General features: G+C 39.6%; 2 protein-coding genes across 4 annotated transcripts in view; both read right to left on the bottom strand.

Annotated features, from left to right (window-relative positions):
• Positions 1-21249, bottom strand: part of GRIA2 (glutamate ionotropic receptor AMPA type subunit 2) — a 170343-nt gene extending 149094 nt beyond the window's left edge. For 2 of the 3 annotated variants that reach the window (XM_065877319.1, XM_065877318.1), the window contains exons 1-2: positions 20950-21249; positions 20245-20385 (exon numbers count right to left, since the gene is read on the bottom strand). In XM_065877319.1, coding sequence (XP_065733391.1) covers positions 20245-20385; positions 20950-21037 — 229 coding nt within the window. In that variant the 5' untranslated portion in view covers positions 21038-21249. The remainder of the gene's footprint in view (positions 1-20244; positions 20386-20949) is intronic. The other variant, XM_065877316.1, reaches the window with a different exon arrangement.
• A 30573-nt stretch (positions 21250-51822) lies between these two features.
• On the bottom strand, positions 51823-117051 carry GLRB (glycine receptor beta). Its single transcript, XM_065877455.1, has 9 exons — positions 116817-117051; positions 89552-89658; positions 87788-87855; positions 73993-74222; positions 73803-73885; positions 72084-72224; positions 66496-66648; positions 58817-59109; positions 51823-52170 (listed from the first exon to the last, which is right to left on the bottom strand). The coding sequence occupies exons 1-9, from the start codon at positions 116936-116938 to the stop codon at positions 51874-51876; spliced, it is 1494 nt and encodes a 497-aa protein (XP_065733527.1). The 5' UTR covers positions 116939-117051; the 3' UTR covers positions 51823-51873.
• Between the last annotated feature and the right edge of the window lie 27128 nt (positions 117052-144179).

The following is a 144179-nucleotide window of genomic DNA, read 5'->3' as shown; positions in this document are numbered from 1 at the left end:
GAGTTTAATGTTAGGGCATCAACAATATATGTTAAATAAGGCAACTGAAACAGAGACACACATCAAAGTCACGAATTGATTAGTTGATGAAAATGTTGTGACCAGAGGCTCTATACTTCCCGGGAGCAATGGTCAGCATTCTCTAATTCAGTGTTCACAGCGAATGTATAGAACAACTACAGTGAATAATGAAAATCAACTGTACTTTTGCGGAAAGAGTGTTAAACTCTTCTGAAGAGTCATATGACATGAGTAATCTCACCAGCACCTCTATCATCAGAAAGCATTCAAATCCATCTCCCTGAATTTCATCAGAAAAAAAGATTATTTCATGAACGGCACCTTCTCTCAGCCAGAAATGTATCATTCACGTGATTGCCTAGTCAGTTGTTCTTTCATTTGCTGAGGCTAAGGATCTCCATTATCGCCAAGAAAAAGGAAACCTTAACAGTGAAAACATAAAATCCCGAACTCTCCAGGGCTCTCTTTATTCAAATACTTAATATTTTTTTCTACTTAATATTTTTACCCTATTTGATCATTAGTGATGTATCTGGTAAAACATAGGTGAAGCCTCAATCGGGCTGATTTTTAGAGTTAAGATCCTAGAAATGAAGCTTATGGTGATCTTCACATTCAAAATTCAAAAGCCATATGCCTAAGATGAAATATCAAAGAGATATAAAAAATCCAACTACGTTGGCCACATAAAGAAGGAGATGGCAAAGATGAAGGTGGTGAATACAGTCGTCCCTTGGAATCCCAGGGGAATTGGTCCTTGGATACCAAAATCTCAGGATGCTCAAGTCCTTTATATAAAATACACAGTATTTACATATAACCTATGCACATCCTCCCGTATAGTTCAAATCATCTCTACATTACTTATAATACTTAATACAATGTAAATTCTACGCAAATAGTTGTAAATACAATGCAAATGGTATGTAAATAGTTGCCCCCACGAGGCAAATTCAAGTTTTGTTTTTGGGAACTTTCTGGAATTTTTTTTCCAAATATGTTTGATCCATGGTTGGTTGAATCTATGGACCTGGAAACTGCAGATACAAGGGGTCAACTGTGTATAGGTTTTACAGAACTGTTGCAAAGAGCAAAGAAAAGCCACTTGTAATTAAATACAAGATGAAATAAGAGTCAGCAATGCAGCATGACTCTTTGGAACAAACCAGATATCTAATATTATTTAAGTTATTGCTCACATTTACCACCTGCTCCTCTGTTCTCCTCATTCTAACGCTCAGTCTTTGCTGTTTGTATTGTTTTGATCATCACTTATAAATATGTTTCTCTTAGCCCTGTGAGTCTCAGCTTTGGTTAGTGTTGTCTTTAGCCAAGCAAATGATATGTAATTTCTTTTAGTTGCATGATATTAGTAAAAATTTAAAAAGGACAGCTTCATGAAAAATTTGATGGGTGGCCTACTTTCAAATGTTAACATTTGAAATGTTACATTAAATAAATTCTAAATAAGAGCAGAAGTCAACTAAACACCTATCTAGAAAGAAATAATAAAGAAAATGGAGGAGGGAAAATCCTCTAAGTAATAATGGCTAAGAATTTTCCAGATCTGAAAGGGGAGTCTGTTTTCAAATTGAATATTGAGTAGGATGGGGAAATAAATGCCCATCTGGGAAAATCACTATGAAATTTTTTTAGGAGACTAAAGATAAAGAAAATCCCAGAAGCTTCCAAACAGGAAATAGTAAATGCACAAAAGAACAAGGACACAACATGTTATAACAGAACATATGTAGGATTCCTTCTGCGTTCTAAGAAAATGTGATTTTTATCCTAGAAATCAGTATCCAGCAAGGCTTATATATCTATGTATGCGTGCATATATATACATATATATATATATATACATATACAGAGAGAGAGAGAGAGAATGAAGTTATGAAGTTTCATTATTTTAGAAAATTGTTTTAAAATAATTATTATAAATGATAAAGAAAAATGGATTTAGCATATGAAGAAATAAGCCAAGAGTTAGAAACACAAACGGTCAACCACAGAAAGACGGTGCTATCCCTGCATAGGAGGATTCAGACCAGTCAGTCCAGACTGCATGAGGAAGATGGAAGCAAGTCTCTGGAAAACTAGAATTCAAGAACTAGATACACAATAGGAAGAGCCTACAGAGATATTAAGGCCACATCATGCAAGAGGAAATATGGGAAATTCAAATATCCAGGAAAGAAAAAACAGTCTGCAATGAAAAATACTCAAATAGCTATAGATAATTATGTAAATAATACTTATTTAATTTCCAGCTTTCAGAATAAACTTAAATACAAAGTATATGTATGTAAGGCCAATTATAAACACAGAGGAGAATGTAAATATTCTCAATTTGGATTCAATAATGTTATCACCTCATAAGGTAGGCAGTTGCAAGAGAATGTCTGTAACTGTTGAAATAAGAGGTATGGTTCTGAGTATATTGATACAAGCTATAATGAAAAACAGAGCAATATAAAATTGATGGTATGATCATGTCATGAATATAGAGTTAACCACTAGCAGAATAACAGAGATGGTTAAAAGTGGCCATCTCTAGAGAAAGACTAGACATGTAAGGAGAGAGACGTAAATTGTTTTCCACTCTGTCTTTCTATGTGATTAGAAGTTTTAAATGTGTGCAGATGTACTGGAGGGGAAAAATTCCAAAAAAAAAATCTTTGAAACAATACTTGAAAAATAATCCTATGCAAAATTGAAAGGAACAATAAGAAACTTAGGCAAAAAATTAAGTAGGTTTTGATGGGCAGAGGGGTCGCAGTTACTGTAGACATTAATAATCTTCTCCAACATACTGTTCTCCTCCTCTGGACCCAAGGACAGTTAGTCTCCACTGCCTTGGAGCTGGACACAGCCATGTGAATAGCTCTACCCAGTGAAACGGATGCTGAAGTGGCCTGGTCCTTGTCTGGCCACAGCATTTAACTGCTCGATGGGCAACTCCCTAGGCCCATCTTCCTCTCCCACACTGATCTTGACTAAATAACTTATGCAACTCAGTGGGGAAAAAAATACCAAGATGGCAATGAAATTTGGGTACAAGATTGTAATAAACAATTTGTGAAAAAAGAAACATAAATGTGTAACAAACATGAAAACTTGTTTTATATAACAAAAAGGATCTTCTGGTGATGAAATATATAAGGATGTTTTAAAATAATAACACTGATGCTGAGGTTCTGTGAGATTAGACTTTTTATAGACTGTTGCTAGGATTATAAATTGGTATGGCTTTCCTTAGTGTTTACCAGAAATACTAAACTAAATGCTTCATGGCCTTTTATCCAGTGATAATACTTCAGTCATCAGAAATGAGGGAAAATACATATGCAGAAGATTTGTATTTGCAGCAATATTTTATAATGGATAAAAGAAGGATTCAAAAAAAATCTGTAAAAATAGAAGACGAGGGCTTCCCTGGTAGCGCAGTGGTTGAGAGTCCGCCTGCCGATGCAGGGGACGCGGGTTCGTGCCCCGGTACGGGAAGATCCCACATGCCGCGGAGCGGCTGGGGCCGTGAGCCATGGCCGCCGAGCCTGCGCGTCCGGAGCCTGTGCTCCGCAACGGGAGAGGCCACAACAGTGAGAGGGCCGCGTAGCGCAAAACAAAAACAAAAACAAACAAAAAAATAGACGATTAATTAATCTAGGGGATAAATATTACTAACCCATGAAAATTCAGTTTATAAATGGCTTTACTGCCATCCAAAAATGTTTCAGGTATGACATTATGTACAAAAGAACGCTGGTAAATATTAACAAGTGATTATTTTTTGAGTAAAATTAATGTTGATTTTTATTTTCTTTTGTGTTTTCCACCTAATAAGTACTTTTATAATTAGGAAAATTTTTCTAATCAGAACTTTAGAAAGTTTTTATGTTAATTTTGGAGGAAGATTTAAATAAATGTGTCCTGAATTAGATTCACCTGAGAAACATTATGATGTACAAATGCCTTGAGAAAGCTTAGAGCTAAATAAAAGTGAATGGAAATAAGGGCAAATATGATTGCAGAGTGCTTTGAAGTCTGAATTTGCCAAAGAATTAAAAGTAAATGGAAAGCTGATTCAAACGTTGAGGTTTTTAAATCAAAACAAAAAATTATTATGACATATATTAATATCCATTTAGACACAAGGGTAAGTACAGCCAAAAAAAAAGAAAGAAAAGTGAAGCAGAAGTCATCCCTTAAAAGAGAACAGGGTCTGTGTTCCATGGAGTCCTTTAGAAAAATCTGTTTAGTCCACCTTTGTCTGTCCTGTGGGACCAGAACTACATTACATACACCCTTAGTGGTACATCAGCATCTTTAGTTCTGAAAAATGGCTTTTTCTGACTTTCCTTTGCCTTTAGGAGTAGAGTAAGGAATGAGACCAAGCCAATGTTAGGAAAATATTTAATTTGTTTAAAGTATTAGCATAAAAAATTAACACTGAAGTTCTGCCTGTGTAATTGTTTTATGTTCATCCAGGTAACATTTTTCTATTCTCCAAAAGATATTAAAATAGAAACAGATGACTAGAGACTTAAAGAAACTGAATGAAATACATTTTGTAAAATTGTTATCTCGAAAGTTAAAATCTTTCCATTTTAATGATCATGGAAAGGCACTTCAGGGCCACATTAAGTTCAGAGTTCCACAAAATGTAGTTGTTAAAGATTTATAAAGTCCCTGATGTTTGGCCAAAAATACACAGTGCATGCCATCCACCGTAAGGCAAACTGAAAGTATTCATTGATGAAATTAACAATTTAGTATTGTATTTAGCATTCCAGTTTAAATCAGATTTATACCATAGATAGCTGGATATTTGGCTTTAGAGAGACCACATAACTAGTTTTTAAGACAAACTGAGAATGAAACTATAAGTTAATAAAACCACGAGCATCTGAATTCCTTTACCTTTATTGCATATGAACTGCATTCTCTGGTTTTAATATTCTATTTGTGAACATATATGGATTGTTACACTAAGTTATCTTCAAAGGGACATTCGAAACCCAAGTCATAATCATAACCCATTACTTAAGCCTTGATATAGGTTAAGAATAGGCAAACCAGCAAGTCCATTTAAGTGACATTAGTGCTGTAATGCAAGCCAGAAACATAACACAATCCTTTATTTATCCCTCTGGGCTCAGGGAACCTTCAGAGTCTGATATCCTCTTTATTGATCTGAGACCACAGTGACACAGAACCACTATTTATAGGGACAGCATTACTCAGGAAACAAGTACCTTGCAGAACTTACATTCCTTTGCCTGTAATAGAGTTTTAATCTTGTTTATTTCATTTTCTGCGAAAGTTTCCTTTTGGTTTTTAAATCCCTGAGGAACTATTTACACAAGAAGAATATCCGATGGCATTTCAAATTGAGGAGGAAAAAATGGATTTTTTTATATGCTGTGAAATTTGGCTAACCTTATGAAAGAAAAGAAAAGGCGGTATACCTATTTTAGTATTTATCCCAAATAAATCCAGATGAAAGATACGTTTCAAATCTTGAAACCAAAATAGGATGGGTATTAAGTAAAAGGATGAGCAGTTCTTTTTCTTTAAACCACCCTGAGTGGAAAAGTCTTTCTGAGCAAAGCACAAAAATCCTGAAGCAATAAAATAAACCACTTCTAAATTTGACTGAAGAAAATTTAAGAATATATGCATTCTTAAAAATTATAAACAGAAATCATGGTTTTAAAAAATCATGAACAGATGTAAAGAACAGACTTGGGGTTGCCAAGGTGGAGGCAGTTGGGGAGGGATGGACTGGGAGTTTGGGATTAGCAGATGCAAACTAGTATTTATAGAATGGATAAACAGCAAGGTCCTACTGCAGAGCACAGGGAACTATATTCAGTACCCTGTGATAGACCACCATGGAAAAGAATCAGAAAAAGAATGTGTATATATGCATAACTGAATCACTTTTCTGTACAGCAGAACTTAACGCAACATTGTACACCAGCTATATATACTTCAATAAAAAACATATGGCTAAGACAGTGGCAACTCATGACAAGTAGGTGTTACTTTCATGCATGTTGTATCGATAAATAATAAATAGAGCCACAACCCAAGAGAAAACCGGCAAAGCTATGAACAGACCCTTGGGTGCGAGCACATATGCACACACGTACACAGAAAGGCAAATAATGTGGTGAGAAACGTTTAACTTCAGTCAAAACGTATCGTTGTAAATCTAAGCAGTGAACCAGCAATAGCAAACCTTAGACAAGTTTAGTGTCGTACACTAGTCCTAACAGTAGGTGAAAGCAGGCATCGTCCTACACTCTAGGTAGCAATGTAAATCGCATACATTTTTTGAATATGTAGCAAAATTTTAAATGCAAACATCCTTTGACTCAGTCATTCCACTCACAGAAATCTATTCTGCAAACCCACTGGCACACATTATTAACATAGTCAGGAAAAGATGGAAACAGTCATCAACAAAAGACAGGCTAAATTACAACAGAATACCACGCAGGAACTCTAAAGGAGGAAACTGTGCAGATAAAAGAGGTCTCCAGTTTATGTTAATATAGCAAATTATCAAGATACGGAAAGAACAGTGTACTTTTTTTTTTTTTTAACATCTTTATTGGGGTATAATTGCTTTACAATGGTGTGTTAGTTTCTGCTTTATAACAAAGTGAATCAGCTATACATATACATATGCTCCCATGTGTCTTCTCTCTTGCGTCTCCCTCCCTCCCACTCTCCCCCTCCCACCCCTCAGAACAGTGTACTTATGACACTAGTATTTCTGGAAACCATTGATGGTGATTATCTGAGAGAAGCGGAATTAGGGGAGAAAAGACATAGGTAGTATTTATTGTATCCCCTTTTGTAATGTTTAAAAATTACCACGTGACTGAGTCACTTACTTCATAATGTTTAAACCTCAAAACACAATCCTTAAGAATCTAAATTCTAATTTTTGCATGTTTTAGGTTTTAAATCACCCACAATACCTAAATGATACTGTTGACCAATTTTTAATACTTTTATATATTTCTTCTACATGTTAAAACTGATTCAATTTTTCTCAGATAATCAAGATTTTGCCACCTGAAATTTTCAAACTGTTATTATAATCGTTTAGATCATATAAATTCTGTTTTAACATTACAGGAGAACTAGCCAGGTGTGTCTCTTAGATTACTCATAATAGCTATATGCATCGACATTTTTAATATTTTATACAATGTATTACAGTATTGTAAGACTTGCTACCTGCTCCTTCAGTAACAAACTAAAATAGTATTTATAATAATTAAATAATTTACTCAACATCAAATTATTGTATATAAAACTACCCAGCAATTTCTGCAGTCTATGATATTTCAAACTGAATTGAAGAACTTTTGGCAGAGCGGCCAAATAAAAGGAAAATCTTGCAAAATAAAAAATAAATTATCATCTCCAAATCTGATTCAAAACTTAAAATTGTTTACAAAAGACCTGCAATTCACATCACTGTTAATATCACTAGTTCCTCATTTAGTTGCCCCATTTTTCAACAATATATTCTAAGTCAGTATACAAGCAATGAGTTTTCAGCTTCTACCTCTTTTATATTTTCTTCATAATTTTTATAGTTACCATTTCTGCTCTTAAGACACTTTGATCCAAATCTAGTTCCAAGGTATACGATAATATTTATAAATGACGCGGAAACAATGAGTACACTACTTTCTACGATAATACGAAAATCATGTAGCTGACCTGGATTAAGTACTTCTACTTTTGTCATAAAATAATTCTGCACCCATGAATAATTTCCAATACAGAAACCTTATCTTGTTCTTTGTCACCTGAGACATTACCTAAAAGATTGGCATTAAACAGGTATCTACTAAAATTTTAGAAAGGTAAAGGAAGAAGAGAATCCTGTGATGGATTTGGATGCAGTAAGAGGCAGACGACTGATCCACAGGGAAGGAGCCATAAGGAGCCAGTCCCGTGTCTAATGTCACCCTCGTCATGGGCAACGACACCGTCATTTCTATTTGCTCAAATGTACTGATGGTGGAACCCTCGTCATGGGCAACGACACCGTCATTTCTATTTGCTCAAATGTACTGATGGTGGAACCCTCGTCATGGGCAATGACACCGTCATTTCTATTTGCTCAAATGTACTGATGGTGGAACGGATAACTGAACAGTATTACATATGCACACTTAACGATAACCCAAATCTGCATTCTTTACCTCATGCATGATTTTTAGTTCTTACTGCTTATCTGTTTTGGGATCAAGAACACATTAAAATTCTTGGTAAATGTGCACATTCACCAGTATTCTAAACATGACAACAATAAAACCCTAGTCTCCACTATTAGCTCAAATGGTTGTATTAAAGAAGCTTACTAATTTAAAAATTACACAGAGAGCTACGTTAGATCTCCTTAGCTGTCTCCCCTCCATGCCTCTAAAAGCATGGAGCTAAGTGTATATAATTAACATGCACGCGGGGAGACAGGAAATCACTGAAATTAGCAGCGTCAGTCACTGTCTTATATGGAGCAATGATTATCTTTGGAATCTGACAATTTCCTCATGAGGCAGGTATTATAATAGCCCCATTTTACAGAGGAGGAAACAGGATTAGAAAGTTTAACTGATATATACAAAGTCTCACAACTGGTAAATGTTGGAGCCATAATTTCAAACCACACCTGCTCATTTTAGTATACTGGCTGCGTTGCCCTCTGACACTGTGAAAACACTGACCCAGGAAGCAGAAGATGTGTTTTCTAAAAGAAGTTCCTCCACAAATTTAGAGTTGCTTAGAACAACTCCGATTTGTTTTCTCACCTGGAAATGGGTATAATAATAATTCCATTTATCCTATAAACCGTACAGAGCTACAGTGAAAACCAAACAGCTAGGAAAGTGTTTTGAGAAGACAAAAGTTATGCATAAATATAAAGCTATCGAGTATATAAGCTCCCTGAAGACAAGAATTTCCATTTTATTTTCCTCCACCTCTCCAAGCACACTGTTTGGTTCACAGTAAAAGGCTGGGATACAGGGAAGAAGGGAATATTGGGGTCACTTATGACAAACTAATCAAGGCTCTTATTTTCTCATTTCAACCCCCAATAACAATATCAGGCGTGATGAGGAAACAGCTTCATCCCACAAAAGAGAAAAACGCACGCTTTGTGTCATAAAGCTCCTAATCATACTCAAACACACATTTGTCTGGTTCTAAAGCTTGGGTTCTCTCATCTGCTTTTCATTTAAATAAATATAATTTAATTAATGAGGTGAGATAAGTCATGAGGAATCTATAATGTGCACAGTTAGACAATGTGTGTAGCTATCTTAATTATGTGCTTGAAAGCCCCACCAGGGATGAACAGCCCAAACTGTTCAACATCCTCCTGGAAGTGACATGTGACATGGTGATACTGCTTGAGTTTCAGCATCTTGATTTTTAAAAACCATTCTCCTATTTTAGCGTGCTAAACATATCTTTAAGGGGCTTATGCGGTTTGTTTCGTTAGTCTCTTCTTCGTCACCCAACAGTCCTGCCCTGGTATACGAACAGCAGAAAAAGATTCCAGCAAGAAACAAGAAATGCATTTTCCTCTGTCCTCAACAAGTGCTTATCAAAACCATCCAAAGATCTCAACACAGAAAGTGACAACAAGCCCGCTAACTTCCATGCACTTAGATGTGCCAAACACAGGCTTTTACGCCTATTCTCCATCTCCAAAATAATCCTATAATGTATGATTCCCTTTTACAAAGGTGGAAACGGAGACTTAGCTGCGCTAAACAACTTGTCTGATGCCACACATCTAACAGTAGGACCAGAATTCCGTTCCAAGTTTAGACTCAACTAACGCTCTTCTGTGTCCCAGGACACCATGACTGCAAACTGCAAAGAAGCATCGTCTTTTATTTTTGTAGAGAAAACGCTTGCGCATTTATCATTAAGATGACGATTCTTGACTTGTCTGTGTTCTGAGAGATAAAGAAAAAAACTGAAACGCTATTGCTCCTCGATATTCCCTCTGAATTGTCGCCTCTGTTCCTAAAATTTCCTCTCCAGATGGAAATTAATAATAACACTGTAAACTAGTAAAAACTTAAAAACTGATAAAACGAATAAAGCTACAAACTGTGAAATGCTCAGGAATTACAAAGCTCAATACCTCCATTTCATACACAAACTGAAAATGAGATTGAAATCTTTCAATTCCTCCCAAGCACAAGATAAGATATGAATAAAGAAGAAACTCATGCCCTAAACTGAAGTGTATCTCTCTAGAAAAACTAGCAAACACACACTTTCCCTACCACGGCTGGAGATCGGCACTTCCAGAACTTTCCTTGCCAAATTCTTGTGAGGAGGAGAGACTTTTTTTTTAAGGGAAGCCTTCCTCTCATTCTAGAATCCAGGAGCTACTTCTGTGGTAGCTGGATTATTGAAAACAGGCAGTCCTTTTCAATACCTGCAATTCACAATAAATAGCTTACAAGAAACCTTTGAGGAATATGTTTTAAATGTTCCAAATTAGTGCCACTAAAATGTAGATGACAATATTCCCCAATATATGGACTAAACTGATCCCCCTACCCCTGACAATCTTTATTCTTCAGATTGAAACTACTCATTGTGTTCTGCGTTTCAGTCCCAAATTGCGCTTCAATAATTTTTTGCGTGACTAACTTTAATGAGAAAAAACCCTATATATCATTCAAGAATTATCATTAATTTTGTTAAATATTCTTGTAAGACATGCTAACATATTTTTAAATATATCTAGAATTGTAATGACCATTATCTAGATGTTAAAAAAGGAGAATAGGGCTTCCCTGGTGGCGCAGTGGTTGAGAGTCCGCCTGCCGATGCAGGGGACGCGGGTTCGTGCCCCGGTCCGCGAAGATCCCACATGCCGCGGAGCGGCTGGGCCCGTGAGCCATGGCCGCTGAGCCTGCGCGTCCGGAGCCTATGCTCCACAACAGGAGAGGCCACAACAGTGAGAGGCCCGCGTACCGCAAACAAAAAAAAACAAAGGAGAATAAATCACCACCAGATAACAAACTAAAAGACAATTTTTTCTGTGTTCTGCTGATAAGCTCTATGAGCATTTATCAGTTGCTGCGTTGCTAAGTCATCTCAGGAACCCCAAGCAGGAGATGAAGTTTATTATGACTCTCATAAATGCAAACCCTAGTAGTATGTTCCACATTACATATCTTTAGCTACAGCGTTTTCTGAAACTTTTCTGTCAATGTTTTACCTAGAACGACTCTTTTACCAGCCTAGAATAATAAAGTGCCTGAAAGTGGTGTTTTTGCCTATGAGGGATCCAGAATGTTTCTTTTCTTTCTTTTCTCCCTCTGGAAGTAGTTAATAGTATCTAACAAATTCTATCTATCAAAAGTAATATTATGATAAGAATTCAGTGTTTTATAGTAGCTCAATGTTAGTGTAGAAGCCTGACTGCAGCCATGCAAACTAAGCAAACACCAGGTCCACGAGAAGCTGAAACAGAAAGAGAGAGAAAAGGAAAAACTTCCCAGTTCCAAATTCCAACTCCTCTGCCTAGTACACCCAGTTACACTGCCTCTTGGAATTTTTCCTGTTTGTCCACAGTCCCCTTCTGACACATTAAGAAATCTTGCAATTTCAATCTACAACAAAGGATTTTTTTTTCCTTTTGGCGTGAAAATAATTATTTCAAAATGCTCATTCTATCCTTTTATTCTTGCATAAACAATAAAAAATACATAATCACATATTGCTGACATATTCTTACTGCAGTGGACCCAATACTTACACAAGGGAGATTGTAAAATGAATACTAATTCTGAAAGAGTATTTTAATGCAAAGTCTTAGTATCAGCTGCAAAAGGTTTAAGGGCTGAGAAAACCTTTTTTTTTATCAAGTTATATAACATGAGCTTCAATTAACTTTATGCTGAAGTTAGAAATGATTGACCAAGGCCACATTATGTTGTAGCGATGAAGAATTAGGTAACACTTCTCTATGTTTTCATAATAAGCATAGATATACTCAGTTTATATAAACATATTTCTATCACTTCAATCAGTATCACTGGGTTTTTATAAAGATTAGACGGAAAATATTTGCATTGAATATCTTTTTATAAAGATTAGACGAAAAATATTTGCATTGAAGGGACACCTTCTGAGGTACTGAAATTTGATCAGAGTACAAGTATCAGAGCAGCATAAAGCGAATACCATAGTATTTATAGTTTGAAATTAACTTTACACAAAGGGTAAATAGCTCAGTAGAAATACGATGCCCTGTTCAGAGGACCGTAGACAAGCTAGAATTCAGGCATTTCTCAATTCAATTCAGTTTGGGCTCATACTGTACATACTAAAATAAAATCAGGGGAAAAATGTAGATATTAATATAACTAAAACTATAAAGTAAAATTCTGAATAACAATTTAAACAGTAAAACTGTGACGGGTATATGTCATTTCTTTAAGAAATGCTGAGGTGAAAAGTAAAACAATCTAAGAAACTATCTCCTCATAAATCCCCTTCTATGATGAACCCTTATCTCCCAAACCTACTTGTTCTATTCAGTTGAAGACTCTTATAATTGTCAAGGTTCTACATTTTAAAACTGTCTGTAACCTTAAGCTACACATTAGTACTAAGCATTTTGGATGATTTTTTGCAATATTATGTTAATTAACATATGAAAAATAAAACTATAATTACAAGTTGGGTTTTATTTTTGCTGAAGCAAGCTATCAATAGGATAAAAATAGCTAAATTACTGGAAAACAAATTCTAAGGATAAACTGCCAATACAAAAAAGAAAAAATGGCACGCATATAAAAGAATCACACCCATTAGTGCAAATATTAAAGCAACTGGTCCGTGAGAAACTGTGTCTATAAATTTCTCATTCTCAAATATCTCTAAAAATATACATTTTTGTAATTCGGTGCTTTGTAAAAATTTTGCTATGGTTACCAAGGGGGAAAGGAGGTAGGGAGAAATAAATTGGGAGATTGGGATTGACACTACTATATATGAAACGGATAACTAATAAGGACCTACTGTATAGCACAGGGAACTCTACTCAATACTCTGTAATGACCTATATGGGAAAAGAATTTTAAAAAGAGTGGATACACGTATATGTATAACTGATTCACTCTGTTGTACAGCAGAAACTAACACAACATTGTAAATCAACTATACGCCAGTAAAAATTTAAAAATAAAATAAAATAAATATTGGAGTTTTTTTAATTTAAATAAAAAATGAAGGAATTCACAGAAAACTGTGGTGTATAATATCCTGGGGATGGGGGGCTGGGGGGAGATAAGACAATTTTGTGGCTATTCAAGGTATATGAACAGTCACTTTTTGTGGAAAGTCCAAAACACAAATGGAAGTGGGGCACACCCATAATCCTCAGGGCCCTGAGAAAGGATCCCTGTATTCTAACCACTGCAACATGGCTTCTGCATCGCCCCAACAGCATTTATTTCAACAAAGCATTTTAACGTAGAGCAATGTAGCTTTAGGGATAAATATAATAACTTTGAACATATCTAAGTTGTAGATGAAAATGAAAAATGTATCACACCTCTATCTAAATAGGATCGGAGGCAGATTTTACCAAATAAATTCTTTCTTCTGAAATCCAAAAGTAGCGTAAGAGCAAAATTCTGACTTAAACAAGTGTAATTCTATAACAAGAAATTCTGCTATATGCAGTCTGTGTAATAGATAAAAAATCGTGAAGGACACAAAGCCAGCAGTGGCATGACCCTGCCATTAAGAAAGGCATGTTTTCATTCTCCACGTTAATTTTTAAATGCCTTCATTCTATAAATTAACATTATCAAAAATGACAAAATACTTTAAATTGAATTGTAACCAAAAATAATAGGTATTAGACTACTAATGGACACCTCTGTAAGAACCACATTCATTTTTCTCCCAAATTAGTGAAACCCGCTTTGAGAAACCTTTTAGTTTTGGGAAATTTTTAAATCGTGGGTGATTTTGAGATTCGAAAACAAATCGTGGGTAACCTTGAATTCAGCAACTAATTTTCCTATTGTGTTGACGAGGCATAGTTACTTAAGACATTTGGTAATGAGTTATTCAGAACATTAGAGAAAACCTCAGAAAATCTGAATGAAAATTGCTGGAATAAAAGAGCTAGGATTTTAATCATGTCTGGGGAATCTTCAGTAGAATTCAGTTAAAGAAGAAAAATATAATTTACTCAGTGCCACTAACATCCCAATAAAATGTTTAAATCTAATACAAGATTTTAGCTCTGTGGAGTATATCCTCTGCTTACCTAAAAAAAAAAAAAAAAAATCTATTTCAATTTAAGTTTATTTCCTGTAGTAGCATCTGTTCTTCAGATTAAGCACTTTCACTGACTTTTTCTAAAAGGGAGGAGAACAGAGGAAGAGGAGGGAAAACACACCATGCTCTTTGAAAAGTCAACCATACGGCAACACCTGATGGAATAACCGGGGAACAACTGGTCCTCTACAGCCTTCCTTAACATCGTCAGGGCTCCAGAACGTCTGAAAGTGTGAGTGTTTTTGGAAGAGATTCCGAGAGAATCTGGGCTCTGGCATGAATCAGCATTTTACGGTCCTAATGTCAAGGTGCAATGACCCCATCACTTTAAAGGCTTGACATGAAAGGGAAACCTCTTGAGTCAGCAGGTTGAAGTCTGCAAGACCTCAGAAAGGAATAGCACAGGAATAAATTCCTGGTACTATGAAGCTTCTATAGTTTCATACAGTAACTTTTATTTAAATACTCAGTTTCTCACATCCTAAATAGAATATTTCAACCAAAGCCATTCTTTGATTTCTGTTTGGTATAATGTCTTTTCTTGAAATTCTCTTGTGATATACATGGAGTATGAAAGCTTAACTACAAAAAATCCAATGATAAATTAATTATTCTCACGTATTAAGAGCTACTTCATTCTTTGTAACTTCCAATTGCTTATAATTGAAGATTTACACCCCAGGTTGTAAGGTAGTGTGTTCTGGTACATCTGTCCCCAGTTTTATTCACACCACAAATTCTCATAATTGCTTAAGAGCATCCAAGTTGATTCTGCTTTTATGAAATTCTGGCATACATTAAAGTGGGTAACTCCAGGCTCTCGTAATTACCTCGACAAAATGACAAAACATGATAGCCCAGTCAATCTATAATTACTCAAAATCTATAATTATAATATAACTATACAAACACACACACACAATTCATGCAAAGTGTAATAAAGGTTTACCAAGCACCAATTAATGTGATGAACACAGTCTCAATAATTCATGACTAAAATTCAATGATAATAAATATACCTTAAAATAATATCTGAAGGACCTACTGGATAGCACAGGGAACTCTACTCAATATTTTGTAGTAATCAATAAAGGAAAATTATATATATATATATATATAAATCGCTTTGCTGTACACCTGAAACTAACACCACATTGTAAATCAACTCTACTCCCATAAAATAAGTAAATAAATAAGATCTGAAGAGTCAGGGTTAAAAAGCCTTGATGCTTTCTCCAAGGAAAAAGTATACTTTTAGAATTCTCTCTCGTCCAAGAGCATTTATAATCAATGATGTTCCTGAATTTCTTTCCAAATCAAATTCACAAGAAGATTGAAGATAATCTATTTTTAAAATAAAATCGAAGGCACTCTTTTTAAAAGGAATTCGGAGTTATTTTTCAGGCGCATCATTTTAAGTGAGTTTTTCCAAAATAGATGCCATTTACACATATTTCTTCCATCTCTCTAAACGAATGGGTTTACGTTGCTTCAAAAGGCAGTGTACGCAGCAGTTTTACAGAAGAACAGTATTTCTCCAACATCTCCATCTGCTGGCTTAGAGGAAAAGTAGGTTTTATCTGGTGTTTCTTGAAATTTAATACTTTTATAATTTATTGTTATGAAATTGAAATATGAAACTATTAAATTATTTTTAAATAGCTTAATAGCTATTTGTCAGAGTCTTTCAGTAAAAAATAGGAAAGATTTTGAAGAGGACATTTACTATTTAATATTTTCAATTCCAAAGCCCTATGTGATCAAATACTCATGTTCATAGCTCTTTTAGACAGTTTTATTTTGTTTAAAATAAAACAAATTTACTAAAACAAAGTTTTAGTAAATAGTACATTAAACCTTATTAAAACTTTTTAGAATGTAAACATAGGTAGTATTCGCCTAAAACCTGCTGTTGATTTTGTTAACCTATACACAATATGTGGTGTATACACATATGCCAATATCACATTTATTATTTTCACAAAAATGTTGTTACAGTAATAAATTGCTTTTGTAGAAAAACTACTAGAATATCTCCACATCCTCAGACTAAACTTCTTAGACAAGACCCAGCAGACAGTGCACAGGAAAGGCGTCCAGGCCAATAAGGATTTGAAAACTATTTGAAAGAGCATTGAGGGGAAAGGTTAGGAAAAAATGAATTACTATAGGAACAGCATTCATTTATTCTCTGACATCTAGAAGACACTCAGCAAATACTGAAGGGGGCAGGGGGGAAGGAAGGAAGGAAAGAATTCTTGAGGTCCATTACTGATTCGACTGTTGAATATCAGATGCTAATTTATTTATTTTTCTGATTTCATGGATTTTCTCATATTGAAGTCTTATGTTTGAGCAACCTTCAGGGAAAAAAAAACAACACCTCACTTTAGTAGGCTCTCTAGCTAATCAGAAAGAAGGAAGAAAGGAAGTGGGGAGAGAGGGGAAAATAAAAGGAGAAAGTAAGAAATTGGAAATCTGTCTTTATTTCCTCAGGTACCCATGGAAACAAATGGGAACAAGTAGGTCCTTCCATTATTCCCACTGTGACTGTGAAAGAGGGAGTGGGAGGGAGTTCAGAGCCTGCACAGTCACTTACCCAGTTCAGAATATAATGACTTCATTTCATTTGCATAACTTTAACCCATTCCATGGATCCTGCTGGACCCTGAAAGCCCCATCGGCCTTGAAAGCCCCATCGGCCTCAGCAGTTCCAAAGAAGTCCCTCCATCTCAGGAATACAACTAAAATTAGCAGACTAATATCTTTTCTATTTTGAAATTATATTATTAAGGTTTACAACTCTGCTTTCTTATTAAATTTATACGTTACATTTAGGGTTAAATTTACCCTATGGGATTTTTATGGCTTAACTCGGAGGAAGGACAAGCTACTTTATGAACACTGATTGATGATACACATTTCAATACTGGAGTTAAGAAGCAGAATTCCTTAGATTTCTGGAGGAAATGGAAGAAAGTCGGTTGGGTTTCTATCAACATATTTGACATTGCTGCTTCCACTTCATATAGGAAAGAATCATGGACTCCCCTGTCTGAGAAGACAAGGAAACAAAGGCTAAGGAGAAAAAGCCTTGAGCACGATTTAAGTGATCAAGACTCATCTTAATAAATTTGATATTAGAGATCTCCATTCATGTCTTGACTGCTAACTTTGTGAGTGTAGTTTATACAAGCATCTCTCTCTCTCTCTCTCTCTCTCTGAAAAGAGGTAAACTAACTTTACATTTTCTATTGCTCTTGGGAAAAAAAAAAAAAAAAAGGATACAAACACTCCATTTCATTTTGCAAACTCTGGATTGTAAAATTCCCAAAGGAATGAAGAAATTGAGTGCCTGGTCGATGAGTTAATGTCAACTCCAGAAAATTCTATTCAATGAGTCTCTCTTCCGTACCAGGGCCTCAACTAGCTCTGCTCAGCAATCAGTAAGACTACATATAACACGGGAGTTCCAGAGACCATGGCTCTGAATTCCCGTGTTGGAAACTTGAAAATGCATTCAATTCTTCACCATCATTTGTTTTACTGTCCTAGAATAATCCATGGAGGAGAAAATTTGAGACCTGGACACATGTAACTTTTATCTCAGCTCCATTTTCTAAGAAAAACAACAAGAAAAAAATCTGTGCAAAATGAAGATCTGATTTTCCCATTTTCTCAGAATTATGGTCAAGCAAATTAAATTGTGTTTTTTTTAATGAAATCTATCTCTTATTACATGGATATACTCATTCTGTGGAAATGTATGGATTTATATATGTGCTTAATATATGCACAGTTTCTGCCTACATATCTTATTTCAATTAAATTTATATTAAATAAATCTATCCAAAAATACTGAGACTGAGGACCTAAACTAGTCACCTAATCTTACCTAACCATTACTTTTTAGTCTTTACAAAGGCCCAGCACAGTCATTCAGCATTTGGAATGAAGACATATTCATTGCTTTCAGGGGACCTATCTCCTGTGCTCTCAGCCAGGCCCTGGCATGATTTTCACCAATGAGTGAACTTCTCTGTCATTGACCATATTCAAATTCTTTTCACCTTGTTTTAAAAATCTAGATCCTTCCAATAACCACAGTCTTGCCTTAGGTTCATTACTTTCCACAGCATTTTCACACTAGTATACAATTACATACACTCAGATACTTAGCACAATTGTGTGTCAAACTCACAATTCAGGGGGAAAAAATAGAAACCTGATATCAAATAAAATGAATAATCAAAATCTGATAAGTAAACAGGTCAAGCATAAAAGCCTTCAAAACTTAAACTACAGCCGGTTTCTTTGTATACATACATATATATATATATATATATAAATTTTCCAAGATATATATTATTATATTCTTCTATGGAGCTTTTTTTTAACTGCAAATCCACTTAAGCCTCTCTCTCTCTCCCTCTTTCCCTCTCTCCCTCTTTCTCTCTCTCTCCTCCCCATCATGCCCAGTTGCTTTTCTCACTTAGAACCAACATCTGAAGAAAACACACAACACTGAAATCCTCTTAAACTGGTTTTCATAAACAGTTGACTTCTAAGCATCTAACAGAACCATGATGACGACCCCTGCTCTATCGGTCAAAGCCAGTGGTTTCGTTCCTTCATTCATTCGGTGGACGGGAGCTTCAAACCGAGCGGATGCTGTTTCTGGCACTACAGTCAAGCTAACCCATGGGCTCTACGATTAAGGCTTATCACGGAGCAGCGGGACGGCCACCAGCTGCCTGTCTACCGTGGGGACTCCGCGGTCGGCCTTTCTCTGCGGTCATGTTCCGCGGGCTCCTTTGCAAGTAGCCAGAGTGGGAGGGGAGCCATCTGCAAGTCCCCCCGCGAGACTGTCAACTGTGCATCCACTGAGAACGTCAAGTCCGAAAAGAGTCCCCGCAACCCAGCCGGCAGGAAAGGATGCCAGCCGCTGGCAGAAGGCAGGGGGTCCGGGGGCGGCCGCGCCTGGACTCGGGCCCGCCGGCCTTCCCACGGAACCGCGCGGGGACTTAATTGCTTGGGTCCCAGCACTCTGAGGCCTGGATGGAGCTCCGCGGCCGGTTCCCGGACACCGCGCGCCGCGCCGGGACGAGCAGAACGGCTGCGAAGACTAAAATGGCTGGTCGGCGGCTTCTCCACCTTCCGAACTCGGCGCATCCCGCCGCTTTCGGGTCCTTCTCCTCCCGCTGCCTCGGCGGGAGCCCCGCGACCTGCGAACCAGCGCCCCGGCCGGCGAGGGCCCGCGGCGCCCCGGGCACGCTCGTCGCTGCGCTCGGGCCGCAGCTCCCGGGGCCGCGATCCCCGGCCTGCGTCGGCCGCGCCGCGCCCCTCGGGGGGCCTCGGGTGCCGAGCGCACTGCGGGACCGCTGTGACAACGTGTCCCGTCTCGGGGGAGCATAACAGGCTCACGGGGTCCGCACGGGGACCCCGAGCGGGGCCTGCGGATTTCAACCCGGGGCCGTGGCGTCTACCCAGCAGCCCGACGGCGCGCCCCGGGGCACCGCGTGCTCGCGGGGCACAGGGGTGAAGGGCTCGCCTTGAAGACTCCAGCTCCGCCGGTAGCCCTGCACCCAAGGGCGCCACCTCACCTCCGACATCCACCCCACCCGAGCCCCAGAGCGCACACTCCCCGCCGCCTTTCGCTGGCTCTTCACCGCCCCCCAGGCCCCAGCCAGCAGGCGTCCCCGCGATCGCCGACACCTTCCCCCGACGCTGCCACACGCACGCGCGCGTGCAGTCACTGCGCCCCGACACCGACACGCAGGAACACACACACACACACACACACACCAGCCCGCTTTCCGCGTGCGGCCCCCCGAAAGGACATAAATATTCCTTACTCACAAGCATTGGTGACTGCGAAGCTGTTGGCTACCTCCAAATTGTCGATGTGGGGTGTCAGTCTGAACTCCGAAGTGGAGAACTGAACCATCCCTACCCGAAATGCACTGTATTCCTGATCGGCGCCCCTGGGAAACAGCCCCCCTGCAAAGAACAAACACCAAGCGGGAGGACAGTGTCAGCGCCCGGCGGAAAGCAGGGGAGCCCGCTAGCGCCCGACTGCCCCGGAGCCCCTCGTTCACACTAGCAGGCCGAATAAACACATCCACAGACCCGGGAGCCGGTGTGTGTGTGTGCGTGTGCGTGTGCGTGTGCGGGGGGAGGGCAGCATCCTAGGCCGAGGGTCAAGGCACAGGGGAGCCCGAGGTCAAGGTGGGTGGCCAGAAACGTCCTCCCTCCCTAGTGATCACAAGCTGTGCGTTCAGAACCCCTACAGAACCTGAACAAACCGGAAGATGCTGTGACGGCAGAAGGAATAAAAATCTGGGGGTCATTAATGAGAAGCCCTTTCCCTCTCTTGTATCAGAGGCAATAGTCTTCTGCCCTTGCCTCATCTTAAGAAAAACATATATATTCCAGGCAGTTTAAATCTGGAATGCAGTCAAGGTATGACATAAGTCTACATGACATGAATTAATTTGTCCACCGTGAACAAAGATTACCACCAAATTATGCACAATTCAAAAGCAGAGCACAAAGGGTACCTACCTATCTGTATGCTGTTAGAAGAGACACCAAAAATCAGTCCCCACAAAACAGGAGAAAGGAGGACAGATATATGCATAATCTTTTGCATTTCCAAGAAAAGTAGAGCATCCACAAAATACCCTTTTTTTTCCCCCCTTTTCCTCCTCTTCCTTCTTTGGCCGTTCTCCTCGACAAATTAGATCCTCTGCATTTTGAGACAGCAATGTAGCACCGAGCTGCTAGAAACCCGACGTGGTGGCAGAGGAATCCCTATTTCCAAGGTCCTGCGGGTGGCTGCCGCCCTGCGCCCGGTCCCCGCTCGCGAAGTCCGGAGACTGGCTGGATGCAGCTTCCAGCAGGCTGCCGCTGTGGTCCCAGCGCCTCGGCACACTCAGCACCCTCCCATGCACTCACACACTCACCCTCGCGCGCTTCTCCCTCTCCCCGCTCTCACACGCGCGCGCGCGCGCACACACACACGCACACACGCGCGCACACACACACACACACACGCACGCACGCGAGTCTCAGAGACGGGTCCGGCGCGCGTGCGCGAGTCGCGGCGGGCGGGCGGGCGGGCTGACGGGGCGCCCCTCCCCCCGCGCGCCCCGCGCGCCACGACGTCGCGCGCGCGGAGCTAGGAGCGCGGCTCGGAGCCGGGGTGCCGCGGCCTCCGGGCGAGACCTCGGGTCTCGCGAGCTGTCGCGCCCACCGGCGCTCGCCTTTCAGCACCGCGGACAGCGCCCCCGCTCCCGCCTGCGCGGCGCGGCGCTACCTTTGTGCCGCCGCGGCAGCTGCGGCGCCGCGAGGTGCTCCAGCACGGACCGGACGCAGCAAAGCCCGTTTCCGGCTGCCGTGCGAAGCCGAGTGGCTCCGTGCTGCTGGCGGTGAAGCGTTCTCTCACCAGGCCCTGCTGCCGTACGATACAAGCAATTCTGATTTTTATCTTCCAGAGCCTGTAAAACCCTCCTAGCAATAGAGAAACGCTGCCTCTCACCGCACCTGATCCACCAGGAAAGCAAACGAGCAAGCACCCAAAAACACCCATGAGGAGGGGTTCCAAAACTGTCAACTTTAGCTAAATGGGAGGTAGCCAGGATCCAGGGAAAGCCCTGAGGTCTATCTTTAAAGGCCAAAGCCGCACAGGAGAAGATCGAGACTGAACCTTTGAAATACTTTGCATGGAAATCCCATCTTTACACCGTGCCCAGCCTGCTGCGTGCGGGTCCCTCTCGCAGCTTTCACTGCAGACTTCCCTCCCTTAGCCACCCGCCCCGTCGTAGAGACATGTGTAGTCTTGGCTCCGTAGAAGTATGTCTTTACACAGCTTGAAAGCAGAGGACTCCGTTTCAAGGAAAGCTTCGTAGGATAAAGAAATGAAAAGCTGAAGCAAGTCTGGAAAGGCCGCTGAGCTACACACCCTTTCCCAGAGACTGAGTTAGAAACCGGTTGCTCCATCGCGTTTTGGTCGTGAGTTTTGAAAATATCACCGCCCAAAGAAAGTAAACTAAGCTCTCACCCCTTTGAACCCGCGAACTGGAGACCACTGGAGAAGAAAGATGAGGCAAGGGATTAGAAGTTTGTGGGGAGGGGGATGGTGGGCAGGATGGAAGCCTGGACTTAACCGTGGGAACTTACGGGCCTCACACTGCCTGCCAAACATGCCTGGGACCTGCTGTGGCAGAAATTCCTCACTCCGTCTATGGCTTTTGCGGTTTAAACGAAGAAATCAAGGACGACTGAGTACAAGTGACTGTTTCCAGAAGGCGGGAGATCGGAGCCCACGATACGGAAGGCGTAGCCTGGTAATATGTCAGAACGCCAAGAGTTAGTCTATCGTGCTGCTATCCTGGGCACTCGTCCCATGAGTATCATTCGTACAGCCTCCTTGTTGACCTTGTAGGGTCTCATACTTACTTGACCCTTAATCACTTTGGGCCTCAATTTTTTTAAAAAATGAGAAAGATGAGCAAAGCGGCCTCTATGGCTCTCTAATCCTGTAATCCTGATTTCAAATCATGGTCTTTCCCTGTTTTTGATTTTCGGTATGTTTTCCTAAGCCAGGAAGTAAACATATCCATAATCAATTATTAAGTTTTTTTATACTACGGGTAAAAATACCTCCCAATTTTGTCACCAAGAATTTATTTTAGTCCGTTAATAAACGCTTGTCTGCATATAACAGGTGTTGTGAGTCAAAATGCATTTAGCCTTTTAAAAAATTAAAAAAGAATAAAAATGGTAAGGAAGACATAAATATATATCCAAGTTTACAATATAAACAATAATTAAATACATCTTATCTATTCAATCACTAGTTGTGATGTAAGGCACCAAAATGATTTGAATTATTCTCTAAAATATTTTTAATGCGTAAAAGAATGAATAAGAGCTCAGGGCAAAATAAAAAATACATTTTTCAGCCATATTTTTTCTTCATTCAGTTTTTTTCCCCAAGAAAAACTTCAACTTCATGCCAAGTAACTAGGAATGAAAGAAGAGAGAGAGAGAGAAAGTTAAATGTGGATAATTGGTCATGGTTGAAGTATGGGTCAATGTAAATTAATTTTTATTTTTAAAGAGGACTTTTTAAAAACTATTTTCATCTTAATCTATTTTAAAGTCAGGGGAAAAGATGGACTCAAAATTGACTGAATTACATTCTATAAAAACAAACAATATAAAATAAGAATTTGCTGAATCATAGAAACACCTTTCCTAGTAAATAATATGTAGTAACTCAAGGAAAGTATTACTGTTTAGTGACCAATTATAATTCATGTATAAAATGGAAATAATTTTAGGAGGCATGACTTGTAATTCAACTGTTTTTCTGTTAATGTGTCTTTCACAAGGCATGTACGTTTGGCATCATATATAGATACATCTCCTGCAGTGTTAGCATCACTGTACTTATATATCATTCATGGAACTTTTTCAAATTCACTATAACATTTATTACATAACATTTTTCAGGCATAGAATACTGTCAGTATCAATGTGATAAATTTAAATTGGCTGAAGGAAGTGGTTATGCAAATAAATGAAAAATACTGCAATTTATTTTTAATACCTAGAAACTCTGTTTCAAGAAAATACCTCAAATTGATCAGTAATAAAATCAAATTTGAAAATTTCAAAACTACCAGGAATACAATTGAATAGAAAAGCGCGTGCTCAAAGAAACAGTTTGCTATTTTCTGCCCTCTGCTGTTCAATTTTGGTAATTATCTAAAATGTAAGCGTTTCTGAAGCAAGGATAAAATTACAGTAAAAACGGAAGAAATAAAAATATTATCCATTCTGTCATTTGTTCGTTTGCTCGGTCGCCTTTTACTGTTGCTGTTTTGTGTGTATGTTTAAATATAACTTTAGCATTAAGGCTAGAAATAAATATTATACATAAAATCTTCATTTCTGTTTTACTCAGTCTTTGCTTCAATATAGGAAATAATAATTTTCTTTTTAAATCTGGTTTGCAATGCTTAAGATTTTATATATGCGTACATATTCTGTGAAGTTTCAATTTGTGTTCCGTAATGAAAAAGCATCAAGGAAAGTCGTTATATGTGTGAGAGGGTGGGACAGGGGCAGGGGGGGTGACAGCTTTGAAATGACTGGCAGAGCATATTTTAGCTGAATTCGTTACCAGAATTGGATTATAGATGTCAATGCCCTAGTTTCCCGTGATGAAGCTTCAGTAAGGTGAAGATCATCACCTGCCTTCCTATCGATCCCTGGAACCGTGAACAGGTAGGCTATCGGAAAGGCTTCGGATGCAGATGCTGCAGAAGGATCCAGGTTCCAAACCTGAGACATTATTGGCTGAGACAGAGAAAATAAAAAGAAGAAAAAACACGAGGATCTTAATCACTCAGGACAGTACATAGAAAAAGATATTCATTCCGGGGAGTTTCCGTTCTTCAATTAAAGATAAAGAATAATATTAATATAAATAGTTATTCAGATTGAGACAATATTGATTATTCTTTTCTTTTGTGACACACTTGATCATTGATTGACTAAAATCAATTTATGTGACTCAAAGCATATATCTAAAGTTAAGCTTTTGTATATTTTTTAAAATGAACTTAGAATGAAGTCCAAAAATGGAAAGAATAAGTGAAGTTTTCATTTTGTTTTCTTTAAGGGCTCTGATTACATGGATTTTAATTAATTTTACCCCAATTAATAGCAATCCTATAGCAGAAATATTTATTGGAAAAGTGTTTCAATCCATTAATTAATTCAACAAGTTAAACGGGACAAGGATATTCTAAATAATGAGCTTGACGTCACAGTGGATAAAACGTGGGTACAACAGAAGCTTTCCTCGAGAAGTTTCCAGACTTCATTCAAGTAAGCAAATGGTTAGGACCATGTGAGAAGGGCAGTCAGAAATGAAATAAATAGGCATATGATTAAGAAATATAACAAGGCAAAAGCAAAACTTATTATCCACGTTATATCTTGGAGCGCAGGGCAGAGGAAAATCACTAAAGGCTGACACTTAAATTGAGTCAAGTAGAGATTAACCAGATGAAGGTTGAGATGTAGGTAAACAGAACACTTCTTTTTTTTTATTTTTTAGCTTTATTTAAGTATAATTAACAAATAAAATAGAAATTAAAGTATAAAATGTGATTATTTGATACACGTATACATCATTGTGCAAGGATTATCCCCATCAAGTTAATTAACACATTCATCGCCTCACAGTTTTACCCTTGCTTGTTTGTAGGAACACTTCAGTTCTATTCGCTTACTAAGTTTCAATTATACAATACTGTGTTATCAACAATAGTCACCGTGTTATACATTAGATCCTCAAACCTTATTCACCTTACACCTAAAAGTTTGAACCCTTTTACCAACTTCTCCCTTCCCTGACCCTCACCTCAGGCAACCACTTTTCTATTCTCTGTTTCTGTAAGTATGACTTTTTAAAAAAAAATTTCACATGTAAGTGACACCATGCAGTATTTGTCTTTCTCTTCCTGGCTTATTTCACTTAGCATAATGCCCTGCATGTCCATGTATATTGAGGCTGAATAATATTCCACAGTGGAATATATATATATATATATATATATATATATATATATATATATAAAACATATATAATATACATAGTACATAATATATATTATATATATATATATCACATTTTCTTAATCAATTCATGCATTGACAGAGATTTAGGCTGTTTCCATACCTTGACTCTTATGAATAATGCTGCAATGAACATAGGAGTACAGATATCTCTTGGAGATGATGCTTTCATTTCCTTTGAGTAGAACCCAGAGGTGGGATTGCTGGATCATATGGTAGTTCTATTTTTAATTTCTTGAGGAAACTCCATACTGTTTTCCATAGTGGCTGCACCAACTTGCATTCCCACCAACAGTATACAGTAATTCACTTTTCTCCACATCCTTGCCAGCATTTGCTATCTCTTGTCTTTTTAATAATAGCCATCCTGAAAGGATAAGTAATATCTCATTGTGATTTTTGATTTGCATCTTTTTGATAATTAATGATATTGAGCACCTTTTCATGTACCAGTTGGCCATTTGTGTGTCTTCTTTGGAAAAATGTCTATTCAGTTCCTTTGCCCATTTTTAATTCAAGTTATTTGTTTTTATGCTATTGTGATAAATTCCTTATATATTTCAGATATGACCCCTTATCAAATATAAGAATTGCAAATATTTTCTGCCATTCCATAAGTTGCCTTTTCATTCTGTTGGTGGTTTTCTTTGATGCACAGAAGATTTTTAGTTTGATATAAGCCTACAGGTTTATTTTCGCTTTTGGTGTCAAATCCAAAAAAAATCATTGCCAAGACCCATGTCAGGGGGCTTACCCCCTATGTTTTCTTCTAGGATTTTTATGGTTTCACGTTCTATGTTCAAGTCTTTAATTCATTTTGAGTTGATTTTTGTGTATGGTGTAAAATTGGGGTCCAATTTCATTCTTTTGCATGTGACAATCTGGTTTTCTCAACACCATTTATTGAAGAAACTATCATTTCCTGATTGTATAATCTTGGCTCCTTTATCAAAAACTAATTTGTCATATATACATGGGTTTATTTCTCTATTCTGTTCCATGGATTTGTCTGTTTTTAATGTCAATAACACACTGTTTTCGTTTCTAAAGCCTTGTAATATAGTTTGAAAGCAGAGAGTCTGCCTCTAGCTTATTTCTTCTTTTTCAAAATTGTTTTGGCTATTTGTGGTCTTTTGTGATTTCATACAAATTTTAGGATTTTTTTTTCTATTTCTGTGAAAAATGCTATTGGAATTTTGATAGGGATTGCACTGACTCTAGATGGCTTTGAGTAGTATGGACATTTTGACAATATTAATTCTTCTATCCATAAATGCAGAATAACTTTCCATTTATTTGGGTCTTCTTCAATTTCTTTCATCAATATCTTATAGGATTCAGTTTATAGTATTTTATTCTTTTTGATGCTATTGTAAATGTATTGTGTTCTCAATTTCTTTTTCAGATAGTTAATTGTTGGTGTACAGAAATGCAACTGATTTTTGTATGTTGATTTTTTATTCTGACACTTTAATGAGTTTATTAGTTCTAACAGTTTTTTGGTGAAGTCTTTAGGGTTTGCTATATACAGTAACTTGTCATCTGCAAAGAGAGACAATTTTACTTCTTCCTTTCCAATTTGGATGTCATTTATTGCTTTTTCTTACTTAATTGCTCAGGCTAGGATTTCCAGTACTATGCTGAATAGAAATGGTGAGAGTGGGCATCCCTGTCTTGTTCCTGATCTTAGAGAAAAAGCTATCAGCTTTTCACCATTGAGTATGATGTTAGATGTGGGCTTGTCATATACGGCCTTTATTATGTTGAGGAACATTCCCTCTATACCCAATTTATTGAGAGTTTTTATCATGAAAAGAATTGAATTTTGTCAAACGCTTTTTCTATATCTATTGATAATTTTTATCCTTCCACTTGTTAATGTGGTATTTCATACTGATTGATTTACAGATGTTGAATCATCCTCACATCCTTGAAATAAATCCTGCTTGATTATGGTGTATGATCCTTTTAATGTACTGTTTAATTAGCTTTGCTAATATTTTGTTGAATTTTTAAAATTTTAATTTTATTTATTTTTTTTTTATAAATAAGCAGGTTCTTATTAGTTATCTATTTTATACATATTGGTGTATATATGTCAATCCGAATCTCGGGGCAGGAGGTGGTGGTGGGATGATTTGTTGAATATTTTTTAATGAATGTTCACCTGGAATATTGGTCTGAAATTTTCTTTTCTTGTAGTGTCCTTGTCTGGATTTGATATCTGGCCTCATTAAATGAGTTTGGAAGTGTTCCGTCCTCTTCTGATTTTTAGTAGAGTTTGAGAAAAAATTGGTATTAATTCTTCTTTAAATATTTGGTAGAATTCACCAGAGAAGCCATCTTATCTTGTACTTTTCTTTGTTGGTTCAACCTCTTTACTAGCAATTGATTAGCCTCTTACTAGTAATTGGTCTGTTCAGATCCTCTGTTTCTTCATGGCTCAATCTTTATGCCCACTATCTTGAGCTCTCTGTCAGGTAAGTCGCATATCTGCATTTCACTAAGATCTGTTTCTGGAGATTTATCCTGTTCTTTTGTTCGGAATGTATTCCTCTGTTTCTTCATTTTCCTTGACTCTCTGTGTTGGTCTCTGCACATTAGATAAAACGGCCACCTCTCCCAGTCTTGACAGAGTGGTCTCGTGTGGAAGATAAACCTTGTCAATCAGCCTGGCCCGAGCTCCGGTTTGTCTCTGAAACGTTTGTGATTGTCCAAGCCACCGTCTTCATTCTTATTTGTTCTAGCAGTTGAGAACATGCCAAGACCTGTCAGTGTCCCAAAGGGGAGAATTGTAGTCTGCACCTAGAGATGCAGGCTGATTGGAAGGTGGGTCCTCAGACAGCAGCTGGCATCGTAAGTAATTAAGCCCCTTCCAGGGGTGAACTTGGAGATGGGTGTTTTTCCTGCTCTCCCTCTGTGCTGGAGCCGGTGTGAAGCCACAGAGGAATGGGGAGGGTGCTCCTGTACCCATTAAGAACTGCTTCTTTATGAATGCAAGCCTCTGATAGCAAGGCTATCAGAGCTGGTGATCTTGGGGCCTGTCCCTTAGGCAGCAGCCCCAAAGCTGGGGGTCCAGACGTGTACAAGATCCTTCTAGGGGGATACTGGCAACTTAGCAACTTAGAGAGGACTGGAGGGACAAAAGAGGGGGGGTGTCTGCTTAGCCTCCCCAGTCTCCAGGGAGGACGTTGGCCAACCCCTAGAGGCATGCTAAGTCAGAAGGCTAATACTCAGATAGCAGCTTTTTTAAATCGCAGTGTCATTGATTTGCAATATTTTGTCAGCTTCAGGTGTTCAACACAGTGATTCAATATTTTTATAGATTATAATCCATGTAAAATCATTATAAAATCTCGGCTATGTTCTCTCTCTGTTGCTGTACAGTATATCCTTGAGGACTCAGTGGGTCCCTTTCATTTTTGCCTGCTTCCTCTGTGCTGAGCCCTGAGGGGGAGAACCACAGAGGCCTCCTATGTTGCCATCTTGCTTGACCCCAAGAACACCTCATTTAAGTGCAGTCCCCTCAGGACAGGCATGAGTGCGATCCAGGAATTACACACAGTGCAGTGTTTGTAGGATGGGACGTGTGAGACAAGGGGAAACAGGAATAAGCCAGACCATGGCAAGAAACATGGAGCTTATCCAATAGGAAAGGGGAATCATTTGAGAGTTTTAAGTAGAGAGCTGAGTTCTTAAGATTTGCATTTAAATGGAACACTCTGGAGGCTGTGGGGAGAATGTATTTAGGGGGAAACTTTGAATGTTAGGGGAGTGGGTAAATGGCTGTATTCCTGGTGGGGCTGACTGGATTAAGAGAGTGAGACGTGCAGAGAGGAAGGAAAGGTTGGTTTCAGGAAGTATTTAGGATGGAAACTCAGTAGAACTCGTCAGTGAACTTGTACGTGCTGGAGATACAGGTGATGAAGAGACGAAGCCGACTCCCAGGACAGGAGGCTGAGGGCCCAGGAAAATGCTGCCTCATCTCAGGACGAGCTGTAGAGAATCCGGGAAGCACGCAAGGTGGCCTGTTTACTCTCTAATGTGTTGGGCTCACAGGGTCTGTGGGACACGCCCTCTCCAGATGTTGTGTCAGCACTTGACAATGATTCTGAAACTCGGGGAAGAGGTCTCACACAGAGGTTAATGTTGAGAATTATCAGCGTTTGGAGTTTCATATGATAGCTACTATTTCTTTAAAAAGGCAGTTAAAGCAAAAAATCTAAAACAGAGAAGACGTATGCATACCTTAAAAATCCTGCTTTCATTTCATACTGATAAACATAAAACCTTTCCTCTTATTTGAAGAGGTACCAGGCCGTTACCTTGAACATGGCTCTACTGAATAGTTTCCCATTTCAGTCTGTATAAAGTGGGACGAGAATTTAAGAATATTTGTGGAGAAATCTTAACACTAAATCTTTTTCCACTTTTAGGGTTTTTCTAATATTATATGATAGTCTCACTCACTCCTAACCAGAATCAAATGTGCCTGTTTGCATGACTGACCCTTTCCAGAACATTCGACAGAGTTTTCAACAATTCTCCTTTCACGTGTTGTCAATTTAGAAGGTATTTTAACTAAATTATGTAATCACGATATCAAATTCAACTGTCATAAAATGTTTTCTTTTTTTTTTAATACATTTGGCTTTCAGTCAATGGGTGACAGCAGAAATTAGAAGGGCAAGCTGCTAGCCAAAAGTCTTCAGCAGGCCTCCCCTGTGGTTCTCCTATCATGTAAGAGGGGACAAAAAGGAGAAGAAAAGAAACAAATAAATAGCTTAAACCATAGCCACAACCATTTTCCAATCCGCAGATGGTTACAAGATTTAAATATGGAACCAGAGCCACCTTCCTCAAGCACTGGCTCCATTTCCACATTATTTTGTCAGCACTTCAGCTAGATGGAAGTCTTTCCTTGGTGTATGGGATCCAAACCTTCATGCCTGCAGGATCTGAGTCCCTCGTGGTCTTTTCTGTTGGGGATTTCTAGAGTTGCGTCTTGCATGAATACTGGACAAGAGAATACAAGAAGCCCTGCAGTGGATTCTTAATCACGTCTCCTCCATTGCATGTCCATTTCCTCTCCCCTGGTTCGGGTCACATCATTTCTACTTCACAATGGTATGCTACTGTGAGTGTACAATCTCGTGGTTCAGTGGATCACATGATGTCACTTCTTTAGGATGGGAATAGTGGGTTATAGAATCATGTCAAATCCTCTGGACAGAAGCCCAGTCCCAGTGCCCAGTGGAAAGTGAGAAGCTACTTTTGAAATGGAAAGTAGTTGGCAGCAGCAGGGAGCAAGGTTTTACTTCAAACCCTAGGCATCTGTGCTGTGATTCCCTTATTAGAGTTTGCCACAGTCTATGTCAGCAGCCGTCTGCCCCAGACACTTCAAATACCACTGGGTCTACTAGGTCTCAAGACTCGAGTGTCAGCCTGCTCTGCAGCCTGAAACTGCTGTTGTAGTTTATTTCTTTGGGTCCAACCGGCAGCCTCGTAGGTGAGTACCAATAAATGTGACAGGGCAGCAATCCCAAATGTGGTGCACATTGCCTGCAGAATGCGAACAGATCTACCAGACTTTGTTTCTTTCTGTGTGAGAGGTGCTGAAAGGTACAGCCAACCTCAGATCCGTGATGCTTGAAAAACTTTACCTGGGGCTTCCCTGGTGGCGCAGTGGTTGAGGGTCCGCCTGCCGAGGCAGCGGACACGGGTTCGTGCCCCGGTCCGGGAAGATCCCACATGCCGCGGAGCGGCTGGGCCCGTGAGCCATGGCCGCTGAGCCTGCGCGTCCGGAGCCTGTGCTCTGCAACGGGAGAGGCCACAGCAGCGAGAGGCCTGCGTACCGCAAAAAAACAAAACAAAACTACCCAATTAACAGCCTGAGGAGACCTGGGGAAACACTGTTTACACTGTTGAGATCAGTTTTTAGGGGATTGGTTCCCTTTCCAATGTGACCAAAGATCAGAAATTAGTCTGATCTTCTGAAATTAATTTCTTAGATGTAACTTTATTAATAGGTGTACAATACTAGCTTAGTACTTAGACATGAATTTGCTATTGTTTTCAACACTGACTAATAAGAAGTGTAAAAAACATTACCCTCTGGTAGCTTTTCTTTTTTCTGGAATATAACGAACATAAGCTATGCAAAGTTTTTAAATGGGGCAGTTATCCTAAGGAGCTCTAATTCAAATAATATTAAAGAACGAATAGTCTAAATTTAGAAAGCTATCACATGGAGAGTAATAAGAGGATATAGTACCTGGATGGGGTTGCGCAAATGCCCACGTCTGATTATCAGGTTGACTTAAATTATTTATATATTCAAAGTTTTATTTTTATTGCTCAGTTACCTTTTAATACATTCAACAAATATTTATTGGTCATGTAAATGCTGAGTACTAGAGAAATTGAGGGTTTTTTAAGAAATTAATTAATTAATTTATCTTTGGCTGTGTTGGGTCTTCATTGCTGCGCGCAGGCTTTCTCTAGTTGCGGCGAGCGGGGGCTACTCTTCGTTGCGGTGCGTGGGCTTCTCATTGCAGTGGCTTCTCTTGTTGCAGAGCACGGGCTCTAGGCGTGCGGGCTTCAGGAGTTGTGGCACGTGGGCTCAGTAGTTGTGGCTCACGGGCTCTAGAGTGCAGGCTCAGTAGTTGTAGCTCATGGGTTTATTTGCTCCATGGCACGTGGGATCTCCCCGGACCAGGGCTCAAACCCGTGTCCCCTGCATTGGCAGGCGGATTCTTAACCACTGCGCCACCAGGGAAGTCCCGAGAAATTGAGGTTAATGTGATAGTCTTTGCCTTCAGAAAGCACACATTCTAGTGAGAGAGAGAGACTCCTGCATTGAGTGGATAAGGTGTTATGGAAAAAAAGGGAAGGCGTGATTCTCATGACAGGGAAGATAAATCTGTTTTTCCACAGAGACCTGTGGAAGTGGATCTACAGCTAAGGAAAGGCAGAGACAGCTAGATTACACTTATTTTTTTTAAAAGGAGGACAATTGAATTTCCAGAAGACACCCAATATAAATGACCCAGAAAACAGACGCAAAGAAACACAGCACAGCAGGAATCAGGATCCTACAGAGGACATGGTCAGAAATTCATGGGAAAAAGGATATAAAGTACTTACTAAGAAATGAAGATCTAATATTCCAAGTTAGCTTGTCTTGCTAGGCTGTAACCCTCTTCCTTACCCTAACATTCCATGAAACCTTGCTGTGAGGAAAAGTTCCACTTCTGCATCAGCAGAGAGCAAAGCAAAGTTACTGCAAGGATTTTGGATATTCAGAGGAATATCTACAGCCCTGTCCCACATTTTAGAAAAAATATTTTTTCAAAGGGGAAAAAATTTAAATAACTATTGGAGACTGAAGGCTACAGAAAATTTTAATCAATTTTAATATGGCAGTACTTAAGTTCTTATTATACCTGAACGGGATGGGAAGGAATAAAAGTTTCCTTTTCTAAAAAGAGTTATTTAGTTGCTAAGTCCATGAAGTTTTATGCAAATAGCAACAACAAAAATTCGGTTCCAACTGTCTTAAAAATAAGCTAAGTATATCAATTCATAGAACTATAATCCCAGCGTTACAGTAGGATTTGATTGACCCAATCGCTCTGATTTTCTTTCAATCAGTTTTAGTCTAAGATTAAGATGAAGTCTCCTCTCTCTCTCTCTCTCTCTTTTTTTTAGATTCCTTATATAAGTGACACCATATGACACTTGTCTTTCTCATTCTGAATTACTTCACTTTGTTTAATAATCTCCAAATCCACCCACATTGTGCAGATGACATTATTTCATTATCTTTTATGGCTCAGTAATATTCCATTTTATGTATGTACCATACCTTCTTTATCCACTCATCTGTCGACGGACAGTTTAGTTGCTTCCATGTCTTAGTTATTATAAATAGTGCTGCTATGAACATAGGGGTGCATGTACATTTTCAAATTAGAGTTTTCTCCAGATATATTCCCTGGAGTGGAATTGCAGCATCATATGGTAATTCTATTTTTAGATTTCTGAGGAACCTCCATACTGCTCTCCATAGTGACCGTATCAATTTACATTCCCACCAACAGTGCAAGAGGGTTCCCTTTTCTCCACACCCTCTCCAGCATTTATTGTTTGTAGATTTTTTGATGATGGCCATTCTGACCAGAGTGTGAACTTATTTACAAAACAGAAATAGACCCACCAACATAGAAAACAAACTTATGACTACCAAAGGGGAAAGGCGGGGTGGGGGGGGGAGGGATAAATAAGGAGCTTGGGATTAACATACACACACTGCTATACATAAAATAGACAACCAACAAGGACCTACTGTATAGCACAGAGAAGTATACTCAATATTTTGTAATAAGCTGTAAGGGAAGATAATCTGAAAAATAACCATATATATATATATGTCACATTCCTTTACACCAGAAACTAACACACATTGTATATCAACTATACTTCAGTTAAGAAAAAAAAAATGAATTCTTCTCATGGAGGTAGCAACTGGTGTTTCCAGCTGGAAAGAAAGCAGTTTCCTTGCCGCTTTCCAACAAGACATGCTAAGATTTGAGGTTTATCCTAACCAGCTTGCCGAGGTCACATTCCAGCTTTAACCCAATGCCTGTGTCTGGAACGAAGAAATAACAGAGGTTAGATCTGGGACCCACCATTACAGCCAGGAGTTAGTGGATCTGTGGGTACCATTACCAGTGGGAAGGAGGGAGAAAGGAGAGCTGAGCGCAGAGACCAGCCTGTCCACCAGAGAGAATAAATATGGGAGAATAAGGGTAATTCTAATCAAGGAGAAATTTTATGACTTTATACAGAAACATGCTTTCTCTCATCTTAGAAACATTTACACTGATTCGATCACTTAAGTAGAATGTGCTATGACTATAGCCTTCTGTTCACTTCAAAGGCTATTCCTTCAACATTGTATAAATTCCAGTAACACTATAAACTCCTTTGAAACAGCGTCATTTGCTACCACATGTACAGCTTGAGAAAAGTTCAAGGCCGTGAAAGTGCTTTGAGGCACAAATTAACCCTCAACTGCCCTGAATGCCCTCTCTGTTCCCAGCAGTTTTATAACATCATAAATATTTATGTATCTGATACCACTAATGAGTTCCATAAAAGAATTTCTAGCCCACAAACATACTAGTTCAGACTCCTTTTGGCAGCACTAATTAGGTATTTTATGTGACTGTGCTAAAACACAACGTAGTTGGATAGCTATGTTTAGAAGTTAAAAAACAAAATTTTATACTGTCATAACAGAAAGAGTTTTGTTTTTGTTGTCAGTTAGTTTTTGTTTGTTTGCTTCCCCTCACCCGGCATTAAAACAGAGCCATGTCTGACTGGTTTAGTACCAATGACAGATTTTTGCTGCTCTATATCATGTATGGATGAACACATTAAATTTGCAACCAAAAAATGTTTTACAGATGGTGACATGAAAGCAAACATTCCAGTTCGAGTACACTTCATTTCACCTATGGATCAAAGCTACTCACTGAAATAAGGAAACCAACCACCTGAAGTTTTGAAAGTTAATTGTAAATTTGCACAATCTGTCTAGTTCATTATTAATTTTGGAAAAGTACTTCTGCCAGGTTAGACACAAAAGCCTCATTCAGATGTGCCATTAACCTTCCTTTTCACTGGAAGGCATCGCAGAGCGGACGTTAATGACAAGAAGTCTTTTGTTCTCGTCTCATAGAAGAATCCTAAAGAATGAGAACTATTTTCTTTCTCTCACCGCCAACCCCCTTTGAAATGTTTTGCTGGGTTTTGAGTCCTAGAGGCAGATGGATGCCTTTACCCTAGGGCCAGGTTTAATGGGTTTTGGATTAAATTGTTATACACTGAAGGGTGGAAAATTAAGGCTGAAAATGTCTAAACCACTAGACAATTTCTCTGATGTGAAGGATAGAGATGGGTGTTTTGTTTGCTTTGGAATTGATTATTTTTCATGAGAGTTGTGGGGAATGCGGATCTTCAGAAGACATGGAAAAATATGGAAGAACTTGAGAGCTGATAGAAGCCCAAACGGGGTGGCATGTGGACACTTGGAGAGATGGAGAACCCTAGCACCACCGCCTTGGTGTTGAGCAAACATTCTGCGCTGAGGCTTGAGCAAAAAGATAGAGCTGCTCACACAATGTGAAAGAGCACAGGACTCAGGAAATGTCTTGATGCCCTGGAGACTGGAATTCTTTCTTCCATTTTCCAGGCATTGCTAAGTTCTCCAGTTTATTACGCGAAAGAGAAGGTCCCTCAAAATACGGCAAAATTGAATTTCTTGCCAGCTGGCGAAGCTAGGGCATAGACTCAGATTTAATTTAATTTAGCAAAATAAGGGTACCGTGGACCTTCCTTATACTGTCCTTATGACTGTGAATGGAAGTCATACCTTCTGTTTGTTGTTCTAGCTTTGGTCAGTGCTACAGTCCAACTGACACAAACCATCAAAATTTTCCTTCAGTTGCCATTTCCAAATATTAAAAGAATTTCCACCATTTGACCCAGCAATCCCTCTCCTGGGCATATACCCTGAGAAAACCATAATCCAAAAAGAGTCATGTACCACAATGTTCGTTGCAGCTCTATTTACAATAGCCAGGACATGGAAGCAACCTAAGTGTTCATCGACAGATGAATGGGTAAAGAAGATGTGGCACATATATACAATGGAATATTACTCAGCCATAAAAAGAAATGAAATTGAGATATTTGTAGTGAGGTGGATGGACCTAGAGACTGTCACACAGAGTGAAGTCAGTCAGAAAGGGAAAAACAAATACCATATGCTAACACATATATATGGAATCTAAAAAAAAAAAAAGATTCTGAAGAACCTAGGGGCAGGACAGGAATAAAGATGCAGATGTAGAGAATGGACTTGAGGACACGGGGAGGGGGAAGGGTAAGCTGGGACGAAGTGAGAGAGTGGCATGGACATATGTACACTACCAAATGTAAAACAGATAGCTAGTGGGAAGCAGCCACATAGCACGGGGAGATCAGCTCGGTGCTTTGTGACCACCTAGAGGGGTGGGATAGGGAGGGTGGGAGGGAGACGCAAGAGGGAGGGGATATGGGGATATATGTATATGTATAACTGATTCACTTTGTTATACAGCAGAAACTATCACACCATTGTAAAGCAATTATACTCCAATAAAGATGTTAAAAAAAATTAAAGAATTTCCGTCTTCAAATCTTACACAGAGGACCTAGAAAGAATTGCTCAGCTGAAACGCTTCCATAAACATGAGGGCCCCCTTTCTGCTCACAAAGTCATGTCAGTGTCCACAGCATGCTCTGAGGGAGTCTCAGCCATGATCTTTCCACATAAAGTCACATCAGAGCTGAAGGATGGGCCCTAAGACGGTCCGCAAGTATGATCTGCAATAGCACTTGGCAAATTCCTCAATAAATATGAGTGACCAGGAGATCAGTACAGTAAGGCCCCTACATGCAAACGAGCTCCGTTCCGAGAGCACGTTTGTTAAGTCCGATTTGTTCTTAAGTCCAACCAAGTTAGCCTAGGTACCCAACTGATACGATCAGCTATCTAGTACTGTACTGGAATAGGTTTACAATACTGTTCACACAACGAATACATAAAAACAAACACAGAAAATGAAGGAAACGTTTTTAGTCAGTACAGCACAACAGCTGGCCTCCAGGGGCTGGCATTGAGGGAACAGGCAGGAAGAGTTACTGACTGGAGGAGGGATGGGAGATGGGAGGTGGTAGAGCTGAAGGATCGTCAGCGATAAGAGGCGGAGGGCAAGCTGCAATGTCACTCACGCCTGACGTTGATGGAACTCACGTTCCCACCTTTGAAAGTTCGCAAGTTGAAGGTTCATATGTAGGGGACTTGCTGTATAGGACAAGGAAGAAGAGCTTGACAATGAATGAAGCTTCTGGAATAAGATGCCAAGCACATGCCTCCCTGCCCAGAGCTCGAAGTCATCCCCTTGGGGGTGGGGATGGTGCCCTCAAAGGCCCAAGGCTGGAAGTGGGAGGGTATAAAGACACTGAGCTAGGAAAACCAATCTGGGGATGGAACTGCAGCCTGGAAACGGTGGCTGGGTGGATGAGTCTGTGGCCTCATTGCCTTTGAAGACATCATCACTGGGATAGATGTTACATGTGAATGGGACACAGGGATGATTTTCCTGAGGGTTGTAAATGAAGTCTGCCTCTGGCCAAGTTTAAATTGGCCACGATGACCGGGAACTGTGGAATCCCCTGAGCTCTCCTCCGTAGTAAACGTTAAGGAAGATAAAAACCCAGAAGGGCAAGGACCCATCACAGCTCTGATTAGGAACCAGTTAAAGGGTTATTCTGTTTGTCACAATCCTGTCCAGCCAGTATGTCAGGCAGGAACAAAAGGTGAACGGTAGCGGATTAAGGGTTAAATGTGGTGAATCCTCTGATTCGTTCAGTTTACTTGATATGTAAAAGCAAGATCATCCTTCTCATTCAGGACTCCTGTTGGCTCCTAACCACAAGGTCAACAGAAAGAAATCTCAAATTTTTAGGGGGGGATTTTTAAAAAAAAATGTATTGACGTATAGTTGATTTACAACATCATGTAAGTTTAAGGTGTAGAGCACAGCAACTCAGTTTTATATATACATATATATAGTCTCTTCAGATGATTTTCTCTTATAGGTTATTACAAAATATTGAACATAGCTCCCCACGCTGTATAGTAGGACCTTGTTGGTTATCTGTTTTAAGGAAATCTGAATTTGAGCTGGGCTCTGAGCCGAAAGGAGCACTGAAGTGTTAGAGTGCTGTCCCCCGCTGAGCCCTGAGGACTGAGCTGCTCACATTACCTTGGAGTTATCTGCAGCCCAAACAGACACAGACTAGACCTTTTGGCAAAATGTGAATCAGGCTCCCCAGACGAGGCCTCGCAGGTTATCGGAGAACTTCCTAAAACCACCGTCCCTTCTCACCTGCTTGAAAGGAAAGTGTTGACTTGTTGCTGGATGCTAATCCAAACTCCCCCCACGGCAGACAGGGTTCAAAAATCTAAGGCCAGAAATATCGATGACCACTGAGGTGACGTCCTAGAAGCATTCTCACAGGGAGAGAGCCACACAGCAAAGTCCTCTCATAAAATGGAAGTGGGATTAGCAGGTGTGCGCTATTATGTAGAGAACGGCTACTCAACAAGGTCCTACTGCACAGCACAGGGAACTCTACTCAATATTTTGTAATAATCTATAAGGGAAAAGAATGTGAAAAAGAAGGTGTGTGTACATATATATATATATAACTGAATCACTTTGCTGTACAGCAGAAATTAACACAACATCGTAAATCAACTACGTTTCAATAAAATTAACCTCTGCACACCAGAGGATTGCCTCGAGTTACATTCGTAAACTTCTACTTTTAAATAAATTTTTATTTACAGAAGAGTAACAAGGAAAATACAGAGTTCCCTATGCCTCCCCTGTAGCTTTCTCTCATGTGGACATGGAAAATAAACTCAGTATATGTATCAAAGCTAAAACAGCAACATTGGCACGGTATTGTAACTAAATTACAGCCTTCATTCTCTTTCCCCACATTTTTCGTCAATGTCCTTTTTCTGTTCCAAGATCTCGCCCAGGATACCACACTGCCTTTAGTTCTCATGTCTTTCCAGTTTCCCCCAAACCATGAGAGTTTCCTTGTTTTTTCATGACTTTGACACTTTTGAAGAAGACTGTCAAGTCTTTGGAGGAATGTCCCTCAGTTTGACTTTCTCTAATGTTTTATTATGACGAAGCCAGCGTTCAAGTTAGATTTTAAAATAACCCATATGACACAGGCAGTTCGTAAGGGACACACCTAAGGCAAAGCAACACCAAAAAGATGGAAAGATCAGCAAAGAGAAAGTGACATGACAAAATTAACATCAGGCAAAATAAAATGTAGAATTAAAGTAGAAAGGTGTGAAATGGGAGTAAACTGTACCATTCATACAGACAAATGAAGTAATTCATCAGAAAATGCCAGTCTTGCATTCAAATGTGTGCAGATTTTATATATATGTGTGTGTGTGTGTGTGTATAATATATAGAGAGAGAAATATTCATAAAGCCTCAAAATATAGAGAGCCAAATCTAATAGAATTATGAAAAGGACAAATTTTAAGCATTTTTCTCATAATGTTCAGCAATCACATCTAGTAAAATAAGATATCAATAATAAAATAGATATATCCCTAATGATAGCCAAACATCCATGAATTTGGATTCTAGAAGTCACACTCTTAAATAGTTTCAGGTTACAGAATAAATTAAAAATAAACTTAAAAGCATTTATAACTCTACTTCAACAAAAATGCATATAAAAATTTGTAGCATCCAGCAGTACTTAAAGAGGAATTTATAGCTTTAAGTGTATTTGGAGAATATGAATGGTTGGAAAAACATGGACTAAGCATTTGAATCAAGAAGTTTAGGAAAGAGCACCAAAATAAATCCAAAGAAAATAGAAGAAAGGCAACACTGAAGAGGAGAAATGAATGAAGTAGAATGCACACACATTAAATCAGAGTTGATCAATAAAAAAATAAACTGACTCTTTGATAAGACTTACAAAATTGAAAACCTCTGTAAGTGTGATTAAGAAAAGGGAAATCACAGGAGCAGCTAAGCCCATGCGCCACAACTACTGAGCCTGCGCTCTAGAGCCTGCGAGCCACAACTACTGAAGCCCTCACATCTAGAGCCCGTGCTCTGCAGCAAGAAAAGCCTCCACAATGAGAAGCCAGCGCTCCGCAACGAAGAGGAGCCCCTGCTCTGCGTAATAAGAGAAAGCCCGCACGCAGCAATGAAGACCCAACGCAGCCAAAAATTAATTAATTTAAAAAGAAAGTGGTATGGATTATAACAGGGAGTTTAGATGTCCCAAGACATTATTTCATGGATAATTGTCAATAATTTAAAAACCATAAAAAATTGATAATTTCCTAGAGAGAAATGTTATCGAAATTCATCTAAGAAGGAAAAAGTCTGCATAGAACGTTATGTACTTCTTTTTAATGTGCTCAGAATAATAAATGTCCCTAAATCTACCCTCAATAACAGAAGGATGGATCTGTTTTATAGGAGTTTTAGAAAACTCAAAGAACCATTAACTCCAGGCTTACTTAATTTCTTCCAGAGTCCAGAAAGAAGTAGGAAGATACACGACTCATTTTATGAGACAAATGTAACCCTGATGCATAAACAGAATATGGATGACATAAGAACACGCTATTATTGGCCAATCTCACTTATAAATACAGATATAACAATTTACATAACTCGAAAAACTATACTAAAACTAAAAGGAACGTGCCAAAATTAATACATCACAGGCAAAACCAGTTTATCCCAGGAATTATTTCAAGTTCGAAAATCTTTTAACACAGTAACTATGTTACAGTTTATAGGAGAAAAACAATATCATGTCAATAGCTGCAAATTGAGACAATGAGTTTCTTCAGCATTTTAGCTTGGCAAGATTTCTGCATCTTAAATTCTGACTACACCACTTGTTGAATGGAGGATGGGAAATGAGTTCTTTCTTACAATCTTGGCAGGAGTGTAAATTGATACTGTTACTGTAGAAAAATTCTGCGTTATCAATTAATTTTTTAATTGCATAGGGGTTCTATCTGTAGTTACCTACTATACAGTCTCCCATAAATACTAGAATATATACACAAGAATGTTTATTTCAGCATTGCTTGAAATAACGAAAAATTTGAAACAATATAAATATTCTTTATTAAATAAAATGTGACACATGCATATGATGAAATAATCTGGATATCTATGTGAATAGCTCTCAAAAAACCTAATGTGAGTGACACACATAGCATTAATGTAAATTTAAAAACACTAATATTTGTACACTTTTTTCTTTAAAATATTATTAAGTTTTTTGGGAAAGTACAAACAAACTGATAATCATGGTTGCCTAAAGGTCTAACTGCAGAGGACCAAGATAGAGACTTGGAGGTGATGACAACTTCAAGTTTATCTTTAAGGTTTAATTTTTTTTTTTTAAAAAGACAAAGTTATATATTACTTAATAGAAGAAAAGAATAAAACTTCAATCAAATATGTCAGAAAGTTAAAGTGATTTAATTCTCAGTGTTGGAATATAGGTAACTATTATATTTCCTTCACCATTTTTCTGGCTTTTATCGACTCCCGCCCGTCTCTCTCCTCTCTCTCTCTCAATCTGTCTCTCTTGTAGATACACACACACACACACACACACACTTAAAAGCATAATATAGGAAGATAGTTCAAGCTCCAAAGAAAAGAGTTTTACATAGTACAATGTTGTGAATGTTTGTTACCCCCCAAATTCATACGTTGAAATGTTGACACCCTGATCTCAATGGGATGGTACTTGGAGATGGAGGTTTGGGGAGGTCATTAGATTATGAGGGTGGAGCCCTCCTGAATGGGATCTGTGCTTTTTATACACGAGAATGAGCTGGCCAGCTCTTTTTCTGCCATGCGAGGATGCCGCCAGAAGACCTCTCTCTGTAAACCAGGAAGAGGCCCTCACCAAGGACCTGACCACACTGGCACCCTGATCTTGGACCACCAGCCTCCAGAACTCTGAGCAATAAATGTCTGCTGTTTAAGCCACCCAGTCTGCGGCAATTTGCGAAAGCAGCTCAGGCCAGCTAAGACACATAGGTAGAGAAATAATCTGGGAGCATAATTAGAGAGCAAGAAAAATGCTAATTCGAGTCCCACATCCCAAGATGGTGAGGGAAAACAAACAGGGGCCACTTGAAACATACATGGTTTGAGATCTAAATTCAACAGTTCTCTGGAGCATTCTGACTAAGGTCAGGCGAGGCAGGAAAAGGAATAAAACGCTAAGGTTTTGTTTATAAGGATGGAGACCCCAGAAGTCAGAGAGGGAACGAGAGGAGGGCCGCTCCTGGGGAGGGAAGAGTGACAAGACCAGAGTAGCTGAGGTGCGGGCTGCGATCAGGCCGACGGTTCTCAGGTACTAAGATGGTACATCCCCACGAGATGGGGTATTCTGCCCGCGCCAGTATGCCCTGGAGGACAGGTGTGACCTGGCGTGTGTGAAAGCTGTCAGATTCAGCCTAAACTACGTGTGAATCCAAAAGAACGAGACCAGGTGAGCAGGAACACACCAGGGTGTGTTTCCTTCCAGGACCGTTTGGCAAGTAGAAAAGGGGAGCTGTTCTCCATGTCTAGAATGATGGGGCGGGAGAGGGGATGTGCGTTTTCTGAGGCGGAGCAGAACGGACCTGGCCTATATACAAGAATGGGAGCGGTTTTCAATGATTGCTTATAAATAAATAAATGGAACAGTCCGCTGAGGCTAAGACTTTTTCTGTGCACCGTCTGGTTCATATCAATTAGCACACACTTCTTTGACCCTTAAATAAGCATTCCCTCCAGAGCTCCTAGTGTAACCTTCTTGTGAGACTGTTCCAGACATACATAAAATAGGTTACCCTGCAGGACTTCCAAAAGGGCAAAAATGTAGTATGTCTTAGTTGCAGATAAAACACCAGTTAATGTTACATACTCTATGTATCCATATATACATGTGCAGATATGTATATACATATACAAATATAGACCTGTATTTACCTAAACCTATTCACACACACATACGTACACACATTCATATACATATGCACACATATATATACACATTCATATATATATATATGTACTTTTAAAAATCTAATCTCTTCCCAGTATTATACTTAGGTTTTAATTGTTTAACCATGTTTCTTCAATAAATAGATAACTATTGTTACTATAATATAAAATATATTGCCTTAAGGAGAGTTAAATATGGTTTTATTACTTAGAGGTTGACTTCATACATTTTTAGCATGAATTCAGAATGCAATACATTTCCATTTATACAGAATTGGGTTAATTGGATATTTTGATTAATTGAGAATAACCATTATGTTCAGTAGTTGGATCACCAATCTTCAGAGAATGAGAAGACAATAAAATATTTTAACATGACAATTCTATCAAACACAATTTAGTGTTTTCTCTCTGCTTCAGAAAGAATTTCACAACCGTGCAGTCTGCCAGGATGACCATTATGAGCATTAATTATCTTTAGTTAGGACTCTACACGCATGAGTTATAAGAGATCCTACAACACGTGCATCAGTACCATACACGCGTGAGTTAATATGATCTTGATCTGTGCATGTTTAATACACCTAGGAAATTCTTTTCCTTATGTTTTTTTTTAAATCTGAAGTATTCTCATTTATTCTTCTTTTTAAAGGATAAATGTAAAATATGATCCTTATCTATGTGTATTTGGAATTTTGGGCATTCCATTGCCCACAACCTAATTCTTAAACTTCAGAACTCCAAGTAAATAATCTAAGGACTCCTTAACACACTCCAAGAATATTTTAATATGCAATTGATAGTTTCTGCTATTGTTCCTTCAATTATTTTGTATTCAAAATTGTGTATAGCTGATTCACTTTGTTATTAAGCAGATATTAACACACCATTGTAAACCGATTGCACTCCAATAAAGACGTTAAAAAAACATTGAACTCAATGATTATGGATGTCAGTGCGTTTTTTATTTGAAAGACAAACTTCATTAAAAGTAGTTTTAGTATTTTCTTTATGATTAAAGTTTTATGTTTTAGTGGAATATTTGTATATAAATGTTTTCAACAAATTACCAAATCAGTGACAATTTATGGAACATGAAGAGCTGAATTAATAAATTCATTTGAAGAGAACAAAAAAAAGTAGTTTTAGTGCTAGAAATCGTGCAGTACTAAGGGATAAAAGGACATAATAATAACCTCAATTTAATGCACAATTACTATGTGCTGGAACTCTGCTTTAATACATTAAATCCTCACAATAATGTTATGAGGTGGTCATTATTACCGTGTTTTTTTGGTTTGTTTTGTGGGTTTTTTTTTTTTTTTTTTTTTTTTTTTTGCGGTACGCGGGCCTATCACTGTTGTGGCCTCTCCCATTGCGGAGCACAGGCTCCGGACGCGCAGGCTCAGCGGCCATGGCTCATGGGCCCAGCCGCTCCGCGGCATGTGGGATCTTCCCAGACCGGGGCACGAACCCGTGTCCCCTGCATCGACAGGGGGACTCTCAACCGCTGCGCCACCAGAGAAGCCCCATTACCGTGTTTCATAATTGGGGAAACTGAGGCTCAGGATGTTAAAAAAAATTTGCCAAGATTTACCGTAGTAAATGGGACTCTAGCCTAGACTATGTGTTTGAAAATCCTTGCTTGTAACAGCTATAAAAGATAGACTTACATGTTGTAATCTGCAATTCTTAGATTATTTTTATTCCCTCTTCAGGAATAAGGTAATTGAGAAAACCGTTCTTTGACAAGGTTTGCAGGGTTGTGAAAAGCAAACCCAGAACTATAACTAAACTATAACTATAACGTATTCTTATTCCTTCCAGCCCAAGTCTTTCTACCCTCTCCTGTTCCCTCTGTGTCTATATACTGGATTGGCTTCTGACTTAGCGTAGCTCCTGGGATTATTTCTGTAGTATGCACCTCCCATGTACATACCTTAGGAAATTTCACATTTTTATTTGGACGTTTGAAATTTGAAAGCTTCCAAGATGTCAGTGGACTGATTGGAAACTCTAGAGATTTTTGAATGAAAGGGCTTTTGAGTATACAAATGAATAAACCAGAGAAGGGCAGCTGTGTTTAGAAAGAGGCTTTATAACAGTCCAAGGCAGAATTTATTAGGTATTCCCTCTAATGGGTTCCATAAAATATTCTTTCAGTTAATAAGTGAAAGATCATCTTTGTAGCTGAGAAGCCTGCAGATTCGGACTCAGATTTATTAAAAATGCTGAAGCTTGTTAGTAAGTCAGCAGATACGATGCAGCTATCGTGTGCCCAATGCTTGTCCTCCTCAGGTTTCTAAAAGCTTTACGGCACGAGGTCGTGGTCCTTGAAGGATAGCAGCCAGAGTGTTTACTATTGCGAAATGCCATGTTGCTCCTGCTACGTTGCCAGCTCCATCCCTTGAGAACAGACGGTAAAGTCAGCCGAGCTTTTTAAAAGCTAAAATCCTTTGCCTCGTCGTCTAGTTTACCATCTCACAAAATAGGGTTTCCCTTGCACCGTCAGCAGTGGCTTAGGGGCAAGGCAATGCTAATTGACTAATAAAATCCCTATTTGATGTGGTAATTGCTGCATTCTTGCTAAATCACGGAGCCCAGGAGGTGACTCCTGGTCACCTCACTGTGCATAATATTAATTGAACTGCCATTGCCTCGGGCTGCAAACTGAGATTTACTGAAAATTCTTTCCAGTTATAGGATCAAGATCAGATGGGAGTTTTAGTTAAGAAACAAACACCAGGTAAAGCGCCTTCCATCATCAGCTGTGGAAAATCTGCTTTTTCCTCTTCATTATTTCCTCAGCAATGTTAACTAGGAAATAAAATTCAAAGAGCACTTTAACTTTCTTTATGGCAATATTTCTCCACTTTACAATTCATAATTTTTCTTTCCATTAATGTCTAGCTTCAAAATTCTACGATCTATAGTAAAATGGCCTTTATTTAACTACAGTAAAGTATACTTTACTTAATTTTCTTTAAGACGAGTCTTTTCCTTTCAAATCACTGATTTTCTTCCTTCCCTTATGCTTTTTAATGACATGCATTATGTATTCTGATTTGCATTATAGAGAACTGTATAATTAGCATACTTTTCCTTCTCACACTATTGACTATCATTTAAGAGAGCTTCCACTCTTAAATGTTTTCTTCATCTTCACGGTTTTGGGCTGACACAAGACCCTCAAAATATCAAGTGCCCAAGAAGCATTTACTGATTTACATTTTTGTTGTTGTTATTTAGTATTCTACTCTGAGAGGATTTGGAAAGACCTGTTTTGGGTGTGATACGTGAGATTTGGAAACTGTAAAAATACTTACAACAGTGAAAATGCATTTATTGTTCGGAGTACAGAAATTCCAACGGGAAAAAAATCCACGAGTTTTCTCATTGTTCTTGCTGGTTAAGGACAAAATTTTATAATACATATGTAGGGCTACCCTGGTATCGCAGTGGTTAAGAATCCACCTGACAATGCAGGGGACACGGGTTCGAGTCCTGGTCCGGGAAGATCCCACGTGCTGCAGAGCAACTAAGCCCGTGCACCTCAGCTACTCAGCCTGCGCTCTAGAGCCCGCGAGCCACAACTACTGAAGCCCACGCGCCTAGAGCCCGTGCTCCGCAACGAAGAGTAGCCCCCGCTCTCTGCAACTAGAGAAAGCCTGCGCAAAGCAACAAAGACCCAACACAGCCAAAAATAAAAAATTAATTAAAAAAAATACCTATGTATATATGTGTGTGTATGTATGTGGAGAAAATGCAGAATGTATTAAAATACAAAATATCAAGTTTATGCATATGTGTATATAAACACCCTAAGATTATAACCACCCTTGAATACGGCATCTATATTATCCTTTCATATCAATCACAAGAAAGTCGGTGAAGCATATTTACTCCCTTGATGTTTCCAATGCTTCGAAAGAACTGGACCCTAACCTCTTAAAAGGTTACAACCAGCTTCATAAAAAAAGGTTGGGGGGAATTAGTGAATGCTAGATTATTGATAGGTTGTGTAAACATATGCACTTCATTTGAAAATATAATTGGAATAAATCTGCTTTTCTAAAACAAGATAATAAAATTTTAACAAGAAATCCTTATTAAAGGTTATAAAAAAAGATTTCAAACTATTTCTCATCTTAGGCCTGGTCCTTTAAATTTTTATATCCAGCTATTTATGTAAACTGAAATTTTCCATGATACAGATGATGATAAATTGAATGGTTTTTAAAGCAGCTTAATTTGAACACTGCATGTGCAATGGGAAATATTTTTAATTTTATCATTCAGTAGAGACGAAACTGTATAACTGACACACGCTTAATGTTGAATAAAATCATATCAGTTAAAACGAGTATGGGAAGACAAACCATCCAAGACTGACCCACTTAAGAGAAATAATGAGACGTAAAGTTAAACACTAACCAAAAGGAAAGGTACCTCGCTGAACTTAGCAATCCTGTCACTGCTAAGTGTGATGAGCCAAGGTCGGCTTCAGTTTGGCTGGAGTTTGAGATGTGAGCAATGTGAGAAACAGCTACAAGGTAAGTTAAACTTTAACAAGGAGAATTTTATATGTCAGAGGGAGGACTTTTTTCCTTAGTTCATCGGGCAATACAAAGCTCTAAAGATGTTTGAGCAGAATGCCGTGATCTCAGCTTTATTTTAAAGAAGTTAATGTCATGACAAGTAAATAAAGAATGTGATACTGGATTACATCCTGAACCAAAACAAACAAACAAGAAAAGGTGGGACAACTGGCAAATCTGAATAAGGCCTCTAGATTATAGTAATTTATCAATGTCAATTTCTTGATGTGGGTACCTGGTACCACTGTGGTTCTGCAAGGATGTTCCTTGTTTAGGAAACATACACTGAAGTGTGTAAATACAAAGGGCCATCATCATCTCTGCAACTGTATTTTAAATGTTTCAGAAAAAACGTGTCTCATGTGAGCACACACACAGTGCGAGAGGGAAAATAAACCTAGTGTGATGAAGTACTAACCTTTGGGGCACTGGCATGAATGGTGTACAGGAATTCTTCGTAATATTTTTGCACGTTTTTCTGGAAGTCTGAAACAAGGTCAAAAAACGTTTTTAAAAAAGAAAAGTCATACGTACACTACGTACAACAGGTTAAGAGATGACCAGCCTGTGAGAGTCTGCACACAGCATCCTGACAGTCTAAAGACATCACCAGAATTTAGGATGCAGACATCTTTCAACTCAGCAACTCCACGTCTGGCATCCACTTCATGGAAATATACGCATGTGCGCACAAAAATATTTAGTGCAATGCTATTTTGTATTAGAAAAGAAAAACAATCAAAATTCATGTTTAAAAAGAAGTTGAACTCAAGCACATTCATGCTATAGAATAATAGGAGCAGAAGATTTATCAGCATCCAATATATCCTCACATAGAAAGAGCTCCAAAATACAGTCGATGAAAAACAAATTGCAAAAACATACATATGGTAAAATCTCATTTACGTTAAATCCCATTACGTTATCTTTTATATTTAAAAGGTAGGTAGAGGTTGTAGATGCCTAGAGGTCACTGTGGTGACCTCTGGGAAAAGAGAAAGGTTTGAAGATAGAAGGTTATGACAACGTTAAGGGCTTACTTATTTGAGACACACCTGTTTTGCTAATACGTCGAGATATTCATGTATTACTTATGCCATACAAAATAAACATCACAGAGTAAGTTTGTAGACTGCTGTAACTGTCTGATGCATCACAAAGTAAGTTTGTAGACTGCTGTAATTGTCTGATGCATGCGAAAGGGAAACTGAATTAGGGTGGTGTCCGCAGAAATGGAGAAGCAGTGGTTGGTGTAAGGGGGAAATTTTAGGACTCGGAACTTGACAGGGTATATACCGTGTGACAAAGGAAGGCAGATGGCCCACGGGGGACTGGAATAGTGATGGCTTTACTGGAAACAGAAAAGAAGAGAAGCGGCTGATTTGTAAGGAGAAGATCTTTTTTATTTTGGAAACATGGAATTTGCGATACTGACATCCAGGTAAATATACTGCAAGTTTCCTAGAACGACATAATATTTAAAGTACACAGATCAGAACTACCCTGGGGTTAAGTGACTAAATTCTCAAGATGGCAATAGAAAGCAACTGTTAGTGGACACCAATTGCACTACCTTATGATCATTGCGTAATGTTCCATTTGTAGTTATACATACACAATCCTGGGATAGCTAGTTATATATATTTGGGTATTAAAATGGATCTTAAGAGGCTACAATATTGTATTACACAAAGGAATTCGTTCACATTATTTTCAAGAAATAAATTCTTATGGAATGAGAACTGTCTTCCATTTCGTACATTTCCCACTTAAAACTCTATATCTAAATTAAACTCCCTAAAATGAATGAAATTGGCAAGAATGAAGAACAGAGATCATACGCAAATATAATTATTATAACCACAAATTTAAATGGTGTAAGTATTATTCAAGACGCTTTTTCCTCTCAGAGTTTAAGATGTTATCGTCCGGGTCCTAGCAGGATGTCGAAGTCCATCAACAGGGCGACTTGTGGCATTTTTAAAGTGACTCAGGTGACTGTGCTTTTGCAACTAGAGGGTGCCGAAGAACCACAGAGGACTAGATACATCTCGTCTTTTAAAGAGTCAGTAATCAGTGACTCTTTTACAAATTAAAGTCTTCAATAAAATAACATGGAATTATAGATGCAATTTGCATAAACAATACGTAAACACATTTTATTATTGAATTGACAATCCAAACCCTCAGTTGCTGCGAACTCTCCAAATAATGTAAATATACTTATTTGGTCTTACGTTCACGTTACATGGATTACTGATAGTCCTAGTATCAGCTACAGAGAAATAAAAAGGTACATTGGCTCTGATATTACGAGGGAATACAAGTCTTATAGACCAGAAAGTACCTATTTTGCAAGTTGGAATAAGACCAAAGCAATTAATCCAAGTAGCCTGGACTTTTAGCAAGAAAGAAGATACAAATGGAGGTGACATCTAACTAAGTAATCATTTACTTAACCTTTAAATGTCTTGTAACAAAATCAAGCACTATTCAAATAAGAAAAAAAGAAATTCAGGAAAAAAATCTAATTTTACTTTAAAAGATGTGAGCATTTTAATAAAATAAAGAAGTTTAAATCCTCTGATGATTATGGATTTTTCTTCCCAACTCAAGTGGCTTCTAGTAATAAGGTATTTTCCTCTTGGTTTCTTACAAATGGTATGAAATCACATATTCATTGCTATATTCCAATTCAAAATATTTATGACTCTTTTTAAGGCACGATGATTTTGTATACTCTGTATCAACAAAATAAGATCCGTGAAAATATATCTAGGTTTTAAAGTGGACTAAATAGAATTTCTTTTATCAGAAATATTTAATCAATATATCTCCTTTTATTTTTATTTTATGAGAAACCAGAATTCGGCACGAATTTAGGTAAATCTAGATTTCCCTTTGTTTCAAAAATGCTCACTGGGCTTTATCATCTGGCATTTGACAACACAGGCACACTTTAAAATGCGCTGCTTTTACAAATTAGGAATTTGTTTGAACTTTATTTCTCCACAGAGCTCATGTAGTTAGAGTTGATATACTTCTACTTATAAAGGTATACCATATGTAATATACTTTTGCTTTATCTATGATAATACCATCTAAAATTGTACAAGAATAAGATGGCTTTCTCCGAAAGTTACAAGGAAAGGGATCTGAAACACTACGTACGTTGCGATGATGACGAAACAGGGTTCAGAGTGCGCCCCATTTTATTATCAGAATTATCGGAATATTTGCAATTTACACTAACTGGAGAGAAATGTTCGGATTCTATTTTACGTAGTACGCTTATCCTTCATTTATTCCTAAAGCAATTATGTTTGCTTTACGTAAATACATCATGATTAGAGCACAGACGTAATGAGATCATGCTGCCATTCCACTGATGAAGGCGCCATATTTGTATTACACTCCAATGGCATCCAAAATGCAATATATTGCTATGAAAATGCAAAGGATGTTCACAGATTGGCATTAATGAACGAGGTCGTTCACAACGCAATGGGACTTGACTTTATACGAATGGAAAAGGTTCATCATAAATATATAGACCAGTAGATAACGTTGAAGAATAAGAAGCAGAAAGGAAACAACGCTCTGGCATAAAGATCGATCCTCTTCGCTGCCGTCGGAATAACGGGTTTGGCAGGAGGCGGCTTCTTGTTGCTCTTGGCCTGGGATTTCCCAAGTCCGTTGTTGACCTCGATGGGTTTCCCATAGCAGTCATAATTGGACAATTCAAAATCTCTCGGTAAGCTTCCCACGATGCTGAAGTCGTTAGATCTCAGGTCAGACTTGGACGTACAAACCTTTTTGCATCTGGTCTCTCCAACCTGAGAATAAAAATTAAAGACAGGATATTTAGAATTTTTCTATTTATAAGACGTCTTCAAAAAGACATTTTAAAAATCTGATGGTTTACTCAGTTGACTATTATGTCTCTTTGTCGAACAGAAATAATAGTCAACTGATTAAACCACGGAATTACCTGAACATTTAGGGCTCTAAAAGGCTGCCTATACAACAAGGCTTACGTCATGGAATAAACTTTTGGTAGGTTATTTTATGTTAAGGGATCGAGGCGCAAATCATCCTTTATCTTAGGTGCTTCCAGGCTTGTGAGAGTTCTCAGTTGAAAGACTGACCAATAAATGAAAATCCAACATCTAACCATGACACAGGTCATATTAGCAGAACATACGGAATACAAACGTCTTCTGGTACCTCTGACCTTTGATTTCCCCAGGGATCCTATTGCCAAATTGGGTTGTTTATAAGAGACTGAGGCATTTATCCTTGCAATGAGACACACTGTGTCTCTAAACCACACTCACAGGTAAGAACTAAAAATGGTCACAATGATCATGAACAAAGATTGACCAGCGAAAGGCGTTCCTCACTTGCTGCCTGGAGATGAATTAGCCGGAGAATCCAAACTCAGAAAATCCAAAGAAACTGGATGTTTCAGCCAGATCATATGCTACAGAGACTGTTCAGTTGATCACCTCTGAAGTATTACATTTGACTCAGTTCCCTACAATATACAAAATAATTATTTCACACTGAACTCTCTCTGGCTGTCAGAAAAGCTCGTGGAAAAGACAGAGGCTGACCAGTGGCTTAAGGAAAGGCCACAGAAGGGGGAGCCCATGATGCCACTGCTTCATCTTCCACTGTTCTTACTCCCGAGCTTTGTGATTCACCTTGGGAATCTTCACTAAAATATTTACTGCTTTACCGAAAAAGGAAACCATGTCATTGTACACTATTAGTACACTCTAGTTTTTGCCTTAGTTAGAATAAGACATTGACTAATTATGTGGATTCTATTCACATTTACTAGATTATGGCTGGGTAAAAATGATGCTTAATGTAAGATGTAAAACAAGTCATTCCCCAGCAGCCCTTCAGGTACCAGGACGGTGTCCTTTATCCGAACAAACACTGAGGCATATTTTCTGGGCAAAAGCCAGATGGCAGTGCTCAGAGGTGGAAGCAAAAGTAACCAACATACACTGAGTGAAAAAACAAATGAAAATGTGTCACCACATCCCCTGGCTTTATACATTTAGGTTGTTTCCTTTTTTTTTTTTTTTCAATTTTGAACAAGTACTGGTAATGTTATTTTTTTAAGCTGATCTATGAATGTTGGCTTTACAATTATATCTTTATACCACATAGATATTTGTACAATCCTGTTGGGTAAGAACTTTTGAAAAAGATGTTTATGTAAATATAATTGTACAAAAGTACACAAGAAAATGTTGATAAGTAGGAATGGGGGTTGAGGCACTGGAATTTCATCCCTTCTGAATGTCTTATAGGTTAAAAAAATGTGAATCACCAACATACTAAAATATTTAGAAAGTGTCGATTTAGTTCCGTCCTGGTTTGACGGGACTTGGAGCTAAAGGAGGCCAGCCGGAAGAAAGAGGATTACCGTTCCCCGTTTTTTAATGTACAATCCCAGCTTCCCCATGGTGAGGACCCAGTAGAGCTTAAAGAGGAGTTATATCCTGGTGGAGCTACCATTGGTCCGGGCTCTGGTCCACATCAATTTAACCCAGTGTCTAGGAAAATGTCTGGCAAAAAATAGGGACTGATCAATGGAATGAGACAGAACAAAGCTGGCAACGAGAATCTAAGTTATTTAAATGTGACTTTGGGAAATCGTTCATGTATATATTATATATGTGTATATATATATCACAAATTATGAAAACATATATTTAAAATTTACTTCCAGGCCTTTTATTTAAATTCCCCAATTTGAAATCTTAAAAGGTCACTTTCATCAAGCAGTCTGTCACCTAAGCTCTGTCTCCACACACACACACACACACACACACACACACACACACACACACACACACACACGTTCACACTCACATACACTCCTGGTAAATGTCCCAGACAGTAGACCGCATTTGAAGCTCTGGTTTTCCAGGGCTGTTTGACGAATGGGTAAGTCTCAGTGTGTGTCAGCGAACTTGTGTAAAGACTAAATCATGACCTTGATCGGAAGAGAAGTTGGGAATAGCCTCTCCATAGCAAACCTTTGTACTATTCTCAGACTCTCAGAGCAGCCCGCGAGCTCTGGGACTCCGTGGGTGTCCCAGGCTCTCTCTCACTTAGAATCCTCTGCTCCAAGAGCACTAACTGTGTTTTAGAATCACGTATCAAAACAAAGGAGGACTCTGGCTTCTGACAGCAACTCAGGAAGCGTGACTCCTACCAGTTCTTTTTACTTTTGCACAAAGAAGGCCATACATATTTACTACAGAAGTGCATTTACTCTGAACCGTATTTTATTCATGGCTTTAGGGGTAGTTTCAGTATCTATAAGTAACTGGACAAGTAGCCCAATTTATATGATATTATAACCTAAGTCATACATATTAACACTTAAAATTTTCTAGTGTTTTGTTTACATAAACAAATTCTTAGATTCTGCCAGCAATTTTGTTTTTGTTTGTTTGTTTGTTTTGCGGTGCGCGGGCCTCTCACCGCTGTGGCCTCTCCCGTTGCGGAGCACAGGCTCCGGACGCGCAGGCTCAGCGGCCATAGCTCACGGGCCCAGCCGCTCCGCGGCATGTGGGATCCTCCCGGACCGGGGCACAAACCCGCGTCCCCCGCATCGGCAGGCGGACTCTCAACCACTGCGCCACCAGGGAAGCCCTGCCAGCAATTTTAATCATTATAAAACTGTACCTACACAGCTCGTTCAAAATGTAGACATAGAATGTTACATTTATTCCAAGAGATTGTTTAAATATAGGAAATAGTTAAGGGAAGAATAATTACTTCAATGTTGAAGTGATAACAGGAAAAATCACTCCAAAAACTTCCGTTTGGTTACACTAGATGCTTCATCATTTAGTGTATTGAACACTCTTCTACAAACGTATTTGCAGATTCTTGTATTTGAAGTGAGGGGTGCGTGTGTGTGTTGGTGAAGAGCACGTCTACTGCAGAAGTAATTTTTAAGGACGTGTCAGAGCTGAATAGCAATAAAATTAGGTTCCCTACTGAGAAGTCCTCTAGTTGCTTAAACAGCTCATAATTCATCACCTCATTTGCTGGTCTCTTCTTCTGCTCATCAGAGACTTTACACAAACACAACTTTCTTTAGTTAATACTCTCCACACATCATTATCAAATCAAACATGTACATAAGAGTACAAAAAGTTTACAATATAAATGCTATTTTAAACAATTATAATATCACGTGCAGAAGGATTAAATGAGCTACTTATAACTAAGACAGTAACCCCACTCAACACATTCTTAAAAGTCATGTTGGTTCTACAGATCTCCAATTTATACTTTCCCCATCTTTCCTCATATGGATATGTGTCTCATTTACTTTCATCATATAAACTTGTCACTTCTGAAAATTACTGGTAGCAAAAATGAGGTACTACGATAATGAGGCTGTCAAGGATAAAAAATGATGAAGATGAGAACTTCCAAAGGCTTCAAACTGTAGCCTCTAAGATTTTCTTTGTGGTCCTTTCCAGCTTGAATCTGCACACAGGTAAAAGCGAATCACCCGAGGCGATATTTCTGGACCAGAAGACTTAGGTGTGATTTCACGGCGGTAAAGGTATCCTCTACAGATGATAAAAATGTGCTCAGAAGGGACCTGAACAACAGAGAACTTACTAGAGAAATGAGCAGAGCCTCAGTGGTGACGTGTGGGCCTGTAACAGAGAATCTAACGTCTGTGTCGTCACAGTCCTAGAAGGACGGAGGAAAGGTACTCAAAGAATAACAGCTGAAAACTTCTCCCACTTGGCAAGAAGCATAAGCCTGCATTTTTTTCTAACAAGCTGAACAAACTCCAAACTGGATGACCCCTAAAATAACCACTCCAAAATACATAATTAAACCTCTGAACATTAAAGGCAAAAAAAAAAAAATATTGAAAGCAGCCAGAGAAAAATGACATTTTACCTAAAGGAGAAAAACAGTGTGAACGAAGCAGAGTTCTTCTCAGAAGCCACAGAGTCCAGAAGGAATGGGCACAATACTTTTTAGGTGCCAAAGGAAAAGAACTTTCAACCGAGGATCCCATTCCCAGTGAAGAGATCCTTTGGGAATGAAGGGAAACCAAGACATTCCCAGATGAAGGAAACTAGGAGGATCTGTTACCAGCAGCGCTACCCAAAATAATGGATAAAGGCAATTCTCTAAAAGGAAAGAAACAATAAAAGATAGAACCTTGGAATATCAGAATGGAAGAAAGATCAAAGTAAACAAAAATAGGCACAAATACAATAAACTTTCCTTCTCTCTCTGAGTTTTCCAAATTATGTGTGATGGTGAAGCAAACAGTGCAACACTTTCTAATTAGGTTCTAAGAAGTATTTACAATAATTTTGTCGTGTGAAGAGGAAAGCAAAAGGTGTTAAAGGGAGGTAGCATTTCTACACATCACACAAAGCGGCAACACAGTGACATCAGGAAACTGTGATAAAGTCATGTGTATATAATGGGACACCTGGAGCAGCCTCCAAGCAAGAGAGCGACATGCTTACAAACAATACAGGAGACTCAAAATGTCATTCTAGGAGGTGTTCAAGCAGTCCACATGGAAGAAGGAGAAAGAAGAAAGAGATTAAAAATAGAACAAATAGGACACAAAATATACACCCTGAGAAAACCATCATTCAAAACGACACATGCACTGCAATGTTCATTGCAGCACTACTTACAATAGCCAGGTCATGGAAGCAAGCTAAGTATCCATCGACAGATGAATGGATAAAGAAGATGTGGCACATGTATACAATGGAATATTACTCAGCCATAACAAGGAACGAAATTGGGTCATTTGTAGAGACGTGGATGGACCCAGAGTCTGTCATACAGAGTGAAGTAAGTCAGAAAGAGAAAAACAAATATCGTATATTAATGCATATATGTGGAATCTAGAAAGATGGTAGAGATGAACCTATTTGCAGGGCAGGAATAGAGACATAGACATAGAGAATGGACATGTGGACATGGGGGTTGGGGGATGAATTGGGGGATTGAGATGGACGTATACACACTACCACGTGTAAAACAGATAACTAGTGGGAACCTGCTGTATAGCACAGGAGGTTCAGCTCAGTGCTCTGTGGCGACCTAGATGGGTGGGACAGGGGTGGAGAGGGGAGGCCCACAGGGAGGGGATATACGTACACATACCGCTGATTCACTTCGTTGTACAGCAGAAACTAACACAACATTGTAAAGCAACTATACCCCAATAAAAAAAAATAATAAAATTAAAAAAAATAAAATAGACTGAAGCCCTAAATATATCAATAAGTTCATTAAATTTAAATGATCTAAATATACAAATTAAAATGTGAGAGGGCTTCCCTGGTGGCGCAGTGGTTGAGAGTCCGCCTGCCGATGCAGGGGAGGCGGGTTTGTGCCCCGGTCCGGGAAGATCCCACATGCCGCGGAGCAGCTGGGCCTGTGAGCCATGGCTGCTGACCCTGCGTGCCCGGAGCCTGTGCTCCGCAACGGGAGAGGCCACAACAGTGAGAGGCCCGCGTACCACACACACACACAAAAAACAAAAAAATTAAAAAAGACCTGCAGACAGCATCACGTAAGAACAGTTTGCTTGCCTCTGTCTCTAAAAACGTGTCTAACGTTCTAGGTGTTGGTAGGAGTGGCGGTCAGCAAATGGACATGGTCTGGGACCAGATGCAGGCAAGGTTTCCAAGGCTGTAGGATGGTCTGGACCTGTTAGTCTCTTGTGGAACTTACCATGCTACGTCCAGTGGAAATGGTCCCCTGGCCTAGGGTCTTCTCAACTAGAGGTCATCAAGTACAGGCATGCTGGAGTGAGTGGAAAACTGTCCTCAATCCATGACGTGGTCTGTGGCTCCAGGATTTATCAGTACCTGAATCTAGAGGCATGGGCCGCTATTCTTAGACCCATCACCAAGTGACAAGGCAAGGTCATGGGTTTTAACTGTTCAGTTCTTCTCTAGCTACTCACTGCGCTGAACAAATCCCAAACCGTGGGCATAGTTTCCCTATGAGCCAGGCACCCAATAAAGAAGTAGCCTGCCTGACATGTGCGTTGTGAAGCTCTCCAACTTGATGGGGAATGGGTGGGAGACTGACTCAAGAACGTGGGCCCCGTAAGCCTTCAGCCCCCCGGCCATGCGCAAAGGTGTGTCAAATGAGAAAGAGTAGGAAGGTCTGTCACTTGGGCAAGGCCTCCACATTCAGTGGTGACCATCAGAGCAAAGGAATTGAAGCATCCTTAAATTCCACAGAAAGTTCTCCAGTAATTTGATAAAGTGTTGATTTTTTTCTCGGTTACTATTGGACCTAAGTGTTTTCTATTCTTTTCCAAAAAGTAGGTTGTGCTTAGTCCCTTTGCATCTGTGAGAGAAAAACGAGTGAGAACCAATTCTACCAAACCTTTAAACCCGCAGAACGCACTTTGCTGGCCGACGTCATCCTTACCTGTAAGGTGCTGATGTGAACAGGTGTGCCCGTGCCATTCACAGTGTTCTTCTTAGCCGCACTCCCCCCCTTCCCATCTGCTTGCTCAGCCTTGGCAATTCTGGCTTTTTCCGCTTCGACTCTCTTGGGGTTGTTGAGCATCACCTGGACGACCGCGTACTCCACCAGGGACGCAAAGCCGAAGAGCAGACACGCGATGAGCCACACGTCCAAAGCCTTCACGTAAGACACCTTGGGAAGTTCCGCAGCCAGGGTTGTGCACTCAGAGGCCAAGCTGAGCACTGAGAAGATTCCTGCAGGACAGAAACAGGAACTCAAGTTGCTTTTTACTCCCGTGAAATGCCCTACAATCACTGCTCTTTGATGAAATCCCCCTCCAATAACTTTCAATGGCCCTCAGGTCCCCTTAAAACTCAAAGAGTAGAAGTAATACCATGTACTTGCTTCTTATGTAAGAATTATTGAATGTGGGTGGTATGTGTGTAAACACTTAACATTTTAAAAAAATAAATATTTATTTTTTATTATTACCCTAATAATGAAGGATGTACTTGGTTCTCTTTGCTCTTGCATTGGGAATACGGGAAACACTATATTAGTATCAATAATCATTTAAAACATTGAAAAATATATATTCCACCAGTTGCATCATGTCAGAGGCTCCTGAAAGGTGTGGAGTTTGGGGGACTTTTTTTTTTTTTAATATTGAAGAACTAAGAGACTCTCTCCTAGAAAGAAAGGCTTTTAGTAAAATATAACTTCTGCAGGTTGAAACAATATTACATATATATATATATATATATATATATATATATATATAACTATTATATTGTAATTATCCTCTATCCTGAAGAAAACTAATTAACAGGACTATGTTTTAAAAGTTAACATAGGTTTTAACGTTTTCTAACCTGGAAGTGAAAAGTAACATAAAAATCCAAGATCTTCTCAAACATTGCCCTAAACTCAGTTAATTATACCTTTGGGCATTAATTTAGCAAATCACATTCCCAAGTTATTTTTTTATTCTTAATCAAATGTTACGTCAACTTATCAATCAAAAACAAGCCTTGAAGTAGCATATATTGACACCATTCTCTGTGTTTCCATAGCATTTCATGCTCATCAATAACACAGAATGTATCAAATTGTAGTAAATTTAGTAGTATACCTGAATCTTTATCCTGATATATTAGCAACTTTATGAATGAAATGGAGAATAAGCCAGATTGTAGAAGGCCTTCAAAGTCCTAGAGTGGATCTTTTATCGTATTTGGTAGAGAAATGACATTATCAAGAGAATATTTCAATAACGTCACTCTTCTAGGGATAAAAAAATAAACTGAGAAAGAAAAATATAGGAGATGCAGAAACAAAGAATAAGAAAATAAAGGATAGGATGAATGTGAAAGGATTTTGGAGAAAACATTTTTTAAAACTTGATTACTGTTTAAAGGAAGAAGGAAAACATTGAGACAAACTTCTAAACAGAATGACTGGGAAAATACCCATGAAATATAGGAAGAGGAGAATATAGAAAAGATGTGACCTTGGAAAGAAAACACCAAGTTAGGCCAGAAAAAGGCCGAGAAACAAAGAACTGGTGACCACGACTCAGCACAGGGCACCCAGGACCTTCTTGAAGGACAGATTGGCCAGTATCATTCAGGGGAGGTTTTGGTGGAAAGGGAGGGGACTCCAGAGAGGCTCAGGCATCAGAAAAAGGAGGTCAAAGGAGCAGAGAAAGATTCAGAATAATAGGATATTAATGGACATTTGGGAGATATTTATAATCCCAGGCGTTAAGTTAAAAACCATGGTGACCAATTCCAATAAGATCTGTAGCATTTCGAAGATGTAAGAATGGAAATGGAGGTCAGTTGGGAAGGAAGAGAATGTGGACCTCACTGTGTGCCTTGTCTTCAGGAAATCACATTAAAATAGGAAACGTCCACTTGCTTTTTTATCCTAAAATAAGAAATCTGAGCAGATATTTCTCCGGACAAATATTTCAGCCTTATCTTAACATGGCCTTCAGATGAGATTATGTCATTGTTTAAGTAACTCAGTGAAATGCTGTCTGAATTTTCCTACATTATGAACCAATAAAAAGAAATGTGAAACCCATCGTTCAAAAAAATGGGGATATTTATAATTTCAATATTGTGTTCTTAATATATTATCCCCATTTAATGGAGCACCTCTCTAATAAATTCCAGAACTTCTTGGTATAATCTTTCTATAACGTGTTTAAAACATATAGTCCTTATTTGTCATTTGCTACCTTCTCTCCCTAATGCAAAAACAAACCAAGTCTAGATTTCAAATCAGGGAGCATGTCGTAAAATTGCTATCAACTCTGATAAACAGGCGTGAGGTCTACATCTACTAAAAGTTATGGCTAACAAATAATATAAATCAAAGTATTAATAAATTAACTACATAAAATAGTTAACCTGAATAAAAACTTCTATAAAGAATTCAGGGTGAAGATAAAGTTGTTTAGCTCATCAATATGCAGAAAGAACTTTATAGTGATAAAATCCTTATTTAAGAGACCACTATTGATAGTGAACTCCCATTGACTATGGGATGTCCAGAGATTTCTCGTTCAGACAATCTCAGAGGAAACATCTGAAAAATAATTCTTTAATAGCATATACTCTAGCAATCTATTGCCTAAAAGAGGAATACCAAAACCTAGAAGATTGAAAAAGGAAAGCAAGAAAAAGGGTGAAAAAAGAAAAGGAAAAGAAAGGGGAGGTAGAGATAGTCCTTTTTTTGTATTTCATTTATTTATTTATTTTATTTCTTTTTCTTTTTCCTTTGGCTGTGTTGGGTCTTCGTGGCAGCCCGTAGGCTTCTCTCTAGTTGTGGCGTGTGGGTTTTCTCTCTCTAGTTGTCTCCTGCAGGCCCCAGAGCGTGTGGGCTCTGTAGTTTGTGGCACGCAAGCTCAGTAGTTGTGGCGCGTGGGCTTAGCTGCCCTGCCGCACATGGGATCTCAGTCCCCCAACTAGGGATCGAACCCACGTCCCCTGCAATGCAAGGCGGATTCTTTACCACTGGACCACCAGGGAAGTCCCGGTAGTATTTTTTATTAACAACAAATAGAACCAACAGAGCAAATCAAGGAGAAATTGTGCCCAACAGCTACTGTCTAAACCTGAAATCATCTTTATCCCATACTGAGACAAACTACAGCATGCACCAAATTCTTATATGGAGTTGTGATTAATAACATGAAAATTCATTTAGAAATACTGCTAAATTATTACATCAGCATGTTACCATTGCACAGCATTCTAATCAAAGGATACTAAAAGGAAAACCACAATTACTACCATGTGGGAATCCAGAAATAATATCTGACAGTTTTGAAAGAGATCCTTATAATCAAAAAGATCTTGAACCACTGTTCCAGATGATAAGAAAAGACCATAATAAGGAAGAAAGGTACTGTGTGTGACCTGCTAGAGGTCTGAATTGCGACCTGAATTATTCATCTTTTTACATGTATAATTAAAAAGTATTGTTTAAAAAAAATCCTTTTTAGCAGCAACTAAACCATTTCATGTACCAGAAAAAGAATGTGTTACAGTAAAGTTTACGTAGGGTAAAAAATGTAAGACGTTACCTCCACAGTTACTTTTATACTTAAAGAAATAGCTGAAGACAAAGTCTACCTAAAGTTCGCAGAGGAAGCTTTGATACTTGTTAACAATGGGAAAAGTAAATCAAAAAGAGATAGGAAGAAAAATAAAACTAGAACAGAAGACTGATTTTTTTTAAAAAAGCAAAATGAGTCTAGGGTAAATGATATATGTTCTTCTCCTAAATTTTAGAAAATAAAAATTATGGGCCATAGAAGGAAAAGATTGGCAAATTGATTTCATAATCTTTTGGAACAATGTAGGGGAAAAAAAGTAGAAAAAGGAAAGATACACTGGGTCAAAATAGCCGTATTGACAGAATATCCTGATATTTAATCTGTGAGTAATATTATTTCTTTTTTCTTTTTAGATAAAATTATATATATGTGTGGGTCTAATCACAGAGCTTCAAAATACCTGAAGCATAATTCCATAATGAGAGTTGGGGATTTTAACAACTCTCTCATCAATAACTATAATAACTAGACAAAAGACATAAAAGATTTTAACAGTACTATCAACCGACCTGACTCCACTCATATCTACAGAATTCTACACCCAAGAGTGACAAATATACAATGCAAGTGACATGGGATGTTTGCCAGGAGACATATGCTGGGCTGGACCATTAACGAAGTCTCAGTAAACATAAAAGGATTGAAATCATAGAGTATGTTCCCTGCCAAAATTAAAAACAAATCATATTTGAGTACTTATGAAAACGCTAAATATTTGGAATCCAAACTACACATATATAAAGAATCCGCGGACCAAAGAAGAAATCACAAGGGAAATTAGAGAATATTATTTTAATGAAGGAAGATGAAAATACAGTATACCAAAATTTGTGCACTGCAGCTAAAGCAGGACTTACAAGGGAAATTTGTAACTTTAAATGCCCATGTTAGAAAAGAAGAAGGTTCTAAAATCGGATATCTGAGTTTCTACGTCAATCATCAAAAAGAGATCAAATAAAATCCAGACTGAGTAAAAAGAAATAATAAAGATAAGAGCCAAAATCAATGAAAAAGAAAAATAAACAAATAGATAGAAATGAATGAAATGAACGCTGATGTTTTGAAAATACCAAGAAAACGGATAAGTCTTTATCTAGAGTGGTCAAAAAAAAAAAGAATTCACAATTTAACAATATCAGTACGTAGGAATGAATACTTCACTACAGCTAGACGTGAAAAGGAAAAACCAATATTATGAACGTGTTTGTGCTAATAATTTTACCTACTCATCTAATAGTTAGGAATCAATTGGTAAAATTTGCCAAAATAAAGGAAAAAAACATATAAACCTTTAAATATACTCAGAGAAAGCACTGAAGCATTTGGCAAAAGTCAACAGTCATGATAAAAACCCTCTGCCAACTAGGAAGAGAAGGGAACCTCTTCAACCTGATTAAGAGATCTGTAATAACTACAGCCACTATTACACTCAACAGTGAATACTTCAACTGTTTCTACCCAGAATCAGGAATAAGCATCTCTCACAACCGTATTCAACATTGTACTAAGGTCCAAGGCACTACAAGAAGTAAAAAAAATCAAGTATTTGGGGAGTATATGACACAGGAGTATGTGAATCAGGCAAAACGGTACCATTATTTTGATAAACACTATGCTAATATTTTAGAAAAGTTAAACATACTTTTCCTATAAAATGCAGAAATTTCATTTCTAGGTGTTTGCCCAAGAGTGATGAAAATGTATGCCCACACAGAGCCTTGTACGCAATTATTCATCACATCGCGTATAATACCCCAAAACTGGAAACAACCCAATCCCCAACAACTGGTTACAGGAGAAACACACGGTGGTGTATCCATACTATGAAACGCTACTCGGTAATCAGATAGAACCAAACATTAACACACGCAACAGCACATATAAATCTCAAAAACCTAAATATGTCCCTAGTTTTCTTTTCATGAGTCAACATGTTGACTGATCCCACTTTCAATTTACCACCACTGACCTCCAGAGGTCCGCGATCCTACCAGGCAATCAGGGTGTACTTCCCCAGTTCCTTCACCAGTCTCTCTCCCTTCAGAACCACAGCGCTTTTCCCCATCACCCCTGCAACTCATGACCTGGCTTCCCATTTCACTAAGAAAACAAAATCAGAGGCTAGCCCCCATGACCACGTCTACCCTCGCATCTCGCTGTGTGCCCGTCAGCTCTACCTTCTCTCCTGACGCTACAGACCAGCAGTCAGTCAACCCGATGCACCAGGCACATCTGACCCACCGCCTATTTTTATAAATACAGTTTTACTGGGACATATCCACACCTATTCAGCTATGTATTGTCTAAGGCTGCTTTAGTGCTATGACAGCGGATTTCGGGGTTTCAACAGAAACCTCAAATGTTTGCTATTCAAACTGTCGCCGAAGGAGTTTGCTGACCCTGTGGACAAATCCACTGTGTTCTAGCAAAGGCCAATCCCTCGTTTCCTACCTCCCATCCCCTCTCACTGCTCCTGCACTTCTACCGACTCTCATTTTTTCCTTCACTACCGGTTGTTTTCCACCAAAAATAAACGTGTGTGGATTGTGCCCCTTAGAAAAACAAAACCAAGAAACCTCTCAGCTCCCATCCCCCCTGGCTATTTCCCCACCCTCCCCTCCTGTGGGCAGCTAACGACCTCCAACAGGCCGTTTACACCGAGGGCTCTAGGTCCCCCTCCTGTGTTCTCCTGAGTCACTCCGACCAGGCTTCCCTCTTCTCCTCACTCCATGGAGACTGTCTCTGTTCTGGATCCCAGTGACCCCCTAGGCTGCTAAAGCCAAGGGCAATCCTTAGCCCTAACCTTGACCTACAAGCAGCTGGCTGGTCACTCTCCTCGCCTGGACACACCTTCTCCACTTGGCAGGATTCTAGGAAGCCACATCACATAGATTGTTCCTCATCTTCTCAATCCCAAGGCTTTAGCCCTGAGATTCTTCTACCTACACTCCACTCATCGCCTTAAATACCATCTGCAAGATGTCTTGTGTGTGGGATTTAAGAAAGCAGAATCAGGGCTTCCCTGGTGGTGCAGTGGTTAAGAATCTGCCTGCCAATGCAGGGGACACGGGTTTGAGCCCTGGTCCGGGAAGATCCCACGTGCCGCGGAGCAACTAAGCCTGTGCGCCACGACTAATGAGCCTGCGCTCTAGAGCCCGCGAGCCACAACTACTGAGCCCGCGTGCCACAGCTACTGAAGCGTGCGTGCTTAGAGCCCGTGTTCTGCAACAAGAGAAGCCACCGCAATGAGAAACCCATGCACCACAACGAAGAATAGCCCCCGCTCGCCGCAACTAGAGAAAGCCCGTGTGCAGTAACGAAGACCCAACGCGGCCATAAATAAATGAATTAATTAAAAAAAAAAAAAAAAGAAAGGCTCTCGATTATTTCCCCAACCCGAGACTATTTAAGCCCTATAGAGACAGAATTTTCAAGTCTGGCTATTGGTGTTTCTATGTCACAGAGCATTAAACACCACAAACTGGAGAGCATGGCCTAACCAGCCCTTCCTCTCTCTAGCCTCTCTTGGTGGTACAGCACACAATAACTAGTGTTTAGGAAAATGATGCAAAGCCATGTTTAAAAGATAAATTCTATTACATATTCCCTGATGAACAGTATGAGACAGTATATGATTTAGAAAGATTTCTATCCAAATAGTCATTTGTTTTTAAGCTTGGCACCACTGGGGATTTTAGCCTTCCGTTATCCGTGAGAATCGCTTATTAATAATTATTTCATGAGAGTCAAAGTAGGATGGATTAACTGCTTAAAATACCCCAAGGACACAAAAAGAGAAAACTTAGTTTAATTATAGAATGCATAAACACGGAGAAAATCTAGTTCAATGTCAAGGACTGAAGGAAGTCTGAGAAAAAAAAAAAAAAAAGGTTGCCATCAATTCCAAAACTCACTGTCTCAAAATCATTTGGTATAATTTCAAAATTATACAGTCATTTCTATAAAGATGCAGCGCACTCGCGACCCCCCGAGAGAGGCTGGAACACGTTACCCAGGGGCACTCTGGCAGCGCTGGCGTCGGGGTTGATCCAGAAGGACAGCCAGGACAGAACCACGATGAGCAGGGTTGGGGCGTAGACGCCCATCATGTAGAAGCCCACCTGCCGCCTCAGGGTGAAGATGACCTCCACGCACGTGTAGTACCCTGCCAGCGACAGACACGGGCAAGAGTGACACTCCCGCCACATCCCACCGCAAAATCACATCGTGCCCGGAAATTACAGGTCGTTCCTGCTTGAGGTAATTTCACAAAGTGAACTCCACGTAAAAAGGACGGGGCTGGTTCTGTAAATATGTATCATTTACGTGATCTAAGAGGACGGCATGATGAGACCTGTTTCACCCGACCTCTTGCAACTTCATTATGAGATTGACAAACAGACACCATGTGCTGCTCTGGGACGGCCAGTCTCGGCTTTTAAGTCTTTGCTCCGAGATTTTGCAGTGACTTAAACTTCCCATTATCCTTGGGTCCTCTGGGAGCAAAAGATCTAAAGAAGCCACCGGGAGCATCAAATCAGAGCAGAGCAAGTCTAAAAAGAAACATGCCTGGATTACACGTTGTCGGTATAATTTTCAGCCACGTGGACCACTTCTTATCTGGAAGGGATGACCGTCTACCAGAGCTCATACGCACATTTACGCATGAAATGTGCAGACAGTCTTGGAGGTAAACACGAGCAGGGTAAGTGAGTGTTCCCAGTCTATGCAGGTAAAAGTTTGTAAAGGCAAACATCTGACATCCCAACCAAGTCTCCCCTGGTTCCACTCCAGGACCTCAAATGTTCTGGAATCGAGGGAAAGGGCTTCACTTTCACAGGCTGAGACTAAAGCAGACATTGCCCTTACACATCATTCTAGGACTGCCATGATGTCAAGTGGTCTCTCAAATTAATCACAAATTATGGGCAGCCTCATAATAGCCTTTGCTGACTGGAGAAAGAAAATAAGTGACACAAACAGCCTCCCAGCACTGGCATACAAGAGACGTTTCCAGATGTTTGAGATGAATTTTTTAAATGTTCAATTTAGATAAAAATGTCATTTCCCATTCAACAAAAGGAAGGGTATGCATGAATTCCAAAACGTTAAAATATCTTCAGTTGTGTTCAGTTTAAACTGTACATAATTATTTTAAAATGCTGAGACAAATGAATGGACAGTGCATAAATAAAATAATTATGGGGAAAAATACAATATTACTTTTTTACTGTGTTTTAGTTTAAAAAGTTGTACTTATCTAGTTTTCCTAGTTGGGAAGAAGGTATATATTTCTGATGCTAGAATAATCGTCATATTTATTCATTAATAATATCTAGAGCAGTAATTGCACACAAACGGGGTCTTTCAAAGAATGGCTATTCTCATCCCTTTATCAAATAGCTTAGATTAGAAATCTATCCTTTTCCCAATAATCATTGATACCTCGGAGGGATTAGAAAGATGTTAGGGCTAATCTGTAACAAAAATAAATAGTTGATTTGAACTGAAGTAAATTCTAATTATGCCAAATGTTTCCATATTATATCAAAAAAAGACAAGCATGGGCTTCCCTGGTGGCGCAGTGGTTGGGAGTCCGCCTGCCGATGCAGAGGACACGGGTTCGTGCCCCGGTCCGGGAGGATCCCACATGCCGCGGAGCGGCTGGGCCCGTGAGCCATGGCCGCTGAGCCTGTGCGTCCGGAGCCTGTGCTCCGCAACGGGAGAGGCCACAGCGGTGAGGGGCCCGCGTACCGCAAAAAAAAAAAAAAAAAAAAAACAAGACAAGCAATGCAGAGTGTTTTTCTTTTTTAAATTTTAAGTTCATTAAAACTAGGCAATTCATTTAAATGGTGCACAGGTTCTAAAAAGATATGAAAGGCAAAACGATGGAAAATCCCCCTCCCTTTTCAGTGCCTACCTCTTATCTCAACTTCCTGCCTGGACAAATGAGAACATATGCTTCCAACTAACAACCATGTGCAAAACTTCCAAACTATAATCTTTCATAAGCCCATTCACTGCAATTAAGGAGGCCCACAGCGTTTCCTACACGCGGGTCTGCAGTACCTTGCTTTCCAAGAGTGTCACTCCCTCAAGGTAACTCTACACTCACCTAGTGCCTGTAAAATGGGGAATAACACATATGTGCTTATTATGTATCTTTAGGAGCCTAGGCTGTCACAAGGATTATAACAATTTTCTATAAAGTTGCTCACTTTCCAACGCATTTGCGCATCCCGTCCACCACATTGAGACGACAGCCTAGTAACTGACTGCTTCATCTGAAGCCACCCCCCGGGGAGCTTCCCACGACGTGGGCGCATTTAGCAGTAAAATATACGCCGGGATATCATAGCGACTTGCTCCATAAGCTTTTATGAGAAACATTTCTTGATCTTTTTTGATTTCCTGTTACTGTTACGTTTATGAGGGGCAGGTGGGCAGCTAACGGGTATAAATGCTCACTGGCAAATTCAATTTACTTTCTATTTCCTGTGAGCTTTTATTTGATTATTATTCACTCAGGCTTCCAATTTAAAGATTTTTCTATACCCATATATTTCTCCACCTGTGTAATTTCTACTATTATAAATAAAACCCTAATTTTTAATAAAGTTAAAGCCAAATCACCATTTCAGATAATTTTGTACAAATTAAAGAAAATATTGGCCATCATTTTATATGTTGCTTTCTGTATCTTTTCCAGTGTTCTACACTGTTAAGCATTCCCTATGTTTTGGATGTTCTATTTTCCTAGATACATTTCTAAGTATTATCCAAACATTAAAATGTTTTTCTTATATCCATATACTGATTCATATAAATACTGACAAAGCATGTTTACTGAAATATAGTGCCAATTATTATTATGTTAGCCATGAGTTTTTTCTTATTTTCTTTTTCTTTTTTTTTTTTTTTTTTTTTGCGGTACGCGGGCCTCTCACTGTTGTGGCCTCTCCCGTTGCGGAGCGCAGGCTCAGCGGCCATGGCTCTTGGGCCCAGCCGCTCCGCGGCATGTGGGATCCTCCCGGACCGGGGCACGAACCCGTGTCCTCTGCATCGGCAGGCGGACTCTCAACCACTGCGCCACCAGGGAAGCCCAGTTTTTTCTTATTTTCTGTATCTAATGAGATATAAGCGACTTATTTATGATAACTCAAAAAATACCACACACACACAAAAATCTATTAAAGATTTACTTATCGTAAATCTTGAGTATATCCCCAAATACTCTCTACCACAGCACACCCTCTTATTTCCTTCTTAGGACTAAAAGAATTATATTCACTTTACTTGCTCGCCATGTAAGAATATGGATCTATAAAACAGCAGGGATCTGTCCTTTATTCACTACTGAGTCCCCAAGTAGAGGCTTCTTTTTTGTTAAGATTGTTTTGATGTGGACCGTTTTTAAAGTCTTTATTGAATTTGTTACAATATTGCTTCTGTTTTAGCTTCTGTCCTTTTGGCCACGAGGCATGTGAGATCTTAGCTCCACGACCAGGGATCGAACCCGCATCCCCTGCACTGGAAGGTGAAACCTTAACCACTGGACCTCCAGGGAAGTCCCGAGACATTTTAAGTTCAGGGCTTAAAGGTGAAAAAATGAATAACCCCATGATTTTCAATACTATTACATGATTTTATACTACATAAAATTAGAAATAAAATTACTGGTTTTATTTTTCATCTCTAGATGAAGTTTAAAAAACTTCAGTAAACTCCATTTCAAGTTTCTCAAACAATTTAGAGACTATTCATTTTGAAATGTTAATCATATAATCTGGATGTGGGTAACTATTTTCCAAATATAATAGCACTCACTGAACTCACAGGACTGTTGTGAGGATCAAATGATAGAATTCCTGCAAAGTGCTTAAAGCAATGCCTGACAGATAGCAAGAACTCAAAAAGCCATCTATTAAATGTTTCTATACATCAATCCTCCAAAAAACTTCTCTTGGCTTTCAAGTTTATTCTACCAATGAATGCTTTATCCTACCAATGAATGCTTTATCCTACCAATGAATGCTTGGTAGGATTTTATTCTCTTGGCTTTCAAGTTTATTTTTTCCATTACTAGGTGAGAAATCCCTGAAAACTGTAGTCAGTCTCAATTTGCATAGTCATAGAGAGGAGAATGACTGTGCCCAGGTTACAGCTGACACTGATTTGCCCTTGACATTCAGGAAGTCGTTGACCCTGCATCTCAGTTATTTTATGTGTTCAACAAAAGAGCTGACTCAGCATTAGCCGACCGATCACTCCCACATCTGACAATCAAGGTATCTACGATTTCTTCACTGCATACTTTGATGGTCAAATTTTTAAGAGCTCTGTTTTTCCATTAAAAATTTTGATAATTCCTTCAGCAGTGTATTTGCTTATTTTGTCTCTTGTCCTAAAATACTATAAGCTCTACAAGAGAAGGGACTATTTATATATAAATGATATATAATCTGTTAATTTAATTGAAGGTCAACGACAACAGATGCTTAAACTAACCTTATCTCTAAGTTGGCCCGTGTTGTATTTTTTATTACAACAACGTAGATATGCAACTATTCACTCTATCTTTTATTCTAATCAACAGGTATGTTTTAAATCATATTTTGTCCTTGATGATGTCAGAATGCAGCATTTTAGCTCAAACATCTCACCTCAGTAAATTTTCCACAATTACTCTACACATTTTTATTTTTGCAAAGTCAACATAAATGTTGCAATAAACTTAAACTTTAATTACATCTATTCCTGAATATCTTTGTCATGATTTACTTCCTGATGCAGAATTAGAATTTTGTGGTAATTTATAAGTTAGGCTGATTATTCGCGTGAATGTATTGGTCAAAAGTCATTCACCTTTTTATTTATATTGCTGAGGAAAATAGCACTATATTTAATATCTAGAGCCTTCAATAACCTATAACCTCTAGGGGAGACTCAAAGGTTGAATACTAACCGTATTATGAAAGTATTGATCAGTGAGTACTGTATTTTCATTTCTGGAAAGCTTGACGTGATTTAATGCGTGAGGTTAATTTGTTGAGTTTTCATAACTGGCTGTTCCATAACCTAGATCAAGAATATTATAGGGCAAATTTTTACTCATGTCCAATTATTTCATGTGTTTACTGTTTCCTGCACAGCATAAAGATCAAATTTTTTGAAACTTAAGAAAATGGGTCAACCAACATTGAAAAACTGCCCCAAAGACAGCAGACGAATATATATGGGTTACATCGTTTATATCCATAACGTTTGGCCCTAATATGAATCCTGTCAGAGCAGAATTTCTAGGCAACATCTAAGAAAACCACTGCCTGGAGAGTTCATATAAAATAAAACGCTGAAAACCTCTTGTTATCCGGAATTACATAAAGAAAAGCAAAACTAACTAGTGATAAAATAAATTTGAACTTTAGTGGATGTAATTTTATGAAAGATTTAAATATATCAACATACAGATATAATGTTTATAAATACTGAATTTATTTTTTAACTAGTTTTCTCTGTTCTGTCCCTAGCATATTTTAATATTGAAACAAATCTTTGAAATAAGACTTAGTTTTGTTTAATTTAAAGAATATTACTTACCAGTGCCTTTGTAGTATTTTGTACAGTTACCATATTCAATATCTTCCTTTTTAATATCAAATTGAGGCAAGGCAATTTTTTCTAATTGAACAGGATCCCCTGACTGCCAGATAAATCGTAAGTCGTCAGTTGTGTAACCAACTATAAACAAAAGGAAATAAAATATCAGTTTGAAATATAATTATTGACCCTTCTTTAACATTTTAACATCCAGATATTAAACACAGAAATGGTAAAACAATAGGCCTTTTTATGAAACTTTTGTTAGAAATGTAAAGAGGTAAAATCTATGGCCACTAATAAAAATACTGGCACAAGTTACAGATAATTGGCTTAAAGAAAGAACAAGCTAAAATAATCAGCATGTCACAGATGGCAAAAATCCTCGGGTGTCATGAACAGTAGTGCATCTGTCTATGTCAGAATTCTGAACTGTCATCAATGAAAAAGTAGCAAATAAGTGATATTAGCTTTCTGAATGTACACATTTACAATCATGCAATGTGCTACCTGGAGATTTTTAAAGAAACGTAAGCACCAAAATGGGTTTTTTTGAAGAGTTCGCTACCAACTTCCCTAGAGGAGTTGCATGGCCAGAGGAGAGCAATAAAACAGCCCCTCAAATGGACATCACTCCATCACTAGCGCCTCCCGGAACCCACATTGTGGGCTTAGGTAACCTGGCTACAATTCAAGGGCCCCATGGGTTTACAGCATGTTGTAGCCTACCGTTCAACTCTTACATGCCTATATTTTTTAAAGCCATACTTTAGTGTATCTAGTAATAGAATTGAAGGTATATACACATTTGGAATTATTTATAAAAAATGCATATTGACACACAGGCACACGTATATGCAATACACACACAGACGTGTACATACATACACTTATATCTGCAAAATCTCACATTATAGTTAGAAAGCAAAAAATATTGTTCAAATTTAGGACCCAGCTTCAGTAAATTAAACAACAACAAGCAGTAACCACTAAGTGACTTTAAAGCATGTCATCAAGCAAGCACATACATTTTATAAGGTGATTCTTTGTAGGAATAGGTCACAGTGTATGGGTATTCAGGCTGAAGATTCCTTCCATTAGTGTTAATTTTTCAAGTTTTATTTCCTACTTTGATTTTCACATGACAAGCTTCATAGCAAATTAATTAATAAATATATTTTAGAGATAAGCATTTCAATGACTACACCTGGTACCTCTTTTAGAAACTGAAAAATATATGATTCTAGAAACATAGAAAATCTAAAATCCAATTTTGTAAAACATAATTTTTTTATAGATCCATAGAAAATGAATGCTTGGTAGGATTTAGATAATATTTTTCAATGTTTTCCAAATTTTCTGCTCTGAAAAATGTGGATTTAACATTAGAAAAGTTATTAGGACATCATTTTCTCCTTTACCTTGCCTGTATTACTAACTCAAATGAAGGTGGCGATTGGAATAAGTTAGAAGGGTACACACCTACACCTACGACAACTCAACTGAAATCAACTGGTAACAAAAGAATTCATCTATCTTAGTATACAAATTAATACAGTAAAAGGAAAACTATAATTTCCCTAAATAACTTATTCTAACGTCTGTTTGGAATCAAAAGCATTAGTTTCACCGTTATTATCTAAGATATTAGTAGCATGTATTGCCTAGAAATTTTAAGCATTTTTATCCCTATGGTGACTTAGGGTCTCATTTACATACAGCTCTCAAGTTGCATCTTGCAACGTTGTGTATCCATGGGAAACAAGGTCAAGTCCAAAGGGCACGAAAGAGTAATAGATAGCCTGAAAGCAGAAACAGACGTCTTAGAAGTTGTTTAACACATGTCTCTGTGATATGCTGATTTTTAAAGGAAAATATGAATCTACAAATATTAGAGAGAAGAGAGTACCTCATGCTGACGAGGACATCTCCATCCCGAAAAATAAAGAGGAGAATATTTTCCTGGGTTACATCATGAAAATTGGCACTTTTTTCATTTGCAAAAAATAAATCAGGTTTCCACAGACACTTGTACATCGTGGGGTCCACCGTCAGGGCATCTGAGCCCCGGAAATCACTAGGCAGCTTCAGTCTGGGGTCGTTCCACTTCTGTCTCAGGAAGATGTTGACTCTATAATCCTGGGAAAATTACGTGTGCGTGTGTGTTTACTGCCATTTTTAAGAATGCGTTCAGCGCCAGAATAAAAAGGGTTCAATCATTAGCAGTACAAATACGTTTGCTCTTCCAACATTAACAAGGATCACAATAGCTTGGTATAAAAAGCCCCTCGTGTCTTTCTCAGACTCTCTACAGACATCCTCTTAGCGCTTGCGAGTTCAAACGTCGTCATAGAACTTTACCAATAATTGCTTTACTGTAATACAAACACCAATTATACCAGGGGGTTAGTTGGTATCGTCAAAAAAGCACAGGAACTGCTAAATACTGCCATTATTCTTCCCCCAAAAGTAGGATACATTTTCATTAAAAATAGATAAGAAGCCAAGAGAAAATATTTCACTTGTATCTTACTAAGTAGCAAGCTACAAAAATAATTTATATGTATATAAAGCTACAAGGGGGGTGGGGAGGGAAGGAGTGGGAGTTTGGGGTGTGCAGATGGAAGCTGTTTATCCATAGGATGGATAAACACCAAGGTCCTACTGCAGAGCACAGGGAACTACATTCAGTAGCCTGGGATAAACCACCATGGAAAAGAATTTTTCAAAGAGTGTGTATATAAGTATAACTGAATCACTTTGCTGTACAGCAGAAACTAACACTGTAAATCAACTGTACATCAATAAAAATAAAACAAAACTACACATATGTTTAAAACACATACTTTATACTTGAGGAAGAAAAGGAAAAATGATCCTTGCCTACTCATACATGTAAATGATCATACAGAGGTAGTCAAATAACATTTGGATTTTGCCAGATGAGAGTACGTGAAAAATGTGTAAATGTTATATTCAACTCCAGTAGGAAAAGGTTTTGAAATCCACTAAACAGCTGATTATTTTTCTTCAGTTTTTTGCCTGTCTCCAAAGTTTTAATTGTAAAACTTTGTAAAAGTTGGATTATATCAAGACATGTATATTCCAAGGATATATGGACCTGGAAACATTGTTTAATACCCTGATACGTTTTATATTTGCCAGTGAAATGAGATTCTGGCACACACTGGGTTACTGGGGTATATACAGTCCAAAGCACCATGGCGGCATTATGCTCAGGTTGTTTTCTTTTAATTTTATATGCAGAACTCAGAATATGCACCAAAGGGCTCAAGGCATAAATGTGTTGGGCTTCAGCATCCTTATTTTCACCCATTCAAAATTCACAAAATACTATCTATCCATGGCCTTTTGACATGATCAAAATGAATCAGATCATAAACTTCAAATCAAAATCCAAATATTTAAATAGGAAGACATGATAGATTATCTTTCTTTAAATAATAAGACCTAACATATTTATATGAAACATAAATGCGCACATTTTATTTATGTATAAAATAAAGCATAAGCAATGCACAGTGACTAGGAAAATTTGAGGAATTCACTTCCTCTCTCCTATGATGTTCAGATTCTATAATAGTAATCAGAGGAGGGTAAGGTACATATTGATAATAAATATTTACTGAACTACAGACAGTGAAGTAAGATTTAACCTACCTACGTCTAACAGCTAAACTTGATGTCTATAAAAACTGCAACACATATAACGCAACATTGTAAATCAACTATACTTCAATTAAATACATGTTTAATAAATAAATAAACTTCAACACATAATATAAATTGATTGTTAAAAATCATACGCAGGTGGTCTTGAAGTGCGAAAGTCAAATAAATTAAGAATTATGTAAGCTGGCATTGAACGTATCTGTACCACTGGCAGGGAAAACAAAAATAACATTTTCCTAATCAAACGAACATGGAATCAAGGAGGACGTGAAGGAGACCTAGGACCCTGGAAGATGAAGACCTGCACTACACAGCTCCATTAACTTTTTGTCAAATATAAACATATCTTACAATTCATAATGGGACTTAAGTGGTTACCTCATATCTGATTGTGACAGCTAAAGAAATTAGCTCAAAACATGTCCAGGACATAGGCCTATCAGCTGGTAAGCCTTCCAGTGGCCACAATGCTGCTTCCTGACCAAAGTTCTTCTCATCCCAGAAAAACATGCATGGCCCCCAACTTAAGAAGAAATACACCATAGATCTGATCATTTTCAAATAAAATTCCTAGTATGCTAGCTTCGCTAAAGCACATGGTTGACATACACTTGCCATTACTTTGCGCACTTAACAGTATCCAATTCCAAATTATTTGCTAAAAAGCTTTCCTGTAATGATCAGCCAAAATGACTGGTATTCTAAAATTATATACAGTAAAAGCTATTCTATTACCCTCTTATAACTACTGTTTCTTATCCAGGTAAATCATCAAACACTACATCTTTAAGCTGTGGTACTTGAAATACGCATTCACGGTATTATGATAAAATACTGTGTCCTAAGGGTCAGATGAGGTTGCCGATGTATCTTTTATAAGCTTATTATTAAAGCTATGGTCCCTTATTTTGGTCAATAACCATGACATGAAAATACTGAAGATGAATTTTTCTGTAATTTTTCATTTGCTTATCCAAATATAACTATAATATCTTTGTATAGGTATTTACTACGTGCTAGGCATATTTGGCCTAAGTGCCTTACAAAAATATGACTATTTTCGGAAGTTTATACTATGAAAATGGTCTCTTGGTGCTCATAAATGCTTCCTATTACTGGGAAGTACAAGGTAAGCTTATTGTCGTGTTTCCTTTCTGTCTGGCGGCTAGGGAACTGAACATTTATTAAGTTCAAACCCTATAGCTAATTGAATTAATGTATAGCTCACATCCTGGTATGACCATCATTGTATGGCTCCGACATATTTAGTACTGTTTCAATTACTTCACTGTATTTCTGTTATTATTATATACTGTAAATCCTCTCCAGAAACAGGAGGCTGGATAAAAAAATAAATAACCGTTGAGACACTGGATAAAAAAATAAATAACCGTTGAGACACTGGATAAAAAAATAAATAACCGTTGAGACACTGCCATATACTGACAAGGCTCTTTCAGTATTATTTGGGCACAACTCCCAAGCAACTTTACCAGTGTGGCTTCTAAAACTGGATGCTTTGTTTTAGCCTAATATTAGCTTTTATTACTTTAAAGAGGGTGAGAAACATGTGTAGAGATAGAAATACTAAGATCTCGTTGGTATTCCTTATCTAGACCCAAGCAACTACATTTTGCTTCTTAGTCATTAATTTCTAAAGACACTATATCAGTATTTTTTCAATATCAGAAAGATATCTGACAGGAATTAAAGCAACGCTGACCTTTAACTTCAGCATATTTTGCATAATTAAAAAAGAAGCCATCTTACAATGTTTGGGGTGGAACTTCAGGAATTAAGCCTGCGTTGTGTCGAGCTCCCCTCGAAATCTCCACACAGGCACACATTCTTTTGGGAGCGCTGTTCTACTTCCCACCTATTTCCAAAATGGAATGGTTAACTCATCTAAAACTGTATCGCCAAATTATTTTTCTTTTAAAATTTTTATAGCAATTGCAATAGTGTTTTTCCATGTGAAGTCCATTTTTCTAAATTCTTCTTGAAGTCTAATCAATGTTTCCACACCATCCCAGAATATATTCATGTCATTTATCATTTATTAAGTTCAAAGCATTTTAATCAGCTGAAAGCTGATGAAAGCCCTAGATAGTATCAGAGACCTTGACAAAATAAACTGTCTGTGTGAAAAATTACAAAATTACAAATGATACAAGAATGTTTTAATCTACAGTCAACCCCCTTTCTATTCTATATGTCTGAGACAGGCTGGGACCTGGGACCTGGGATCCTTTGCTGCAGGGCTTGCACCTGGACACACGTTTCCTGCAGCCATAAAGAAACTATAAGGGACTAAAAATAACTGACAACAGCAAATGGAAATGAGGGTGTGGAGCAGTAGGAACTCTCACTGCTGCTGGGAATCAAAATATTACAGCTACTTTGGGAGACAGTTTGTCAGTTTCTTACAAAACTAAACATACTCGTATCATATTGCACTCCTTGGTACGTACTCAAAAAAGTTGAAAACTATGTCTACACAAAAACCTGCAAATAGGTATTTATTGTAGCTTTAGTTATAACTGCCAGAACTTGGAATCAACCAAGATGTCCTCCAGCGGGTGACGGATTAATAAACTGTGCTCCATCAGGCAGTGGAATATTATTCGACACAAAGGAAATGAGCCATCAAGCCATGAAAAGACATAATGGAACCTTAAATGCATATGACTAAGTGAAAGAAGCCAATCTGAAAGGGCTGCATACTGTACGATTCCAACTATAATGGCGCTCTGGAAAAGGCAAAACTAAGGAGACAGTAAAAAGATCAGTGGTTGCCAGGGGTTAGGGGGAGAGAAGAATGAATAGGCAGAAGACAGTGGTTTTCCAGGGCAGTGAAATTCTTCTGTTTGATACCATAATGGTGGATACATGTCATCATATGTTTGTCAAAGCCCATCAGATGGACAATGCCAAGAGCAAACCCTAATCTAAACTCTGGATTTTAGGTGATGATGTGTCCATGTAGAGTCATCGATTGCAACCACAGGACCACTTCGGTGGAGTAAATCCATAGTGGAGGAGACTCTGCACGTCCAGGGGTAAGGGGCTGACAGGAACTCTCTACGCTTTCTACTCATTTTTGCTGTGAACCTAAAACTATTCTAAAAAATAAAGTCTACTTAAAAAAAGGAAATGCAAAAAATTATGTAAACAAAAGGAAAGGGAATAAATAAAAAGTTAGCCAAAATTTGGAGACAGGCAAAAAGATGGCCCTTTCAACATCACACTAAATGCTATCTAACAAGCCCACCTAAGGGTTGTATGAGTCTCTAGGAAAATGTAACTTTGTTTGACTTGCCATTTTCTATAGATTAGGGCCCAGACTCTGTACAATTATGTCATTTCAAGAAGATTACTAAATTACAAATGATTTCTGTCAGGTAGGAAAGACATTCCCAAAGGTATGCCTTTATTGCCCTGTGGAACATTAACAAGTATATCTAATTTAGCAACCTAATTGCAGCATTCTTTCTCTCCAGTCTCCTGAATTCTCTACTGAATCAGCTTTACTATCTGGCTGGTTCCCTCATTAATGAGTCAAATAAATCACTGACATGTCCTTACAATATTCATGTTTTTAACTTTTTAAAAATTGTGCTTTGTTCTCAAAACGTTAAGTATAGAATTACCATTTGATCCAGCAATTCCACTCCTAGGTACATGCCCAAAAGAATTAAAAGCAAGAGACTACAACTGCTATTTGTACACCCTTTTCCATAGCAGCATTATTCACAATAATCAAAAGGTGGAAACAATCCAAGTGCCCATCAACTGATGAACGGATAGACAAGTGTGGTATATACATATACACACACCGTGGAATATTATTCAGCCATAAAACGGAATGACATCCTGATACATATTACAACATGAATGAATCTTGAAAACACTACCCCAAAAAATCAAGACTAAGAAAGAGTTTGTCCAATATTCCTACCTAGAGAAGGAATGCAGGGGATAAAATAACCCTAGGGAGGGTAAGCATTTAAAGGGCTGGCTTTCTCAGAAGTCTGAGAAAAAGAAGAAAGCCCTGAGAATGTGATTTCACCAAACCAGAGTCAAAAGCTTTAAGATGGTTCACAGCAATAAATGCCATCAAAGGTCAAGTACAATCAAACTGAATACTTTCATCAAATGAGGGAGACACTGATGATTTCAGCAAAACACTGTGGCATATAAAAGCAAGATGACAGAGAATTAGGACGTGAACAACGTTGCCTATCTATAAGATGAAGATAATAATGATACACCCACAACACAGGCTTTTTATCAGCAATAAATGAGAAAACATATGTAAAGTATACAAAGTTCATCTGGCTATATTAAGCACTAAGCAAGTATCGATGTTTTGTCTCATTATTGATAGTATATATCCTTAATGTTGTTATTCTTTTATAATGTTGGTAATAGAGGTGAATAGGCTTTTTGCCTCAAAAAAAAAAAAAAAATCAAGCCTATACCGTAATTCATCGGGTTTGCTCTGTACTGTGATCGACCTACAATTATTCTTAACGGTAATCCGTTTCTAGGTCACAAATCTTGAAACTGCTTTGAGCATCTCCTGAAGTGAACGCTTCTTGCTTTCAGCTACACTGATGTAAGCTCAATATACCACAAGCTTTGAGTCTCTACTGTAATCCTCTTTCAAATTTTATTTCTGAGTAGAACTCCAGAGTTGCATTACAAGGAGTATCGCTGAAAAACTGGAAATCAGTTACTTCATTGTATCATTCTTGGTCATTGCGTCCTATTATCTCATTAGGAAAGTGCTTCCAAGATGCTTTTCTATTAGTTGTGTAGCCACATAGTATTATATTCAGTACAAGTTGCTGCGCGCTGATGCATCTTTTAAGAGTGTTTAAAAATTTCACAATTTAAATTAATAGCTTTGGCTTAACATTCATTAAAAGATAAAAGATTATTAATTAGTATGCTTTGGTTCATGCTTTACGGGCATTTCCAAATAATTGCTACTTATTGGCATTTCAAAGGCTCTGTATCTAGATAACTAACTTAGAAACCTATTTATTTTCATTTTCACTTATTCAATCACTATACTTATAGCTCTATCATTTATTTTGCAATAAACAACTTCCCATCAGAAACAGACCTCTTTTATCACTGGGAAATTACTTAATTGTTTTGAAAGAACTTGGTGACAAATACTATCATTATTCATTCCAAATAGCACACTAGTAGTCATGATCTGGAGAATGGATGTTCTCCAAGATTTTCAGTACCAATTAACACCCAAATTACACTTATTCAAGGCAATAAAAACATTTCGCGAGAAGGCACTAAAAATGGTTAGTTTCATTAATGATATTTTAACATTAAGAACCGTTCATCTATATTTTGTGTTGCTGTTAGGATACCTCTTCTGGTTACTTGTAATTTTTACCTAACGCTCACATACGTGGTGTTTCCTCATTTGATTTCTTTACATTACGATAAAAAACAAAATGGCGTTCAAGGAAATCAAGAAAATCAACTCTCGCCTGCTAGGTGATACAATGCGACCACCCTAAACTATAAACTACATGAGTTGCAGTCTGCTGGACTGGATATGTAGCAAGTGCCCAATATATTTCTGTTAAAGACAGAAGGGAAGAAATAATTTCTATGACAGTTTGACAGGTTAGGATATTTGGCTAGCACTGTTTACACCATTAATTTAATTTTTCTGCACCAGCTCATAATGACAAATTTTGGAAGGAGAAGATAAAACTGGGACATTTCTCATCCTTCCTTCTTGTCTAAGACAGTTGACCCTCGTACAGCACAGGGTTAGTAGTGCCGACCCGCCATTCAGTCAAAAGTCCGCGTGTAACTTTATCGTGTGCCCTTCTGTATCTATGGATTGAACCAACTGCTGTAGATCGTGTAATACTGTAGTACGTATATAGTACTATAGTGACAAAAATCTGTAGAAAGTGGACCCGTGCATTTCAGAAACGTGTTGTTCAAGGGTCAGCTGTACAGTCCTCTTACTTACGACGTCTGATCACCAGTGCTTCTGAATAATACAGCTAAGAGAAATAGGATAGAGAGTAACTTAGTAAACTAAGACAAGTTGTAAGGAAGGAAATTTAAAGTTACATATAGAAGAAAATATATAAAATCAAATTGTTTTAAAACAACAAAGTAAGTAAGTGCCAAGAACTAGAATGAAGGTCTTTGAGCTGATCCCAAACGCGATTTTCTTCTTGAAAAGGTCATGCAGCACAAAGGCACGGAAAGCTTTGGCAGGATCATGAATCGTAGTGCGACAATAATTCGATATAATTACAAAGCGTGTCTACACCAAAGAAAATGGATTGCATAATCAGGCTTTTATTTCCATGAAAGAGTTCTTACGTACTCCTGATGAGGTAAAGTGTCTGTGTACAGATCGTTACAATAAACCTAATACCTAATTTCCCCCACAAGTGCAACAGTTCACATTTTCAATTCTAAAAACCAACTGATGTAAGCCAAAGGTAGGAACTGAATGGAAAAATCAACAAATATTTTCAGTATAACCATAGAGCAGATGCCACCTCGCCTCTAACAAACCACTCTTTTGTTTTGAAGGTCTTATTTCGGTAGTCACCAGCAGTAGCATATAAACTGATACAACAAGTGACTGCTCTACCAAATTCAAATGAGGATGATTACATTTATTTGATGATTTGGGTAACGCTGCGATTAAGCCAGTAAATATCACTTACAGCATTAACAACGATGTCTTACAGAGATGGAAGGTAGCAGAATGCCAACGCACCGACATGAGAAATAGGAACCATAAAGCTAAAAAATGAGATTATGAAACAAGCTGAAGGAGCACATACATAACCATGGAGGTTAGAAGGGCTTAAGGAGCATTAATATGGCTGTGACGTTGTTTCTTCCACTACACAGTTACAGTTTGTGAACAAATGTGAGATTGATTTTAGTTTAGCGAGTTAGCCTCTGAATTATGTCCCTGCCACTCTCTCACTTCGTCCCAGCTTACCCTTATACACTACCAAATGTAAACTAGATAGCTAGTGGGAAGCAGCCGCGTAGCACAGGGAGATCAGCTGGGTGCTTTGGGACCGCCTAGAGGGGTGGGGTAGGGAGGGAGGGTGGGAGGGAGACGCAAGAGGGAGGAGATATGGGGATATATGTATATCTATAGCTGATTCACTTTGTTATAAAGCAGAAACCAACACACCACTGTATAGCAATTATACTCCAAGAAAGGTGTTAAAAAAAAAAAATAGCCTCTGAATTAGAGACAAATAAGCAGGAAGGCATGTTTTCCAAACAGAATTGGCTAAAATGTCCTTACAGCAGTGTTAATGTACACCACCTCGACGGCTTCTTTGTTTGGCAATGAACTTCATACACTGCAGGAGAGGGCTGCCCTCCTCCTTCAGAAGTTGCCCCACCTCTGTCTGCAGTTCCTCGCGCTACGCCCACCCCAAGCTCTGTGTCCTACATTATGTTTTCTGGAGTAAGCCACTGCCTTAAGGTTAAAGTAGAAAGATCTGAGCTGCAGAGGAAAGCTCTGGGCAACACTGAAGCTTCCAAATTTTAGGGTTTCCTTTATTTCAGCAGATCTTTGTAGGGGAATTTCCCAGGGGGCTATTCATAAACAAAACCACAACTGTACAATGAAGCTGCTAACAAACATAAACGGTTCATTTTCTTTAGGATGAGATTCTATCCTGATGGTACGTTAATTGGCAAATGCATGACAACCAAACAGTGAGCCACCCCTAAGAGTTACTATGCCAGGCAAAACGCTGCTGCTCTATTTCTATAGTTTTTTCGCTCTTTTCAGGGTGTAACACATCAAGTACACAACAGATTCCAGCACAAGCCTGTCTGATATCACAACCTACACACTACACTATTCATCATACCGTCTCTATGAACATATATCGTATTTAGACACATCTAAGGCTCTCTGCTTTTCCAACCTCTTTTTTTTGGGAGGCGTCTTTTTGTTTGTTTTCTTTTGTTTTTAAGAAATATGCTATCCGGTTATTTTCAAAAAGCCAAGAGATCTAACACAACGTTGTAAATCAACTATACTTCAATAAATTTTTTTTTAAAAGACAAGAGATAAATTCTGGTCAGAATGTAGAGAAAGGGGAACAATATTACAGTATTAGTGGGAATGCAAACTGGTACAGCTGCTATGGAAAACAGTATGGAGAGTCCTCAGGAAATTAAAAATAGAACTACCATATCCAGCAATCCCACCTCTGGATCTATACCCAAAGGAAACAAGATATCTAGAAGCGACGCTTGTGTTTCCATGTTCACTACAGCATTGTTTACAATAGCCAAGGCATGGAAACAACGTAAGCGCCCAGCAATGGAGGAATGAATGAGGAAAATGTGGTATATACATACATATATAGTGGAATACCATTGAGTCTGGAAAAAAGAAGGAAATACTGTCATTTACAATAATATGGATGAACCTGCAGACCATTATGCTACGTAAAATAAGCCAGACAGAGAAGGACAATTACTCCATGGTATCACTTATATGTCGAGTCTTAAAACAACGTTGAATTCAGAGAATCAGAGAGTAGGAGAGCGATTGCCAGGAATTTCGGGGTATGGGAAATAGGGAGAGGTTGGTAAAACGTATAAACTTTAGGTTGTAAGATGAATAAGGTCTGAGGATCTAATGTGTAACATGGCGACTGTAGTTGATAACACAATTGTGTAATTGAAATTTGCTAAAGGAATAGAACTTAAATGTTCTCATCAAAAAAAAAAAAGAGATAAATGTGGATGTGCTAATTAAGTTGATGGGGGAAATCCTTTCACAATATAGAGGCATATCAAATCATCACATACACTTTAAATTTCTTACAATTTCATCTGTCAGTTATACCTCAATGAAGCTGAAAAAAAAAAAAAAAAAAAGCCCACCCTGGGTGATTGGAAGGAAAAAGAAAGAAATAACTGCTCTCCACACGTGGACCCTCTTAGTTACCCTGCTGAGTCATCACTATTATTTCTGACTGGTATCTATAACAAGTAATGAAGAGCAAGCTTGTCTTAGATAACACTTTTTTCCCTTAGAAGACATCCTAATGTTATCTCTATATCGAGAATAGCTTGTACCTTTCCTAACTATTAAGCAACAAGGTATTAGGGCATCTGTTTTTGGAAAGACTGAGTAAATCTATAAAATATGACAGCCTTGAAACACACATCTATAAATCTCTGTCTTATAGGTATGCATGAAATAAACACTGCAAAAGCAAAAAATAATACTTACGATAAAATGGAACACTTCAGTCTATTTGATGAGTATGGTTCCAATTCTGAACCTTTGGGCTGTGTCTTCCCAACACAAGGGAAAGCCAGGTTATTTCATCAAAAGAAACAGTAAATATAAATAATTTGGTTCCTCTGCATAAAGGTCTCTAAAACTAACCCTCTACTATTATAACATTATTTGCTCTTTTTTTTTTTTTTTTTGCGGTACGCGGGCCTCTCACTGTTGTGGCCTCTCCCGTTGCGGAGCACAGGCTCCGGACGCACAGCCTCAGCGGCCATGGCTCACGGGCCCAGCCGCTCCGCGGCATGTGGGATCCTCCCGGACCGGGGCACGAACCCGCGTCCCCTGCATCGGCAGGCGGACTCTCAACCACTGCGCCACCAGGGAAGCCCTGCTCTGTTTTTTAACCCTATAAATGTTCAACATGAGTCTATTGTTTAAATTTGCTTGCCAATTTTTTTATGGCTACGTGGACTCACTTTTTGCTAGACAAATAGAATTTATTTGTTCATTTATTTAACCGGTATTAGTTAATAATATGACATTATTTATGTGTTCACTAACTGAGGGCCTATTGTCTCCTACTTTACAGGAAATGAAGAAGTTGAATACATTTTTCCTGACTTAAGGAGTTAATAGTCCATCAGAGAACAAAAGGAAAAGACACAAAAATAGTTGCATTACAGTCAAGAAGCGATCTGGTTTAACAAACGTGATAGAGCTGAAAGACCTGGATGGAAAAGGGGGCACAGGGTGAGTGGGAGTAGCTCAGAGTAAGAGGCCCTGATTACAGACGAGAAATGGAGGTTCGAGGCAAGTAGCTGCGACAAAGACGCTGCTGAAAACTGGTGGGATCTGGTCCCAGCAACGGGTGCTTTGGGCTCGCTACTGTGAAGAGCAGGCAGGAGGACAAGAGAAGATTATGTGAGAAATTACGCAGTATTTTGTTATAATCCTCAAATAGCCTGTAAGAAAGTTCTTACTCCTTTTCTATGTCCCCCACATGTTTTCAGCTTGATACAATTAAGTAACCACTGATGGGACCTAGAGAAGTGTAGCATCTGATATTTGGGAGGCATTCGATGTTCATTAAAGAACAGATACATTAATGGTACTGCCTGAGTTGGGACACATATGTAGCCTTCATGCAAATGAGAAAAAACATCCCTGCATTAGTTGTCCTAAAATGCAAGATAGAGTTGGGAATGTTTCCCACAGGCTGAAACACCTCGATGGTGGTGTTTCGGGATTAGCGTAACGGTGCCATGAAAGATAAAACAGGGTACAGGGAAGAGTATAGATACCAAATAGATCCCCTGAAAGTCTGACCTTGAGAAAATGAAATTTCTCACTCTTGTTAAGTGAAGTGCTTAGATAAGCTAGTCATATTTTCAAATGATGAGGGCTATCCTTGTCTCCTGAGTGATATATGGTTGTCTGTCCTTTATTTCAGAGCTGTCTTCTAGTGATCTATACTATATTAGACATACAGCCATTTAGGTGAACTAAAGTCACTGCAAGTGAATTTTGGACTTGATTTCAAAATCTTTAATTATCCAAAATATCTACATACTGTCTAAAAAAAATCAAGTACTCAGGGCTAAAGACATGGTTCTATAAAAATAAATAACATCCTCCTCACAATTAATATATTCTTATATTAATTAATATAAAAATAGGTGTCATAATTTAAATGCAATATACAATTGCTTTTGTAACATACTCTGCTGCTCCTAGGAATAAAGGAAAACGTATTTAAAATCATTCTTTCTCTGGTCTGAGGTATTCCCTGAAAAACTCTACTGTGTTCTAACCATTGCTATTAGGCTTTTAATCCAAACCTTATATTATTCCTTAAGAAAAATATAAGTATCTCAAGAAAAAAGATACCAAAAAAAAAAAAAATTAAGCTTTCTTTCTCCCACCTAAAGTATCATTTCAGCATATGGTTTTTCAAAAAGGGTACAAATCTAATATGTTAAAACATTAATAAGTGGACTGTACCGAATGTCTTCTAAAAGCTGAGGGGTAATTGCATCACACATGGCTCAGGGCATCTACTAATCACCCTCCACAGACATCTTTGCCCCTAAGGCCCAACTCACCCTGGATGGCAGCCCCACCTCAAGCCTCCCTTCTCTGTTCCTTTAGCTCTTTTCTGTCCCTCCTTTCTCTTCCTGGCCATCTCCTTGCCCTTTCTTTGTGTCGCATAATCTTTCCAGGGAGCTCCGCTACTCTAGTTTAGGAAAATCAAATTTGCTTTTTACTATTCTCTGCTCCACACATCACAAAATTAGCACAAGAGAAAAAACAAAGATTCTTCTCAGGAAATTGGAAGAAAAAAAGAAAACTGTGAACACTTAAATATTTTTGAATGCTTCTACACATAAGCATATTAGGAAAAAAATGTCACTCCAGAATATTAATTGCATAAATCCTTTTCCCAGGTGGTATCCAATTAGCCGTTCAGAGTGAGTACGTTAATTCTCCCAAGTCTGTAAGTTTCAATGCAATATAAAGACTAAATTTGAATTGCAAAATCACAAAGCCATTGAAATCACTGATTCAACAAAACCCTGAAATTTGAATATTTTATACTAGGAGACAGCTTGCATTTTTTTCCCTGAGAGTTACTCCTTATTCTTCAGTTATAATTTCTTCCACTATCCTCCAGTTAAAATCTTCTCAATTAAAAATATTAAATTGGTTGCAATCTTACCATTGTTGTCTCTTGAATAGATCCAAAACTGTTGATAAAAATGTTGACAACTACATCAACAGGAATGCCTGTCAATAAAAATTAAGGATATATTTAGTAGCTGTAAAAAACTTGGTCAGAATCTTCATTTTTTATGGTTTATGCATTTGATTTTTCTATTTTTTCCAATCTGTATGGATGTAAAATTATAAACCTATGGTTTCAGGATACCATGTTCACAGTTGCTATTGACTTATTTTTCTAAATAGGGATCAACACACAAATAAAAAATGAGTTACCTTGTACTTTATAGCATTATTTATTCAGAAATATTTCTCTCTTAAATTGTAGAAATTCTGGGAAAATACATTTACCTTAAATTTTTTTTTAATTGGGCTGATGCGTTTACTTTAAGAGAGTGTAAATTATTCTTTAAAAAACATCATTTTTAAAATATGGGGTTTTTTTTTTGCATTTTATAATCATTTTAAATTGTTACCTTAAATGGTAATGCAGAATCCAATTACAATTGCTATATTTTGATTTTTAATTCATGAAAATGCAAAGTTAATCAGACATATAACAGAATCATTATTAAGATTTTTGCCTGACCTTTTTTTTTTTTTTTTACTCATTGTGAACCGCTGCTTGGGCTAACAAAGGGAAAATGTGAATGTAGCCTTTTAGCCACATAACCTCTGACTGATGAAAAACAGGTGTTGAATCGATACAGCGTAGACATGTGACAACCCAGAGCGCAGTGCTGCTGAAAGTAACCGCAGGTTCTGGCAATGAACAAAAACCCTGTTTCTATAACAGAGTCGTATAACTTCACTTGACTAGAAGCAGCTGCAAGCTTTTCTTTCTTTCTTTCTTTCCTTCTTTCTTTCTTTCTTCTTTCTTTCTTCTTTCTTTCTTTCTTTCCTTCTGTCCTTCCTTCCTTCTTTCTTTCTTTTTTCCATAAAGGAAAAATAATCAAGCCTTATAATGTTAATCCAATCTACATTAATACCTGTCCTTAACCAGCAACAAAGATGACAGTTTTCCAGAGATATATTCATATAACTTTTCCTAACTCATCAAGAGGAAGCAAGAAAGGAAGAGAGAGAGGAAGAAAGAAAGAAAGAAAGAAAGAAAGGGAGGGAGGGAGGGAGGAAGGGAGGGAGGGAGGCAAGCTGTACCATCTTCCCACAACTTTTAGCTCAAGTACAGTTTTGGTTCTTGAAAGGAATGATAGGAGATAATGTTTTCTTGAAGAAAACATAGTCATTTTATTCACAAAGTTAACACGCTTTTAAAAACCATATGGCCATTTTTTTCAGCTAAAGAGTAGAGGGAATTTTTTTAATCAATGTAAAAACCTAATGAAGATTTAAAAAAAAGAATTTAAATGTCTATCAGAGCGTTCTCTATGCTCAAATGAGTCTATGGCCATTCTCCTACAAAGTAGAACTTTGGTGTCTGAATGAAAGTCAGAGCCTAAATTTTAAATTATTAAGGTTAAGAATACAAAGTACTTAGAAAGCCCATCAGATCGGTTAGCCTATTAATTCACAACACATATTTTTGTTTTTAACTGGGAACTATATAAGCCTGTTAGAACTAATGCTTTGCTTATCTTTAAACAGCTTTGCATTAAGTTGCTCTGACTTAAGCACATTACATGACAGTTAGATGTCAATTTAAAATATACTGTTTTGAATAAAACGAATAAATGATTTTATACAGATAAAATTAGTTTTTAAACTGCAAAGAATGGAGATACTGGGGTGGAGGGAGACCAACCTTTGAAATTTGGTCTTATCCTGGGATCATAACTGACCAATAGCCTATTCAAGATATTGCTAGTGGAGTTGGCCGGTACTCGGGCAAGGTCCTCGGCTGACTGCTGCCTATACGAGAAAAAGCAAAACAAAGCCCTGGTAAGTATTTAGAATAGCAAGCAACGGGAATGCGTGATGTTCACTGGAGAAAAGACTTCGCTTTTTGAGATAAATTTGCAGCATGGCTTTTCCAAATAGAGGTGAAAAGTAGTAGACTTATCAGAATCCCAAAAAGTATTTGTCATAAAAAATAAAAAGAAACACAAAAAGTATTTTAGCGTTTAATTTTACCAAATGCATGAAACACTGCCCTAAATACTTCATGTTACTTTCTTTAAATAAAATTAAGCAGACCTCTCACTTGTCCTGAAGCAACATGCAGTCAAAATCTAGACAAGCACAAAAGAATGGCAGACAAGGAAACAAGAGCAAAAAGTAGTTTTTGAATAATATATATATAATATTAACCTTCCACCTAAGCAAAGGAGTATGTGAATACTACAGGATGATACGGCCAGAGGGTCCAAGAATTCACAAAACAATCATGCTGACCCATAAATGATATTGTCCAAGAAACACACGAGGAGTGCTCTCCCTGGAGTAAAATACACAGGGGATTGGTAAAAGCAGTTCCTCAAATATCAGACCAATTAAACAGGGAAAATACAGAGCTCTGAGATACAGCTGCCTTTTCTTTTACATGCACATAGTTGCTGTCAACTATCAAAAAGAGAAAAAATGCCATTGTTTCTATTTTAATCAACTTTGAACAATGAATCTTGACTAAACTGGTGGTTGCTTGGGAGCATGTAAATGCTTCCTTGGAAGCCAATGGAAACTGTTGTTCTTTACTGTTGGTTTGGATTCATTTACCACCTGTAAAGTCTTATCATATAATCATTTTCCCAGTCCAAAAATAATATTCATGAAAATCACAGGGAAGATTAAAACTACACTTGGAGCATCCAGCATTGTCTATTCTGTACCTATACGGTAAAAGTGTCAATTTCATAAATGACATTATAGGAAGCAAAAAATGTCATGTGCTTGGCTTTGTTTTAAAATCCCAGCTCTGACCTATCAGGCAATTCTTTTCTGTGTTAATTATCGTACAATGTGCTGATAAGATACAACCACTACAGGTGAAATATGACAGATATTAAGAAGCGTATGAAAAAATCTAAAACTACTGTGAGTTGATACAGACAACCTTTTCAAGTAGCTCTCAGAAAGAATCCAGAACATTGGAGAAAAAAAATGAAAACCAATTAGTTAAGCCCCCCAAAGGTACAGGAGATTAAGTAGATTTGTTTCTCAAGACCTTATCAGCTCCCATATCCTAGCTGCAGGATTTGGGGTCCAGTAATGAGATTTTCCCATTCATTCTCCAGGATTTGGGGACCAGTAATGAGATTTTTCCCATTCATTCATTTTCCATTTCATTCTCAAGAGAATGAGGTTATGTGGCAAAATTAGATATTAAGATGCAAATTAGTGTCCAAACCCATCTACAAGTTTTCTCATTCAAGGGAGGAAAACGGAATTGATGGATTACAAACTACACTTGAATTGGATCAATTAAGGACTGCTATTATTATGTCTCGATATAGAATCCTTCACAAGTACACTTCTTCTAAGCAATAGAATGAACCAGACAACATAAAGACAATTAACAATTTCTTTTCTTTTTTGACCATTGGTCAATACATATTTTCATGTCTCTGCTGCAGGTAACCCGATATGAGTCTTTAATCAATACTTCACCTTTCTTTATATTAGAAATTCAAAGACATTTTAAAATTTAAGTGAAATCTCATGTATTTATATTCTCATGGATGAATTCAGGGATGTTTTTCCTACCTAAATAAAAAAATGGAAATCATTCTTTTTCAGCTTGGTCAATCCTAAAATAACATTAAAGTCATCTCCACACAGTAAAATATATTTTAAAAGCCTAGATAGCTACATCACTTTCTTCAAGAGAGCTGAAACAATTTGCATATAGCACATTTTCCTGTGTTTGCACTTTACTATACATAACCTTATAATTTGGAAAGTGGCTAGTATTTATACAAAATAACCAGGAATAAGAAGAGTTAAATGATTTTAATTAGGTTCCATGCCCAATGTCTATTTCGTTATTAGAGATTTCACATTCTGAATCTCAGTCCAATGTTTTATCCATCTGATGAGGCCATTGTGTTTTCTTTCAATAAATCTATCAACGATTATGATATTATTACACAACAGGATTGATTTCATGGAAATATGATATTAATTTAAGACAATAACTGAGTCTACTGAGGCAAAGTCATCAAACGACTAGAGAAAATAATGTCTTTTATATCAAAAGCCTTTTTACAGCCTACCTCTTTTGTTCTCTCACCTAAACTTGAACTGATGTCATGATTAAAATGCTAAGGAATGGGCCAGGCTGTATAGCTGGATGATGTAATGTTTTCCAGCACTAAAGGAAAAATCCAGAAATGTCTTTCCAAAGAGGGAAGCTCAGTTTTCCATTAACTGCAGAATGTACTTATTTTCCATGACCCTTTAGCGACCACACAGCACTGCTGCATTTCAAAGCTGGTGTGCGCGGGCATATTGGCTTCACATCCTCCCTTAAACCAGGAATCTGAGTCAAAGGACCGTTTTGTTTTTCCAGTTATAAGTGCAGCAACCATGGTCACAGGTTTTCGCAGACCTGAGTGTGGCAGGGCACTAGCCAGGTCATCTCAAGGAGGGAGCTGCCTGCTGGCTGTGAACTAAAGCAAGCACCGCGGAGGGAGGAAAGAGCAAGGCGTGTGAAATGTGTACGTTGTATTATTTCTCCTCTTTACTCTAGGGCAGTGATTCTTTACCTCTTTTTTTAGCACTACAGGTACCGCTGAGAATATGATGAAAGCTATGTGCTTCTCTTAGAAAATGGCCACAAAGTTTGCAATGCTGAGGGTTCCCGGATGTGCCCCACAGGTTAAGAAACCCTCCTTCGTGGAAACAAATGTTGTTATCCTCACCTAAAGTGAGATAAGGGAAGATTTTTTTTTTTTTTAAAGCTGATGGGACTTTGTCAAAAAGACACAGGAGCCAACTGAAAGAGCTCCCTATGGCCAAATCTAGGACGACTTGAGCAATAAAATAAAATTGTACTGGCTTATAATCCAAAGTATAAAATAAGAACGCATGAGTCCATAAAGATGTAAATAAAATGGCTGATTGAGTAAATAACTAAATGGTAGAGCACAGACGAATCTCCCGTGCAGAATTCCAAATAACTGGCATAGAGCCTCTGCTCTCAAATTGCTGGAGCGTCACACCCCCAGCTTGGTGTGAGCTGTCCACAGTGACACCTTTCCAAAGAGCGTGGGATGGAAAGGGGGAGAAACAGTAAGTTCGGGGGAGAAACCTGACAAAGGCGACCTCACCCAGGTGATTAACCTTAACCTCTAACCAGGTGGTAAGTCATGTTGACTCTGTGTACGTTTAATATGATGTGATGGGACTGTCATTTCTAAACGAGTGTTCTTCCTCCCCAGAACACATGGCTTCAATCTAGTCCTGACAAAAACATCAGACAAATCCCAGCGGAGGGACATTCTACAAGCTACCTGACCACGATTCCTCAAAGCTTCCATGGCCACAAAAAACAAAGTCTGAGAAACTGTCACAGCGAAAAGGAGCCTAAGGAGGTGTGAGGACTGGATGCCATTTGTATCCTGACTGGGGACCTAGAGCAGAAAAAGGACATTAGCTAAACACTAAGTAATCGAAATATAGACTACAGTCAATAACAATATACCACTGTTGGTTCTTTTTTTAGCATCTTTATTGGAGTATAACTGCTTTACAATGGTGTGTTCGTTTCTGCTGTATAACAAAGGGAATCTGCTATAGATATACATATATCCCCATATCTCCTCCCTCTTGTGTCTCCCTCCCACCCTCCCTATCCCACCCCTCTAGGTAGTCACAAAGCACCTAGCTGATCTCCCTGTGCTATGCGGCTGCTTCCCACTAGCTATCTACTTTACATTTGGTAGTGTATATATGTCCATGCCACTCTCTCAATTCGTCCCAGCTTACCCTTACCCCTCCCTGTGTCCTCAAGTCCATTCTCTACGTCTGTGTCTTTATTCCTGTCCTGCCACTAGGTTCTCCAGAACCATTTATTTATTTATTTATTTAGATTCCATATATATGTGTTAGCGTACGGTATTTGTTTTTCTCTTTCTGACTTACTTCACTCTGTATGACAGACTCTAGGTCCATCCACCTCACTACAAACAATTCAATTTTGTTTCTTTTTATGGCTGAGTCTTGAGTTGTAAGAAATGTGCTAAACTAATGTAAGACGTTAATAATAGGGGAAACTAGATGCAGGATATTGGGAACTCCATATTATTTTCTATATTTCCTATATTTTTCTATAAATCTAAAACTGTTTTAATTTTTTTAAGTTAATTAATTTATTTTTTGCTGCGTTGGGTCTTCGTTGCTGCATGCAGGCTCTCTCTAGTTGCGGCGAGCTGGGGCTACTCTTCTGTGTGGTGCACGGGCTTCTCATTGTGGAGGCGTCTCTTGTTGTGGAGCGCAGGCTCTAGGTGTGCGGGCTCACTAGTTGTGGCTCACGGGCTCTAGAGCGCAGGCTCAGTAGTTGTGGCGCACGGGATTAGCTGCTCCGTGGCATGTGGGATCTTTCTGGACCAGGAATCAAACCCGTGTCCCCTGCATTGGCAGGTGGATTCTTAACCACTGCACCACCAGGGAAGTCCCTGTTCTAATTGTTTTAAAAAGTTCATTTGAGGAACAAAAAAGAAGAAGGGGGACAAATAATAATAATAATAAACACCTCACCAAAGATGAGCAAGGTGGCAAATAACGTATGAAAAGATGCTCCACATCGTGTATCACCAAGGAGATGCAAATGAAAACAGCAATGAGGTACCACTACACACCGATCGGAGTGGCCAAAATCCGGAACACTGACAACATCAAATGCTGACGAGGATGTGGAGCCAGCAGACGCTTGTATTCATTGCTGGTGAGAAAGCAAAATGGTGCAGCTGCTTTGGAAGACATTTTGGTGGGTTTTTATAAAATGAAGCATACTCGTACTATACGATCCAGTGATAGCACTCCTTGGTATATACCCAAAGGTAATGAAAACTTATGTCCACACAAAAACCTGCACACAAGGCTTACAGCAGCTTTGTTCATAACTGCCGAAACTGGAAGCTACCAACATGTCCTTCAGTAGGTGAATGGATAAATAAACTGGGGAACATCCAGACAGTGGAACATTATCCAGCGCTAAAAAGAAATGAACTGTCAAATCATGAAAATAAAAGGAGGAAACTGAAATGCATATTTCTAAGAAGCCAATCTGAAAAGGCTGTATAGTTCCAACTATATAACATTCTGGAAAAGGCAAAACTAGAGACAGTACAAAGACCAGCAGTTGCCCAGGGGTTGGAAGTTTGGAGGAGAGATGAGTGGGCAGAGCACAGAGGATTTTTAGGGCAGTGAAAATACTCAGTATGACACAATAATGATGGACACATGTCATTGTCCATTTGCCCAAATCCACAGAATGCTCACCACCAAGAGTGAATCCTCATGGAAACTATGGACCTTGAGTGATCACGATGTAGGTTCATCAACGGTAACAAATGTACCATCTGATGGGGATGCTGATAATGAGGGAGACTAGGCCATTGTAGGGGCAGAGGGTACACGGGAAATCTCTGTACCATACTCTCTATTGTGCTGTGAACCTAAAAATTCTCTGAAAAAGTAAAGTTAAGAGAAAGAACAAGAAAGAAGCTAAAAAGATTCAGAGAGGCACTCACACTTTCTTATTCCAAAATCCACAGCTATAACTGGAGGTAAACTCTCTATACAGTCAGGTAAAACTGACATTTTGATCATACGTGAAGGCTGGGGCTTATGAAAAACCACTGCTACAAGTCTGTACATATCCCCTTACTAAGAGGTTAGTTCCCATTTTTATCTACATGGGAGAATTTTTAATTAGACAATCAGATAGACGTACAAAGACAGACAAACACTTCCTAGATTCAGGTAATAAATCAGGTCAGTAGTTATTTAAGAATCCAGATAATTGTGGGGTTATTGTACTTTTATTTGTTTTGTATTCGCCTTGCTATAGTATGATTTATTATCACCGCTCTTAACAGCTTCGGTATTTATTCTCCATTTGGTTTTCCCAAATTGTGGACGGAAGGTTTATGAATACAGTGAGTGATACCTTTGACTGACTAGTTGACTTTAATCAGTTTTATATTATTTGAAAAGAATGTGTTTATGAGGGTATGTGTATATGTTCAGCAAAGTCTGTTGTGTTATAATTGTCCAAGAATTATAATTACAAACAGTGCTCCTCAACAACCATTTTGTCACTCCTGTTGGGCTTAAGGAACTGTTAAATCCCATGGAAACATCTGACAAACTTGTCTGTCTTCAATTACGCAATTATATTACCCATGGTTCATAGAAAAAAATAGTTTTCATGAAGCAGAAACATCTATTTAGAGATGCTATATATTGGACACTAGTGATTTCCAAAACTCATCAAAGACTGCGGTCCTTTGGATACAAGCCTCATGGCACAAGGAATTAAACTTAAACCTCAACCCAAACAAAATGCTTACTGTGCAATTATTTTCCATACTACACAGAAGTGGTATTCCACCCAGCCCAGCAAATCAGAATCCATAGTGTTGCAATAATACCTCTGACTCTGAGACAAATTACAACTGGAACAGGACTTATCTTCTGTCAGTTTTCCGCACGTGGCATAAGTGTAAAATACTTCCCTTCTGGCCTAAGAGACGTGGTAATAAGATAAGCTCCACAGTCACGTAATAAAGTTAAGTACGGGTATCACTGAAGACACTCTTATCTTAAGAGTGGACACTGTACTAGTGCCAGACAGACTGTGAGATTGCCACGTGACGCTGGCAAATCACTTCCCCTCTCTGAGCCTCCGTGTACTCACCTTTAAATGAAGGTCTAAACGAGGTGAACTCTAAGATCCGTGCAGGTGCCAATCCAGATACCCCTGTGATGGATCCTGGGGTGCTGCTTCCCCCCAGACCTCCCAGCACAACTGAGGCTGCCAGAAATGTGGCTGCTTAAGGCTCTGAGCTCGGTCTCTTCAGAAACAGCCTTCAGCTGAAGGCGAGCCATGTCTGAAGACTCTCTGTGAGGACACCAAGCCCCAAGTCCCTCTCTACTAACCGAGGCCGCTCTAAAGGCCATCCCAGCCTCGAGCTCCTGGGGCGTCGACTGAAGCCTCAGTTGCATCTGCCTTGTTCCTGTGTTTGAATCTGCCTTTCTCAGCCCCAAGAGGTCTTGTTCCCAAAACAATCTCATTCTGCGGGTCAATCTCCATCTCAGAGTCTGTCCCTCCCTGAGAAAACTCAACTTAGGACATTAAACAATAAGGTCCCTTAAAGAACAACAAAAGCTTCACCAGCCACGCCACTACGATCTGCTGCATTTCTCCTCTCCTTCAGTCGTTTAAGGTTTCATTTAAGAAAGCTCTTGGCGTTCACAACACGCCATGCACAGTGCATGTGCTAGTGAGGTAGAGTCAAACACACACACGGGTGACTCTGACATGACGGTGGTATTTAAAGCTGCAGGTCCTGATGAACGTGTCCAGCGATTCTCAGCTTCGGTCGTGCACTGAGCCCCCTGGAGGAGCTCTGCAGACTACAGATGCGAAGTCGCACGCCCCACCTCCAGATTGAGTTAGTGCAGGATGAGACCCAGGCATCGGCATTTAAAAGCTCCTTGGATGATTCTAATGATTAGACAAATCACTAGTTAGGAAAAAAAAAGTTTACAGTGACAAATCACTAGTTAGGAAAAAAAAAAGTTTACAGTGACAAAAGGACATGGAATTGAAACACCAGGAGCCCCAACATTTAATGAGCAGATGTAGGAAGATAAGCCGACAATTCAGGCAAAGGATAAGCTGCCCAAGAAGGAGGAGGTGTGGGCAAAGAATGTAGCCGCCGTATCAGTAAACAAAGGACGCTGCAGCCATCAAGCCATCACACGACAGCCGCCCCCCCGTCCCCCGGCGGTGCCCCCTGAGGGGACTCAGGATGAGAACGCTGGCCCCCGGCAGCTGAGGTGCACGTCAAAGGAAGGGTGTCAGTGAGCCCGGACTCTTGCATCTTCCCATACATAGAAAATTGCTGAATCCATTAAGTTGAGATGTCTGGCTTTCGTTAATTAATGGTAATCTTTTGATGTTCCGATTACTTGGTCTTTGTTGCAGAAACTCCTCTGTGTTCTGGCTCTCCCCTGACCTCTTTGGAACAGTCCCTCCGAGCTATTCTGAGAGGCTGCATCCTGGACTTAAGTCCTCAGTTTTGTCTGCCAAATAAAGCATAAGTCTCAACTTTTAGGTTGTGCATTTTTTTCCGTCAACAGAGAAAACCCACAAGTGTGGCGTCAGCAGAACTCCAGGAAAAAAATATTTGATGGAAGGGTTGGTTCACAGGACCAAAGCTGCTGAGAGGTTAATAAGTTGAGGACTAAAGACTCTTCACAGGATGGAGCAAAAGGGAGAGCTGCTTTCCAGCTGAGGGAGAGACAGAAGCCACACTGGATGGGATGGTAAGATGTAGGGCGGGAGACGGAATGAAGAATTTGATTGGAAGGACTTCAGGAGATGGAACAGGAAATCCTGGACTCTCCTCCCGCCATGGATACACCATCTCAACAGCAAGGCACGGATCCATCCCCTCTATGAGAAATCCAGAAACTAACGGACAGGCTTCTCCACCCAACCAGCCTCAATGGCCCCGGTAGGAAAAGGGGAGACACTGTATCCCCACAATCCCCACCCCCCAGGCACCGCCCACCACAACACAGACCAGGGAGAACAGGGAAAGAGTGGAACCAGCATCCCAGCTCATTGGGGTGCCACCCCAGGGATGGGCTTCTAGCTCGCCTGCCTCCAGACAGTGATGGGGCCGGTGGATACCAATCCCGTGGGGACCACAGAGATCCAATCCGGGGCTGGAACCGGGAGAACTGGCCATGGCCCCTCCCACCATCTTAGTGCAGTGTTGAGCTCTAAACCCCAGCTCTGGGGGACTTGCCTGGTAGCACAATGCAGGGGACACGGGTTCGAGCTCTGGTCCGGGAAGATCCCACATGCCGCGGAGCAACTAAGCCCGTGCGCCACAACTGCTGAGCCTGCACTCTAGAGCCCACAAGCCACAACTACTTAGCCCACATGCCACAACTACTGAAGCCCGTGCGCCTAGAGCCCGTGCTCCGCAACAAGAGAAGCCACCGCAAAGAGGAGCCCGCGCACCGCAACGAAGAGCAGCCCCCACTCGCCGCAACTAGAGAAAGCCCACGTGCAGCAACAAAGACCCAATGCAGCCAAAAATAAATACATAAAAATAAATAAATTTATTAAAACAATAAAAAATAAAACTCTACCCCAGCTCGTCCCCGCGTCTGCAGCTCAGGGTCCCTGCCACACTCTGCACAATAGACACTGTGCGGAAACAACCTAATGTCTATTGATAGATGAATGGATTTTTGAAAGCAGTCCATGCATACACACAATGGAATATTACCCAGCCCTAAAAAAGGAAATCCTGCCATATGCAACAACACAGATGGGCCTGGAGGACAGGATGCTAAGTGAGATAAGCCAGTTTCAGAAGCACAAATACTGCAGGATTCCACTTATATGAGGCACCTAAAACAGTCACACTCATAGAGACAAAGGAAAAAATGGGGGTTGGTGGGAGTGAGGAGGGAACTGGAGTTGGTCATCAACAGGTGTAAAATTTCACTTAAGTAAGATGAGTAAGTTCTGGAAATCTACTGTACAACGTTGTACCCAAAGTCGACCACACTGTATTGGACACAAAATCTGTGAAAAGGAGTAGATCTCATGTTAAGTGTTCTCGCCACAATAAAAATATTTTAAATTAAAATATATATATATATCCAGTGACAACTCGCCCCAAAAGAAAATCCACACTGTATTTATACATAACAAAATATTGTGACTGAGTTATTACACGATTTAAGGTAGAAAAAAAATCCGTCAAATTACTAGTTTGCTTTTGTTTTTTTTTTAAAACCAAATGGCTGATTGTTTGAAATATTTCCCTAGCTAATATTTGAAAGCCAAGTTTAACGTCCTGGCTTTCTTCTAAGGAGAATCTGGCCCATGAAGAGATAAAAAGTGAATACTAGCAGGACAAAATATCACTGGGTATAGTTCCTAAATACTTGGGCTTCAAAAATTAATAAAATAAATCCACTCTTTGTTACCACCCCCAAAAGAAGACTTGGACTATACTGACTCCAGAAAAGGAGAAAAACTGACTAGAAGCAAGTGTGGGTTTCAGAAACATGTGGGAATTTTTCTTTACATTAGTCTGTGTTGTAAAATCTGAGGAGATAAAAGATGCAGTTGAGTGGAAAAACTTGGAAATACTAATTCCCATTTCAGATTCCCTCCTCCCCCCCAAAAAAACCCAGAGTCAATGAAACCTAAGTCATGGGAGACATAATGAGTCCTGGATGGAGGTGGGGAGTGCCTTCTCTGAAAGGGAAAAGGTGGGGAATACAGGCAGGATCATATGCCTGGTGGGAAAGTCAGACAGATGTCCTGTCCTCCTTGAAAGTTTCACTCTAACAATCCAGAACAATCTTCTTGTTTACCTGCCAAGAACTAAGCTGTCACAGAGCACCCAGAAGATAAAAAATGACATATACTGAATTGCATTTGAAAACAATTCCGAACCTTAAAGGTAACCAAAAATACATCAATGTGACTGATTTTGAAACTTACGTTTTAAAGGTATTATGATACAGTATCCAATGCTTTGCTAAATGATTCACTAATCATGACTAGTATCAATTACGGCCTCTCACTGTCTATACTTGTTAACACCTTTGGGGGGAAATGTTCTGTGAGCGTAAATGTTTCAAGAGTTGAATCTATTTCTCCCTCACAGAACCCATACTTAAATAGAACTACCATTCTTCGTATTCTGCACGGGTAGCATTCAACACATATTGAGTTAGCCAACTGCAGCCAGGCGTTTTCCTCAGCCTTGGAAACGTGCGCAAAAAACAACATGCAAAGACGCCTGCCCTCCTGGAGCTCAACCCTGGACTCATGGAGTGATTGCCACCGGACAGGAATCCAAAAGCCCCCAGGTGCCAGTCCTGAACGTGCACTGTTCAGTGCTAAGGTTTGCGTCTGATGTGCTTTCAAATACCCAGGATCCAGCCACATTTAGGAAAAGGTGGTTATCACAACTTGACGATAAATATCTCCACTCCCAGTTCATTGGCTTTGCCTATTTTCCCACGTACGTTTCTCTGTTTACCTTTCTATTTCACGTTCGACTAAAAATTAGAAACAAAATCGAGTCCATACCATGTTAGGGACCGCCCCAAGCTTTTGTATCTACCTGTGTGAAGAAGGATATGCTGATTCTAAACTTCACAGGGAAATGCTACGAGCCCAGGACGGCCAAGGTGACACGGAAGGAGAACCAAGCAGGGGATGTGAGGCTTTCCACTCCCTTGATGGGGGGTGTGTCACTGTACAAGGTGAGCAGTCCCGGACCAGTGGGACAGAAAAGAGAAGCGATAACCGACCTACAGTGAATGTACACTTGCCACTTAGCAAAGTAAGGAGAGCCTTTTGCATAAATGTGCTGCCCTCACTGGATATGCCTGTCCCATCATACACAAACAATGAGCTGAAGTGGGCTACAGAGCTAAATGTGAAACACGAAACAGTGACAGCCTCTAGGAAAATAACCAAAACAGACTACTTCGTGACCTGCGTCAGAGAAAGATTTCTTAAATAAAACACAAAAGCATTAATAAAAATTAATAAATCGGACTTCATTAAAAATAAGCACTTTAAATTAGGAGTTTGGAATTAACAGATATACACTCCTATATACAAAACAGATAACCAACAAGGGCCTACTGTACAGCACAGGGAGCTCTACTCGATACTCTGTAATGACCTATATGGGAAAAGAATCTAACAGTGGATACATGTACGTGTATAAATGAGTCACTCTGGTGTACCCCTGAAAGTAACGCAACACCGTAAATCAACTATACTTCAAAAGAAAAAAATAAGCACTTCAGTTCATCAAGAGACACTGTTAAGACATGAAAATGCATAACAAAGATGGGAGAACTGACTGTAGTACAGTCATATCTGCAACCAGGATTCAACCAATCTCAGGTGTAAAACGTGTGAGGAGAAGAAAAATTCCAGAAAGTTCCAAAAAGCCAAACTTGAGTCTGCAGTGTGCTGGCAACTTCTTACATAGCGTTTACGTGGCATGGGGCACTGCAAGCGCCCTAGAGATGACTCTTCGCACTGTACATCGTTGTTATAGATACTTTTTCTGTATGGTTTATGATGATTTTGAGATTGTCACCATATCATTCTGAGCCTTTCTAAACCATATATTAAAGGCAAGATCCCCTTCTCATCTAAAAAAAAGAAATATGTAGCCCTTGACATGAGAGGCACCATTAGTGACAGCATCCTGGCTCTGAAAGCCATGCCGCCTGGGTGTGAATCCTGCTTTACTAGCAGTGTGGCCCTGGACACCTAACCCCTGTGCCTCAATTAGCTGTCCTGTAAACAGTGCTGATAATCCTGGAAAATCACTCTTTTTCATAAAAGGCATGTTTTCAGAATCAAATTAGGTGATTTACGTAAGAGCTTAGAACACACCAAATACTTGGTGTTATACATCAATCAGTGCACGGTACCCTATCTTGGGTCATCGGCAAAGGAACAGACACTGGTTACAATTAAGAAGACCCCTAGGGCTTCCCTGGTGGCGCACTGGTTAAGAATCCACCTGCCAATGCAGGGGACACAGGTTCGAGCCCTGGTCCGGGAAGATCCCACGTGCCGTGGAGCAACTAAGTCCGTGAGCCACAGCTACTGAGCCTGCGCTCTAGAGCCCACAAGCCACAACTACTGAGCCCTCGTGCCACAACTACTGAAGCCCACGTGCCTAGAGCCTTGCTCCACAACGAGAAGCCACCGCACCGCAACGGAGTAGCCCCTGCTGGCCGCAACTAGAGAAAGCCTGTGCGCAGCAATGAAGACCCAATGCAGTCAAACATAAATACATAAAAATAAATTAATTTTTAAAAAAAGAAGACCCCTAGTCAGAAAAAAGCTGATCCAAACCTGAAGTTTTCAGTATGTGATTTGATTCCCAAATATGTAGAATATCCTGATTTCTTACACATACACATAACGTACATTCATGCATCTTCTTTTCCAAATCAACACTCTATTCCTACTGCTCCCTCGAAATTTACAGCACCGAGCTAGTAAAAGGGAGTGTTTTCCTTGCTACTACAAACAAAACTCAAAAACAAGATATTCAGTAAAGAGAGGCCAGAGCAGGGCTTCTCTGGTGGCGCAGGGGTTGAGAGTCCGCCTGCCGATGCAGGGGACATGGGTTCGTGCCCCAGTCCGGGAGGATCCCACATGCTGCGGAGCGGCTGGGCCCGTGAGCCATGGCCGCTGAGCCTGAGCGTCTGGAGCCTGTGCTCCGTAACAGGAGAGGCCACGGCAGTGAGAGGCCCGCGTACCACAAAAAAAAAAAAAAAAAATTGTCAATGTTAATTTTATTTCTCTATCATTTAATTGTGTCTAGAGTAGGGATTTAATAGACTAGGTGACTCCTGAGCTGGGCTGGAAGGATAAGGAAGCAGGTAACAGGTGGAAAGGGAAGTTGGAGAGCAGATTCCAGGAGGTGGTCACAGTGAACACAGCAGATGACTGACAGGCACTGAGAAGCACACCATGGCAGGAAATGAAGGTGTGGCACATATATACAGGCACATATACACAATGGAATATTACTCAGCCATACAAAGAAGGAAATTGGGTCATTTGTGGAGATGTGGATGGACCTAGAGACAGACATATAGAGTGAAGAAGTCAGAAAGCAAAAAACAAATATCATCTATTAATGCATATATAAGGGATCTTGAAAAACCGTACAGATGAACCTATTTGCAAAGCAGAAATAGAGTAACAGACATAGAAAACAGATGTGTGGACACCAAGGGCGGAAAGGGAGTGTTGGGACGGATTGGGAGATGGGGATTGACACAAATACGCTACTATGTATTAAAATAGATAACTAATGAGAACCTGCTGTATAGCACAGGGAACTCTGCTCAGTGATCTGTGGTGACCTCAATGGGAAGGAAATCTAACAAAAAGGGTATATATGTACACGTATAGTTGATTCACTTTGCTGTACAGTAGAAACTAACACAATATTGTAAAGCAACTATACTCCAATAAAAAAAAAAAGAGAGAGAGAAATACATGGTTGGATATACAACGAGCATCTCAAATCTGCTGACACTAGAAAACAGCAGTTCTCAAAGAGTGGTCCACAGACACCTGAAGGTGCCCAAGACCTTTTCTGAGCATCCAGAAAGTCAAACTGTTCTCTTCATCTCCATCATCACCATCGTCATCCTCCTCAAAACAACATTTACTTTGTTTCACGCTGCAGACATTTGCACCGATGCTGCACGAGCAACGGTGGATAAGACTCCCAGTGCACAACTCAGGAAACTAATAGTTTTACGTAGCAAGAGTGTTCGTGTCCTTAACCTCTAGACACCAGCGGTAAGAAATAAATAAAAGATGTGAAAGATGGTGCTCCCATGTAATGTTCTTAAAGAAGCAGTAAAAAATATTAAATTTATTAAATTTTGCAATTTAAATCCATATTATTTTAATATTCTGCATGAAAAGAATGGCAAGTATCCAGACAGCACTTCTGCCGCACAGAAAACTGAACTACGAGAATTGTTCCAAAGAACAGCACTTGGATGACTGTTCGACTTGCTAGTGAACAAGAGACTTTTCATGCAACACTGTTTTCATGGAAGACCATGGGAAACCTATGGTGATTCAGACTTGGATACTTGGCAAAAAAGTTTTCACAAGTGAAAGGAGAAAACCTGTAAGTTCGAGAAAAACTAATGAGAGTATTTGCTGCCGGTCTGCTGATACTAACAGACTTCCCAGTGAGATCAAAAGTAATAGTAAATGGATGTGATTATTTGATACTGTATAATGAAACCTGTCAACATTTGGAAGATCTGCAAAACCCAGCAAACCAATATTTTCCAAAAGATCGATGCATGTTATAAATTCATGTTTGGGCAAAAAAAAAAAAAAAAGCCATTCAAAATGAAAGACCAGCAAATTTTAATACAACAGAGATCAAAATGTTCACTGATCTGATTTCAGATTTTACATCACAACTAACTTTTAAGGAACTATCACTTGTCCAATTTTGGCATGGCATTAAAAAGGAATATTCATAATTATAGAAAGGCTATTGAAATACTCTTCCCTTTTCCAATTATATGTCGGCATGAGGTCATATTTTCTTCACCTACTTCAACCAAAACAATATATCACAACAAACGGAATCTAGAAGCAGCTATGAGAATTCAGCCGTCTTCCATTATGCCAGCCACTGAACAGACAGGAACATTGTAAGACAATGCCACTCTCCTCACTATTTTTTTATTTTTGAAAATATAGTTAATTTTCATAAAAATAAGTTATTCGTGTTAATCTGCAATGCGTATATTTTAGGTAATTTAATAAATATTTTTTTAAATTTCTGTTTCAATTTATAACAAGGCAACATCAATAGATAACTCCCACATAAACTAAAGCTCACTGTGTCCTTAAAGATGCTTCAGATTGTAAAGGGGTCCTGAGACCAAAGTTTGAGAGCTGCTGTTATAGAGGATGAATTACAGAGGACAGGATGGAATTCAGGAGTCTGGGGAAGTCCCTGCAACAACAGATTCAAGGTGAAATGATTAGAACCCAACAAGGACCACACCCGTTGAGATGCAGAGAAATAGCCGGACGCAAGAGTCATTTCTGAGCAAGAATCAACAGAATGAGTAACTGATGACATGATCCAGGTGAGCGTCCGGGACAGAACGGAAGATGTTTCAGCCGTTTCTCATGAAAGGCTGGGTGCGGAGTTGAGGAAGGCTGAAGGCAGAGCTGGTTTGATATATTAACTCTGAGGTCCAGTAGGAAGTTACAAATAGTGCCCTGGAACTCACAAGAGTAGTTACACCCGGAGATAAGGATGTGTGTGCAACCACAGACACAGGTAGAAATTACTCAGGGGAAGAGCGATAAGTAAGAAGCTAAAAGGACCAAGATGAACATCTAGCAACATCCAGGATATGAATATGTGGCCAAACCCACTATTTCTGGACAGACAAAAAAGAATAGCTGGGAAGGTGTCTAATCAGGGGTAGCAGGAGAGGCAGACGCAAAGCTGGAAGGCAAATCAGGGCAGAGGGTTTGGGGGTAAGAGATCACTTCAGGACGCAGAAGACAATCATTTGTCCTTGTCAAGTAAAGTAAGGACTCCGAAGAAATTTTGCAGATTTGCTTAAAAGGAATAAAAATAAATATCTTCATCAAAAAACAGAATGGTGGCAGGAGTCAATACTAATAGGAGAATTAAGTGGTTCTACCGTTTCCTTTGTTACAACAATAACGTCTGGCTTTTGCAATTCAAAGAAATTCAAGTAAAGAAAAGGAAAATGTTGTGCATTAGAGCTGAAATTGTGGGCTGTCAGTTTAAGAAATGGGACAATGAACACAGAGGAAAAAACAAAGTTGATGAAATAGGAATACAAAAACTATGCATTTGGGACTTCCCTGGTGATCCAGCAGTTAAGACTCCATGCTTCCAATGCTGGGGATGCAGGTTCAATCCCTGGTTGGGGAACTAAGATCCCACATGCCATGCAGTGCAGCCAAACAAACAAAATACTGCATTTTTTCAGGTAGGCGACACTTCAGCGTAGTTTTAAGCCCTTAGAAAAAGGAGCCAAAGAAGAGAAGACGATGAAGCACGGGCAAGCGGAGTGTGGTGATGGGGCGCGTCTCAGAAGGGGGTGGGGGACGGAATCCGGGACTGAGAAAAGGACGTCCCTCTTCCTCTCGGTCAGGAGCCAAGGAGAAGAGAAAGGATGATGCCACAGGCAGCTCTGGAGGGGAGATGGAGGGGTGAGTGAGCTCGAGTCTAGCAACTTCTATTTTTTTTCTTTAAAGTAGAAGTTCGTATCGTAGGTGAAGACCGAAAGCGGTATTGATCAAGGGCTGAAACCATTATTAGGGAAAGAGAAACACGGAGCCACTAAGGGCCAGTGAAGAATTGAGGCACCACAATGAAGACCCAGCCAAGGCTACATCAACACACAAAATAAACCAATGAAGAGTCCAAACAACATTTGTAGAATGAAACCGAAAACATTACAGATATTCCAGTCAAATACATATGGAACTCCTGGGAGATATTAAAGGGTGTTGCAATACGACCTTTGGATTATCTCAGCAGCCAGGTCCGTGGTGTAACTGAGAGCTGAACACAGATGCAAAGAAGGCTACGAGTCCACTCATTAAATGTGGGCCTCTTCTATTAGGTTACTCTTGGGAGTGGAGTCCTAAACTCCCCCGAATCATCAAGAATCCCTCCTACTGTTTTCTCACAGGAGGACTAATAAAGGTCAGATGCTTCACATTCTCCAACAAAGTCTATTAGCGACTGAATCATTGCTTTGCTGTTATTCCAATCAGAGCTCTTAGAAAGGTAATTTCCTATTTACATCATCTCTCAGAGGGGCTATTTGTATGTACATAAATTTGAATAATTTGCTTCTTGGATTCTAAGTGTAAATTTCCATGTTGAGGGCAAAGGGACTCATTTACGACGTGCTCCCTGCTCTCTGGAGGACCGCAGTGATGTGCTTTTTTCAGGTAGTTGCTCAAGAAGGATACAGGAGACTTCGGCAAAGATACTCTATCCTTTACTGCATTACAGAAATTATTCACCTCCAAAAGAAAACAAAAGACAAACACAGGACACATTTTTGTAAGTCAAATTCCTCAGTTTGTGAAAAATTATAGAGTTAAGAATGGGTACAATTTACCTTTGCGCACATGTGATTCTTCTACTTGGGCGGATGGTTACATACCTACATTTTGATAAGTCAACTCTGCAATTAGATCCCTTAGTAATTAACTTGCTTAAGAAACAGAATTTTGTGTATTCTCTTTCCATTGGTTAGGCTTGTCTAGTTCTAAATCAGAAAATGAAAAATCTTGACAAAAACAGGAATAGTTAGCCCTGAATATAAAGGTAGCAAAACAATCACAAATAAAACGTGACTGCATCATAATAGATAGTTGGAATGAATGAATAAAATTAGGAGACTACTGAGATGAAACTTTTCACCATAAGAATGAGAAAATTGAGACCCAAATAAATTAACTGACTTATTGAAAGTTATCAAGCCCGTCAGCAAAAGTCCTAATTGAGATACAGCAGTGGGCTTTCTCCCGAATTACAAGGTTTTATCCATCTAGATGAAGCAGACATACAAAGGGAATTTTAAACAATGCATGTTTCAAGGTGATCTCTAAACATGGTCCCAGTGAGCCACTGACCCATCAAAAGATTAATTTATGATTTTTCTATTTGATCAGTCACCCATTTGATTCCATCTGATTTAGTAAGTATAAACATAGCTGAAATGCAGAGAGCATTGAAGTAGGCAGAATATGAAACTATATATATATATGAAAGTATGTATCTTTACGAAAGTGTGTGTGTATATATAGATATTCTTCCTACTTCAAAATTCCTTGAATCAGAGCTTCATTTATGCTTACTAAATGAAAGTGTATATACTGTAATGAAAGTGGAGAGAGAGGGAGAGCCATCTCATCTCAAGTATTTATAATTTGGCTGAAGAGTTAACACAATATGTACATTTCAACTAGAAAATAAAAGATATCATAGGAAGAATATTACTGTTGAATCTAATCAAGTGTCAAAACACACAGGATGCACAGAAAGGATTCTAAGAGATCAAGAAGAGGGAGTTTAATTTTAGCTCTAATCATAATATGCTCATGAAACCTTGGTGAAAAGAACTTTTAAATTCGGCAACTTCCCAGTGACGCTTCGTTTAGGTGGTGTCCCTACCCAACCTTGGGAGGTTCTGGTGACAAAGAACCTCCCAAGGAAATCCTTTGTTGGATAGTTATATCCTATCCTTTCAAATGGAAATGTCTTCCTCTATGTTTCCCTCTTTGGTCTTGGTTCTATAACTTGAGGTCTAAATATGAATTCTAGCTCCTATTATATGAAAACTCCTCACAATGGTGGATTACTCACCTACTCTTAAAGAAAATAACCCACGGTAAACCTATCAAACCACAGACTTTCATGTTCCTGCAGACGCTGATCATGATTATTGGAACAAACTCCCACGTAAATCCAATCCTCACAAACGAATGCAACCAGGATTCAACACAATGTTCCAGGTATGATATACCCACCACGAAATTAACCCTTTTTTTCCCTCTGCAAACACTGTATTTCTAATAAGGCCCAAGACCTTAAAGCATTAACAGCCATAGCATGCTAATAATTTGCACTAATCTTACTTTCAATGAACACTTTTAATCGTTTAAAAGGTTTCATCAGGCAAGGGAATGACTGAGATGAGCCCTGAAGGACCGTGTAGATTAAGCAGGAGGTTGTCGCTCTATAACCATAAGCATGTCTAAGCGTAAGCAGTGGCAGGGTGGCACAAGGACAGATCAGCCTTTCTAAGATGAGAGAGTAGTTTCGCACAAAGTTCCACATGTAAATCAGAGAGACCTTTGAAAGTCAGAGTGAGCAGTCTGCCCTGGATCCTTGAGGGAATAAGAAGACATTGTGGGTCTGGAACATAAGATTAACAAGATGAAAATGGAAACGGTACGTAAGATGAATAATAATGAGCGGGGAAAAAAAGTACGGCGAGTGATTAGGAAACTATTGTAACAGACTATGTAGAAAATGACGGTAAGAGGAGATGCAATGAACAGGACAGATACAGGAGATCATTTTAAGAGAAAACAGGTTCCATTTAAGTTTCATGCCGGAATAACTAAAATAATGAGGATTCCGATTTCAAAATCTAGGAAACTATTTGGAAAGGGAAGATCATTAATTCAGTCGACTGAAAAATAACATCATGCCATTAAATCAGAATTGTTCGCTAGGTAGTAAGAAAATACATAACTGCCCATCGATGAAAAGTTTGATCTACCTTTGTTATAGTAATAATAATACAGGCAGTTTTCAATTATATCCATTGTACAGATTCTCCATATCCATTTCCAATCAGCCTTTCATTTTTGGGCCAATGTATTTATCTTGAACATTTCCATTAGGAAGTAAGGAAATGGAACTAAACTGAAATCAATCCATTCTATTAATGAATAACAGGTAATAAAATCAGAATAGGAAGAAAATGGCTAACATTATACTTAACCCAACCCTTCATACTACACAGAACTGATGTCTACGAATACTACCATTAAATGGTATCTCTCTGAAGGAGACAAAAAAAATCTCATATTGGTATCAAACACATTTATACACACACAACTCTTTTAGGTTGTGAAGAAACTAATAAAAAGTAGTCATATTGTTTCTCATTACACACACAGAACCATAAATCTTCATGTCATGATTTTAAAGCTAGAGTACCAAGAGTTTGGAGGAAAAATCATTAGGATGAAGTAAATACAGGCAAACATGACCGAACAGTCATATAAATAATAGCAGTCCTCATCCAGGATCAATTAAGGGCTTCTTACGATGCTCCTTCACACCTAAGGTACAAGTCTGGGCCCAAAATGGGAGAAAGATTTCAAACGTAACTTGTAAGCAAATTCGTTATACTTACGGTGAGCTATCAGATGCCTGGAATTCAAACAGTCCTCAACAAATGGTAGAAAGTTCCCTAACTCAGCGATGATCCCTAACTCAGCGATGACGAAAATGTCAGTATGTGTCAAGAGGTTACAGTCGGGCCAAATTCAGTATTAAAAAGTGTTACTGTGTCTGCTATGAGCACAAACAGAAGTGACAAATAATGCTTCGGTTTTGGTTCAAATAGTTCTGTTTTGTTTTGGTTTTGTTCGTTCAATCAGGAATTCTGCAAGTATATTTTAGAATGTTCTGGTTTCATATACAATAGACATTTCAACACAAATCCATAAACCTATACCTTCTTCTTATCAGTTATGGCAGGCATTGCTCAGATTATTAATATTCGTCATCCCTCAATCATTATTTCTTGAGATTAACAGTAGCTTGACATATTTATTCCGATTGGTTTAGGTCAGAAAAGAGAAAAGATGGCCTGAGTTTGAAAGATATTCAAAAAACCTGATTACTTGTGAAATTTCAAGAAGAAATGCTACCACTGCAAGTTTTTAAGTCCTTATTATTAGACCAAGATATACTTATTTTATATGGTAGGGCTCTCCACGACAATGCACCAAAATTAGCAGCCAAGCTATTTAAATCTGGGTGGAGATTAAATTTTTAAAAGGTGATTCTTTCTATATCATTCTGCAACTGGATAATCATAAGACCGTCGTCACATACAATATACTAGAATCAAAGACTCTTAAAAATCTCACAAATTGAAACGTCCTTAAACACCTCTGTCTGGCCAAACTACCTACCCAAGGCTCAAACTTTCTATAAAGTATGCCTGCAAGTAATTATCCCCCGTGGCTTGGGGTTGCTGTGAGCTCCACTGCCTCTGTTCCCAGGCAATTATATCTGGCAGAATGCTATTAGAAAGTTCTTGCTAATTTGGAGCCAAAAATATCCCTTCTCGTGGTTCTACTCATTAGTCCTGGTTGTAAGTATTGGTGCCAACCAGCAAAGTCTACTCTGTCATCTGGATCGCAAGTTTTCACACAACTGAAGGTAACTGTCAAGCACCTCAGTTGTTCAGCACTTCCTAAGATGACATTACTTTAATTACCTCAACTATTCTTATTCCTCTCCGCTGAAGGTATTGACCAGCACAGTGCGGAAATCTCTGCAAGTCTTGCTTTAAATAATAGAATTCTTTCAAGGCTAGTGATATGCTTAATACAGAACTGGTAAAATAAGAACACCAATTTCCTTCTTAAGTAGCTATACATATAGTTATATTTAGCTGGGATGGAGAGATAGCGCACAGGGTCGCTCATCTGCGTCGGGCATATATATTATATATCATATTATGTCATATTATACTATACTACAGTATATTATTATTCATTTGTATTACGGTTACAACACCACTTAATATTTTTTCCAAGTGTGTTCAGCCACACTGCTTTCCCCATCCTATACTTGCACACGTGATTTCTGAACCAAAGTGCTGTTTATACTTCAATCTCCTTAGATTCAGCCCATCGCTTTGGACGTCCAAGGTCATATTAGATCCTAATTCTGTCTCGCGTACCCACCATATGTTTCAGTATCACATTACTCTCCATCTGGATGTTTCCTCTGTATAGTTTATTTTAGTCATTGATGTGATGTTTATCACGAGAAGGCCAAACTTTCACCAGGAAGCATCTTCCAGGCTGAAGACGCTCTACCAATAACCTAGACATTAACTCCCTTCTTCTCCTTATATTAAGACTATATGTCTAAAGACTGTCCAGGGAGATCATATAAATTATTTTCAAGTACTGTAACAAAATCCAGATACAGTGACTTGTAAGGGTCAACGATCTTGAGTTTGTATTCACTCTTTAAACAAATGTTTATTGCATGTACATTTTGTACCCGGCACGGTGTTGATCTCTGGTGACCAAGTCTATAACACAAGCCCTCACGGAGTTTACAATCTAGTAGGGGGAGCAGACAATTACAGCTGATGTCACCACATAGTTTTAGAAGCAGGATAGGCAATTAGGGAACCTCGAAGGCACAGAGTGTGATTGTCTAAATCAGACTGTCAGGATTAAGAAACGTTTATACTCCAATAAAGATGTTAAAAAAAAAAATAGATATCCACCTTGCAAGATGGGTTATGAAAATCAGTCAGGATTAAAATGTTGTAGAATCTATAATTTAACCATTTCACAATGTTTAAAAAACAAAAATAAATCTATCCTTGTACTTAGCATGTAATAAAGGAATATTATATGTAGCTGAAATTATGTTATTTAGGAAGCAAGCATGGCCTGGAGTCTTTCACTAGTATCTATTTGCGCGTATATGAAATGCATTATGGTGTTAGGCGTCTGTGAATAATTAAGCAAGAGTCATGTGCAATAATTCAGAAATGATTCCCTTAATGGTCAGAATTCTTCTGCATATTTAAAGAAAGTAAACGCATATGAATATGTGTGTGTATATATATATAGGCATATACATATACATGCACACATATAGAGAGATTTCTGATTCAGCAGCCAGCATTAATTTTTTGTTAATAGGTGGTGGAAATAATAAACACTTTATAATATGAAAAAAAAAAAAAAGGTTTCCCAAAGGAGACAACAAAGTTTGAGCGTGGGGTCATTACGGGACAGTCAGATTCAAGCGTCAGATGTATGGATGTGGTGCTCTTCAGAGAGATCTGGGCCGGCACACACATACAGGAGTCGACAGCGAACACGTGGTATTTATCGCTGTGGATTTTCATAAGACCACTGAGGCAGGGGTTAACTCATGGAAGAAGGAAACCTCTGGCATTTTGGTCAAGGGAAGAACACTTCGGAAGTGTGAAAGAGCAAGCGTGTGTGGGACTTGAGTAAGGGCGTGACCGGGATGCAAAGATACAGCCGGGGGAGTCAGAGGCCAGTTCAGCAAGAGTTTTGTGTACTGAGCCAAGAAATCAGAAGCTTTTCCAAAGGTTATGGAGTCCCTCAGGGGGCTCTAAGCGCCGGAGTGGCTTGAGTACACTGGAAAATACACTCGAGGGTCAGGGTGGGGTAGGAACTGGTGGAGGAAGCCAAGAAGAGGGAGACCAATAACGAGCTCACCAGAAAGGCTGGGGGGAGAAGTGACAGCGGCGTCACGATGGGGATGGAAGTGAGGGACACACTCGCGAGATGGCGCAGACTCTGAACGTGGAAGTCTCGGCAACGACCGGACTGGAGAAGCTAAGGTAGAAAGAGGGGGTCCTAGGTAATCCCTAGGATCTGAGTCTGGATGGCAAAAGATGCAAATGGAAACACTGTATTAGGAGACGTGGGGAGGATTTCTGTACTCAAGTTTTTATCATTTTGAATTGAGTTTTAAGATCAAGATGGGATAACCAGGTAGAAGTGGTGGATGTATGGGTACATTCTTCAGAGAGGCTGGGCTGCATAGAGCACCTTAGGCGTTAAGCCACAGATCTGGACAAAATCGCTGAGGCAGAATGTATAGGAAATCAGAAGACCAATAGATTCAGGTCAGTGTCAAATTCAAGCTTTTAAAATAAAAAGCTAAACAGTGTCCAAGGACTTAATCTAAAACATAGCTTCTAATTTAAAGTTTACTGTGCATTTATTAATATATATGAATTTCTAAAATTTTGGGACTCAAACTTATCAGGTAGTTTGGCAACCTGGTACCGCTGCTCCAGTTACACCAAAAACAATGAACAATAGCACAAATTTATCACTTTCGAGCTTCTCAAAACAATCGAAGGTTAAAAAAATAATAAAGAGCCAGGGAGAGAGTATCATACGATCCAAGCTCCACATCAACCTAGAATACGAAGGGTCCTAAGTCCTTTCTACATTTAGAAACAGTTTTCCTCTTATTTCCAATCTTTGGGAAGAAATGTTCCAAGAATAAAAAGGGAAGTTTCTGCTCCGGTTTACTACACGTGCACAACACATCAACTGTATATACCCGTTCAACACCATTGCTCTTCAACTCTATTCAGAAAAAAATATAAAGAAATCAGAACATCACTGGGCAAGATTTCACCATATTGAAGAGTGTATGGAAGCCTGTACGTAACTTCCGAGTCTTGTGATCTCAAATATTCCTCTTAATCAAGATGTTTTATGCTTAGTCAGTTTACACAGGATGGGCAAACTGGACCATCCGCTGAGAAACAAATAATCTGCATATTCCTTCCCAGCCCGTTATTGTAACTGAGATTCCCAACCTGGATACTCAAAGAAATTTAATACAATGGATCCAACAAAAGCCAGAGAAAACCTTAGCCTTCAGAAGTTCAGTGACCGTGAAATCAAAATTCTTAGCAAAATGCTCAAACAAAAAATATGCAAATGTAATTCTCCAAAGTACATCTACTTTTTAATAAGCTGGATTTGGGGCAGCATCACCAGGGCTACTGTTAATAAAGCTTTATTCAGTCTCGTAATTGCAAGAAAGTAAGTAATATAATCAAAATTTGAAAACTGTGGTAGAAAATTTCAGAGATAAAACTTTAATTTCTCAACATACCTAAAACACTGCGATACGGGCTCACCACGTGTTACGTTGGGCCTTCCACTTGGAGGTTTCCATATGCACCAAAGAGAACCTTCTTCGTCTCACTCTTTATCTATCAGATTTAACGTTAAAAATCTGTCCTAACCAGAGACAGCCTAAGCATATACAGTCAGTTTACATATAAGGCAACAGGCAGTTCTGGGAAGAAATAGGATGCCCTCTAAAAGACTCTTGTAAGGTACACGGCAGCCGTAAGTCTTGCAGTTGCCATATTCAGAGCTGTGATTCATGACATTTGACAGGATACGGGCGGGCGGTGGGGGTGGGGGGGGGAAGCAGGGCTGGGGCGAGGGAGACAGGAGCCCCATCAGCTTCCACAGAGAGCGGAACCCTACTGACCACATATGGCTTGACTCCACACATAGGATCAGCGCGCCTTCAAGACAAATACAAGAGTTCACATCAATATGCCAAGATTTATCCAACAAAACGTTAAAATGAAGGATATCCAAAATATGACAAGATGTCCTTATCCTTGGGAAGAGTAAGGCCTGACCATGTCCAGTTCCCGAAAACGCGAGTCCCCTGGTTGCAGCTCAAACACTCTTATCTGTGAAGATGAGTCACACTCAGTACGGCGGATGGGGCCATCCTGTCACACCCAGAAGCCTGGCCCTGACGTCAGGCTGTGTAGACTGAAAGAAGCAGAACTATTAACGCTGAAAACTAGGAGGTATTTCTTAACAGGGAGCTTTACGTACTACGGGACTTTATATGGGTCACCATACCGTCCCCAGACCTTCCGTCTCACGTATTCATACAGACGTCCATTCCAAAATACCAACTCTAATATCCTTTCTTTACAAAATTTACTTCCCAGAAGGTATCTTAATAATTCTTATGAAACATCTATGAAACTATAATAATCAATATTTAAGTAGTGATGATGCTGGAATAATGTTACCTGAGATCAATATAGCACTTAGGAAATCTTAATGTAAAAATAACCGGTACCAGCAAATTAATTCTTACTCCACATTACTGCATATGTTGTAACATTATTACTTAAAAGCACGTATTCTGTGAAGGTTATTGATTTATATACTGTTCAATTGTTCTAACTATTGGTTATTATTTACTGTTATTCACCAGTAATAGTAACATTTTATTTTTTTAAAAAATGGAGTCCAAACCATAAAATTTGTTTGCCGTTTTTTTTTCTGAGTGGGGAGGCAGTGGGAATTGGATTTAGATTTTGTTTGTACAGGTAACTTCAAATTTAATGACATATTTTTTGAGAAATATACTCATTTCCTAAGATAAATCTTTTACCCAAAAAAACCCCACTGAAATGGAAAATGGATCTACCATGTAATTCTTCTCCTGCCGTGCCTTAATGTGAATTAAATAGACCTTAAAATCATAGTCTAGCAATGTGATTTTTATAATGAATATTCAATTTCAGTAGTATTTTTTTTAAAGTCAACTTTTTGAACTGACATTTGCTCAAAGCAGGGAATCTCAGTAACCAGCGAAAGTTGTACATTCAGGGTAAGAAAGAAATAGTAACTTTTTTCTACTTTTATAAAAGATGTATGAAAATTACAGAAGCCCAGGGCACGGACAAAACTTTATAAAACTTTACCTTTACCATACTGAGAATTAGCTTTCCCACTGTAAAGCCCTCTTCGCTCACTTTCTACGTATGAAACAAATGGGTGCAATTCTGATAGGGAAAGTTCTGTTGCCATGTGTTTCAATAAACCACTTTGATGAAAAATGCAATAATATTTCTCCGTATAAGAATATAAGACATGAAGAACATACGATGGGCATAGGTACTGCTTCTTTTTCCCCTTCCCTTTCTTTGAAGACTTCTCTTTAGAACAGGCTTCTTCAACACACAAGGAAATTAAAATAAAAAAGGCCACCGCCAATACAAACTTCATCTTGAAAAGTTAAATTTCAGGAGATCGATCTACAAGAAAGAACAAGAAAATGTTTACATTTATGAGGCAAACGGTAACTACACGACTCTTTAAGGAGCACGACCATTACTACCCAATGAACAAGGGTGTCTTGTACATCAAGTTCTCATTGCTCGTGGCAAACATCTGTCTTTGCACACTGGTGCAAACATTAAGATTTTATCATATTTTGGGGCTTCCCTGGTGGCGCAGTGGTTGAGAATCTGCCTGCCAATGCAGGGGACACGGGCTCGAGCCCTGGTCTGGGAAGATCCCATATGCCACGGAGCAACTAGGCCCGTGCGCCACAACTACTGAGCCTGCGCGTCTGGAGCCTGTGCTCCGCAACGAGAGGTCGCGATAGTAAGAGGCCCGCGCACCGCGATGAAGAGTGACCCCCGCTCACCGCAACTAGAGAAAGCCCTCGCACAGAAACAAAGACCCAACACAGCCAAAAATAAAAATAAATAAATAATTTTTTTAAAAAAAGATTTTATATTTTAAGCTTATTAAATATATTCAGTATAATTTTCTATTCTTTCTCTTCTGAAGAAAAAACTCTGTAAGTTCCATCTTTGAAGTCCACTTTTAGACTTTTAAAATCATATCACGGGTGTTTTCATGTATAATCATGTATAGTGTCTGTGATTTGTTTTACTTGCATAAATGCTACTTGGCTTTAAAAAAAATTCTCATTGCTCAGACCTATGTGGTTATACTTTACTATACATTTTGTGGTTTCATAGTAAAAGTTAGTTTAAATAATGGTTCATAGAAAATAAGACCCCTATGAGGAATACAAGGTAAGTATGCAAAAATTTCTACCGTATAGTTTCATAAAATTGTAAATTGATATTGAATTGTACAGTATATCAATATACACTTAGAAAGATACATGGAAAGATGTTTACACTGTTTTAAGATGGTTACATCGTACTAGGTCATTTAAATCAATGTTCTGTTTTTTAAATTTCCTCTGTTCTTTGACTTTCGCATGTATATTTTTTCAGAAACAATAAAACTATTCTCGAAGAAAAGATAATTCTAAGTATTAAAGGACTGATAGAGAAAAAGGAAAAAAAAACTATTATCAAAGAGTTTCACTGTCTAAATTCATTGTTTTTATTTATGTACATTAAGTTCGCAAGTTACCTTTTACCCAAAAAAGGTGCTCATTGATTTAAGTTAGCTTTTGGCTTTCCCACTCACGTGATACTGACATTTATCATTCAAGTGATGATTTCTGACTCCAGAAATTCTAGGCAACATTGTATGAAATAAAATAGCAAATATAGTCAGCCTTCTCCAAATACTCTTCTTAGCTGTATTTTAATAACATTTTCCATGCTCCAGAAGAACTACATTCTTGCCTGATGCATTAAAACAAACAAACCTTTAAGCACCACCTAAACCCTGTAGTATTTTGACCTCTTCCGCATCTTTAATTCCCAAACCATAAACAGTGTCTCCTTCACTGTTTCCTGCACAGGAAGAGACCGGTCTACTCCTCAGCGTTCACGGAAGTCCCAGCTCCCCCTCATAATTTGGCTTCTCCTGTGTCACGTTTTTCATCTCTCTTCCTCCCAGGAAGTCTGATCTTCTCACATTTCTCCTTATCAGCCCTAAGCAAGCAGGAGGGGACGCCTCCCTGGTCCTCTCCCCCGAAGACGACGGAGGGGCTCACCAGGCCCACAGCTGCCCGCGGTCACCTCGCAGCACTGGACTCCCTGCCCCGCACCCCAGCCAGCGGCGGCATCCGGCCCCGACACCTGTGCCCACGGCCGCACGGACTGCGCCCGCCTTCCCTCCCGGCGCCAGGAAGCCCGAGGCCGTCCTGGAGGTCTGAAGGGCGGAGAGAGAGATGCCACCCTGTGCTTCTGCGTCCGCCCACACCTCCCGAAGCGGGCAGCGGCAGGGGCTGACGGGCCCCGCAGACCAAACGCCGCCGACTGCACCCCTGCGGCCAAGCTCACCCCCACCGCGGACTCGCGGGAGGCGCTGCGCCTCCGCCTTCCGCCGCCGCGGCGCCCCGCGCCCCGGCCCGGCCTCGCCGCAGGGATGCTCATCCCGGACCCCCGCGCCGCCCCTCCCCCCGGAGCCGACCTACCCTGGCGCCCCGCCCGCAGCCCCGGAGGACGCGCGCTCTGGCCGGACGCGCCGGTGCCGGGGGAGCGGCTGCGTCCCGTCCCCGCGTCCCCGTCCCCGCGTCCCCGAGATGGGCTGACGCGCCTGCTCCGGCCGCCGAGCCTGCGCCGTGTGGTCCGCGCCTGTGCGGTCGGGACGCTGCGCGGCCGCGGAACTGAGCGGGGACGTCGTTGGGGACGGAAAGGGGCACGGCGTTGGGGACGGAGATGGGGACGGAGGTGGGGACGGAGATGGGGACGGAGTTGGGGATGGAGATGGGGACGGAGATGGGGATGGAGTTGATGGGGACGGAGATGATGGAGACGGAGTTGATGGGGACGGAGATGATGGAGATGGAGTTGATGGGGACGGAGTTGGTGACGGAGATGGGGATGGAGATGGGGACGGAGTTGATGGGGACGGAGATGGGGACGGAGTTGGGGACGGAGTTGGGGCCGGGGAGGGCAGGGGTGTCCCGGCCGCGCGAGCATCCCCTCCCACGTCTAGCGGGAGAATGTGGTCCCCGCCAGGGGCTGGAGACGATGCGGGCGGGGGTGGTGAGGGCAGGGTTGGATCAGAAGGAAAACCTTTTCAAGGAGCTGGAATCGTTTAGGGTCTATTTCTGACCATTAGTTTGAAAAAACAAAACAAAACAAACAAACAACAACAACAAAAACCAACAATAGACTAACAAATGACCTTCTTGGGCCAAAGCGGGTAACATACATTTTCTGTGCCTTCATCGTCTGCCTAGTCTCCTGGCATCTAACTTCATCTCGGAGTCTTATTTCCAATTTCTCAAAGCCTGACCTTTTAAGCGCACTTAAATTGAGCAGAATCACTAAAGCCGTATAAAATGGACACAAGTTGTTTTCATACCTTGGCTATTGTGAATAATGCTGCTATGAACATTGGGGTGCATGTATCTTTTCGAATTTTCTTCAGATAAATACTTAAAAGTGGAATTTCTGAGTCATGTGGTAGTTCAATTTAAAAATTTTGAGGAACCATCATACTGTTTTGCATAGTGGCTGCACTAATTTGCATTCCCACCAAGTGTAGGAGGGTTCCCTTTTCTACACATTCTTGCCAACACTTGTTACTTCTTGTCTTTTTTGAAGACAGCCGTTCTGACAGGTGAGGTGATAGTTAATTGTGGTTTTGATTTTCATTTCCCTGATGATGAGTGATGTTGAGCGTCTATTCATGTGTTTGATGGCCATCTGTGTGTCTTCTTTGGAAAAATGCCTATTCGGATCTTATGCCCATTTTTTGATTGGGTTGTTTGTTTGCTTGTTTGTTTTCATATTGAGTTGTATGAGTCCTTTATATATTTTGGATATTAACCCCTTATTGGACATATTTGCAAATATCTTCTTCCCTTCGGTAGGTTCCCTTTTCGTTTTGTTGATGGTTTCCTTTGCTGTGCAAAAGCTTTTTAGTTTGTGTCCCATTTATTTATTTTTGCTTTTGTTGCTTTTGCTAGAGGAATCAGATCCAAAAAATATTGCTAAGACCAAAGTCAAAGAGCATAGTGCCTAAGTTTTCTTCTCAGAATTCTATGGTTTCAGGGCTTACATTTTAAGTCTTTAATCCATTTTCAGTTTATTTTTGTATCTGGTATGGGAAAATGTTCTAGTTTCATTCTTTTACATGTAGCTGTCCAGTTTTCCCAGCACCACTTATCAAAGAGGCTGTCTTTTCCTCATTGTGTATTCTTGCCTCCTTTGTCGTATTAATTGATCATGTACATATGGGCTTATTTCTAGGCTCTCTATTTTATTCCATTGACCTATGTGTCTGTTTTTGTGCTAGCACCATACTGTTTTGATTACTATAACTGTGTAATATCATTTCAAATATGGGAGTGTGGTACCTCCAGCCTTGTCCTTTTTTCTCAAGATTGCTTTGGCTATTTGGGATCTTTTGTGATTCCATACAAATTTTAGGATTATAAAATTCTGTGAAAAACGGCATGGGTACTTTGACAGGGGTGGCACTGATTCTGTAGATTGCTTTGGGTAGAAAATATATTTTAACAATATTAATTCTTCTAATATATGAATACTGTGTATCTTTCTATTTATTAGTATTGTCTTCAATTACTTTTATCAGTGTCTTACAGTTTTCAGAGTACAGATCTTCCACTTTCTTGGTTAAAGAAAGCATTCCTAGGTATTTTATTCTTTTTGATGGATTGTAAATGGGATTGTTTTCTCAATTTCTCTTTCTGATATTTCATTATTGCTGTATAGAAATGGAACAGATTTCTGTATACTGATTTTGTATCCTGCAAATTTCTGAATTCATTAATTAGTTCTAATAGTTTTGTGGTGGGGTCTTTTAGGTTTTCTATATATGGTACCATGTCATCTGCAAATAGTGACAGTTTTACTTCTTCCTTTACAACTTGGATGTCTTTCATTTCTTCTTCTTGTCTGATTGCTGCGCTAGGATTTTCAATACTTTGTTAAATAGAAGTGGCAAGAGTGGGCATTCTCGTCTTGTTCCTGATCTTAGAGGAAAAGCTCTGATCTTTTTGTCATTGAGTATGAGGTTAGCTGTGGGTTTGTCATAAGTGGCCCTTATTATGTTTAGATATGTTTCCTCTGTACCAAATTTGTTGAGAGTTTTTATCACAAATGGATTTTTAATTTTGTCAAATGTTTTTTCACATCTATTGAGATGATCATGTGTTTTTTCTTTGTTTTGTTAATGTGGTGTATCATATTGAATGATTTGTGGATATTGAACTATCCTTGCATCCCTGGAATAAGTCCCACTTTATCATGATGTATGATCCTTTTGATGTATGGTTGAATTTGGTTTGATAATATTTTGTTGAAGATTTCTGCATCTATGTTCATCAGGGACATTGGTCTGTAGTTTTCTTTTTTTGTAGTATCTTTTCCTGGTTTTGGTTTCAGTATAATGTTGGCCTCTAAGAATACGTTAGGAAGTGTTCCTTCCTCTTCACTTTTTTGGAATAGTTTGAGATGAATAGGTTTTAACTCTTCTTTCAACATTTGGTAGAATTCCCCTGTGAAGCTATCTTTTTTTTTGGTTTGGAGTTTTTTGATAACTGATTTGATTTCACTACTAGTAACTGGTCTGATCAGATTTTCTCTTTCTTCCTGATTCAGCCTTGAAATATTGTATGTTTTTAAGAATTCCCATTTCTTCTAGGTTGTTCGATTTATTGGCATATAACTGTTCATAGTATTCCCCTATGGTTGTTTGTATTTCTGTGATATCAGTTGTAACCTCTCTTTCATTTCTAATTTTATTTACTGGGCCCTCTTTGTTTCTTGATAAATCTGGCTAAAGGTTTATTAATTTTGTTTATCTTTTCAAAAAAGCAGGTCTTAGTTTCATCGATCTTTTCTATTGGTTTTTATTTTTGGTCTCTATTTCATGTATTTCTGCTCTGACTGCAAGTTATTTTAATACACTTATTATCTATGACAAACCAGAGGCTCAGAGAAGGAATTTGTTTCTCCAGGATAATAGAGTTGAAGGGGAAGAGATAGGAGTACTTCACCTTTATGTCATATGAGAACATTAAAACTCCAGTTTTAGTTGCACATGAGTTAAAACAGCTTATTTTTTAGACATAGACTTGGCTTGTACAGAATTCTGGCTACAGTTTAGGAAGTTGAAGTAAAAGAGGCTGTTCTAGTAGTAGATCCAGAATTTTACTTCCAACGTCAGGTTGGTCCTAAAGATTGATGAATATGTGAATTGTTTTTCACTTAACTTTTCTTTCTGTTCCATATGATAGCAATAATAATAATGATCATTTTCAGTGATTGAGGGTGTACTATTTTCCAGGTGCAGCATGAACTTATTATCTCCTCTCCACCTTTGTGAAGGCAATACTCTTCTCATTACCATTCATAGATAAAGATCCAAAGGCATCATATAACTTTGCCCAAGTTTGTTAATAACATTCCTAATAAATGATTGAGAGAGCTGTGCACCTAAGTATGTCTGATTTTGGAAGCTGGGCACTAAAAATATTTTTGTGTGGCTGTAAATTTTATATTTAATAGTAGCTAATGACATCCAAAATAACATTTATATACAGCCAAAACACATTAACTGTGATGTAATTTTGAGAAAATAAAAGTAGAAATATGAGTAAGAAACTCCTGTTTAGGAATTTGAGTATTATATTCTGTCTCATCCAATTGAGGAAACAGTTCCGAACCATCAAAGGCCACTGTAACTTCTGTTAATCCACCAGAGCCCTTACCCCACAGAGAGGACCTATCTGTGATTGGAGGTGTATGGTTTTCAAGATTTTAATGTTTTGCCAGAATATTCACTATAAAAGCAGTGACATTATATGATACAGCTTTTAGATAAATTATGTCCTAAGTCCTTAGCAAAAGAAGAGGAAGGATTACTCACCTCTTTGTTAATGACATGATACTATTACCAGACTTTAAGAATATGCATTAGGAAAAAGCAAGTGAGCTTAACGATTATTTAGTGTTATCGTCACCAAAGTAAACTTGGGTCCACTTGCCCGTGTGCAGAAAAGCCAAACTACTGACACTGGGTTGTGGTGAAGGAAAGTACAGCGTTTATCGCAGGGCAAAAGCAAGGAGAATGGGCAGCTCACGCGCAAAAGACCTGAACTCCCTGATGGCTTTCAGGGAAGGGTTTTAAAGGCCACGTGAGGGAGGGGCTGCAGGGTGTGCAATCAGCTCGTGCATGATTCTTGGATTGGTTTGGCATCAAGGTGAGGTTTCAGGCATCATCAACCTTCTGGTTTCAAATGGTCTAGGGTCTGCGTTCTTACAGTCAGCACTTTTCCTCTGGTGGGTCTGCTTCCTATAAAAACAACCTAGGACTGTGTGTCGGACATTTATCTGTATCTTTCAGGGAACTGGGAGTTCAGTGATTCTGCTATGTGGCTTGTTTATAGTCTAAATTGTTACCAGTTTCCAAGCCCAACAGCTAACCTTTGTTTCTACATCTTCATATTCCTAATCCTTAGCTCTTGACCCAGCCTTTTACTTCAAAACATCAAGGACACAGGAGTTTGTACACAGTTTCGTTATCAAGGCTAGTCCAATATCAACGATATCAAAATCACTGATTTTCACCAAAGCTCTTAACATCCAGATAGATATTATGAAGCAACTGTCATCCACAGATCAGTTTGTGCGAGTTATTTATTCTGTTTTGTTTTTTTTCAATAGGGGCAGAAAGTTGTATTGAAGCCACTTTTCTGTCTAGAAGAGTTAGTGTAAATAAGGTTACAGTTAGAAAGACATAGACCTGGAATTTAAACAGTGCAGCGATCCCCCATATAGCCATCGTAAAACAGTTATCAATAATTGAGCATTTGCTTTATCTGTGTCTTTTTAAAGGTAGTTAAAGGCGTCGTCATGTTATTTCAATACTTGCTCCCATATGCATCTCTGGAAACCAGACACCTTCACACATTACCACAATGTCATTTTCACACCTAACAAAATGAAGAATCCCTTAGTATCACCTAAATTCTGCCCATAATTAAATTTTCCCAGTTATTTTAAAATATATATATAAACATTTTAACATAAACATACATATTTTTTTCACATCATGCTTCTGTCTCTCTCGTGCCCTCTCTCGCTCATTCCTGCCTTTTCTGTGTGTGTTGAGTCTTTCATTCTTCTGCTTTTCAGTTAGCATGTGATAAACCAGCTCGTTCCTACTGCTCAAAGCCAGATGCTTCTCCGAAGCAGTGATGACAGTTCCTGGGGCAGAAGCAGATGGCCAGTCACTCAGGCCCGCAAATCTCCCAGTGAAACAGAATCTCTGCCAAAAGTATTTTCAGTTTTTACCAAGTCTGAACAAATAGTAGCCTCTTTTGACCAGCTCTGAAGGTGCCCATCAGCAGTGCTGCAAGTCTGGGAAGATCTCATGCTCTCCTCCAGGAGTTCATGCCTTAAGTGTCCTGAACAACAGCTGTCTTCCCCGGTAACCAGAGCAGATGTGTCACGTCAGTTTAGAAAGCAACCCAAAACCTGTCTTTTAGAAACTTGTAAATAGTGCCAATGTTCATTTCTTTTGCTTATTACCTCTTTCTTTTAAGACCTAGGTAAACAATTAATATTAGAGAAGTATTATCTATGGACAATATGAAGAATTTATTCCTCTAAGTTTTCTAATACCAAGCTACATCAACTGGAAGTTCCAAAAAGGCACATTGCATGGATTCTAAATCTATGTCTTTGTTGGAAGTGCTTTCTAGTTGCCATACCAGTAAACTCCATTTACAATTTATGTCTATGATATGACAGATGATGACCAAGAACTGGCTTCCTATTTCAGCAATTTATTTTTTAGAATTAGTAAGTGAATGTATAATGGTTGTACAAATATTAAAAGTAAGCTATAGAGATAAAACTGTGGTGTGTATCAAATTATTATGGTTTTAAAATAAGATTTAAAATCATCCTCACCAAACAAATTAAGCTCATCACGTTATCATTAAGAACAACTTTAGCTTGCCGTGGATTTTTTTTTTTTTTTTTTTTTTTTGCGGTACGCGGACCTCTCACTGCTATGGCCTCTCCCGTTGCGGAGCACAGGCTCCGGACGCGCAGACTCAGCGGCCATGGCTCACGGGCCCAGCCGCTCCGCGGCATGTGGGATCCTCCCGGACCGGGGCACGAACCCGTGTCCCCTGCATCGGCCAGCGGACTCTCAACCACTGCGCCACCAGGGAAGCCCGTGGATTTGGTTTTTTGGCATGTCGGAGTGTATGGCTTTATTTTATTATTATATTAGTTATGTCTTTGTATTTTCATGACCCATCTCTCAAAAGATCATTTGAAAAGCCCTGGATGCATGACTTTCTTCTCAGAATCATGTGTTCCTTCTTGGAGACAGGGATTAGAGCCATAGTCACCAAAATAATTATTCCAAAGAAGTGGGGTGGGGGAGGTGGGGGGTGGGCAGAGACAATATTTTAATGATAAAAAGCAATATTGCTGGAATATTCTCTTCAGATTTTATGGTGAGTGGAGCTTCGTGGTGGTGTATATGTTTTTAAAAAGATTTACTTTGGGGGCTTCCGTGGTGGCGCAGTGGTTAAGAATCTGCCTGCCAATGCCAGGGTTTTATCATTACGACAGAAGACTCATGTATGAGGTATTCATGGCTCCCTGAGGAGGGAGTGATTAACAGCCTGAGGGAAGGGAGAAGATTACAATCTCTCATTGAGATCATGTCTGAGTTGGGTTTTAGAGAATCAGTGTGCCAGATTGACCAAAGGGAATTCCTAACAAGTGGAAAGGTGGGTGTGGAGACATAGATACACAATACATGGTGTGGACGTTTTTCCACAGAGTTATATTTTTCTGGAACATAAAGAATTTGTGATTCAGGGAAGAGAGAGAATGACAGAAAATGAAGCTGGAGGGGTTCATGGACCAGACAAGTAAGGGCCTCATTTACAATGATGCTTATTTTACAGGTTGAAATAAAGCTGGGAAGCGTCTTAAGAGAAGGGAATTACGTAATCGGATTTGTTTTATAGAGTGATCACTTGAACAGGCATCTGGAGACAGTGTTGGGACAGACAAGAAGCAAGAAGACACTGAGGAAGTTGTTGGTAGGTAGTGTCTCAGGAAATAAAGAGTCCAGAGAATAAGAGAGACATCGATGACACAGACTTAAGGATGCACGATGGACCATGGTAGGATGAGGGTCGCAGAACCAAGTGTGCCGATGGCCAAAAACAGGCACGACAGGGAAGTTATTCTTGGCTTGTGTGTTTGGTTTGTTTTATTTCATTTCAGTGGCTGACAGGACGATGGGAACTGTGGTTGGGAAGTTTCAAGGAATAACTTTCATATCGATATCCTGCACTACACTCCGATTGTCCTTCTGCTACCCTTCCTTGACAAAATTCCAACCCTGCGTGAAGCCCACGACCTGCTTTCTCCAAAACTGAGTGGACGGATTAATTACTTAACAGAACAGCTTTAATGGCATTTATAGTAGACGGGCCCTTTATGTGCTCATCAATCTTATTACGTTTGCTCTGGTTTCCATGGTTATTTCATTCATTCTCCATGGTCCTCGAACTTCCATCACCCGGCTCCCTACTCACCCTCAACAGGGGACAAAACAGAAGGCAGCATTCACTCGACGTTCATTCAACAAACCTACCCATCATGAGAACTTTGCTTTTCTCCTCCACTCAGCTAACAGCAAACGTTTCCTCTCCATCTCTCCTCCCGTCCACCACCAGCTGCATCACCTTGCTTCGACTCTCAGCATCTTTCATGTATCCAGGAGCCGTGAGGCTGCCTTCCCCTCTCCCTTTCCCTTACCTCCAGCTGCTCCCTTCCTATCAACCCCAGCACTAAACATAACACTTTCCAACATTTGAAAATAAGAACCTTCTCCCCAAAGCTAAGTAATTGACAATAAACTTTGGTGTTAAACGAAGACAAAGTCGTGGGAAACAGCATCCCGCCTCTGAAACTCTCCATCTGCAATCGCGCTTGCTCCTTTTGCTAGACCTTTCTTTTCTCTCCTCACGTGATCAGCCTTATTATGCACTGGAGGGACAGCATTAGGACACCTGTGTATTGAAACGTCCTTGACCCAAGGTCAGTGCTGTATTAGTTTGCTGCAGCTGCCACAACAAAGTTACAAAGACCGGGTGACGTAAACAACAGAAATGCATCTTCTCACAGTTCTGGGGCTGGAAGGCTAAGACCACCACCCCACCAGGGTTTGCTCTGAGGTGTCTCTGCGTGGCTTGCTGATGGCGGCCCTCTTGCTTCCTGGCCTCACGGCCATCCCCGTGTTGTACACATCCTTGGTGTCTCCTCTGCTTCTTATAAGAACACCAGTCCTGTTGGATGAGGGCTGTTCCTTAATCATCTCTTGAAGACCTTATCTCCAAATATGGCTACATTCGGAGGTACCAGGGGTTGGAGCTACAACACATGCATTTGCGGGATGGGGGCGGGGCGGGCATATTGATTTCTTCTCTTATTCTGAAGGTGGAGGGAACCATTTCAGACCTATCATAACACCTGGACTTTGGTCATAGCACCTGGAATGCATAAGACAGATTCATGAGTGACAGGATTCTGACAATGCAGTTGATACAGAGAACTGATTAAATGTGGAGGATAGTGAAAAGCGCTCAAAGACAGCTCGCAGTTTTTGAACTTGGATGAGTAGGTGGCCATTGGTATATTTTCAGGAAGATGGAACAGAAGAAGTGCAATGGTGGGAAGAAGGATGAAGTGTTTTATTTCAGGGGCACTGAGGTTGAGAGAGCAAGCCAGTGCTTAGGAGAAAGTCAGGGAAGCAGAGGTAATATCAGGCACAATGCCGACCGATACCCTGAGGGAAAATACAGAATAAGACGTGCAGCCTGTCTGTGGGGACGCTCACACTTAGAGGAAGAATGACGGGGAAATTGTTAAAACTGATAAGGAAATGAAATTCATGGAAGCAAAGAAAGGAGAGCGTTTAAAAAAAAGAGAGAGAGAGAGAGAGAGAACTTCAGAGCCTAAGGCTTCAGTTTGCCATCTTCAATGAGTAAGATGGAGCTCATGGGAAAATGGGGTCGGGGGGTCGGGGGGGAAGGTCAGGGACCCAGAACAAGCATGGATCAGCTACCTTACACCAGAAGCTTTATGAGCTGTGTCTCTGACACTGGAAGCAGGTATCGGATTTCATTTGTTTCTGTGTTAGAGCCAGGTTTGAAATCTAGGTCTTTTCATTTTCATACCCTGCTTCATGCAAATGAGTCATAGTAAATTACCTATATGGAATGTTAAAATAAATACATTTGAAGTCAAAACACAGTATTGAACAGAAAATAGAATTGGTAAGAATAAATGATAGATACTTAGATATAGATAGACTCTAAAAAACATTAGTAGAAGCTAATTTCTACTAAGTAGTGTGGGGCCTTTAGGGACTTTCCACCCCCTCACTTGTTCCCATAAACCAATTCTTCTCCCTATCGTGCGCCACTCCTTCTCCCTATCGAAACCAATTCTTCTCCCTATCGTGCGCCACTCCTTCTCCCTATCGAAACCAATTCTTGGAGTTTTTCAGTTGACGGGGACTTGCCAGACAGCGGGTAATTTTCCAGTTGCCCGTAACAGGTATACGCCCTAACCGCCACAATGAACAAACAACTATAACGGCCAGAAGGTGGGACAAAAGTTCCTAAGCCAATGAATTCAAAAGTCACCACATTTACCCGATCATTGTGAGAATATACCCACCCTATGAGTAAATAAACCTATAAAAAGTATGTGATTCCGCTTTTAGGGGTTCCCCATCGGCCTCCTGCGTGAGGTTCAGGGAACCCCGGTGCATCGGCTCCTAATAAACCTCTTGCGTGTTGCAGCGGCTCTCGACTCTTGGCGGTTCTTGGGCGAGTTGGAATTCCTCGTAGACCGTTTGGGTCTAACATTTGGGGGCTCGTCCGGGATCCCCACTCGCCCCTGGGTCACAAGAACATCGGGAGTCGGAGGTATCAGGTAGGCTCGAGCCCAATTGTCTGTTTGTTTGTCGTTTGTTTGTTGCTAGCCGCCATTAGGAAAAAGCCGTGCGAACCGGCTTGCTGTGGAATCTGTATTGGACTCCTGGCTAGGCAGACGTGCCGAAAGCTGGTGTCCACGGGCCCCGGGGGACGCCCTGGTGGTCCATCTGGAAGGAGAAACAAATTTTGTCTCCCCTTCATCTGGTTCTGGCAGGTTATATAAGCTGCCATCTGAATTTGAGTTGGTTTCGGGTTTAAGTTCGCGGCGGCTGGTTCTGGCAGGTTATATAAGCTGCCATCTGAATTTGAGTTGGTTTCGGGTTTAAGTTCGCGGCGGCAATATCAATGTGTGTCTTTTGAAATTTTATTGTTTTTCTGTACTATTATCTTCTTTTGACGGACGACAATGGGACAAACTATGACGACTCCTCTTTCTCTTACCCTAAGCCACTGGACCGAAGTTAGGGCTAGGGCCCACAACCTTTCGGTAGAAGTAAGGAAAGGAAAATGGCAAACGCTGTGTACCTCTGAGTGGCCTACATTTCAGACAGGGTGGCCACCCGAAGGATCTTTTTTGTTAGATAAGGTTGGGCTAGTCAAGTCTAGGGTCTTTAACACAGGATCCCACGGACACCCAGACCAGATACCATATATCCTGGTCTGGGAAGATCTAGTTCTCTCCCCGCCTCCGTGGGTCTGGCCTTTGTTTCCTCAACAGGCACGTCTGCATGCGCTCCAGCACAATCGGAGATATTGGCCCTGAAGAAAACCCCAGACACGGAAAAGTCATCTGCTGCCCCGGACCCGCCAAAGGCAATATATCCTGACCTGCAGTCTGATTTGCTTCTTCTAGATTCCCCACCTCCTTATCCTCCGGCCCTAAATCCCATGTCGCCCCTAGGACCCCCAGCTTCACAACCCTCCGCACCAGTAGGGCCACCTGTTATGGCGGAAAGGGGGGGTCCCTCGGCGGGCACCAGAAGCCGGAGGGCTGTTTCCCCGGATTCTACTGCTTTACCCCTTAGAGAATATGGCCCCCCCGATAACCACAGGAATAGGCCCCTTCAATACTGGCCCTTTTCCTCTGCAGATCTTTATAATTGGAAGATGCATAACCCTACTTTCTCTGAAAACCCACAGGCTCTTACTGCTCTAATAGAGTCTCTTGTCTTCTCCCACCAACCCACCTGGGATGATTGTCAACAGCTCCTCCAGACTCTCCTCACAACTGAGGAGAGGCAACGGGTTCTCCTGGAGGCTAGAAAGAATGTGTTAGGCGCCAATGGACAACCTACCCAGTTGCCTAATGAGATTGATGCCGGTTTTCCACTCGTCAGGCCGAATTGGGACTTTAATACCCTGGAAGGTAAGGAGCACCTGAAAATGTATCGCCAGGCTCTGGTGGCGGGTCTCCATGGAGCGGCCAGGCGCCCCACGAATTTGGCTAAGGTAAGAGAGGTAACTCAGGGGCCCCAGGAATCGCCAACCGTGTTCCTAGAACGCTTAATGGAGGCTTTTAGACGATTCACTCCTTATGATCCAACCTCTGAGGAACATAAGGCCACCATAGCAATGGCCTTTATTGACCAGGCGGCCCCTGATATTAGAAAGAAGTTACAAAGGCTGGATGGCCTACAAGGTTTCTCCCTTCAGGACTTAGTAAAAGAGGCAGATAAGGTATATAATAAGAGGGAGACAGAAGAAAAAAGAGAAGAAAGAAAGCAGAAGGAACAAGAGGCTCGTAAAGTAAGATGAGATAAGAGGCAAGAAAGACATTTGAGTTAGATACTGGCCACTGTAGCCAGAGGAGGAAACAGTAGAGACAGAAATAGACAGGAAGGGCGAACAACGGATAGAAGGCGGCCATTAGACAAGGACCAATGTGCCTACTGTAAAGAAAAAGGTCATTGGGCAAGAGAATGCCCTAAAAAAAGGAACGGGGGAAGGATCACTAAGCCTTTTCATCTGTACGTGGCCGAGAATAAAGGTATTGCAAAGGGAGTACTAACTCAAAAACTGGGCCCCTGGAATCGCCCGGTTGCGTACCTATCAAAGAAATTGGATCCTGTGGCAGCAGGATGGCCCGCCTGTTTAAAAATAATCGCCGCGGTGGCCGCTTTGGTCAAAGATGCTGACAAACTGACTTTGGGGCAGAACCTAACGATAACAGCCCCCCATGCATTAGAAAGTGTAATTCGCCAGCCACCCGACAGATGGCTAACAAATGCCAGGATGACTCATTACCAAGCCCTGCTGTTAAACTCAGATCATATTAAGTTTACCTCAGCCACAGGACTCAACCCGGCCACCTTGCTACCCGACCCTGACCTGAAAAGCACTACCGTCATCCATGATTGTCAGGAAGTACTGGCTGCAGCACACGGTAGCAGACCAGACTTGATGGATAAGCCCCTCCCCAACGCCGACGTTACCTGGTTTACTGACGGAAGCAGTTTCCTAGAGGAAGGTAAGCGTCGGGCGGGAGCTGCCGTGGTAGACGGGAAAGAGGTCATCTGGGCAGCCACATTACCGCAAGGGACATCAGCCCAACGGGCTGAACTAATCGCCATGACTAGAGCATTGGAACTAGCAGAAAACAAAAAGGTAAACATCTATACGGACAGTAGATATGCATTTGCTACCGCCCAGGTCCATGGGGCCATTTACCAACAAAGAGGGTTGCTCACCTCGGCGGGCAAAGAAATTAAAAACAAAGAAGAAATAGTGGCACTGCTAGCTGCCCTCATGCTCCCCACTAAAGTCAGCATCATTCATTGCCCCGGACACCAGAAGGACAATACCCCGGTGACAAGAGGCAACAACATGGCAGATAGGGTGGCACGAGAAGTGGCTCTACGGGAAATCATACTAGAACTGTCAGATGAGAGTCCTGGGAAACCAAATGATAGGGAAACAAGTACCCCAGCCATAACTAAAGGAACATTATCTCCTCAACAAGCAAAATCCATGCTACAACAGATTCACAGATGGACACACTTGGGAACCAAAAAGATGGTGTCCCTACTACACAAGACAGGTTATGATACCCCTGGACTAACTAAATTAGCTGAGCAGATTGCACGAGAGTACATTCCATGCCAACAGGTAAACTCCCATAAAGGAAAACTTGAGGTCGGAAAAAGGCTCAGAGGAGACCGCCCAGGAGCCTATTGGGAGGTCGACTTCACTGAAATACGCCCTGGAAGGTACGGTAACAGGTATCTTCTAGTTTTTATAGATACCTTCTCAGGATGGGTAGAAGCTTTCCCGACGAAGAAGAAGACAGCTACTATGGTGGCCAAAAAGATCTTAGAAGAAATTTTCCCCCGGTTTGGGGCACCAAAGGTAATAGGATCAGATAATGGTCCCGCCTTCATCGCCCAGGTAAGTCAGGGTGTGGCCAAATACCTGGGGACTGATTGGAAATTACATTGTGCCTATAGACCCCAGAGTTCAGGACAGGTAGACAGAATAAATAAAACTCTAAAAGAGACCCTAACTAAATTGTCCATAGAGACTGGCGGTACAGATTGGACGGTGCTCCTTCCCTTAGCCCTATTCCGGGCTAGAAATACCCCCTCCCGCTATTATCTTACTCCATTTGAAATACTATACGGGGCCCCACCTCCTCTTTTTACGCTAAGGGAGAAATTAAGTCCTGACTGCCAGAATAACACTGACTTATATGCTAGGCTGTTGGGACTCCAGTTGGTCCAAAAGGAGGTGTGGTCCCAGCTGGCAGAGGCTTACCGACCAGGAACACCAGCAGAGGCTCATCCCTTCCAAGTCGGAGATTCCGTGTACGTCCGTCGGCACCGAACCCAGACTCTAGAGCCTCGGTGGAAAGGACCATACATCGTCCTGCTCACCACCCCCACGGCTATAAAGGTAGACGGCATCGCTGCGTGGATCCACGCTTCACACGTGAAGGCCGCGCCAGCATCTGCAACATCGGAATGGCGAGCCCAAAAGACCAGCAACCCGCTCAAGCTCAAGCTTCTGCGATCATCAGACTTATAACTTTAACTTTGTTACCCCTACTGACTGTGAGTAATTTTAGTCCTCACCTGCCCCAGCGTTTAACCTGGCAGGTAATCTCCCAAATTGGAGATGTAATATGGTCTGTTAGCCATACTGCTGCTCCTTGGACCTGGTGGCCAAACCTTTTTCCTGATGTTTGTAAACTGGCCATAGGGGCTCCCGGTTGGGATTTAAAAGACTATTATGATCAACATAATGTTCCAAAAATTTTATCAACTAGAGCTGATTCCTCCGGAAAGGGTTGCAAAAACGGGATTCGGAGGACTGGGCTCAGAGCTCCTGCTTTCTACATATGCCCCGGGTTCCATCGCCACAGGTCCCTTAATTATAAATATGGAGGAACTGGAAACTTTTATTGCAAAAGCTGGGGATATGAAACCACAGGAGACACCTATTGGAAGCCCACCTCTGGCTGGGACTTTATTAAGGTGACAGCCAATTATACACACCCAACCAACCCCTTAACTTATAGGCCTGAATGTACTAAATGGTGCCATCCCCTTAAGATTTCTTTTAGTGAACCAGAAAAAAAAAAAAGATAAAAAAACTGGATAAATGGCCATTCATGGGGAATCAGGTTTTATAAAGAAGGATATGATGATGGATTACTAATGACCATCAAACTAAAAATTGAAACCCCTACTCCAGTTCCTATAGGCCCCAACCCTGAGATAGGGCACTCTTTGCTACCTTTGGCCCCTCCCACAGCGTTACCAGAGATAAGAAACCAAACTTTTGAGCCAAAAGGAATGACAATCAAGCCCAAGAACCCCCCCCCCGCCCCCCCCCCCGGGACCGAATGCTCTCATTGGTCCAGGCGGCTTTTGAGGTTTTAAATGCCACAACCCCGGAGGCTACCAAATCATGTTGGCTTTGCTATGCTGCTCCTCCCCCTTATTATGATGCTATAGGATATAATTCTAATTATAATAATGTTAACACTCCAGATCAATGTCGATGGAAACAAGAAGAAAATAGTAAATTGACCCTGGCCTCAGTATTAGGAAACGGTACATGTGTAGGAACGCCCCCCTCGTCCCACCGACATCTTTGTGCCAATTTAAGCCTCCCACAGGGCTCAGGGTATCTCCTCCCTCCTCCGGATGGATGGTGGGCATGTAACACAGGATTGACCCCCTGCATTTCTTTAGAGGTCCTTAAAGCTTCAACCGATTTTTGTGTGTTAGTTCAGCTGGTCCCCAGACTCATTTATCATTCAGATTCATCCTTTCTAGATAAGTATGAGGGCAGAGGAAGGTTTAAGAGGGAACCCATAACACTCACCCTGGCTGTACTCCTAGGACTAGGAATGGCAGCCGGGGTAGGAACGGGTACAACAGCCCTCATCCAACAACCCCACTATTATGATGCCTTAAGACAAGCTGTAGATGTTGACCTCCGGGCGTTAAAAAGTTCCATAACTCAGTTAAAAGAATCCCTCACCTCGCTTTCAGAGGTGGTAATGCAAAACAGGAGGGGATTAGATCTGCTGTTCCTTAAGGAGGGCGGACTATGTGCTGCACTAAAAGAAGAATGCTGTTTTTATATTGATCATTCTGGGGCTATTACCAAAACTATGGACAAACTTAGGGAGCGCCTGGACAAAAGACAACAGAAAAGGAAAAATCAAAAAGGGTGGTTCCAATCATGGTTTGATAAATCTCCCTGGCTTACTACTTTAGTTTCCACCTTGTTAGGGCCCCTCATTATTTTATTGTTGCTCTTAACTTTTGGACCATGCATTCTGAATCGCCTGATAGCCTTTATTAGAGAACGCATTAGTACGGTACAAGTTTTAATGCTAAGGCAACAATACCAAAACTCGCAAAAAGAAACTGAAATTCCATGATTGAAATTAGTTACAAAAAAAAAAGGGGGGGAATGTGGGGCCTTTAGGGACTTTCCACCCCCTCACTTGTTCCCATAAACCAATTCTTCTCCCTATCGTGCGCCACTCCTTCTCCCTATCGAAACCAATTCTTCTCCCTATCGTGCGCCACTCCTTCTCCCTATCGAAACCAATTCTTGGAGTTTTTCAGTTGACGGGGACTTGCCAGACAGCGGGTAATTTTCCAGTTGCCCGTAACAGGTATACGCCCTAACCGCCACAATGAACAAACAACTATAACGGCCAGAAGGTGGGACAAAAGTTCCTAAGCCAATGAATTCAAAAGTCACCACATTTACCCGATCATTGTGAGAATATACCCGCCCTATGAGTAAATAAACCTATAAAAAGTATGTGATTCCGCTTTTAGGGGTTCCCCATCGGCCTCCTGCGTGAGGTTCAGGGAACCCCGGTGCATCGGCTCCTAATAAACCTCTTGCGTGTTGCAGCGGCTCTCGACTCTTGGCGGTTCTTGGGCGAGTTGGAATTCCTCGTAGACCGTTTGGGTCTAACAGTAGCTTTTTTGACATTTTTTGACCTCATATGTAGATCACCAAGTGCCAATAAGAGATGTCCATAAGCATTTATGAAGTTCTCATTAGTCAAAATTGATACTCCCAAGTGAAAACTATTTAAACCAAGACAAAACAACTAACTGTACCTTTGATAAAAATTTTTCTGTCGTTCTTGTGTTCAATTTCTTTTATTTACTAATTCTAATTAATTCAACTCAGTTTCCTATGCTTTCTTTGTAGCTTATTGAAACCTAGAACCTGGTTATTGAAAGTTCGTGAAGGTGGAAATGATAGATGATTAGAACAGTGACATCAGACAATACTTATTTTTAGTAAGAAAATTACTCTAATTAAAGCTGAAGAAATACCATATAGCTCATTTTAATTCTATTTTTCTTTCAATAAAAACATGTTTCGGGTATTCACTATGGGTCAAACATTGTGGAAGCAACTGAAATATCAAAACTAGTAAGAAATGGTACTTACACTAAAGTGATCCAAAGTGAGGCAAACAGATATATTTATAAAACTATGTTACGTGTTGCCACTTAACACAATGGCTGGATCATCATAGGGAAATGGAAAAAGATGAAGCCAGGGAGGAGAGTATAACCAGATAATGAAGAACGTTGAACAACATGCTTAAGAGTTTATTTTCATTTTATTCTGAAGACTATGAGAGCCATCGAAGAGCTTTCACTGGGAGATAAAAACGACCAGATTAACATTTAAGAAGTATGATCAGCAAAAGAGCATGCTGATTTTGAATTGCTGTCAAATATTGAAGGCTGTCATTAAAATAGATTAAGCAAACAGTGTAATGAATTTGCACTGAGAGTAAATCTCTTTCAAAGTAGCATATTGCGATTCCAAAATAACACAGCACCGTTATTTCAATTTTGTGCTATATTCATTACTTTTAGGTAACTTAATTAGAATAGAGGTAAAACTGATTCAAGAAGTTATTTATGGTATTTTTTTAATGTAAATCTCTCCACTAACAAATTCTGTGCAAAACTTGACTGTCAACCAATCTCTCTCCGCGATTGATAACCGGCTGTATCCCAACGGTATGTGTTAAGTAATTTTGTACCTAAAACTTTTTAAAAATAAAGATAGTACTGGCCTAAAGGAAAATAATCTGAAAAAATATACATATATGGATATAATTGAATCACTTCGTACCTGAAACTAACATAATACTGTAAATCAACTCTGCTTCTGTTTTAAAAAATAGAGCTGGCAAAAACAGTTGCTCTAACACAAATCAGTGTTACTCGAGGAAATTGCACCTGTGCTACCATAACTGTAGCTGGGTTTGCTGAGCCTCTGGGAGCCTGACGCCCGGCAGGCGCGGAATGCGAGTACGTGCACACAATGGGCAGGCTTGCATTGGGAATACTTAAGGAGGAAGAAGAGAGACATTTATACCTCAGGCCGAATTTGGAGCACCCCTGGGGAATCTTTTCCACTAGATTTATGAATGAAAGTTTTTATCTTCCTAAGTATTGGAGAACTATATGACACAATAGGGTCAAAATTCCTAGCTATTTAATATCAATTTCTGTCCATGCATTTTGGAAAACTTCCAGATGAGTAATACATTTGGATTGCACAAGGATAAAATATTTATTATCGTTTTTCTAGTCTAGAATATAATGATATGTATGTAGGAAGACAAACATATAAAAACAGATCAGTATGATACTTGAGATGTGAGTCTATGCCCCTTGGAAAAGTATGGGGTAGTTTTGTTTATGTTTGAGTGTGTTTTACAAAGAAATATAGGAATTCCAGAAGTGATTCTTCATTTATTGCCATTCCATTTTGGTTAGTATAATTCCAAGGGAAAATATGTGCATCTGATTGAGTTGTTTCCATTTGAAAACCAAGACAAAAGATGTGTCCTCCAGATGTCACACCAGGTACAGTGTTACTGATGGAATAGCTGAAAGCAAGGCTCGTGGAGGAACATATTTCAGATTTTACAGTAGGTGGCGTTCAGTGTAGTTCCGCTGATTTCCTTATGAACACGTAACTGCTGCTTTTAGCAAGTGCGTGGCTCCAGATGGGAATTGATCAGGAAGATGAGGGAAGCCAGGAAGGAGAAAGTATGCCAAGATTTAAGGAGGTCAAAAGAAACTGGAATGTTGACACATGAGCAAAGCTCAGTAAATTTAATACTATTTCCATTGTTTTTGAGCAACGTATTTTATGATCTCCACATTGACAAGTAGGCCAAAATGTATTTCAAAAAATAGGCCTCTTCGTGTTTCCCTGGTGGCGCAGTGGTTGAGAGTCCGCCTGCCGATGCAGGGGACACGGGTTCGTGCCCTGGTCTGGGAGGATCCCACATGCCGTGGAGCGGCTGGGCCCGTGAGCCATGGCCGCTGAGCCTGCGCGTCCGGAGCCTGTGCTCCGCAACGGGAGAGGCCACAGCAGTGAGAGGCCCGCGTACCGCAAAAAAAAAAAAAAAAAAAAAAAAATAGGCCTCTTCATTTTCACAATTTATCAGGATAATATTATTTTGTGAATAAATAGGGCAGTCTTGATTTGAGAATTTTCACTTGGCCAGATGCGAAATAAGAATTGAAGAGTTTTTCTAATACAAAGATATAGATATAGTTCTTTACTTCAGTTAATTGAAATGTGAGGATCTCGTTTACTTATAAAGATGAAATATTAAACATTCTTCAGTCTTTGTCAGGCATGCATTGCTGTTTTAGCAGATCTCGATATAAAAGGGTTGCTTTGTCTAATTTTTTTTATTCAAGAAGATGGAAGAAAGTTAATAACCAGCAAAAGAGTTTGTAAAGATGGCTTCCTATGCTACTCATAAGTCCTATTTTTAAAAAAATTACCTCTTTAGCCATTTGAGTGTGTGTGTGTGTGTTCTAAGAATTTGGGGCCAAGGGCTACAGCTTAGCGAGAAGCAGGAGATCACCCTGTGTTGTAAAATGTGCTCTTTTCCAAGGGGCCCTGCAAGCAGCAGCGTCCGTCACGAGGCTGTGCAGTCTGAAAGGAGAGCCTGCTGAGGGCACTAGGGTGATGACGTCCCAGGCTGTGGCTTTCACAGAGGAATGCCCCTTTCTGCTTTGTGATCATGGCTCAGGGAAAAGCATAAAGCTCTTATCCATCCAGCCCCCCTAAGGAGGACCAGCCAGGGGAATGTGAAGCCAGGAGAAGAATGCCCCTCTCTGCTCCCTCCCTAAGAGCTGACAAACCTGGAGGAGTCCAAATAGGGCCACTCGACCTATGGTCAGCTTGCCAGGCCATGGGGTCCTCACCAAATGATGACAGGATTCATTTCTAACCTCACCACCTGAGGAAGACATTCCCCATATATGAGTAAGGAAATAAAATTGAATCTTAAAATAATAGAAGAAGACACTTCAAAGACATGGGCAGAGAGCCAAAAAAGTTTTTTAAAAAGCAACAAAATGATTTTTGTATATTGAGGAAAGGAAATGAAAAATAGACTCCATTGACACTCCCTTGACAGAGGAGTGGATATAGAAGATGTGGTACGTATACACAATGGAGTATTACTCAACCATAAAAAAAGAAAGAAAAAATGCCATTTGAGACGACATGGATGGACCTAGAGATTATCATACTAAGTGAAGTAAGTCAGACACAGACAGACAAATATGATATGATATCACTTATATGTGGAATCTAAAAAAATGGTACTAATGAACCTATTTATAAAACAGAAATAGATTCACCGATACAGAAAACAACTTACAGTTACCAGGGGAAGGGAGGGGAGGGATAAATTGGAGGATTGAGATTAACATATACACACTACTATATATAAAATAGATAACTAATAAGAACCTACAGTATAGCACAGGGAACTTTACTCAATACTCTGTAGTGGCCTATATGGGAAAAGTATCTTAAAAAGAGTGGATATATGTATATGTATAACTGATTCACTTTTCTGTACACCCGAAACTAACACAACATTGTAAATCAACTATACTCCAATAAAAATTATTTTTTAAAAAAAGAATTCTTAAAATAATACAAGAAGACACTTCAAAGAGCAGAGAACACAATAATTAAAAAAAAATTTTAAACAGCAAAAAATAATTTTGTATATTAAAAAAATGTCAATAAAGAAAATTAAAAATGGCCTTCCCTGGTGGTGCAGTGGCTAAGAATCCGCCTGCCAATGCAGGGGACATGGGTTCGAGCCCTGGTCCGGGAAGATCCCACATGCCGTGGAGCAACTAAGCCTGTGCGCCACAACTACTGAGCCTGCGCTCTAGAGCCCACGAGCCACAACTACTGAGCCTGCGTGCCACAACCACTGAAGCCCACGCGCCTAGAGCCCGTGCTCGCAACAAGAGAAGCCACCGCAATGAGAAGCCGATGCACCGCAATGAAGAGTAGCCCCCGCTCGCCGCAACTAGAGAAAGCCCGCGCGCAGCAGCGAAGACCCAACGCAGCCAAAAATAACTAACTAAATAAATACATAAAAGCAATCATTAAAAAAGGAAAGAAAAGAAAATTAAAAATAGATTGCTGAAAGCAAATTAACTTGGGAAATTGAAGGTCAGAATACACTCAACACAAAGTATGATGATATGGCATTTATGGGTTGAATTGCCCTATTAAAAGATAAATACTAGGTTGGATTAGAAAACAAAATCCAGCTATGTGCCTTTCACAAGGAAAAAGACAAAAACAAAGTCACATAGAAAGGCTAACAATAATGAAATGACTAAGGATGTGTTAAACAAAAAATAATCTAAAAATCAAATAAAGTGAGCTATGACATGAAACGCATTAAATGAGGCCAAAACCAAGTATATTTATAATGATAAAGACTAGATCGGGAGTTCCAGAAAGCTGGGAAGAGCTTGGAAGTTGTTACTCCTAGACTTACAGCAAGAAAAAGCTGAATAAACTGAAAATCAGTGGTTTTTTTCTTAGACCTTTCAGAGAACTAAGTTCGTAGTGAAAGTCTCCATCCCAAAATCTGGAGCGACCGTCAAATCTAGAGCCTCCTAGCTGAGATCTACTTACCTGGAGCAGAAGCCCTTGGAGCTGTAAACAGAAAGGAACCCATAAAGGTGATTTTGTCTAATTATCGAGGCAGAGTGAGGACTAGTGTAAGAGTGAGATGCTGCTGGGGGCTGAGGTCAGAGCGAGCGTCACACATCTTGGACTTTACCTTTAGGGACCTCCCCTGATTGTCACAGTGAAGACTTGGAGGAAAGTTCCTTAGTGGCTCTGACAGGGGAAGGGAAGAGCAAGCTTTGTGATAAATGCCCAGAGACTTTGCTATCACAGGAAACTACTCCCCCGGGGGAAAGACTTCCTCAGAGCCTGGTCCCTGTCTTCCTAAGAGGAGAAGCCATACAAGAAAAAACACTCGTGAAGGTCACAGGCCAGAGATATAGGCCTCATGAAAGAGATTTAACTGGAAGTTTGTGGAATGCCTTCTGTCATCCATACCTTATTATAATAATAGTGGAGTACAACTATTACAACTGTATACAAACAGACTCTCTAAGAAGTACTTAAGAAAGTCCAAAGTCAAGAAGGAAAAAGAAAAATAAGGACACAAGATGAGTCTGAAGCCTTGTCACTTAACAGCCACAGCAAACAGTAAGGAAAGCCCGACTCCAAACCAGATTAGCACAAAACTACACCCTAAGGACCTATCACCTCACTTCCCATTATCCAGTAAAGCATGCTCAGATTTCGTGAAAAAATTACAAGGCACATCAAAAAGTAAGAAGAAAACCATCTGAAGAAACAACATGGGCGTCAGACCAGATCCAGATATGACAACAGGTATTGGCATTCTCAAACAGGGAATTTAAAATAACTGTGATTAGGGAATTCCCTGGCAGTCCGGTGGTTAGGACTTGGTGATTTCATTGCCATGGGCCTGGGTTAAATCCCTAGTCAAGGAACTAAGATCCCACAAGTTGTGTGGCATGGCCAAAAATTAAGTTAAATTAAATTAAAAAATAAAATAACCATGATTAACATGATAAGGGCTCTAATGGGGACAGCAGCAACAAGTAAGATCAAGTGGGTGGTGTAAACAGACAGATGGGAATTCTAAGAAAGAATCAAAGGAAGTGCTAGAAATCTACAAGACTGACAGAAATGAGGAATGCCTTTGATGACCTGTCAGGAGACTGAACATGGCAAGGGAAGAAATAGCTTACCTAAAGAATGTTTGATAATCACAAATTTTCATGCCTCATAAGCTAGCCTTAAGGCACGTAGAGCAAAAATTTCTATTAATAAAAAGAGAAGTACACAATTCTACCAGCATGGTGGGAGATTTTAATATACATCTTTCAGAAATTGTCAGATGAAGTGGACAAAAAAGGTAAAAGGTATAGAATTTGTTTGCTTTTTGCTTCTTCTATCTGCTTTGTTCACAAGATATATGATGCTCCTTGCCTCTGAGTAGGTCTGTGCTGCATGAAATATGAAGTAGCTGGAATCACCCTCCATTTTGTCTCCCTATTGTCCCTCCTCCCTCCCCCCTTCCCATCTCTGTCTGGATTGGGACCAGATGCTGAGGATAGAATTCGAATGAAACAATTCACTGATTGATCTAATAGAGATAGAATTTTATAGCCAATAACAAAGGAAAACAATCACAAAGAAATGTTAACAATCCACAGATATTCTTACCCCAAACCCTAATTCTTTGCCCCTGCACTAGTAGACATTGGCTATGTGTAAAGCCACAGCGGATAACTCAATTAATTTCTGGAATAAGAATCTATACAGGCCTCATTTTCAAGCTACAATGCAATAAACTAGATATTAGCTACAAATGACTCAAAACATACACATACACATAAACACTACATTCCAAAATTTAAAATCCATTTCTAAATAAAACTTGAGTTAAAGAGGAATCAAAACAAATATATATATATATATATATGAACTTTAAAACTTAATCATGAATCATATTTCAAAAATAATAGAGTTAGACCAAAGTAGTACTAAGAGGAAAATTTATGACTATAAATACATTCATTATAATTCAAGAATATTTTAAATAAATGAATTAAACATTCAGTCCAAGAAATTACAAAGAAGAACAGGGTTAATTTTCTTTTAAATATAGACAATAAAATCAAAAGTAAAAATTAAAATAAATAACAAGTAAATTATGCCCATTAAGTATAATAATGTCTGGCCAAGTAGTATTTTTATCAAAATAAAAGTTGGTAACAACATATTATTAGTAATGAGAAAACAGAAAGAAAAAGTAAATTCAGTTGCCGTAGATGATGACAGCCAAGTAGATAGATAAATGACAAAAATTGATTCAAAAAGACATAGAAAACACAAAAAACCCAATATCCACAGACTACATTGAAAAGAATACTGGATTTTCTATTGCAGGGATTGACAAACGTTTTTCTGTAAAGACCCAGATAACGAATACATTAAGTCCCCTACGTACAAACCTTCAAGTTGCGAACTTTCAAAGAGCGAACATGCGTTTGCACGTCCAGTCACGTAAGTTAGTTCACGTGTCTGGCGTACATTGTCACGTGCATGCATCCTCTACAAGTGGTTGTGCCTTTGTGTACTTTACTGTACAGGACTTTATAGAGTACAGTAGCACAGTAACTTTATTTCAAGATCAGGATGTCTGGAAGCAAGTGTAAAAGCAGCGGTGATGTAGCTGGTACTGCTAAGAAGTGCCAGGAATTGGGGGCCCAGAGAAAGGATGAAGAGAGACAAGAAAGAGTGAAGAGAGACAAGAGGAAGAAGAAGTAACTGAAGAACTGAAGAGATTCACGACACGGAAAATGGCAAGGGGATTTTCTTCATTTGAGGAGGCACTGTTAGTTTTTGAGGCACAGGACCTGAAGGTAGAATGGTTCACGAAGGTCGCAGCATCTGTTCTGCATGCAATCCAGTGCTACCACGTTATCTATGATGAGAAGGAAAGAGCTACTACCCAGACATCACTGCATCGTTTTTTCAAGAGGGTAGATAGAACTGAATCCATCAAGGAACCAGAACCTGTGCCATCAACGTCAGGCGTGAGTGACATTGCAGCTTGCCCTTCATCTCCTGTTGCTGACGATCCTTCGGCTCTACCATCTCCCACCTCCTCTCCCTCCT

This window comes from Phocoena phocoena, chromosome 5 (genome assembly GCF_963924675.1).
Source record: "Phocoena phocoena chromosome 5, mPhoPho1.1, whole genome shotgun sequence".
NCBI classification, from domain to species: Eukaryota; Metazoa; Chordata; class Mammalia; order Artiodactyla; family Phocoenidae; genus Phocoena; species Phocoena phocoena.
This window is presented reverse-complemented; position numbering and strand designations above follow the sequence as displayed.

Coding starts and splice junctions, on each gene's coding strand:
- GLRB (XM_065877455.1), bottom strand. CDS start 116,938: ATGAAGTTTGTATTGGCGGTGGCCTTTTTTATTTTAATTTCCTTGTGT. Junction 59,110..66,495: donor CGCTGCCAGAGTGCCCCTGG/GTAACGTGTTCC, acceptor TCTGTCCTGCAG/GAATCTTCTCAGTGCTCAGC. Junction 52,171..58,816: donor TTCACATCAGCACCTTACAG/GTAAGGATGACG, acceptor TTTTATTCTCAG/GTTGGAGAGACCAGATGCAA.